Source organism: Ruditapes philippinarum, unplaced genomic scaffold (genome assembly GCF_026571515.1).
Source record: "Ruditapes philippinarum isolate M1 unplaced genomic scaffold, ASM2657151v2 ctg805_1_1_1_1, whole genome shotgun sequence".
In the NCBI taxonomy this organism is placed as follows: Eukaryota; Metazoa; Mollusca; class Bivalvia; order Venerida; family Veneridae; genus Ruditapes; species Ruditapes philippinarum.
Genome location: NW_026858563.1, coordinates 713 through 144,891, shown reverse-complemented (window position 1 = coordinate 144,891; position 144,179 = coordinate 713). Strand labels below are relative to the sequence as shown.

Genomic DNA, 144,179 nt, shown 5'->3' with positions numbered 1-144,179 from the left:
ACGTGACGAAAGAACAGGTATTCATAAACTAAATAGGACGTGCGTGATTATGATGATTTCAGATTGGAAAAAATACGACAACACGTCTGTAAGAAAGCACTTGATGAATTAATTTTCTTATGATTCGATTTTTTTTAATTTAAGGTGGACAATTTTCCTTTAAATTGTTGCACATTTTCTGCTTATAATTATACTTTTCGCGTTTTTCTTTCGATTATTAACGTACATCCTATCTGACGACGTATGTACGCATGAACACACACACACACATCAACTCCGTTTTTCAAAATAGCCCTTTTTTATCGTGTAAACAAGCATATACTGTTCTTTATTCTCTTTACCCTAAAGGCAAACATGATTCATTTTAGACCATGTGTAAACCAAATGCCGAAGCTATTATCATAAAGTTAAGCGTCATCAGGAAACTGATATCTTGCAAATCAGAGTTAGATAGTTTCGTACGTCAGAGCAGCTTAAATTAAGAAATAGAAATGTTAGTGCTTTGATTTAATTTGGAAAAAGAATCTGCACATCTCGTTTTATTTAGTTCTTTGTTTAGATGCAATCCACATAAAATTCAAGTATGTAATAATGATAGATTTTACATCCATACACAAATCAACTTCGGGCCCTTGTAAGTGATTTTCTTGTTGCTCTGCCTTCCTTTTTGACATCGAGTACTTTTGTTATAGTCATTGGGTCATTGGGTTGTTTACATTATCATTTGTGTGTTTTATTTATTTCGTCTACAATTGTTATAATTTCACTTGGCGGGGATTCATTTCATTTACACTGGTTCTTCATATAGGAACATAATGGAGTAAGAGTGAGGCTTGACGCACCAAAAATCGGTTTAAACTTCACATACGAGTGTTATTACTACATATAGTTTCAAGGAGGTTCTGCTTTGTCACCTTTGACACACTGGATTTTATCAAAATATGACGGAATCACTATTATTTAGCCAGTAAAAGAACAGTTTGGATACATCCTTCATCTTAAAGCATCCTTTTAAATTAATTTAATGAAATATAAGGAATCGAAAACAAATTAAAATCAAAGCAAAACCTCAACGAGCGAAATGTGTCCAACTCTAGTTTATTCAGCTGTTGTATACACATTTACTATTCTAAATCTAAGAAATCGAAAACAATAAATACTTTAAAACATAGGCAAAAACGCAGCAAGGGAGATATGTCCAACACCAGATTTTTCAGCTGTTGTATACACATTTATAATGGGGAAATAACTAAATACATAACTCGTATTATGCAAACCAACAACCTTGCCTCCCCCTCTCAAAAACAGAAAGAAAGAAAAACAATCTAACACTCGACACCCCTCTCTCACACCCAAACCTCCCAAAGCATTACAATGTTAAAGAAACATTTACCAATAAAAAGATGTTTCGGCCAAAGTTTAAGTGGAGCAAACAAAAAAGATGTGAAGGCCAACGAAAACGATTAAACACGTACAGAAAATTTCACTGCCAATATTAAAATGGTGCACGCATAAAAAAGCGTATAGACAAATATTTAAGTGGTACAAACATGGCACGGTCATTTATAAAAGCAGTACACATAGAGACTGATAAACAAATAAAGAACCCAGCATGTCAAAAAGTGAACTTTCACTCTCCATTCATCTTCTTGGGCTAAATATGTTTATAAAATTATAATTATTTCTCAAATGACATAACTAGCCATCCTTATATGTAAACAAAACTGATGGTTTCTAAGCCGCCTGGAATGCTTGTGATGGTGATAGTCTGTCCCTTAATGAGTTCCGATATGTTAGAAATATGTGAGAAATGGTCTGTTTCCATGTATCCAAAAGGAGAATTACCTACAGGTTCTTCGCTGAAATGAAATTCAACATTGGTATTGCCAGACATATTGATGGGATTCAAGAAGATAATTTCATCTCCATTGGTTTTATAATCAGTTTTTTTGACTCCATTAACAGCGATTCCTTTTACCCAGCCAACAAACGTTCCAGTGACATACTTTAATCTTAGAGACTTACTTCTTGTTTCAACTTGACGTCCATCAAAATAATATGAATGTTGTCCAATACTGTTATCATTCTGTTGTACATTTAATACACAACCAAGCATTACGGTCGTATGTTGCTGATTATACTTAAACTTATTAATGTCTACAGTAATTTGTGCTCCCAATCTTTCCCCTTGTCTGAAATTTCCCAAAGGTGTTGACCCATTTGTTGCGTTATATTGATGCAGCGCCACTATCTCGTCGCTGGTTAGTATTTCAGATGGAGTAACAACGCGCGCAAACTCATCTGTTGGTATATTCGGAAACCGTATTTGAAACAAAGCTTTCCCAAGTTGATCGCGCATGTTTTGTCCAGATTTAGATTCACAATTGTGTTCCGCCCATTTCAATGCTGCTTTAAAAAATTCTGGAGACAAAGTGATCCCTCGGAAGCATTAATCACAACAAAATAACATAAGAATTGCAGACTCGGTTTGATTGAGTCTGTACATGAGGGATAATTAATAAGTGCAACATCCCTCACGCCCCCTAAATACATCAATTTCGTCGCTTGCTAATTCGTCTCGTTTGAGAATATTCAACAATGTTGCGTGCGATAATTCTATAAAACCTGGAGCATAATTATATTATATTAGCATTATTTATAATTATAAAAAAGGACCATGGATGCATTATCCATGATGAATGAAAGACATCTCTCTTGTAGAGGGTTCATCTGATAAAAGATGGCATGCTCGATTATCTGACAAACATTGTTCTCATCAATGTTGTTTTGAAGAAAGTCGGAACATTGTCTGACAAGACCAGACAAGTTGTACTTTTTTGCTGCATACAAACAAGGTAAGACATTATTTCCGTCAATCTCTGGCTTGTCGGTGTAGACAAATCTAAAATACAGAAAACGAAAATTATTCAATCAAAAAAAAAAATAAATAAATAAAAAAAATAAATGAATCATATATAAATAAAAAGTAAAAATGAATGATATAGATTTTCTATCTCATCGATATTCAATAAAAGGGTATGTTAATCTAAGAAGAGAGAATTGAAAAAAAACAACAAAAAAACATTTTGGACAAACGAACATGTCCTCAATTTTTATCCTTTTAAGGTCGTCACCATAAATTATTGCAGATTTAACATCTGTGCGTTCAAAACTATTGTGATATATAAACCTTAAAATCGTCTTCATTACGTCAGGTTTCACATCTTTTATTAGCACCGTTTCATCTCCCTCTGCAAGAGAACCATAAAACATAGCTTCAAAAACATCACTGCGCATGCTCAGTACAAATTTATGTGCTGGAAGTTTCACACTTTTATCTTCGCTGAAGGTAAAGCTGATGTCAGAAAGATGTTCTGAGAAGCAAAGATATGACACACATTGCGCAACCGTTCTAGATTCCCTCCAGTCATTATCAACTGAACTGAAAGAAAAGAAAAATATATATCACTTTACTAGACATAAATGGTAGGAAAAGTAGTACTTTTAGCGGAATGCATGTACAAGATAATAGAAATTGTCTTAAGCCAAAAGTATAACTTTATTTTTTTGAAAAATATATGTATGTATATATTAATCTATATCAATTCCTTTTGAATGTTTCGTTTAACATCTCGAAGTGAATACACTAAGCAGTCACAGGGACACAAAACTTATTTTTATAAAGAACAAATACTAGTCCATTTATTCAAAGATGAAATTCTCTCAAATGTCCTTCCTCCCACCCCTTCCCCAAAAAGGAATAAAATATACATTTGTTTGTTTACTAAATATAGATATAAATGCGATGTTACAGAATTAAACGCAATAGAAACCAAAATAAAGTAAGGAAGATCTATAAGACACCTTGTATAATATAAACATTTCAATATAAAATCCCCTATAAAATTGTTTCAAGAAAGAAATCTCCGTTCCTCTGATAAGATGATCGAAAATATTTATGATAAGCAAGCTGCCGTTATGGGAAATAAATCGGAAACAAAATCAGATCATTAAGCGGAGGAACGGAGCGTGCTTTAGCTACTTCAGCTCCCTGCTTTTAGTTGTTGAATATATTTGTTTTTGTAGAACATCGTTTAAATCAACGTACCTCTCCATTTCTGAATTTGAAGACATTGCAGATGATTCCTTTCCAGAGCCAGTAGCCATTCTTGACATTTTTCCCGACCTGTAACAAGAGCAAAATTTGAATCAGGAAGAAATGTAGGTTCTAAAAATACATTAACGTTCTATTATGAAAAAAGGAATTTCTCTACTTTAAAAAGCGAAAATTGACGGGGAAAAGAAAAACAAACAAAAAACTTCGAGTCCATATTTACTTTCCTAGGAGAGAGCCTCATATAACAAGACATATAACAAGACATTATAATAGTATTAAAGTATAATTCATGGATATTCAATTCATTGAGGAAACAGGTTTATATTACTTGATGACTTTAATCAAATGACATTCTTACACATTATAAATGTGTGTTGTATATTTAGTTCTACACATTCGTATCTAAAGGTCAAACAAACTTGCCTTACTTTGTTACTTTTTAAATTTTAAAGCTACAATACAATACACTTAATTAAAGTGCCCGTGGTGAAAATTTATCTTTTCACGACATTTTATTTGTTAAACAACATATTTCCCGCCCAAACAGAAAATGATCAAGAAATCAATGAAAAACTTATTGAAAATATTTCTTTTACAAGTTAGAAACTGTCCTTCGTGAATACTTGTTGTTTGTTAGCAGTTTATATTCATATGGAAATGTGTTTTTCATGATTTGAATTGACACGAAAAAGAATAAGACTGTGGCGACAGCCGAGGTTAAGGTGACAACGGAGTTAATTATCACTAAAAATACCTAGAATGAGATTTTGGCTAAGTATATCTGAACACATTTGTAATTTAATTTTGGAAGCAGTTAGTCCAGAAAATATGTTTTTAAACGTTTTAAAACGGCACCTTAACCGTTTTCATCTACTTTGCGTATTAGCTGCCCGCCCCCCCCCCCCCTCGTGAGGCATCAATGAGGGAAATCGGTAGTTCCATTTATACGGGAATAACCTGTTTATTTTTAATAAGTAGATACTGCCCGTAATAAGTTAATCATTAAATCACTGTATATCTTTCATGAATATCTCAACATTATATCTTCTACCTTTTATTTAGCCTATTTTTTTATAAATTAAGAAATTGTCGGCTAGGTTGTAGCATAAATAATTCAGCAAAGCGGCAAATCGCTGCTAAAATATCCAAAATGTGTAAATTAATAATGTATTTGTCCCGTAATCTGATAGACATTACATTGCGTTCATAGACTTTTGTACGAATTCAGGAGCTTGCTGTATCGTAGACCTCATTTTCTAGCAATATCAAAAGGAACAGACAACATTTTTTATGAGAACGCCTATATGACTCGTGGTCAGGTGTCCCTGAAAAATTTCTAAAATATTTTTTCGATAGTCTGCGGATGTATCAATAAAAAGATATGAAAATGTATGTTTAGTGAATGCTTTGAATATATTATTCACCCATGAATTGCGATCAAACAAAGTACTAATAAGCCTAGGACAAAGTATGAAATTTATATTATTTCCCACATTATAATATCCCGTTCTAATTTGAACATCGTACCACGGACTTTAAGTCTGTCTGGAGCTCAGTTTTTCGTTCTTTTAAATATATATTAACGGAATTCCGTACACGAATACACAGGCCGAGTGACACTGGTATAATATAATACCAATGATGATAATAATAAACTTTAAAAGTGAAACAATTAAATGTGTTCCATTTTCCCCCACCGAGTGCCTCAAATTTTACCGATAGTCACGTGACATGTGCGACAGATACCAGACGGACGGTAACGTTCAATGACGTTAGGATTTGAAGAAATTTCTGCCATGAAATGATATTATTTAGCAGCTTTTTAATTGGTCAGATGTCACTTGGTCATAAAATCTTTTTAGAGTATGTTACCGCAATTTGAGACCCCCTTTGGTGCGATATTTGTGTGTTATGTAAAAATTTAGCGTGAAGCGTAGGGGTCTGAGCGATAACAGCCGATTTATGACACTCCGTTTGCTGCTGAGTCGGACTAACTTTGAATCTGCATATCTTTTTTAATAATCAAGCAATTTACATGCTGTTTCAAGCACATGAAAGAAAATTAATTTACGGAGGGAAATGTGTCAGTTAGTTTTTGTGTCGCCTTGAAAAGGTGACATATAGGGGTTACTTTTGTCGGCGGTGTCGGCGGCGGCGTCTGTGTCGGCGTCCCCTAAAGCTTGTCCGGAGCATAACTCAGTCACTATAAGTCTGATTGACTTCAAACTTGGTATGCATGCTTCTTTCAATAACCCAAAGTGCAGTGTACAAGGACCGGTACTCTGCAATTCTTATTTTTGGAGTTATTGCCCTTTGTTAATTTTTATACTTTAATTTTGTCCGGGCCATTTCTCTTCAACTAAAAAAGCTATGGACTTGAAACTTCATAGGATGATAGATCTCATTAAGAAGAAATGCAGTGCACAAGAACCAGTACTCTGCACTTCCTAATTTTTGAGTTATTGCCCTTTGTTAATTTTCATACTTTATTTTTGTCCGGGCCATTTCTCCTAAGGTATAAAAGCCATGGACTTGAAACTTCATAGGATGATAGGTCTCATTAGGAAGAAGTGCAGTGCACAAGAACTGGTACTCTGCATTTCTTATTTTTTGAGTTATTGCCCTTTGTTTATTTTCATACTTTAAATTTGTCCGGGCCATTTCTCCTTAAGTATAAAAGCTATGGACTTGAAACCTCATAGGATGATAGATCTCACTATTAAGAAGTGCAGTGCACAAGAATCTGTACTCTGCATTTCTTAATTTTTGAGTTATGGCCCTTTGTTAATTTTCATACTTAATTTTTGTCCAGGCCAATTCTCCGAAAGTATAAAAGTTATGGACTTGAAACTTCATAGGATGATAGATCTCATTAAAAAGAAGTGCAGTGCATAAGAACTGATACTCTGCATTTCTTATTTTTGAGTTATTGCCCTTTGTTGATTTTCTTACTTTATTTTTGTCCTGGTCATTTCTCCTCAAGTATGAAAGCTATGGACTTGAAACATCATAGAATTTGATAAGAAGTGCAGTGTACAGAAACTGCTGCTCTGCACGTATTATTTTTTTAGTTATTGCCCTTTGTTATTTTTCATATTTCATTTTTGTCCTGACCATTTCCCCTAAACTACATTGTTCACAAGGCGACACATCCGACTCGCGGAGTTCTAGTGTTTGCTCAATCAGCGACATAATTATCTTCAATTACGTAAAATAGATGGTAAAAAAGTCGCATACAATGTTTGACGTTACGTAATATTTTTTTGAGAAAGACAGAAAAAATCTCAGACACTTCTCCCCAGATATATTATGTTTATATTCCTAAAGTTTGATGACAAAAAAATAAAGAAAATGACTTTGATATGACGATTTAAAATTATAGTTTTTGTTCAAAATAACATTTTTTTCAAATATGTTATTTCTTATGAAGATTAGAGACATTAAATGCATAATAGATTATAGATATATAAATAACAATCATTACTAAAATAAGAAGGTTAAAATGACATTTATGAGAGTACCACGAAAATTGTCTGTTGTCGCCTTAATATATATTTTTTTTCACAACATATCACATCAGTTTTGTTTTATAATTTATATAACAAGCTTTTATATGGCTACATTATTTTATGTTTCACTAAAGTTTGTTTCAGAACAACAGCATTTGAACAATGACCTACAAATGATAGAGTGACAACCAGTTTATAAATAGTAGAAACGGTTTTCCGTCAAAGCTAAAAATATCGTCTGCCTAAAATGCAAGTAACGTTAAGAATTTGTTTAAATGAAATGATGCAAAAATGCATGGAAAGTGTGATTAGTTCTCGTTAAATGTATAGAGATATTTTGTGTTTCTAACACTTAATTATCTAATAATAGTTAGAGCTATTAATAGAGTTCGGTTTTTGGAAAACCGATGTGGAAGCTCATATAAGTTACTTTCATAATAATCAAAGTTACAATAAATGTATAAATTGATTTTTGCGTAACTTTATGGTTCAAATCAACTGAATGATTTATAATTGCCTTTGACGAAAATTATGTTTCATTTATTTATTAATCGTACATTATTTCTAAACCTGTAACTTTAAATAAATTCAAATATGGGTTTTAAAACCATATAACTTTATAGACTATATCATTCGGCCTTTTTAAAGAAAAAAATCAGATTTGGTATGAAATGGCTTTGATCTTCAAATTCCTCCGTTTATTTGTTATTTTAACATGACTTGTGACATTTTCAATATACACAAAGAAGAAAATAATTAATACGACAAACGAACGAAACAGAAAGTAGATGAGGTATTGATAAAATAAATTGTAAATATTAATTTAATATCACTGACATAAGTACATATAGGTATTTTATATTCTAGTATTTCAACTTTTACGTTTATTATCTGAATCAAAAACATATGGAAACAAGGGTGCCATAGTCACAAAATACGCCCGTTTACGAAAGCTTTAGATGGAGATGGGGGCATTATGGATAAGTGTTATCTAGCAAGCAAGTTTTTATTCTTGGCACTGTGTTGTTAAATGAACCTTAAAACAAATCAGTAGGGAAGATATGCACAGGATGTGTGACCTTGACCTTGGTCGCAGGGACCTGAATTTTATGCACGGCACTCAGCCTCACAATGATGAACATTTGTTCCAAATTATATTGAAATCCCTCTATGCATGTAGAAGTTTTGCTCCAGACAAGCGTTTTTCTATGAGCTCTAACTGTGACCTTCACCTTTGACCTAGAGACTTAGTTCATGTGCAGGGCACTAGTACTACGTCTCATGGTGGTGAACAATTCTATAAAGTAACATTAAAATTCCTCCATGCATGTAGAAAATATACTCCGGACAACATCTGGATATTTAATCATCTCCAGTGACCTTGACCTTGCAAATATTAACCTAAATTAAATGTGTCACACCTGTAGTCATGATAGTTACCATTTGTGCTACAATCCATCAATAAATGATGACTAAATGGTCCCTATACACATCTTAAATTTTTTATCTGAACTTTGACCTCTATGTGTAACATTGACTTTGGTCGCAGGGATCTGAATTTTGCATGCGACACTCAGCCTCACAATGGTGAACATTTGTGCCAAGTTATATTGAAATCCCCCTATGAATGTAGAAGTTTTGCTCCGGACAAGCGTTTTTCAATGAGCTCTAAGTGTGACCTTGACCTTTGACCTAGATCATGCATGGAGCAATACATATCATGGTGGTGAACATTTCCATAAAGTATTATAAAAATTCTTCCATACATGTAGGAGATATGCTCCAGACAAAATCTGGATATTTCACCATCTTTAGTGACCTTGACCTTGCATATATTGACCTAAAGTACATGTGTCACAGCCGTAGTCATGATAATGACCATTTGTGTTACAATCCCTCAATAAATGATGATTAAATCGTCCCTATACACATCTTCATATTTTTATCTAAACTTTGACCTCTATGTGTGACCTTGACCTTGGCCGCAAGGACCTGAATCTTGCGCGCGACACTCCGCCTCACAATGGTGAACATTTGTGCCAAGTAATATTGAAATCCCTCTATACATGTGGAAGTTTTGCTCCGGACAAGCATTTTTCAATGAGCTCCAAGTGTGACCTTGACCTTTGACCTAGAGACCTGGTTCATGTGCGCGACACTGCTCCTCATAGTGGTGAACATTTCTATGAAGTTTCATGAAAATCCCTCCATACATGTAGGAGAGCTGAACTGAAATTTACTTGAAAATTAAAATATAATTAAATTTCTATGAGAAAGTATTTACATTTGATAAGGTAATTACTGTATGATCTTTATGAACAAATACCAAGTCTACAGAACACCATAGTTATCACAGTTAAGAATCTTGACCAATGAATGAAACATGTGTAAATAAATGTTACATTCTTTAGAACATACTCAAGTCCAACAAAGAGGATTATTTTACGCCCTTTGATTAAATTCTATTTTTAGAATTGAAAGTGAAAGTAGATCAAGGGGAGTAATTGTGTAAGTCATTTATGAACAAAGTAATAACTTTGTTGTCGCCCTTTGATTAAATTCTATTTACAAAATCTGGAATATTTCATCATCTTTAGTGACCTTGACCTTGTATATATTGACCTAAATTATATGTATCACAGCCATAGTCTTGATAATGACCATTTGTGTTACAATCCCTCAATAAATGATGACTAAATGGTCCATATACACATCTTCATATTTTTATCTGAACTTTGACCTCTATGTGTGACCTTGACCTTGGCCGCGAGGACCTGAATCTTGCACGCGACACCCCGCCTCACAATGGTGAACATTTGTGCCAAGTAATATTGAAATCCCTCTATACATGTGGAAGTTTTGCTCCGGACAAGCATTTTTCAATGAGCTCTAAGTGTGACCTTGACCTTTAACCTAGAGACCTGGTTCATGTGCGCGACACTGCTCCTCATAGTGGTGAACATTTCTATGAAGTTTCATTAAAATCCCTCCATACATGTAGGAGATATGCTCCGGACAAAATTGGACGCCGCCCGTCCGCCAGGGGCGTTCCCATAATACGTCCCGTCTTTCAAACGGGCGTATAAAAACACAAACAACCACGAAACAGAAAGTAGCTACATTAAAATAACAAGAAAAGTAAATGAAAGTTTTCCTACACCAAACAAGTACCTTGAATATTGTACTTGTTATGAAATTAATAACATATCTCTGCGTAATGTATATTATTTAGCATACATTAACAAGAAAGATAAAGTAAAATTAATTACCTTCTTGAGTCAGACATATCATCTATCGTTTACGAATTTCCGGTTAACAATATCTAAATTTAGATTGTAAAGTCATATCTATGTATAGATATAAATAGAAATAATCTTAGACGAATTTTGATATACTGCTTCAAACGTTCATTTGTTTAACTATTTTGTTGACAAAATTAAAAAATATTTATTAGTAAAGTAAGAGTTATAGAAGCAGATTGTTACTTATTCATAAAGTGTAACAACTTTGGACTTGTATTTTCTTGTTTGTTTTTTAAATCTAAATCATAACGAGTACACTGTAACTCTTAAACCGATTTTGCTTGGTACTCGTAACTTCTTTATACCGAAAATAACCTTTGTCATAATGGAGAAAGCATTGTTTAGTTGCCCGATACAAAATATAATTATAGAAATTTTCTGTAAGTATGGACCGGGTCAAACCTAGCATGAAATAGAGCAAATTAAAGCGTTTAAAGCAAATCACGAGAAGTTTTGTGATCTAGAAGTTAACTGATACTATCATTTAATAATCGATAAAGCTTTTAGTGGTGTTTAACAAACTGCCTGACTGTAATAAGATATCCTTATCTTATCTGGCTAAAGGAAGATGAAAAAGTGATACAGGCACAGATCCGCTAAAGGTTGAGACACTACCTCGCAGACACCTTGGCCCTGGTCTGTTGAATTTATCCGGCATTAAATATTTTAAGCCTTTTTAATTAGAGCTTCCTCAAGTACTGAATTCAATACAACATGTATTTCACATTGTAACAAAAGGGAACGGAGAATGAGAAGTATTAATTATCTAAATTTTAACTGTTAACATAATGTTTTTACAAAATGAAGATAATTTTAGTAGAATCTTTTTGTCACATCTATTCATTAACCTGTCAAATTTAAAAATATTGGGATGAATATAAAAAACTGGGAACTTCAAGTCTTATGTCATTAAAGTACGCACATTCAAATAAGTAGTGAAATTCATCACCGAAAGCTTGATACGGACATAAGGATCAGAGTCTATTGTTATGATCAATTGCCAAATTGTCTGCCATAGGTCATTGTTCTAAATTTACATTAATATTTTCCTATGCCAAATGGAAGTACATCTAGATGTTTTGATATTATGTTCGATACACTAAGCACTTAGAAGATTTATCAATAGTACTATGCATACATCATGTAGTCTAAGCTTCACAATATTTTTAAAGTGATTAATATTATCTACCTTCTGTTTATGAAAATATTCTGACATGCCAAGGTTACAAAGTGTTTCTTTCACAAAATTTATCCATTTAAAATTAACAATATTCCTAGAGGACAAAGACAACAGTATTTTATAAAGAAGTTTATATATCTTATTTTCCATAGCATAAATAATTTTAATCAGAAACACACAGCTCTTGCTTTTACTTGTAAGACTAATGAAAATATGCCTAACTCAACATAAACCATAAAATTAGGTGTAGAAGTTTTAAAATTCAAAATAAATTTTAAAAAATACAACTGAAATTTCTCCAGAATTTGAACTTGTTCGAATCCCCAAACTGCACTTTAAAAAGAAGGATAGGTACAACCCTAGAGTTAAAAAAATGTAGTTGCAAAGAAATTGGAAGACATAATTTACGGAACTTTTGGATCACAAAAACATTGCTCTTCTAGCATTATCAACAAGATTTTTTTTTATTTCAAAAATTTGCCGTTATAATTAGAAAACTACTCCAAGGTTAACCAAAATCATCCTTAGGTTTTGACTTAATAAAAACCACTATTTTAGCTTCATTTACAACAAGATTCCATAGCTTATAGTAATCAATCATAGCATTTAAGATATTTTGCAAATCAGTTTTGCTTTCTGCTAAAAGTACAGTACCATCAGCATATAACGAAAACTAGAAAACATTTTGAAGAACTCCATTAGAGATAGATATTTTTGGTCGAAAGCCGTCTAGAATAAGTTTGACTTCCAGTAAAATTTACAGTGAAGAAGGTGATTCTAAATTAAAATGATAATGATTGATCTTGCCATTCTAAAATAACATTTTAAGATAATTCTAAAATAAAATCAAAAGGAAAGTTCTTGTCAATATAAAACAAGAACCGGTTGAACCGGGTGATGCTCCCCGAGAAGGTTCTGGACACAGGAAAGTATAAAAAAAATGAACAAAGGGCAAAAACTCCAAAATAAGGCAAAGCAGAGTTATGTTTTTTTGCACTGCACTTCTATTCAATGAGATCTATCTATCTATAAAGTTTCCTGATGATATCAGAGTTATGTCCCGGGTAAAAGTCAAAGTGTAAAAATGAACAAAGGGCAATAACTCCAAAATTAGACCAGGCTTTGTTTAGGTTCTTTAAGCATTGCAATTATATCCAATTATATCTAGCTACCTACAAAGTTTCATGTTGATATCTCTAATAGTTTTAAAGTATTGTCCAGGACAAAAGTCAAAAAGTAAAAATAAACAAAGGGCAATTACTTCAAAATAAGGCAAGGCAGAGTAATGATTCTTAAGCACTGCACTTCCACCCAATGAGACCAATCTATCTACAAAGTTTCATGTTGATATCTCTTATACTTTTAGAGTTATGTCCCGGACAAATTTCAAAGTGTAAAATAAACAAAGGGGGATAATTCAAAAATTAGGCAAGGCAGAGTTACGGTTCTTTTGCACTGCACACCTACTCAATGAGATCTATCTACCTACAAAGTTTCATGTTGATACCTCTTATACTTTTAGAGTTATGTCCCTGACAAAGTTCAAAGTGTAAAATAAACAAAGGGGGATAATTCAAAAATAAGACAAGGGCAGAGTTACGGTTCTTGTGCACTGCACACCTACTCAATGAGATCTATCTACCTACAAAGTTTCATGTTGATACCTCTTATACTTTTAGAGTTATGTCCCGGACAAATTTCAAAAGTGTAAAATAAACAAAGGGGGGCGGGAATTCAAAAATTTGGCAAGGGCAGAGTTACGGTTCTTGTGCACTGCACACCTACTCAATGAGATCTATCTACCTACAAAGTTTCATGTTGATACCTCTTATACTTTTAGAGTTATGTCCCGGACAAAGTTCTAAGTGTAAAAATAAACAAAGGGGAATAATTCAAAAATTAGGCAAGGCAGAGTTACGGTTCTTGTGCACTGCACATCTACTTAATGAGATCTATCTACCTACAAAGTTTCATGTTGATACCTCTAGTTGTTTCAAAGTTATGTCCCGGACAAGAAAAGGGGACGGACGGACGGACGGACAAGGCGGCGACTATATGCTCCCCCGAAATTTTTTCGGGGAGCATAATAAATTGTAAAGGATAGTGATAAAATGAAAGGTACAGGATAGTTTTTTTCAACTAATTCTTATTAAATTCCTGAGATATAGGAGTTCTGTTTAAAAACACACCCTCCAACAAATCATTTTACACTGCGTTTAAATCTCATTACATCTTCCAGTGAACAGTTTATTTTACATAAGGACTTACTCAGTTTATTTTACACAAAACCTTACTTACTTATAACTTTTGTCCAAAATAACGAGCCACCAATAACGTTTACGAACCCTGTAAGTGTACTCATGCAAGATTAGCATTGTGTGAGTGAGGAATGCATCGTTTATCACAAATTAAAAACACTAACCAATGAAAGATAAAGATGTGTATAATCGAGCAAATAATAAAATAAAAATAAAAACAAAATACATATAAAAAAATTAAAATAAAGAAATAAATTTGAGCATTTAAAAATTCAATCCATTCATACAATAATTTAGATAAAAAAGGAATGAAAACAATTTGATTTTTTTGTATATTAAATCAAATGTAAATCAACCTGAAAATACGAAAAAGTAGACATTGAGATGAGTCTTATGAATATTTAATCCTACTCTATGAGTTATTTTCTTAACCAAAAACTAAGTACAGTAATATTAGAAATACCTCGATTAATAAAGTTTATTTGAATTAAAACCAGAATGTACGAAATCTGAAAACAAATTAGTGTGAATTTAATTAAGGTAAAGTGAGGTAACGGTGACCTTACACTTACGTAAGGACTAAGTATACATTACTATTTGAGTATACATTACACTTACACAACATTTCTAAAATTCCGGGTATCTATAGTGACCACAGTAGAAAAAGACACGATTGTCTGATCACAAACAAAAGAAACTAAACTTTGATCTAGTGCTACAATTATTGAAGTAAAGTAGTGCAACGAAATATAGTCTCTGAAATAAGAAGCGATATAGCCTATATTTCTGTAAAATCAGAAGCAATATTTGTTTTATTGATAATTACAATCTGTACTTTTATAAAAATGTGATCCTTATAGATTTAAATAATGTTTTAAAGTTGAGATGCAGAATTGAACCAGAAAGTCGGAGCAAAATAAAAAGACATTAAATTAAAGACACGACTAGTCAATATAGAAACACAGGTTGAATCTTTTTCTATAAAGTCTGGAATTAGCCTTTTGTACAAGTAATAGCTGATCCAAATGCATGCTGTATCTATATTTTGACCATGCATATGACTGAGAAAACAAAATTAGCAATAAGATTTAACTCGTTGCTCAGGTCAGATGCAAAAAATTGGTTCAATGTCAGTTCAAACTAAATGTGATAGTTTCTAAGCCTACTGGATGTCTTTTTACCGTGTCCTCTAACGTGTTCCTGTATGTTTGAACTATATGTGAAAGGGTTCGATTTTGCAGAATCCGATCCAAATTTATTATCATTTTTCCGAAAATGAAATTGTATACTTAAAGTTTCAGATATATCGATTGGATTTTTGAAAGAAATTTCATTATCTTGCTTTTTATAATCAGAAATGACTGTTCCATTTAAAGTTACTTTTTTGACATCTCCCACAAATGTTCCAGAGACGGATTTTATTTTAACAGATTTACTGCTTATGTGACATTGTGCGAAATTACTTGAAGTTGGACGAACAGAATCAGTACCCCCTTCTATTTCCAAAAAGCAACCGAATATTCCACCACCTTTATCCTGTCGCTGTAGATATCGCTTTAGGTTTACCGTAACTTATATCCCTGATCTTTTGTCTTTTATGAAATTTTCCACATGAGACGATGGGAACGAGCCTTCTGTTGCTATATACGGATACAAATTCAATAACTCATCCTTGGTTAGTATGAACAATTTTGGCATAATAGGAAATCTTATATGAAACAATGCTTCTCATACATTTATATTCATACACGTGACATATTTCAATGATTCAGGAAAAAGGAAAACATAACAAGGTCGACTTGATGTATAAAAGTGTAACATAATATTCAAATTTCAAATTTAACGAAAAGCAAGTGGATATAATGTATAAAAGATAAAACCCATGTGTTCTGTACACTATCAATATCATAGCTTAATGTTTTCTATTTAACTATTTCATATTTTATATCTGAATCAAAACACGCCAATTACACAAACAAATATAACACAGAAAATAGATATGGCGAAAAGCAAGGCAAATGAAAGCTGATTTTAACTTTCAAATGGACCTGAACCATTTTAGTTTTTATCAAATACCAAAATATCTCATATTTACGTACATTAAAAAGCATAACTACATAAAAACAAAAAAGAAATTACCTTTTTATATTACCAATCGCGCAGATTGTTCCGCTACTTCCTTTTAAATTTGTTTTTAATCGTATTTTGTTACAGATATTTATCCCTGTTTGTTTTAATGAATAAACTTCGACAATATTTTGTAAAATTTAGTCGATCATAAATGTCCTTGGTATATTCTTATTTTGAAACTATTCAAGATTCAATTAATGACGGTTGAGAATGTTATTCATAAAAGGAGGTTTATTTGCGTGTATATACTTTTTTGTATTAAAACCAATATGAACTTGAATGAATTATTTTCTTTTTTTTTCATTTCAATGCAATTATTTATATAGCTGTATAAAAAATAAATTTTATAAAGAACGTTTTTTTTTTTAGAATTGAAAAATAAATGACATAAGTCATTGTTAAGTTGAGTATGGGACTATACAAAGACGTATGTCATTGATCATTGAGTCCAGCACATTTAAGTGTTGAGAATTGAGTAACGCTCAAGCCGGTGCTAGGGGCGTTTTATTTAATTTTACCCATAAAAAATGGTGCTATTATCAGTCAAATATAAGTTATTTTTTATGTATGAATATGAAATATAAATATGAAAGTGGGCGAAGTCAAAACTCGTTATTACTTTAAGAGACTTTTTTCTCCTTTTTGTTTGTAAAAATTGATATTAAAATTAAAAAAAAACAATTTTTGTTGAATTTTTTTTGAAAACTATCTAGAATGATAGGAAATGGTCTAACTAAGTAAACTAATATAAACACCAATATTTAATTCAGCCATAACCGCTGTACAGACGTTTTTTTTATTTGCGTGACGTCACAATGTATAACAGTCAAAACAACATGATCAAACCGATTGAATTTCACTTTTATTTCACCATAAATACTCTGTATTTCGTTGAAAAATATAAAATGTAAAAGAATAAACACACAAACATTGTATGTGTATTGAACCGCGTCACGCATCTATAAATAATCAATATACTATTGTGCGCTGTAAAATTGCAGTGGCGTAGCAAGCAAGGGGATTCGTAACCATTTTTCTTTTATAATGAAATTTAAAAAAAAGGTTATTTTTTCGCGTTTATAAAATGAAAATATAATCCATATTTCACGAAAAACGAAAGAATATCCAGTTAATAGTTTAACGGTTAAATCAAAGGAGCTCATTATTCGCCACTTTCAAAAACATAACATAGTTAACCTTTAGAAATCGCTGAACTCGTGATTGTATTAATGATTGATTGTTCTCTTTTTATATTAAGAGAACATACTTCTTTATCAAAGTTCATGAAAAATGATGATAACCGATAGTACGCAAGTCGTTTAAAAAAATAATGAAAAAAAAAGTCGTGGAATATTAAAAAGAATGTTAATTCGTATTAATTAGCTGTTGTTGTACATAACAGGGTTTGACTGTGTAACGTAACATTTTCATTGTTATGAAATGCATCTCAATATAAGGATACAATCTTAATTAAAGAAATACATGAACTAGTGTGTTCAGTTACTTTACGATTGAACTAAGATATGCTGGCATTTGTATAAGTAATGTTTTATATTAAAGCTATTATCAAGAGATAAAAAACTAATATGAAAAATTTATTTAATGAAAATCTTGAAACATCTATAAACCCTTTTGTGATACAAAAAATATAACTCACATCAATAAAACTCCCCACTAAATATTCTAAATTTCGATAACAAAACTTATTTAAAAAACAATTAGAACATCTTTTTTTCCGAAAACCACGCTGTATTGCATGTCATATATAGATATTTGCAATGACATGAAGTAGTGCATGTCATAGAAGAGCTATTGTAACGACCTTCCCCATTTTCAGAAAACAAATGTCACTTGGCTTCTTTCCAATACAAATTGTTTAAGATTTATAAGATGAGAACAAATATGAAATCTAAACCCTGTAGTGACGTCACACAAGCATTTGATGCATGCGAAAACATTTGATGTATACATAGAAATTAATAGAGGATATTAAATTTTTTCTATCATTTCATGATTTCTTTTCATCGAGTAGCATGAAAATAAATAGTTCATGAGTAGCGGTAGCCACGAGTGAAATATGATAATTTTCTGGCCACAAGATGAAAATAAAAAATGTATTTTTAGAAAAAAATCTTGAATTTTCCGTTTATTATATTCTCTTTTTTTATTACAATTTGAAAGAATTCTCTTAAATTTTGTTTACTTGCAGATTTAAAAGAAAATAGTCCGGCGAGACACTAGAGAAATTACGGAAAATATGTTTCACTGCAGTGACAAATAAATTTTAACATTGAAGATACGGAAAATGAAAATACAAATTTTATTTCATCAATATTTGATTTATAAGTAAATACAAAAATTTAAATATAATTTATAGTACAGTTTAACTTCGTATAATATTGAAGAAAGAAACAACAATGCCAATCGCAACTTTTCGCCCCTTTTCGTAAGTCTTCGGATAAGGACCTCGAACACAAAAGTATGAATGCACAGAACGGATATGGTATTTCAGTGTAACTTACGCTAAGAAACTTAACATGTAAACAAATGGGTATTTAATGCCGGAAGTTACTGACAAATTTCTTTCAATACATTAAGTTAAAAAAAACTAAAATGAAAAATGAAAATAAAGTGAATTTATAGATATAAGAGTAAACAATACATTATATATATATTTATTTTTGTTCGTTAATATTCGTAGGTTTTACGATTTTTACCTTATATGGTTATGGTCAGTGAGCCATGCACTGACTGTATACGTAAACCAGTGTTATAGGTGTATTGGTCATTCGACGCAATACTGGGCAATAGTTAACATCAAGTTTACACGACACAGTATACATGTCAGACAGCGAGATAGAAAATGCTGGTTGTTCACGTGGTGGTGCTTCATTACCAGGAGAAGGCGGTAAGTCCCCGGGGGATTCAGCTATAGAAGCGTTTTCGCTGTTTAAAACTTATCTTGACTCTCAGTTAAAAGATGTCAAGAACGATTTAATTGATATTAATCAATCTCCTCAGAACAAGAAAACTGTGAATTTGAAAAAGGAATCGAAAAAATACAGCATGCATTTAATATTTTAGAAGGTTCCGCTCAAGCCGGTGCTAGGGGGCGTGAGGGATGTTGCACTTATTCATTATCCCTCATGTACAGACTCAATTTAACCGAGTCTGCAATTCTTATGTTATTTTGTTGTGGTTAATGCTTCCGAGGGATCACTTTGTTTCCAGAATTTTGTAATTAACAACAGCAGGTGTCAAGTGCCGTGTGACAGCCGTAAAAAGATGCCCCGTACTTCACTTCAGTGTTGTTATATTTTCTGGTCCTTATAGATCATTGATGCAAGGGAGATTCTATACGACGGTTTAATATATTTAAATGGAGGGGTTGGTAATAAGACAAGCTGCCATGTGTTGAACAGTCCGGAGTTTGTTGATGATAATTTAAGACAAACCGACCGTATAACAAAGCATTAGAAGGTCTGACCTGTAGGTCACAAAAGAATGTATTAAGCATTTTGAGGCATCTGTGGAAAAGAACCTTCTTGTGTGGCCTATTTGTTGTGCCTAGCAAGACCTATTTACAGCATTTATAATTTAAGTTGCTCCATATTTTTATAGGATAGTGGAATGTGTAAAAATTCTAACACAAAATGGTGATTTTATCCCTGTTTCTCAAACTGTTAAAATATTTATCAGCTAGGCTTGTATTGTATTGAGATAAGAATGAAATCATTTAGGTTTTTCCAGATAATAAATGCATCCATGACACATATTGTCTAAGACGCCAGATAATCTTAGTCGTCAGCATGAAATTTGTGGAGACGCCATATTTTCTACCAAATTAATGTTCGTTTAAATTTTATTTTGTAAATATATTTGTATATTTTTTTGCTTTACTTGTTTCAGAATTTCTCAAAATTCCCTAACGCTGTTTTCCTAGAAAAGTTGTTATTGTGCAAAATGACCAATAATTGAAGAATGTTGTAAAGTTTTTTACTCAAATCTGGCCAAACATCAAGCATAAATTTAATTTTCAACATAAGTCATTTCATTATTATCTTTTGCCTCTAAAAACTTTAAGCGTTTTTATGTTTTGAGTATGTTGCAACAGTAGCGATTCAGCGAAATGTTACTGATGTTATGATTCAAAATTGTATTTTTCCACAGAAAGTAAATGGTACAGAAGTGAAATTTGAGATGTTTTTCTAAATTTCAATTACAACAGTGTAAATGTATCAAACTTTGCATTTTGTAATGCATAATCATGACATTTAATCCCACAACATGCTTGAAATGATAAAACTGAAAGTCTCATACTTCCTGGGTGTCTTTTATTTTACGTGTCTTTATTTTACCACTTAGTTGCTACGACAACAGAACCAATGAATGTTTTGGTAGAATGCAAATCTACATTTAAAAATAATTAGACTTGAGAACATTTCAAAATGTAGAACATGTTGGTTATTCTTAGTCTGAATAATCGTTATATATCAATTTGCTAGAAATTGGGACACAATTTTCGTGTACCAAACTCGCTTTAAGAATATCAGAATTCACATTCTTTCAAAATAAAGATAAAAATAAGGGTACAATTAATAAAATGTTGTTCAGGTCTATGTAATAAATGGTAACAATATTCATTTTCACCGCTATGCCTTTGCTGGTAATAAAAAATGTCAGCCCAAAACCGATAATTTATACTTTTTCATGCATTTTTTCGCAAAATTTATCTATGAAATCCAGAGAAAATGGATTAAATAATAGAAATGCGTCCATTTTCATATTGTTCCAATAGGATGTGAAGTTCTTGCATCATCTATACTAAAATAAATACAAAACTAACTATTTTTAGCAAATAAAATTTGTATGCGCCATTTTTCAATACATTGGCGGCCATCTTTGGGGCCATCTTGGCGGCCATCTTGGATTTTTTGAAACGTACCATGATTTGATATGTCTACCCAAAATGTGTGTAAACTTCAAATATATAGCTTTACATAGATATAGCATTTATCAATGGACATTTTTTGCACACAAAAGGTCCCCAGGGACTGTACTTTAGTGACAGTGTCGAAAACACCACTTGGTAGACAAAACAGAAAAGAAGTTTTATATTATGTGCAATTTTTTGTAATACTTAAAGGTATCCCTCGTGAACAGACTTAATCAAACCAGGTCTGCAGTTCTCTTGAAATTTTGTTGTGATTAAATGCTTGCGAGTGATCCCTTAAAAATCACTTATTAGACTTGTGATTTTTTGGACGGACGGTTGATGGTGCTACTCAGGTGCTTGCTCATGCCTGAAATTATCCGCAAATGGGCAATTGAAAGAATAATTTTACATTAAACAGGTGGAACGTTCTGTTTACTTTAATACATAACTGGTATACATAAAGAACATTAAAACAATGGACCAATATCGATCCGTACATACGAAACATTTTTAAATCTCAATACCTATTTTTGCCTTAGAATAGTATAAATCTTATATTGAAAGCGTTTAAGGATGTCTGACATAACGTTTTGTTGTAATTATATTTTATGACATTTTATTTTCAGATGTGAAAAAGTCTAAGGGCTATATTCCTTAAATGGTGTAACACACAAAAACGAAGTTCATTTTTATGAGTCACACAAAGTGAGATTTACTACAGGACAATATCAATTCTACGACATTAAATTAATTCGCCTTTAATTAAGATATATCATTTAGGAAATGATGCTTTTATAGAACTCTGAATACGGATAGATTTTAACACCACATTTTCATGTATTCATTATTCTAAAAGCCATAGAAAAAATTTTATGTACAAATTGTATCAAGGATTAAGATATGAGTGGCTTTAAAACTTGAAAAAAAATATATACAGTCGTTGTAAAGAAACATCCTTGGAATCTAATTGAAATAACAGTTCTCCGTTGTAGGCCTCTCATTATACATTATGAAACGTTACCTTTTAGTCATATCTTGAGGGTGATATCACAAAAAAGAGATTTTCCTTCCGACATGTTGTACAAAATGACACTTTCTGCCTCTAAACCTCTAACAATCTCGCCATAAAAAGTAATTTACTATATTGTTTTGTTCATCTGGTCATTTAAATATTTTCACATATATACCCTACAAGTATGATGATCTAAATGTGAAATGAGTTAAGATACCATGTTATGAGCAATATACTCGACTCTACATTTCAACACAAAACAAAATTTCTTCAAAACGTCAATGAATTTCCTTGACGGCTTTATAGTAACTTAACGTATTTATACACGTGACTAATTTGAATGATCCAGGAAAAAGAACTAAAGAAGGCAGATTTGATGTATTAAAGTGGTACATAATATTCATATTTACGCTAACGCAAAAGCTTATGACGTTATTGTTTTGTAAACAAACCAAATCTGAATGTTAACATTGACAAAAGTTGAAGACGAAAAGAAGAAGAAGAAGAAAAAAAAAGAAAAACACACGCATACAAACAACACAAAACAAACAACAACAACAACAAAAACACACACAAAAAACCCACAAAAACACAGTGCTATTTAATTATTTTATTATCAAAGGCGAACTCGACGATTCTAGCAGGAGTGCACGTATTTTTATCGAATGTGGTTACTACTATGACAAAAAATATTGAAATGTCATACGATCATGACGTAGATAGTTTGTAAGGAAAGATTAAACATGGAAATAGAAATATAAATCTTTGATTCAGATAAGGGAATCTGCACAGTCTTTAAAATATGCCTCACATGTATCTTTGTTCTGAATCATCCTGATTAAAATAAACCGGTTAAACCACTTTAGTAGTGTTATTACTACAATGAGCTTTAAGGAAGGTCTGCTTTGTCACCTTTGATCCATTTGATGTAATTCAAACATGGCGGAATCACTTAGCTAATAAAAGGAAAATGTCAATTCTTTTTCTTCTAAAGTCATGCTTAAATATTGTAAAATTTATAACAAAGAAAGAATCCAAAATAATAAATACCTTGAAATCAAGAAATTTATGACCGAGTCAAATATGTCAAATATTTTCTAAATATAGATCTTTCAACGTATATAGATTGTTAAAGCGTGCAATACAAAATTAGCATATTTGTTAAACGGGTAACGTAACAAAACATAATACGTTGTGATTTAGAATTATTTCATTTGTAAAATTGAATTTCAGGTTAATATATTAATTTAGAGGAAGTGTGTTTAACCTTTTCATGAATAAGATCATTGTATTCTATTATTATATTGTTATATTAATATATTTAAAAAATAATACCGGTCTAAGCGGTATTTATCTTTTTTTTACAATGGTTTGGAGTTTTGGTGTGTAGGAATTGTTTTTTTTGCACTTAACTATTAACTCGTCCTATGCGACCCAACAACCCTACCCCCGTCCTTTCAAACATATAGAAAATTCACGACCTCAATTAAAGTGATATACGCATAAAAAGATGTCACGGCCGTTATATATAAAGAAAACAAATTTATAGAACGATTATATTAAAAGTAAATAGACAATATTGTCAAAAAGTTAGTTTCCATGCACAATTCATCGTCTCGGACAAAGTTTATGTTGTGTATGGAAACTATATTTCTTCAACAAATAATGTAATTAAGCATCCTTATATGAAAACAGAACTGATGATTTCATGCTGGTGATGGTAATATTCTCCCGATATGTTAAAAGCATATGTGACATAATTCATTCCAACGTATTCATAATGATAATTACCTTCCGTCTCTTTATAACATGTATAATGAAACTGTACAACACATATTTCTTACAAATCATCTAAGCGAGCATTTTCGAGATAAATGCTATAGAACAACGGGAAGATCTAAAGTTGTAAACAATCAAAGGAGAATGGAAAATACCTTTAACCCGAGCTTTGAACTTGCATTTGCATTGCTTTAATCATGTTTCAACATGATAATGCTACTGCATATGGTCATTACTAAGATAGTTTTGCACACTTTTCCTATTATTTTCGGTTTCCATTTGATATATCTACATATTTAAATGTACTCATTTATTACAGTTCATTTATAATAAAATGACGATAATCAGACGTAACCAAGTCGTGGAATATTACAAAGAACGTTAATAAGTATTAGCTATTGATATAGATAAAACATTTTGATTGTGTAACGTAACAGTTTCATTGTCATGACAGGAATCTCTATGGCATTAGTAAAAAGTAGGAAAAAAATCGCAATAAATGCTTACACATTTCAGGAATGCATTGATTGTTTTTCAATTACATGAAGATTGTGCTCAGATTTTCAGACATCTGTACAAATTTTATATTTATATTATGTTTCTTATTAAACCTAATATCAAAAGGTAAATTCTAATATAAATTTTAAACATGTATGAAAAGAAAATCTTGAAATAAATGTTCATCTACTCTTTTGTTATACACAAACTTACCTCTATATAAGCAAAATTTAGATAACAAATCTTGTTTTTTTTTGAAAATCAAAACACCTTTTTCCGAAAACATATTTGATCTTTTGCCATAATTATAAAGATTATTTAATGACATAATCTAGTGATGTGCATGGCATAGGGGATATACAAAAAATGGCTTTCCCGATTTTTGGAAAAGAAAAAAACCGTCTCCAAGACTGACACAGTAACGCAAAACTTATGTATTTGTCTGGGATATCATAAAGGGCATTATTTAGAAGTAACAAATAAATATCTAAAATTGTAGAACCCCCCTCCCCCAAAAAAAAACACAAAACAACAACAACAAAACAGTATGTCTGCTTAATACAGAACTCTCCCATGGTTAGATGTAGAAAATGTTTGTCAAGAGAAAAAAAACAATTGTGCCTACTTTCCTTTTTTGAAATAAACTCATCCATAGAAAATGGGTAATACATGTATTGTATAATAAGATTTATTGAATGATAATATGTTATACAAACCCTGTAATGACAACACATGCATATATTCATGAATACATTAATAATAAACATTAAGTATATAATGGACAATACAAGCATTTGATACAAGAGAAAATATGAAAGAAATAAAATAAAATTTAGAATAATTTATTAGACAGTTAAACTATGTGTAATACTAAAGAAAGAAAGAAACATACCTATATTAATCAATCCAAATAACTGAATAGGTTAATTTGACTTTATCTAAACTGACTGCGAGCATAGATATCAAGGCATTGATTTAACGGATATCTTGCTAATCCATTCAAGTTTAAATAAAGTATTTATAATTACACCGATCATTTGTAGTAGGTATGACTAGTTGTTGATTTCATAACCCTTGTAAAGTATCAAACGTTTCTTTAAGATATATAATTTGCAAGGTTTAAAACGTCAGCTAAAAGCTTTCTTATTATCATGATATATATAAACATATATAGATACACTATTGCACTATAGAGTAAAATATATTTGATGAATCATACGCTTGAAAAAACTCTTGTATTCTTCAATCAATACCGGCTTTTGTTGAAACAGACTTTATCAAACGTTAAGAATCTATTGAACTTAATGTAACCATTCCTGTATATTGTTTATTTTTATATGAGACATTTGAATATTTGGTTCCCTTTCTCGACAATAGTTTGTGTCCGAAGTAAAACTTATTTCAATAATCTAAGTTAGGACATTTTTATAAACATGACGTACACAAAAGTGAAAATGATTGTCGTTTCAATATAAAAGAAAGTGAACATTACAATATAACGTCCTAGGTTTAAAGCTAGCTTAAGCCATTCAATCATATTAGGCAACTTGACCAATATAGTTATGATATACATATATAGATCAAACGACTGTCTCGGAGTGAATGTTGAATAATAATGACGATGAACAATACATTGTTTCATATATGCTTATGGTTGCTTAGAAAACCTTAGAAATAAAGAACGACTTAGTAAGAAAGGTTTCACGACAAAAAATCTTCAACAAAGGTGAAGGGTAAAAGGCCAAAAAATGTGTTACAATCGATCAAAAAAAGGGACACAAAGAAGAATTTTTGTAAGTGTCAAGTCGTAGATGGTGTTCCAAACAATATGTGGCTCCTGATAAATATACATGCAATGGAATTATTTCAGTTGCTTACCTTGCCCATAAAGCATCCTTATCACATTAGGCTAATTACCAGAAAATTGGTGGAAACATTTCAGTAAGTGTATGCAAGAAATGAGCCACCTACAACAAGTTGTTTTTTGGAAACTTTATTTCGGATGTGCGATTCTCACAATGGTGTACTCTCAATTCAGTTGATTTCTTTAATCCTGAATATTTGCTGAAATAATTATAATTACTTCAATATCGCTACCTTTAATGTATGTAACTTTTTGACACTCTGTCGTCCGTGACGTCGCTAAAAACGACGGCGACGTTTACATGATGTGAGCGCTTTTAGCGCCAAAAGTTGAACATTTGAACTACTTGAATTTTAAGAATGTTATTAATTCTTACACACATTTTTCAGCAGTATAGAGCCAGGCCAGCTTGAACTTCCATTCAGTCTAACCAGACCTTATATACTGTTGGTAGCTAAATTTGTGTATGTCAATATTGAAATCCATAATGAAAATTTGAATGAACTGTTTCAATTCAAAGCGACTTCTCATTTGGGTTCAAAATGAATGGACTCTATGTATTTCTTAGCTCCAGCAGGTGAGTTAGTTTTGGACCTTGGTGTTGCTTTAAATTTGTAACACCCGGGATTAGCCAAACTCAGCTTACCTGTTTCGGAGCCAAAGGACCTTAACTGTTTTGGTGCGCCGTAAAACGAAACAATCAGAATTCAAAGCTGGGTAAATCTACTACCTACATGAAGCAGGTTAAGGGGTTAATTTCATAATAACTTGTTGTTTATTAAAAAACTTTTAATGAATTGATATGTTCTTTTGTTATTATTTATCATGTATCTTTCATTTGTGTTTTGTGAACTGTTATTCTCCTGTGCTGCAATTATTTCACGTGCGTTCATACAGTGCCTTGAGTGCACAAGAATGCTATTATATTTTGACGCAATAAGCGGTTGCTCATGGTTCTAAGGGTTACATTAATTTTTGCGTTTTTACTTTCTTTGTTTCTGGCAACTGGATTACTAGGGTTACTCACGTTTAGATTAAAGTGTTCATCAAGATTAAACATCACCTGACTGTATATCAATAGAATATGTTTTTATCCTACCTGAACCCAAATTGGTAAGCTTTTGCAAATTGTATGGGGCCAGAACAGCCTGTACATCCATTTTCAAGATGTATATTGTTGACTGACTGGAATTATATTTTCATCTTGATACGCTCAACGTTGATAATGGACAGCTTAAAAAATGGAAGCTGGAAAAAGTTGATTCAGCAGATATACGCTAGGAAAGTCTTAAGTAGAATATACAGGATATTATATAGGAACGTTTTGTGTCCCTTAAAAACTGACATTTTAAACAAAAAAGATGACACAATTCATTGTATATCTCAAGCTGGTATGTTTAGACTAACACGCATATTGAACTTGCATACAAATGGCTACACATATTTGGACTTTTCAAACACTTTCATAAGACTGCCCATGAATGTACAAAGGAATTGTTCGCCTTCATAACAGAGTTACAGTTTAAGTGTAGTCGTCCGTTAAATATCGATCGTTTTAGTACTGTACTATTTATTTTTTTTACTCTACAATTACAATTGCCTCTGTAGTGCAAAGGAGAGATAGTGTGTCAATGACTGACATTGAATTGTCGCGTTATTCTTAAAACCACACAATATAACGGCACGCAAGTGAGACAATTAAATGAATTCCGCTTATATATGGATATAGACCATGAGCTGATGTCTGAATAGAGGGGAACAAAAAAGTGCAAGATTTGGAAAGTTTGCTGCCATTTATAATGGCTTAATGCTGCTTTGAAATGCCCTTGCATTTCCCATAAGAACGTCATATATACTTGAAATCAAGTGATGAAATTGAGTACCACAAAAGTCGCTGGCCGGGGGCGTGAGGGATGTTGCACTTCATTCATAGACTTAATAAAACCGAGTCTGCCGTTTTCATGTAATATTATTGTGATTTATGCTTCCGAGGTATCGCAGTTTATCACAATTTTCCCCTGAAACTTATACTCCTTTGTTTGAAAGTGGAAATTCTTTAGACACGCTTCTGTTCTTGGAAACGAAACTTCCACGAAGCTTGCTGATTTGCTTGAAAAAATTGTCCAATATTTTATGTAAGTGTTGTTATATTTTTTGGTCTTAAGGTATAGTTTATTTTTAATACTTTTGGTATACAGGATTGAATACGGCGTAAGAAGGTACTAGTGGGCGTGAGAGATAACATTGTCTCTCATGAACATAAATAAATCGATTCTACAATCCTCAACAATTCGCTGTGTTTTATTGCTCCTTTGCGGATTTTCAAACAATTTATTCTTCTTGTGGAAGCAAACCTCTATGATTTAATTTGCTTCTATCTTAAAGCAGACATTCAGGTCTCTTCCTTTCTTTAACATTTATACAAAATATTGACTAGCAATTTATACAGCAAGAAAAAATATATTTATACGAAACTACGTAAAAAAATTTCAGATATGTGGAACTAACAATCATTTACATTCAAACAAAGGTGATTGTTTCTAAGCCGTCTGGAATTCTGGTGATCATAATATTCTGTCCTTTCACGTTTTCCTGTATATTTGATGTATATGTAAAATGGTTTGGTTGCTGAAATCCAAAACCGAAATTATTCTGATTTTCGTTGCTAAAATGAAACTTGATACTGATATTGCCAGATATGTCGATCGGATTCATGAAGATAAGTTTATCTCCATTAGTTTTATAATCATGAATGTGAACCCCATTGGTGTCAATCCCTGTAACAGTTCCAACAAACGTACCAGTGACAAATTTTAATTTTACGGATATTGTGTTTGGTTTAATTATAACTTGACGTGGAGATAAACAAATTGGAGCTTGTCCCGGACGATTTTTATAACCTTGTATAATTAAGTAACAACCAGGGCTCATACCCATATGTTGCAGACTATGCTTATACTGTCCGATGTTGACAGTAATTGATGCTCCCGGTCTTTTCTCTTGTCTGAATTTCCCTAAAGGTGTCGACCCTTTTGTTGCGTTAAATTGATACAGCGTCAGTAGCTCTTCCTTGGTTAGTATTCCAGATGGAGTAACAACTCGCGCAAAATCTTCTATTGGTATATTCGGAAACCTTATCTGAAACAAAGCTTCCCCAAGTTGATCGCGCATATTTTGTCCAGATTTAGATTCACTATTGTGTTCCGCCCATTTCATTGCTGCTGTAAATACATCTATTTCTTCGCTTGCTAATTCGTCTCGTTTGAGAATATTCAACAATGTTGCGTGCGATAATTCTATAAAACCTGGAGCAGAAAGGACACTTGATGCGTTATCCATGATGAATGAAATACATTTCTCTTGTAGAGGAAACATCTGATAAATGATGGCATGCTCGATTATCTGACACACATTGTTCTCATCAATGTTGTTTTGAAGAAAGTCGGAGCATTGTTTGACAAGACCAGACAAGTTGTACTTTTGTGCTGCATACAAACAAGGTAAGACATTATTTCCGTCAATTTTTGGCTTGTCGGTGTAGACAAATCTAAAATACAGAAAATAAAAATGATTCAATCCAAAAATAAAATGAAACATAAATAAGATATGTTTGTAAGACATGTATGCACACTATCGGCAGCCAATTAGTAATGTGGTCAGGTTTTCATGACTGACTTTTGACCCAGTGAACAAAAAAATAAATAGGAGTTATTTACTGGTCATGAATAGTCACAAGGTATTTGTAACTGTAAAGGTTGTGTGCAGCAATTTTATGACAACATTTATAAAAAATATCAACCAAAGCAACTGCAATTGTTCAGTTATTGGTAAGAAACCATTTTTGCCTACAAGGCCAATGAGAACTTGATATTTGACCACTTGATCCCAAAATCAATAGGGATAATCTACTGGTCATGAACAATCATCATACCAAGTTTAATGTTCCTAGGCATAAGCGTTGTTAACTTATTGATTCGAAACCGTTTTTACCTAAAAGGTCAAAGTTACCTTGACCTTTGACTTAAAAATCAATAGGGATCATCTACTGATCATGTACAATCATCATACCAAGTTTGAAGTTCCATGGCCTAAGCGTTCTTTAGTTATTGATCGAAACCCGTTTTTATTTACAAAGGTCATTGTGACCTTTGACCCCTTGACCTTAAAATCAATAGGGGCCATCTACAAGCCATGTACAATCATCATATTAAGTCTGAACTTCCTTGGCTTACGCGTTCTGTAATTATTGGTTGGTTACCTATTTTTACCTCATGACCAATTTGACTTTTGACCCCTTGACCCCAAAATCAATAAGGGTCATCTACTGGTCATGTACAATTATCATACCAAGTTTGAAATTCCGAGGCCTAAGCGTTCTATAGTTATTGGTCGGAAACCGTTTTACCTACAAGGTCAATGTGACCTTGACCTTTGACCCCTTGACCTCAAAATCAATACGGTTCATCTACTGGTCATACACAATCATCATACCAAGTTTGAAGTTCCTAGGCGTAAGTTCAGTTATTCATTGAAAACCGTTTCTACATACAAAGTCAATGTGACCTTGACCTTTGACCCTTGATCTTCAAATCAATAGATGTCATCTACTGGTAATGTACAGTCATCATACCAAGTTTGAAATTCCTAGGCCTTAGCATTATTTAGTTATTGATTAGAAACCGTTTTTACATACAAGGTCAATGCGACCTTGACCTTTGACCCAAAAATCAATAAGGGTCATTTAATGGTCATGTGCTATAACCATACCAAGTTTGAAGTTCCTTGACTTACGCGTTCTTTAGTTATTGATTGAATACTGTTTTTACCTACAAGTTCAATATGACTTTGACCTTTATCCCCTTAACCCCAAAATCAAAAGGGTTCATCTACTGACCATGAACAATTATCATATTAAGTTTGAAGTTCTTCTTAGAGTTCTTTAGTAATTGATCGTAAACCGTTTTTACCTACAAAATCAATGTGACCTTGATCTTTGACGTCCTGACCCCAAAATCAATAGGGCTCATATGCTGGTCATGTGCAATAATCATACCAAGTTTGAAATTCCTTGGTTAACGCATTCTTTAGTTATAGATTGGAAACAGTTTTTACCAACAGGGTCACTTTGACCTTGACCTTTGACCCCTTAACCCCAAAATCAAAAAAGGTCATCTACTGGCCATGTTCCATCATCATATCAAGTTTGAAGTTTGCATTGACCTAAGCATTTTTTTGTTATTGATCATAAACAATTTTTACCTTCAATGTCAATATGACCTTGACCTTTGACCCCTTGACCCATAAACCAATAGAGATTATCTACTGATCATGTACAATGATGGTACCAAGTTTAAAGTTCCTAGGCATAAGCATTCTTTAGTTATTGATTGGAAACTATTTAGTCTACGGACCGACAGACAAACAAATGGAAAGCAATATACCCCTAAATCTAAGAAGGGGGTTTAGTCAATAAAAAGTAAATTAATGATATACATTGTCTATTTCATCAATATGCAATACAATGATATGTCTGCCTAAGAAAAGAAAACTGAAAAAAAAACAACAAAAACAAACAAGAGGACCATGATGGCCCTGAGTCGCTCACAAGGATCAACTGCTTTTCAGTGTTGGAACTAATCCATTGTCAATATTTTCTAATAGTAAATTTGAGCATAGAATATCGTAAAACAATAATTTGAAGCAATGTCATGACCTTGGGCATTTAAGCTTTAGCTTAAACAGGGCCAATCAAATTAATATGAGCAAACTTGATAACAGACTACCTAAGATTAGTAAGAATGCTACAGACAAAGTTTGATGGTCATCCATAAATTATTTCAGTAAAAGATGTTGGTCATAGGTTTTTCTTTTTTTTCGCTTAAGTGGCCCCTAAAGGGGCCAATCAAATTATGAGCAAACTTAATAAAAGACTACCTAAGAATGCTACAAACAAAATTTGGTTATTATCCATCCATTAGTTCTGTAGAAGGGGACGTTTAAAGGTATTTCTATGTTAAGCTTTAGCGGGACCTTAAAGTTGCGAGCAAACTTGATAAAAATCTACCTAAGAATGCTACAGACAAAGTTTGGTGATCATCCATCAATTAGTTCTGTAAAAGGAGATGTTTCAATGTATTTCAATTTTTACTTTAGCAGCTTTTAAAATGGTCCAATCACATTAATATGAGCACACTTGATAAAAGACTACCTAAGAATGCTACAGACAAAGTTTGGTGATCATCCATTAATAATTTCTTTAGAAGGAGACGTTTAAAGATATTTCTATTTTTAGCTTATTAATAATAAGCGGTCCCTTTAAGGGGCCAATCAAATTTATATGAACAAACATGATAAAAGACTAACCAAAAATGTTACAAACAAAATTTGGTTATCATCCATCCATTAATTCTGTAGAAGAAGTTGACTATAGGTTTTTTCTATTTTTAGCTCTAGACACCCCTGAAAGGGGCCAATCAAATTAATTGAGCAAAGTTGATAAAAGACTACATACGAATGCTACAGACAAAGTTTGCTGAGCATCCATCAAATAGTTTTGTAGAAATAGACGTTTAAAGGTATTTGTATTTTTAGTTTTAGCGGCCCCTAAAATGGGCCAATCAAATTAATATGAGCAAACTTGAAATAAGACCACCCAAGAATGCTACAGACACAATTTGGAGATCATCCATCCATTAGTTCTGTAGAAGAAGATGTCTAAAGGTTTTTCTATTTTTAGCCCTAAAGATCCCTAAAAGGGACCAATCAAATTAATATGAGTATACTTTATAACAGACTACGTAAGAATGCTACAGACAAAGTTTGGCGATTACCCATCTATTAGTTCTGCAGTAGAAGATGTTTAAAGGTTTTATATTTTTAGCTCTGTTGACCCCTAAAAGGGGCTTATTGAAATGACATGAGCAAATTCAAGTGTGACTGTCAAATTTGAAATAAATCTGCCCATCAGATTCAGTGATGAAGACGATTGTTGACGCATGACGACGGACTGACACGAATAGCTCACCCTGAACCTCAAAAAAACATTATGGATAATCACGCATGTTATCAACTTTTAACCTTTTAAGGTCGTCAAAGTTAATAATTGCAGATTCAACATCTGTGCATTCAATGGTATTGTTATATATTAACCTTAAAATCGTCTTCATTACGTCAGGTTTGACATCTTTGATTAACACAGTTTCATCTCCTTTAGCAAGAGAACCATAAAACATGGCTTCAAAAACATCACTGCGCAGGCTCAGTACAAATTTATGGGCCGGAAGTTTCACACTTTTATCATCGCTGAAGGTAAAGCTGATGTCAGAAAGATGTTCTGAGAAGTAAAGATGTGACACACATTGTGCAACCGTTCTTGATTCCCTCCAGTCACGATCAAATGAACTGAAAGAAAAGAAATATTAATTGAAATATCTAAACCTATTTCAAGTTGTCTAAGGAGTATTTCGGGTGTATACAAGATAGTAGAAATTGACTTGATACTTTGATGAGTTTAATTGTGACCAAAACCTTCCATATCTGGTAGGTAAATCCTTTAGATTGTCCTTTACTTTAGAGGGGAGACATGTGTCACTTGGGTCACGGACACCGGTTCGCCCAATGTGCGTCACTTTTTGCAATGCCTTTTATCAATCTTATAATTATTTCATTGAAAATAGGAAAACTGCCACAATTTTAGATTTGCTCCAAATAAGTGGTCATTGAATACGGTTTGTATAAAAAATACTTAAAAATAAAAGTCAGATATTCATGACAGGGTTAACGTGTCAGAATTTGGAAGTCAGATATTCATTAAAGGGATAAAGTTTCAGAATTTGGAATTTCATAAATTATTTACAAAGTCAGGAATTCAATGATATCCCTTATAATACACTTAATCTTTTCAGAATAAATACCGTTACAAGTTTTAAACATATTTGAGACCGGACAAAATGATTCATAAACTATGTTTTGTGGGGATGTAAATATGTTATTGACAAAATAATTTTAACTTGGAATTTTTATACTTTATATGCATTTCGTCCACACCTATTCAACACACAATTTTAGCACCTTTCGAGTTAAGCTTCGATTTACATCGCTTCTATTTTCCATAAACCTCAAAAAACGGCACAATCTCATCTCGCACAACTGCAAAATATCGCTAAATTGTGATTTATTCATAGGTCATGTTACAATTCTTCAATGAAGAAGTAGGTCTTTGAAGTATGTACTGGCAATGTCAAATATCTTCATATCTAAATCTGAACTATGTAGTTAAAGAAATGTAAATATTGTTGTAAGTCTTTGGTGAACATAGTGACCTCCAAGACAGGACCAAGTTTTTGTTCCTGGGATACTATTTCAAGGACATGCTTTCTTTCAAATGTTTATGCTTTAGAATAGATCTTTAGCATTTCCTTTGATACATATGATCTTGAATATCACACAAAAAATTGTAAATTGTGACTGTTGCAAATGATGACATATCCACTATAAATATCACTGAAAAAAAGTAATTTATTATGTTCCAATTAGGAGTTTTCGGTTTTTAGTAAGGACAGGAAGGTAAACCTGTGATTTAATTGATACAAATAGATAGCGTAACTAAAAAATGCTAATTTTAAGAAAATAAATTAAAAAAAGAATTTGTTATGGAAAGGAAAACATTTGTTTTTGTTTGTTTGTTCCATTTTACGCCTTTTCCCAACAGTATTTCAGTCATATAGGCGGGTAGATTCCTAACCATCGTTCCTGAAGAGTTACACCAGTACTAGACTACCTTTCTCCGCGCTAAACTACCGAAGCATCTCCCGGGGATCGAACCCTAGCCAGAGAGGTAACTGGATTAGAAGTAATCGACTCTAACCCCTCGACAAAAGAAAGACTATAAACATATCAAATTGATATAACTAAACACGTTTAATGCAAATTTCATAATATATATATCAAAATTTGCAATGTACTTTATGATTTTCATTAAGTTCAGGTACGCAACAGACATCACACTTGTACACGACCGGAAAATATTAAATTTTTCAAATTGAATTTACAAATGTACCCACTTTACTTGACACTTTGGGGCAAAAGTAAGATTCAAAACTATCAAAAGTCCCTCAAAAACTGAAATAGAATGAAATATACTTTGTTTCACAGCACATTGATATCGATATGAATGTGATATTATTTTAATGAACCAAAACAATGAAAAAAAAAAAGAATATAGCGACGCGGAGATATAATACATTTTGTATAAGACTAACATTTTAATGTAAAATTGTGGAAAAATAGCACAGTCATGTAATGTTCTAACAGGTTAGCATGATTAACATAACAAAAAGCACATTAATAATGAAAGATGCTTTTATTGGCAATAAATCGAAACTAATCAGAAAGATCGAGAAGTGGATAGGCATGCTCCAGCTAATTTATCTCATCTAGAGTGAATTTGCATCTTACTTGTAAAAAATATTTATTTTTGTAAAGATAGTTAGATAATTTTACCTTCTATTGTCTAGATTAGAAGAAACTGCAGATGACGCATTTCTAGAGGAAGCAGCCTTCTGTGACATTTCCTTCGATATGTAACAAGAGCAAGATTGAATCAGAGACATCTATATGTAGATCACAGAAATATATTAATATCAATTTCATCTTATAAATAACGTTTATAACGAGTTTATATTAATTAACATCCTTATTGTAAAAAACGAAAATTGAAGCAACCTAAATTTGAGTCAATTTTGCCTTTCCGTACAAGGAGCCTCATAGAATAAAATAACAACATATCATTCGTGCTATTTAAGTAAGTAGTGGTAGAAGTGGTGGAAATAGTGGTTGTATAAGTAGTAGTATTCGTAGATGTATTCGTTGTAGTATTCGTAGTAGTAGTACTAATAGTATTTGTAGTAGTTGTAGTGGTGGTTGAAGTAGTGGTAGTCGTTGTGGCGACGGTGGCGATGGCGGTATAATAAACTTTTTATTCAACGAAGGTACCTTATTAAGACAAAACATCAAAGTATCAGAAATAACACATATAATGCAAAATATGCAAAATCTTATTTTCAACAAGGCCTCAAAGAATCATAGAAATAGACATATTACAAGCAGTTATAACATTCATTACATCTTAACTAACAAAGAAGACAGACATAATATTATATATAGTGTAGTAATATTGTCAATAATTCATCTTTTGATTCTGATAGATGTTTGAAATGTGATTTAAACAATTAAAGACTCGTGAATGTTGTTATTTCTAAGGAATAGTGACCCATAACTACATACTTGAATAGTAAGAAGAAGGTTTCAAATAATTTCTTTTGGGCCGTTTATGCATGATGTCTTTTTTCAGTGTTGATCTAAGTAACTACGTTTTATTCTGAGATAACGGAATTAGATCAGAAATATATGCTGGTGTTAATTTATTCAATGCTTTATACACAATAATTACATCTAGATTGAAAAGATCACCATTTTAAAGTTGTTCACTGTGGAGTATGCTAACAGTCAGTTTTCCTATTATGGTTTTCGACATTCTTTGGAACCCTTTTCTTTTAACTTAAATTATCTTAGAGACAATGATTATTTGTAAAAAAAATTATTTATATAGGCATGTTATATCTTGGCATTGGTCATACAATAATAACCTGTAACATAATGCATTGTTATATATTTTATTTATCCTATAATAATTGCCATCCACACTCAGCGACATCAATCGAAATATGGTTTATCTTTTTAGAGTTATCTCTGGCCATTGTGATTGTAATGTTTGTTTCACTGGTTATATAGACATTTATGTATATTTTATCTGAGATAAATGTAATTTTATTCATCTTCTAAAATTATACAAGGATACAATACAATTCATTCAACAGTATAACAACAACAACAGCGGCAGCAGCAACAACAATAGCATTAACACCAACAACAACAACAACAACAAAAACCAATATTGAGAAATGCTTGTATCGTTTGTTCGATTAATTGGTAACTGAACATTCACTTTTCATATTCATGTATGCTCACAAATAAAACACATTTTACTAAACCTCATACTAAGAGTTGTCTGTCTTTCAATCCAAGGATGGTAGGTCTTAGCCATATTGTGGTCACGTCACGACCATATTTCTATAGTTAACATCAGTACTCTTGAGCTTCAGGAAGTGGACTCGGCGAAGGTCGCTCCAAGATATTTGTATATTTTTATTACAATCGAGGTAGGTTAAATGTGTAAGAAATGTGATAATCTAGACATTTAAGGTTATTCTTAAATCAATTAAAGCATTATCAAATACAACAAGCCCCGTCTGGTGAAGCCGATGAGAAACAGGAAACTTGACACTCATTGCTCGGGACTGGTTTGTTCCAGAAAAAAACGATAATGTGTCTAAAGTATATATTTTTCGCCATTTTATTGTCATATATTTGTTTGAGATAAATATGTATTTATTGCGGCGTGGTCAAGAGGATATTGTTATCTAGACTTGGTTTTTCTCTATTTTAGATATTAGGTGGCAGTTTTTAATTTTATATCATTTGTAATTTAAATTTTCATGTTAAAATGACATTATTCTCATCCAAGCGTTTGTGATTGTAGGTAATGGGAAGGAGAATAAAACACTCAAAATTGTGTCATATTTTTTAATTTCTTTTTTTTTCTTTTTTTGTTTGGTAACAAATACACAAACAATAATTCACGTGAACCACAAGGAATTTCTATAAATGACCATCGTTTGTTACGGTCATTTGATAAACGATTGGGTAGTCTTCTTTATATTTCAGTTTTGATGTTTTTTCACGATAATCATCTTTTATTATCAATAATTATTGATAAATCCAAATTCTAAGACTGTCTCATTTTAAGCAAAACATGTTTATTAACACTTGTTCAGCTCATATTGACAACAAATGAATGAGTATAAAATCACATTAAATCATGACTGTTCTTTTCAATACTTATGTTTGAAAAATATTAAAATATTTGATTCATAATTATTGACGATAAATTAATATTCGAAAAATAATATCTAATGTTTTTTTTCCTTCAAATTTACACTATATTTGTTGCATGCTTATCTACTATAACATTCAAACCTGAATTCTGTTCAGGACGAAAAATCAATTCCAAATAAGTGTGAAATTGAAAGTAAATGATGAAATATGAACACAAGTGTTGGCAAAAACAACAACAAAGATTATTCATCGGAAAATAAAAAAACAATACATATTTAAATAATCCAAAAACTGAAAAAGGAACTGTCCTCATACAAGTTTATCCTTTAACTGTCTGACCAAGGGGCGGAAAACTGACAAAAATGGATTCTTTCAAAGTAATTTCATCTTTAATTCATGCGCGTGTATCAGACGATAATCAGTTAACAAATCAAGTTTAGATTTAATGTTTTCGTTTGCTTTCTGATTTTTGATAACGTGTGACGTCATATATAACGTACAAATAAAAGACGTACAAAAGCATCTGGTTCCGCCATATTTATCAATTATTTCACTTGCGTATATATCGTTTTCACTTCCATTTTAACCTTCTTAGCTTTCGAACAAGTTGTGTCGTTGTATATGACACCAGGACCGGATAACAATTTGGCCATACAAATCAATGGGATACAGAAACTGTCGGACATCATTCTTGTGACAAAGATATCCAAACTCTACGTTACGAATTATACCCCAGGTACAATGAATGACCCGAGAATGACTTTCATGGGAGTTCCTATGACCGTTAAATTACATTCCTTTTGGTCTCATTTGTGAACTATAAAATTTGTTGGGTGTTACATCGATTGCTCTCACGCTTCGACACAATATATACAATTCAGGTTACAAAAATGTATACTATTTTTATACATACTATATAAATACTTGTTGTACATGTGTGGGTTCATGTGTATTTATTGATTATAAATCTGCTACTACCATGTGTCAGCAAATTTTACCAGACCTTATAGTTAAAACAATTCCACGAAACGATGCATGGGAATCTAGGAATACTGATATTTTGTATATTCATAAATATTTTAAAAAATCAAGTGAGAGATCATAGGTCTGTAAACTCGAAACATGTAATATTTACAAAATAAATATCAAAATTACTGTTCCCATGTGTTGTTTCTATCATTTTACATTGTTATACTGTCATAACATGATAATGATTGTCTGGCAGTTGATTTTGTATCAGTTCATATATTTCGGGTCTTTTACATGATGTAGTACGGCCCACCATGAAAAAGGAGCCGACCGCTAAGCAAGACGACCTGTAAACTACCACATGTATATTGAGGGACCAACAAACCATGAATAATAAGGAAGAAAGTTTCAAACCCGATGCAAGAGTAAGGAGAAGTTTCAAATCTCCCAATTTCGAATAGTTTATAGAAAGATAAAAAAGTTTTGTACTTTTCATGAAACATACCTTCTCAATTTTTGTTTGTTTTTTTTCTGCCTGCATGCACACTTTTACTTTTGAGAAAGTCCCCATCTTTACACAATGCACTGTCTACACCGTCATAATTCGTACACTTTTAACATGACGCTATCAGTGCCGTTATCTATATTTGTATAGGGCAGCTATTAACTGTTGATTTTACAAACCTTGTAAGATAATTTGCAATGATACGAAAGTCACATGAAATTATATATAACCAGTGTTTTATCAGGTTTATTATATACATAACTATTTTAGTACATCATTTTTGGATCTTCATATTACTATCAACAACAATTCTATTCACACGAAAATTTATGATAAAAGAGATGACTTTGACTTTTGTAAAGTTAATTATCCACATTTAGATGGAGACGTACCCCATGCAACATCTTACGGGGTTTATGTTTCTCAGTTAATTAGATTCGCTAGAGCTTGTAGCAACGTAAAGGATTTCAACGAGCGGACTTTTTTTATTACCAGCAAACTTCTAAAACAGGGCTACCGCTGAAATGTTTTACTAAATTTTACAATCGTAACTTTGATTTAATTTCTAAATTCAATTGTGATTTAAAAACTCTTCTGCGAAAAGGGATTAGCCAGCCTGGTTTTTATGGTGATGTGATTTACAAACTTCGTAAGATTTTGAGTCATGGTAATTTTTCTGCTGTTTTTACTAAAATCATTAAACGTTTTATTAAAAGAGGTTATGACCCTACTATTTTAAGACATACTGCATGTTTAGTGTTCAACCCTTATACAGTTGGACACTACGCTTTCCTCTTTTGATTAGATCTGACGGACCAAGTGGGAGACTCTATGATGGATAGTTCGTAAAGCCCTTTGGGACTGAATTGTCTTAATGTTCGTCTTCTGCCTTGCTTCGTCACACCCTTGTAGGTGATTTTCTTGTTGCTCTGTCTTCCTTTAGGTTATTGAGTACTTTTGTTATGGTCATTGGGTTTACTTGTATATGTTTCTGCATGATCATTTTAGTGTTTTACTTCTTTAACCTTTTGTAACCATGACAACTGTTAGAATTTCACTTGGCGGGGATTCATTTTATTTACACTGTCTCGTTTATAGGAACATGGTGGGGCTAAGAGCGAGGTTTGGTGCACCATTAACCGGTTTAAACTCCCCAGCAGTCATTATTATGCTGCTGACCGTTCCAAGGCGGCGCCCCTCTGTGTTCCTCAGATGTATGTCTATGTTGTTTCATACTGTTTTGGTGACACTTTTTGCTTGTGTCCCTTGTTGTTTTCTCGTCTACGGTAAGTATCTTCCCCATTACCTTTCTAGTTTTTATTTCTTTGATTACCCCCCACCCCACCTTCCCCCGGTCTCCTTCCCCTGTGTGGGCCTATTATTCTTTTCTTTGAATTCCTAATCTGTTACAAATTATTTATCATTTAATGATTAACCTGTCCGTGCTCTGTCTTTGCCCTGCCCTGTTTTTGTTTGGTGTCCGCCTGGGCTCCTTGCCACTGGTTCTGGTTGCTGGGTCATGTGGGGGTTGCGTTGATTGAACGCCGCCTTTCCTTGTTGATCTTGTTTATCATATTTTACATCAGTTGTTATCAAAATAAAAAACGGGTTGGCCAATGTTTGTCATTTGTCATTAAGGTGGTCAAGTATTTTCAGCTACAATTATCTATATACAATTTTGAGCATTGATGAAACAAATAGAAATGTGGCCTAATGCCACGAATGCCCTCTCATACAGGCAGAACTCTGATGTCATAATGACATTTATAAAAACATTTGTTTGAACAAAATATTATTTTTCTAAGTGGAATTATTTAATCTTAACCTTTTTATCGTGGCTTTATACATCGATGCTTAAAGTTTTTAAAACTGCGGCCACCAATTTAATTGTTTTGTGAAATTGTTTTGTAAAGATGTTTGGTCAACTATAACTTAAGCTAGGTGGTTTAAGTATTGGACTAGTCAGGGCAAAAGTTTGAATCCCTCTTGGGTTTTTGTTCATAATATCTGAAATAAAAAATTGTTATAAATATTCTTATTAATTATTCAAAAATAGCAAATTGATTGCTTATTTTTGAATTCATATTCATATTTTTCATAATCAAGTGCTTTTCTGCTGATTTGAGATAGTTTTTCAAGGAATATAGGGACACCTTAAAACTCGGCCTACCTCATTCAGCTTTTTGGGTTTACAATTTATTTTTATCCTTGGAACCGATTTTGATTTTGAATAATCCCTTTGATTGACAGGTTAAAATAAATTCGGAACCAAACATTTCTTCCTTCTGCGCAAGACTGGTTACATGAATCCAAAAGCTATATTTAGATGACCTTAAAATCTATTTAGGGAGTAGTTTTAGTCATTAGTTGTTGTTATTTGTAGAAAAACTTATTCAAGAGAAAAGAAAATGTACGTACTCTGATATTTGAGACCTGATAAGTGACACTAGGAGAACAATGTTGCCCTACTGTTATGTCACAATACAAGTCATGTTTATATTGGAATTCCTTCCTTGACCAGATAGGCATTAGTGAAAAGCATATTAATATTTTTAATATCTGCGGTCCCTCTCTCATAGACAGTGCATACGATAAGTATAATTATGCAAAATTTTAAATGACTAACAAAACATCCAGAATAATGTACACTAGTTATCTAAATAAAAAATGACCTGTGCGTAGGAATGGTTTTGCAAGTATATGTTTATTGAGCGCAATTTTTGGCGCGGAGCTTTGCAGCAACATTTGTACTTGCAAGTATCTGTATCTGCACTGTCAAAAAATAATCACACAGTGGTACAGTTCTGTAGATCTACTTCTACTGTCAGAACGATGGTAGGTAAATTTTAATTTTGATTTACTTCTTGCACTTTGGCAGACGATATGAAAAAGCTTAAGCTTTTAAGATAACTAGTCCGACGCATTAATCACTCGAGCATGCAGCAACATCTATGGATTATTTATAAAAACAGGTTTTTAAACTTAAGCACAAAATGAGTATCTACTAAACGTTCGTGGTCTGATGGAACTTACCATAAATGCGTTTGCGGCCAGGAAGATTTATGGTAGGAATCCTTGATGATAAGTCAATATGGCATAACGGGAGTGCTACAGAATTAAATTAAGCAGTTTAGTTAAGATATTTTTACCCAAATAAGATGTATGGGAAAAATTCAAGACAAAAAGTATCGGAATAATAAAAGGAAAATGTAATGCTGAAAGAAAAATGTCTAAGAACGTTTTGTTTTTCACCTTCGAGTGAGTAAGTACTTTTAACAAGTTTATTAGTCCCCTACCGGTTTACCGGAGGGGACTTTAGTTTTACCATCCGTCCGTCTGTCCGTCCGTCTGTCCGTCTGTCCGTCCGTCTGCCTGTCAGTCCGTCAGTCCGTCCGTCCACAAAACTGGATCCCGCGATAACTTGAAAAGTACTAAAACTATTTTTATGAAACTTGGTATATGGATAGATGGCAGTATGGAAATTATGCACGTCTTTTTCTTTTCTTCCTATGTTGAAAATTCTGGTTGCTATGGCAACAAATAGGTTGAAAATATGGCAAATTTTACACATATACTGGATTCAGTGATAAAGCAAAAATTACTGGAAATATTTTTATGAAACTTGACATATGGGTAGATGGCAGTCTTGAGATTATGCACGTCTTTTTCTTTTCTTCATATATTGAAAATGCTGGTTGCTATGGCAACACATAGACTGAAAATATGGCAAATTTTACACATAAACTGAATCCAGTGATAACTCAAAAGGTACTGGAAATATTTTTATGAAACTTGACATATGGGTAGATAGCAGTGTTGAGATTATGCATGTCTTTTCTGTTCTTCCTATTTTGAAAAAATATCAGTTGCCTTGGCAACAAATAGGCTCAAACATAGCAAATATAACAATATTTGTGATTAGTCAAAAAGAGCTGAACATTTTTATGAAATTGCATCTTTAATTCAAGAGTTATCTCCTCTTTAAAAATTTTGCTTTTAAAATGTTATATTTTGGTAACAGGGATGTTTCAAATATTAACTTTAGAGTGTCCTTCAGTCCGTCTGTCTGTCTGTTCATAAAAACTGTTTCCTGTGATCACTTTTAAAGAACTTTTCCAACAAGTTTACTTAAAAAAGAGAAAAATTGAAACATAAGTGAATGACCAATGGCCCTTCAGAATGTTGATGGGGTTCTAACCGGTAGGGGACTTATGGATTGCTTGCAATACTATGATAATTGCTTGTTCATTTTAATTTATACATTTTTTAAAAAAAATATATATCTTTAAACAATATAAACCTTGTAATACATAAGTCAGTAATTTTAAGCTTTTAGGATTGTTGGATGTCCGTCGTCTGTCGTCCGTCCACATTTGATTGTTAACGCACCAGTGGTCACATTTTTGCCTCGTTCAGTGTCAATCTTTTTTAGGATGTTTGTCAAAGGTAATTGCTTGGATGAGTTTGAACATGGGTCATCTAGGATGAAAAACTAGGTCACAGGAGCTTAAAATAAAAAATCTTGTTAACACTCAAGTGGCTACTGTTTTGATCCAAATATCCTTGAAATTAGTCTGCAAGTTTGTTTTGATGATTTCTAGGTCAAGTTTTAATATTGGTCACCTGGGATCAAAACTAGGTCACAGCGCCCAAATATAGACAAAAAACCCTTGTTCAAACTCTAAAGGTTACATTTTTTTTGACTCAATTGTCATCAAACTTGGTCAGGATGCTTGTCTAGGTAATTGTTCGAATAAGTTCCAACATGGGTCATCTCGCCGGATGAAAAACTAGGTCACAGAAACTTAAAATTGAAAAATATTGTGAAATCCCTAGTGGCTACTGTTGTTATCCAAATGTCATTGAAATTGGTCTGCTAGTTTGTTTTGAGGATTTCAAGGTTAAAGTTGAATATCTGTCACCTGGGGTCCAAAACTAGGTCACACTGCCCAAATACGGAAAAACCTCACTAATCACTGTAGTGGTCACATTTGTTGACCCAATTGTCATCAAACTTGGTCAGGATGCTTGTTTAATTAAATGCTGGAATGACCTCAAACATGTGTCATTTCTGATGAAAAACTAGGTAACAGGAGCTAAAAATAAAAAAAAATCTTGTAAACTCACCAGTGGCTACTGTTGTTATTCAAATATCCTGATAATTGATCTGTAACTTTGTTTTGATGATTTCTAGGCCAATGTTGAATATGGGTTACCTAGGCTCAAAAACTAGTTACACTGTCCATATATAGAAACAACCTTGACTCAATTTCAATCTTTGTCACGATGCTTGCCTAAGTAATTGCTCTGATGATTCAAATGGAAAGGTCAGCCATTTAGGCCATCTTGGCTCTCTTGTTTAAATGGATAATTTTGTAAAATAAAATGATATATGTCATTGTTGACACATACTTTATTTCATTGTAAAATTGAGTTTCGGATGTTCGTTTGTTAACAGAGAGGACTTGTATAGTGTGAATGCTTTTTATATCTAACTCTCACCCTTTATCCCTCAAAAAATTGTTGAGGAATAAAATAATGAGAATAGGAGGTAACATTTATCAACTTGTATCATATCCAACCCATTTCCGGTCCGTGAATGTTTATTTTTACTTTCCTTACATAACATCCATGTCAGGTGTGCGCGTTTGTAAAGAATAACACGGAAATGTCACAAAAACATATCTGACGCAAAATGGAGATCAGAACAGTAAGTATATGTATGTGATATTTCGTATATTTTCATATGTACACATGTGATATTTCGTATATTTTCACTATCCCTAAACGTGCCTTTTTTATGGATATGGAATATAATTGAAATTGAATAAATGCTAATACAATGTGTATAATTTTATCATCATCATGTGGCAGAAAGGCGATCTTATAGATCCTATGATCCTGATAACTTGACTAAGGTTTATTTTGTTGTCAAACAATAAAAAATCAACAAATTAAGCATCCAATGTATCTAAAACAATACAATATACAGGACAGACTTTATGGCAAAGTTGATATAGATACACTTAAATCCCCAGTTGAACCAGGAGCAAGCAGCACTTTAAATTAAAGACAAAAGATGATGTGGGTTATGGTAGCAGCCGTCAAGAGAATTTAGTTTCTGACTATGCTGATCATTTATCTCTGAGAGATCAAGATTATCATATTATCACACTGATAGATGGCTATATGGTCTTTTAAGCAGATTTTGAGGAACTTACACTCTTACAAATTTCACCCTACTCAAAAAACCTCAAATGATTTATAATATTGACAAAATGATCTAAGCACCGCACATAGACAACCTAAAGAGATAGGGGTATATTCTTTAAATGTCAAGCTGCTTCATCTGGCAGAGGCAAATCGGTTATTTTGGCTAAATGCGCCAATTGTGTTAGCCAAATTATACCACATAATGTTGATTCCTTGTTGGAAGGAGCAACTGCTGGAACAGATGGTGATGTGCCTGAGTCTGGGTGGTCAGATGTTTCGTATTTACATTAAGGAGCTTCTCATCAAGTTTTATCTTACTAGGGATGGTGTTGAAATACTTCTACATTTTGATGGACACAAGAAACACATTACCATACATTACATTTAGTGGGTCACACCTCAGCACTTTCATTTCAACCACTTGCAGATATCTGCCCTGGCCCATTTGAGGTTCCATGGAACTCAGCGTGTCACTGTTTCATTCGTGAATTTGTTTAAAGTGTGAAAACACGATACGATGTCTGTAAAGTGTATGCCAGTACCTAAATTCTGTAAATATATAGTCTGCATTTAGGAAAAATGGAATATATCCATTTGACAAATCTGTAATTTAAGATGCAAAAGTTGCTCCGGCCATATCTTTTGATAGGGATCGGATAAATGCTACTGATGCTCCAGATCCTACATCACACGTACCAGTTCATGAAAAATCATCTAAATCTGCAGACTCATTCTTATTGAAAAGAAATGGGAAACTACTTCAAAATGTCAAGTATACCTTGAATAAAATACGCCATAGAATTCGTTGAACATTTTTTTTTATCTGATACAGTAATAAACAGCGACATAATAACTTGAGCTCTGGTAATATGATGAAATAATTTATTTCTGTTAAGTGAAGAATCGAAATTATTTATTACTTGAATGATTTCTCTTTCGAAAGTGGACATTATTTTGGAAATAAACGGTGCTATATTAAAAATTATTTTCATGATATTTAGGTTACCGAAATTATGATTTCTTTTAGTTCATCTCCAATACCTTACGGTCTTGAAACATCAGCAAAACTGTGTTTAATTTTTCAAATTAATATCAAAATAAAAAAAACTCATATCGTAAAAATTTTGACGAAAATTGTGTGATTGAAGTGATCAAATCCTGTGAGGGAGATTGGCAAACTGTATAATAACGTTTTATATAAAATGTTGATATCCTTTATCATATATTGATTTCATATCTTATTCATCTTTCGTCCCAAATAATGTATAATTCGCCCTATTTCATGTTCATAGAGTTTTGTAATATTGATTTTATAACAGGAATATCTATTTAATGTATCAATTTATAACATAACTTTTATCTGGGATAAATACATGTGAAATAATACAGGAAATGTACATAAATTTCTATCAACATACCAAAAAAAAAAAGGAAAAAATTGTTACAAGAACGTATAAAACGTTTAAACACAAGAAAAAAAAAACATATGTTAGTGATATATGAATCATGGCGACTCTTTCCGTTAACATGTGATAAAATAATATGTTTCCACATTGAAAGATTATGACATTTCTAGTATTCGATCTAAGGTAAGCAAGCTACGGCCATATTGTCCCCATTGTAGTTGGAAAACTCGGAGTTAAATGTTGAGACTTATATGATACTTGTCCATCCATAAGTATCATTATGAAAAAAAGTTACACGCATTAAATACTTCATGGCAAATGTTAAAGGTATATACACGTATAGAAGATATATGACCTATTTTATTGTAATACACGTACAAAATATTCCGGCAAAATAGTATAAAGTAAGACGCATCAAAAATGTCACGACCAACAGTTAAGATGAATTCGAAGGGCTAAGGCCGGGCGGGGCAAAGCTCGACGTTTTTTACTTGTTCTTAAAGAAAATAAATGAAGGCTAAAAGAATAGAATAGAAATAAAATTTAAGTTTTTCCTCATTTTAATTTTAGTAGGTCTAACTAGTCACATTTTGTTTGTTTTGTCCAATATGAATCCTTTCCATAAATAAATGACAAATCTAAGAAAATATAATCAAAATTTAATCAAAATGACGTCAAGGTCATTTTAAGGTCAATATCATATCTGAATTATTCTACATGTCTGTTTGGTCAAGGGTGTTTGTTTGTCCACATATGCATCAGATCCGTACATAAATAGCATAATTATATCAATTTAACCAAAATTCAATACTTTGATCTTAACGGCGTGAACGACATTTCAGTTGAACCTTTTAGAATGTATTGTCCACAAGGTTGGTTTGTCAAAGTATGAAAATAATCTACTGACTTATTACCAAGTAAAAGGGGGGCGTCCGTGGCCGAGTGGTTTAGGTCGTTGACTTTAAACCACTTGCCCATCATCGCTGTGGGTTCGAATCCCGACATTGACTTTGGATTCTTTCATGTTAGGAAGCTATCCTGCTCGCTTAAGGAATGTCAGTGGTTCCACTCAGATGCCCGTTTATGCCTGACACATTGCACGGAAGAGCACTTAAAGTCTTCCTTCATCAGTAAAGCTGGAACGTCGCTATATGACATATACTATGTCGATGTTACTTAAAGCCCAATCAAACAAACAAACAAACAAACAAACCAAGTAAAAGCCAATTATAGCGATAATCAGTGAAATAAAAATAAAATTGACCTTCAAGGTCAAGGTCATACATGAGTCAAAGTCAGTTTGAGTTTAATATACATGAAGGTCCTGGTCTAAAAGATGTAGTGTCTTAATATGAAGTTAATCAATTAATATAAAAAAAACAATAAAAGTTATAGCCAGTTACAGAAAAAACAAGGTCACGTCTATATTATTCAATATACCTGTTTGATTGCAAGTCTTGTTTTGTCCAAGTTTAAATCAAATCCGTACATAAAATAACAAAATTAAATAAAATAACAATTTAACCAAAAGTCAAGACTTCGACCTTGACGGTCAAGGTCATTAAAAGCTCAATATATCTGTTGTAGACCGATTAACAAACAAACATTTCAACAAGGCACAAAGTAAATTTCCAATTACAATCAACCATAGCAAAACTTATATTGTTCATAAAAAGTTATGTTTTTCCTCAAGTTTCAATAAACTTGTTCATGAACAAAAATCTATTACTTCCATTTCTACAATGATTTTTCACCTTCAAATATGTTTTTCTATACTTTGCTCGAAAACATCCTAAAGATACGTGGAACTGCCTGTCTTTACATTCAAACGAAGGATATGGTTTCTAAGCCGTCAGGAATACTGGTTATTATAATATCCTGTCCTTTCACTTTTTCCGATATGTTACAACGATATGTGGTATTGTTTCCTTCTAGGCATCCACTGTAATAATAACCATTTTGTTCTTTCCGGGAATGAAACTGTACATTGATATTGTCAGACATATCGATCGGATTCATGAAGATAATTTTATCCCCATTAGTTTCGTAATCACGTCTTTTCACTCCGCTAATGGTGATTCCTTTTACATTTCGAACAAACGTTCCAGTGACAGACTTCAATCTTACAGATTTACTACACAGATCAATTTTGCGCTCAAGATATTGAAGCTGTCTTGAAGAATTGTTATATTGAATATTTAAGGAAAAGCAATCGCTTGTACTCATATGTTGCTGACTATACTTTAACGTCCTGAGGTTTAAAGTAATTTGTGCTCCATTCCGTTCTTCTTGTCTGAATTTTCCCAAAGGTGTCGAACCTTTTGTTGCGGTAAATTGATACAGCATCACTATCTCTTCATTGGTTAGTATTCCAGATGGGGTAACAACTCGCGCAAATTTTTCCATCGGTATGATCGGAAACCTTATCTGATACAAAACTTCTCCAAGCTGATCCCGAATATTTTGTCCAGATTTAGACTCACATTTGTGTTCCGCCCATTTCATTGTTGCTTTAAATATATAAATTTCATCGCACTCTAATTCATCACTTTTAAGAATATTCAACAATGTTGCGTGTGACAAATTAATAAAGCCTGGAGAAGAAAGAACTTTTGTGGCGTTTTTCGTGATGAATGAAAGGCATCTCTCTTTTAGAGGTTCCATTTCATAAAATATTGCCTGCTCTATGATCTGACAAACATTTTTCACGTCGATGTTCTTTTCAAGAAAATCGGAGCATAGTTCAACAAGACCTAAGAATTGGTACTTTTTCGCTGTATACAAACAAGGTAAGACATTTTTACCGTCTAAGTCAGGATTGTCGGAGTAAACATATCTGAAATACATAATTGCAGAAATTAAAATGTGAGAAAATTCATAAGATATAACCTTTTTTCCTGATGATAAAACATTGTACTATGAGTATTTGATCTTAAGTTTCATGTTATGCTGTATCCCAACCAAAATGTGAAGTCTAAAGCATTTGAATCGTAATTTTTCATAAGTACAGAGTCAAAACTCTAGACATCATATTTCTATTCATCCATGAAGATGTGTAAAATAGTAAGTGTAATATATACCTTAAAACTGTTCTCATCACTTCTGGGTTTACATCTTTGAGTGCAACGTATTCTCCTTCCTCTGAAAGTGATCCATAAAACATGGTTTCAAACACTGCGCTTCGCATGCTCAATACAAATTTATGAGCTGGTAGTTTCACACTTTCATCGTCGCTGAAGGTAAAGTAAATGTCAGAAAGATGTTCTGAGAGGCAAAGGTGTGACAAGCATTGTGCAGCCGAGCTTGCTTCCCTCCTGTTACTCGGTGACCTGTGAACAAATAAAGGTGAACAATATGTTTATTAATATTTGAGGAAAAATGACATAAGTCATGGCTTATACTAAAGGGATTTTGGAAGTATTACCTTATTCATCACTTTCAAAATCGAAACAACAATATATGTGTAAATAGTTCTTAAACAGTTTACTGAAGAATTTTATACGCGTATCATAATTTGCGATCATAATATTAATAATATTTTTCATTGTATAGAGATTGTGTTATTGTATGTCGTTACTCGATTTCATGATTAATCACTACTTTACTCATTTTATACGATTTCGAAGCCCTGTTTTAAAGCACTCGTGAAATACATTTTTTAAACATTACATACAGATCATTTGTCTGTAAATGAAGTCATACTTAAATTTCGCTTTATAAACATAAATATATGGGTATCAATTGATCAATGCCATCTCAAATTAAATAGCAACCGGTTAGAAGGAGAATAGATCTTTCAGCATTTGATTACGAAAAATACTCATAGAAACCGAATTTGCAACATCTTATCTCATTTATTACAAATTGTACAGATGAGTACAAAGTTGTTATGTACCGTTTTATTCCATAGCTTTCGGATGATGCTGATAAAGCGTTTCTCATCTTAGCCTGATGTATTAACGCTACATGTGCCATTTTCTTGACCTGCAATCATATTAAATCATATCATAGTTAGCATCTTGTAGTCATAACGTTTGTTTTATTATACGGAAACATCATACACTCCAAACAAATCATCTTAACGAGAATTATCATATATTAATAGTATAGAGCAACGAGAAGATCTAAGCGTGTAAATAAAAGAATAATGACAAATATCTTTAACCCGAGTAAGCTTGGCGTTTGTATTTGCATAGCTTCAATCTTAAATAGTGCAATAATTTTATCTGACATTTACATTACTTTAAGAGGTTTGACCATAGTCCCTATTATTTTCGGCCTCCCTTTAATATTTACATATTTGAAAATGCTTTTAAAAGGATGTTTTTCGTTTGTCGCTGTTCATTCAAAATGATGATGGAAACCGGAGGGAAGTATGTTCTGGAATATCTTAAAAGACAATAATTTGTTTAATATATTGTTGTTAGAAAATATAACTGTCTGATGTAACATTTTTCTTTGCTGGGCATTGTATCTTAGTGACATACACAAAGCGTATTAAATACCTACACATTTGGGGAATGTATTGTTTTTTCAATAATTTGAGGATAAAGTTTGCAAGCATTTTATTTTAAACCTTATATCAAGATGAAACAAGGGTGTGCGTTCTAAACACATTAATTTGTCGTGGTGATATACTGAACATGTTTTTAAGGTCACTAGAACTCTGGGCCACATTCCAGTTTTGCAGCAAAAACATACACACTTAAATAGGAAAATTGAGCAATATTAAAATCTAGAAGATGAAAACACAATTATATGAAATCTAAACCGTATAATCACTTCATAGATACCATCATGTACAATTAAAGTTACATTATGCTAATTATTTCCATGTCAAGTTGAGTTATATTAGAAATAATAATTTAAAACATTGACGATTATAATGGTCATTGACCAATAGCTAATTATAAAAAAAAACGTTTATGAAACATTAAAAAAAAGCCCATATTATTAAAAGACTGTGCCAGTAAAATATTTTAAAATATAAAGTTTCTGATCGATATTTTTAGTTATGTGGATTATTGATCAACTTGACATAGTTAAATATGACATTGACAAAATATTGCCGATTTAAAAAAATCGAGTTATTTGGAATTTTACCTGTCCACTGACTTTTTACACTTGGATAAGCATAATGGTACTTTAATATAAGGTATATGATGCGAGAATGTTTTATGTATTAACAAAAAAGTAATATTAAGTATAATCAACAACACAGGTTAACTTGATATGATATTAAAGACCTATTAATTGACATATTGAATTTTTAGTGAAGTATTCTATAGCTCTTGAAATAAATAGAAAACGTTTTGAAATTTTCTTATTGTTAACTATTAATATTTCTAAAATATTATCTGTTGTATATTATTATCTTTATCTTTCATGGGTAACTAACTTTTTTATTTATAACGTCAATGACAACGTTAACAACATTTAAGGGTCGTTTTCTCATGCCGGAGTTCATATGATTCATTTACGTTTTAAGTTATACATCAAAAACAACAACAATAACAAAGACAATAACAACAGTGCTTACAACAAAGCAATAACCTCAGCAGCAAAATTTCTTACCGTACTAAAGTAACTTGAGTAATTCAGTAGGGGATCTTAAACCATTGACTCTAAATAACAATAAAGTTAATTTAGGATTAATCGCTATAAGGTTGAAGTTTTTGTTATTTTGTAAAATAAATCGGTGATTTATAAACCGTGTCCACCATGTGCAGCTTGAATCATAGGTTTTAAAGTTTAAAAATGATGTACTTTGGTTTTGTAAAATCCATACCTTCCTATTTGAAAAGAAGAAAAGGTTTAAGTAGGGTTTTCTGTCGAATTGAAATAATTTTTTTTCAATTTCTTTTCTTTGCAAGCAAAACAATGAATATCTAATGATAAGCAGTTATAAATACAAATTTTATCTAAATATTAAGTATGGAAATTTGTAAAAACTCCTTTAGACAAGAATGAAATGGAAAAAAGATGATAAAAATATATAAAGATAAAATAATATGATGTTTAAAAAGTAGAATGAAGTAAAACATGTAAGTACACAAGGTGACATTGTAGACGGTTTTAAAGTAAATGGAAAACAATACCTTTTTAAATCATCCAAAAACTAAATAGAAATTGTCCTTCAAGAACTCTAAACTAAATGCATACGTGATATGAACATTGAATACTTGATAAAACAGATTGTGCTAACAGATCGTTAACCTTGCCGTTATCTATATTTACATAAACAATGTTTTAGGGCAGGCATAAAAAGTTAATTACAAATCTTTTGAGAGTTAGAAGGTATAAGATATAAAATTGGCAATGTTTCAAATACAATCTATAAACTTTAATACTTCAATTGTGATACAATTAGAATATTTGGCTAAGAATGACCTTCTGATTTGTAATCTATCACTGAGGTGGTCTAATTTATTTACTAACAGGATACAACATTTGTACAACATTAAAGTTTACATAACGTATTTTGAAATAGAAAACATGTACTGGTCCTATTTTGCCTCATTTACACTCAAAATTATACATAAATTGCGAAAACCTTACATATAGTGTTTCAACAAAGTCCGTGGATAAATATCAATGGATCAGACAAAAGGATGACAAACTCTAGCATCGCCGTTCTATATCGTCTTTTAAATAACATACTACATTCTATTTAAAGCGCGATGTCTCTGTATATCAAAATAAACTTATACAGGAAAATACATACAGATATACAGTTTGATTAAGATTGCAAAGATCAGACAATACCACAAAGCTTGCAGCCCTTTGATTTATATACAACATGATATATCATCATTTTATTACATTTACTTTCCTTGTATTATGTCACGACACACAATTTAAAATCCAGATCATCGAGTTTAATCAAATCCCTTCGTGTCCGTCAACACTTCTTTTCTCATTCTCCTTTGCCGAGACAGTTATTCATCGCTGGAGTGCTGATCTCAAATATTTCAACATTTAAATTTTCGCATTTACAGCAATGTACGGCACTCAGTATAGTTTTTCATCTTTTCGGACGTACAAAATAAGTTTTTGCAGGAGTCAACCGAGATTGTTTACATACTTCTTCTCTGTTAGTTTAAATTGATTGGCTCATATACCAGTGCATGGTACTAATATTATTACTTCGTATGAACTATACGAATGAAAAACAACTATAATCGGCATAATGTAATCGACAATGCATCGTTGTATGAAGTAAAATTCTAAAGAAACAGCAGAAAGCGATTTACGCTGATCATACATTAGATTTTTTTAAATGTCATAAACAACTATTCAATCAACACATTTACTATGTATTCTTAACTTGTTTCTCAAAAACAAATTTTCCTTTTCACACAGTGGTTGATTATTTTTATACATATAGAACAAAGTAATCTATACGTACCTATACAGTTTTTGAAAAAAAATGTTACAAGCTTTATTATTCAAAAATATAATAAACAAAATTTTCTTATTCTGATGACGAATGTGTTTAAATCATTTTATTAACACTAGAAATGTGTCATCATGCCACGGATGCCCCCGCATGCAGCCAAAATTTCAGATGTTATAATATTTAGTTCCAAATTTGTTTGCACAAATTATTGTTTTCATTTTAAGTTCAAAGCCCTTAAAACTTTTCAATGTTAACACAAACCATTTTCATACAATGTTCAAGGCACTGAAATTATTCAGTCTTAACCTTTTGAAAATAGCATATTTCATATTTGTAGCCAAAATAATGGCTACATACATTTCCACAAAAGTATGAGTGCTGAAACTGAAAGTTCAAAATTTTTCCAATATTCAAGAAAGATAAGTTTGTCCAAAATCATTGAACCACGACCAAATTCAAACTTTAACTGCTTATTCCTAAGATGTATCTAAATTATTTTCAAAGTGAAAGGGACATAACTCTGCCAAAAAATCATCGAACCATGACCAAATTCCAACTTGACCTGCCCATTCCTTTGACATATCCATATGTCAAATTTGAGTTGAATATGTAACACTGTTGGGTAGATAATGAACAGAAACTGTAAATTTCATATTATTTTCAAAGTGAAAGGGGCATTACTCTGCCAAAAATCATTGAACCATGACCAAATTCGAACTTGGCCTGGGCATTCCAAAAACATATCCATATGTCAAATTTGAGTTGAATGTGTTGTACTGTTGGGGAGATAATAAACAGAAACTGAAAATTCATATTATTTTCAAAAGTAAAAGGAGCATAACTCTGCCAAAAAATCATCGAACCATGACCAAATTCAAACTTGACCTGTATTTTCTCATGACATATCCATATGTCAAATTTGAGTTGAATGTGTTGTACCGTTGGGGAGATAATGAACGGAAACTGAAAATTTAATATTATTTTCAAAGTAAAAGGGGCATAACTCTGCCAAAAATCATTGAACCATGACCAAATTCGAACTTGACCTGTATTTTCTCATGACATATCCATATGTCAAATTTGAGTTGAATATGTGCAACCGTTACTAAGATAATGAACGGAAACTGATGATGACGGAATGACAGAATGACGGAATGACGGAACAGGGTAACACTATATGCCCGGCCATTACATGGCGGGGGCATAACAATAGTGTAGTTATTTTGGTGAATGTGCTGCATCATCATTTTTGTAACTTACTGTCCAAAACCAAACACACTAGCTTGGAATTTAGGCTTAAAAAATCTTTCCAGTCCCGCATGGTCATTGTTCTGGCTATATTGAAATATAATATATATTTAGTCATGATTTGTACTCAACTTTTAATCATAGACAACATTTCAAAACAGACAATATTTAAAATATGGATCCGGACATAGGGAAGGTCTTTCAGATATCATATGTCCCGCTCAAGGTTTTTGCTTTAGGATGATATAATTCATACATTGAGAACGTTCAAGGATGTCGATAGGCTTCGTTTGAGGCATATTATGAATTTATTAACTGAATATAATTTAATATGTTTGAAACCTTATACTAAAGACAGACACTATAGCAGTGCATTTTATAATTCTCATTAAATACTAAAATCAAATTAAAATATGACATAACGTTAAATTGTAGTGTTGTCATCTTAGTCCTAAAAATGTTGCTTTACAGTGCATAGTTTTGAGTGTTTTTGTGTCATAACCGGTATACACGATGAATCAAATTTCACTTATATTCAGAGACGGATCATAAGAGCTTATCAAATCTACCAATGTGCACGTTTTGCGTTTAATAAGTTAAACGATATTTATAAAGCATTTAAGTACACTGAATAATGATAGCTTTTTTCATCAATTTTCACGGATCTATTATTCAAGAAGCTATACATTATTTTTTTGTACATTTTATATTAAGAGTAAAGTAATGAGTTGATTTTAAAGCGTGGACATATTATATGCAGTTTTTTTAAACACTATCATATCGGAATCTTAATTGCAATGAATGTTCCCCGTTAGAGTTGACTCATTTTACTGTAATAGCCGTTTTTATTTAATGATTTATTAAAGTTGATAACACAATAGTGTTATACCTTTACACAATCCGCACAAAATGATTATATTTGTCTCATTGTCTCTTACAATGTTTACGGTAAAAAAGTCAACAGTACAAAATTGTTTAGTTCGTCTAAATTTAATAGCACATATAAGTCTAATTTTCTAGATGTTAAATGAGTTAGGATACCATGTAATCTTATGAATGAGTAGCATACTGGCCCCTACAGTCCAACTCAAAACAACAGTTCTTCCAGACGACGTCAATGAATTTACTATTATATTATTAAATGTATTCATACACGCGACATTGTTCAATGATTCAGGAAAAAGGAAAAAATAACAAGGTCGACTTAATGTATAAAAGTGTAACATAATATTCAAATTTGCGATAACGAAAAGCAGGTGGATATAAGGTATTAAAGATAAACCCACGTGTTCTTTACACCATCAATATTATTACTTAATTTTTTCTATTTAACTATTTCATATTTTATATCTGAAACAAAACATGCCAATTACACAAACAAACATTACACAGAAAATAGATCTGGCGAAAAGCAAGGCAAATGAAAGCTGTTTCTAACTTTCAAAATGGACCTGAACCATTTTAATTTTTACCAAATACCAGTATATCTCATATTTACGTATATTAAAAAGCATAACTACATAAAAACAAAAAGAAGTTACCTTTTTTATATTGTATCATAGTTTGGAGACCTTTCTGTTGAAAATGTGTCAGGGTTAAATCGTATACATATACATGCACAGTGCGTTAACTGGAGTGCGGGTATTAGTTACCCGCACTCCAGAGCATGCCCATTGATTGGCTCAATTTTGCTGGGGTTTACATATTGTGACGGCAGAGAAAGGGAAAGCGACAGAAATGTCATATTCAGATGTTCGTTCATTGGTTCATTTTTGCCGGGGTTTCATATTGTGGAACAGGGAACGTGCTTTTGTGTTTGACTATGATACAAAAGAGAAAGAACACCAAAACACTCGGCAATCTGATTAATACTCGGGGGCTACGCCCCCTCGTACAAATCAGATAGCCTCGTGTTTCGGTGCTCTTTCTATTACTTACCAATCGCGCAGATTGCTCCACTACTTCCTTTTAAATTTGTTTTTTATCGTATTTTTTACAGATATTTATCCCTGTTTGTTTTAATGAATAAACTTCGACAATATTTGGTAAACTTTAGTCGGATCATAAATGTCCTTGATATTTGATTATTTTGACACTATTCAAGATTCAATATTTCACAGTTGAGAATGTTGTTCAAATTTCATAAAAAAGGTTTATTTGCGTTTATATATATTTTTTTATATTAAAACCAATATGAACTTGAATGAATTATTTTCTTCTTTTTTTCATTTCAAAGCAATTATTCATATAGCTGTATAAAATAATAAATTTTATAAAGAACGTTTTGTTTTTCAGAATTGAGGAATAAATCACATAAGTCATTGTAAAGTTGAGTATGGGATTCTACAAAGACGTATGTCATTGATCCAGCACATTTAAGTGTTGAGAATTGAGTAACGCTCAAGCCGGTGCTTGGGGCGTTTAATTTAATTTTACCCATGACAAATGGTGCTATATCAATTAATATATGCCATTTTTAAGTATGAAAATGAAATATAAATATGAAAGTGGGCGGAGTCAAACTAGTATTTAATTTAAGAGATTTCTTTCTCCATTTTGTTTGTAAAAATTGATAAATAAAAAAAACAACTTTTGTGTTTTGAGTTTTGAAAACTATCTAGAATGATAGACAATGGTCTTAGTAAATGAATCTTAACACCAATATCTTTAATTCAGCAATAACCGCTGTACAGACGTTTTTTTATTTGCGTGACGTCACAATGTATCGCCAAACAGTCAAAACAAGACTGCTATTTCAATGACCAAACCGATTAAAGTTCACTTTTATTTCACCATTTCTGCTTTTCGTTTGAAAAATATAAATTGTAATAGAATAAACACACAAACATTGTATGTGTATTGAACCGCGTCATGCATCTATTAATAATCAATATATTATTGTGCGCTGTAAAATTGCAGTGGCGTAGCAAGCAAGTGGATTCGTTACCATTTTTCTTTGAAAATGAAATTAAATAAACGGTTATCACTTTTTTGTCTTTTTTTGTGAAATATGGTATATATTTACACTCACTATGATGAAATGCTACATATTTTCATTCGCAGTCCCGGCTCTTGAAAAAATGTGACATTTTTTTAGTTTTCGTGAAAATATAATCCATATTTCACGAAAAACGAAAAATATCTACTTAATAGTTTAACGGTTTTATCAAAGGAGCTCATTATTCGCAACTTTCAAAATCAAAACAAAACATAGTTACATTGAAAACTCCCTGAAATCGTGATTGTAGTAATATTTGACTGTTCTCTTTTTATAATAACAGAACATACTTCTTTATCACAGTTCATGAAAAATGATGACAACCGGAAGTAAGCAGGTCGTCGATGAATATCAAAAAGAACGTTTATTCGTATTAGCTGTTGTTGTACATAACAGGGTTTGACTGTATGACGTAACAGTGTCATTGCTATGAAATGCAACTCCATAAAAGGATACAATCTTAATTAATGCTTTTACATTTGAGAAACACTGAATTAGTTTTTCCAGTTACTTTTCGATTGAACTAAGATATGCTGGTATTTGTTTTCATATTAAAGATATTATCAAGAGATAAAACAATAAATATAGATATAAAAAAAATTGTTAAATGAAAATTTTGAAACATCTATAAACTCTTTTGTGATACAAAAAATAAAACTCACCTAAATAAAACTCTCCTCTAAATATTCTAAATTTTGATATTTCAAAAGTCAGATCTTTTTTTCCGAAAATTACACTTTATCTCTTAAATAGATAGTTTCAATGACATGAAGTAGTGCATGTCATAAATGACCTTCCCCATTTTCGGAAAACTATTGTTTGTCACTGTATGTGTGCTAAATATAGCTATTGACTATATTGACATGCAGTACTTCATGTCATAAATGACCTTCCCCATTTTCGGAAAACTAATGTTTGTCACTGTTTGTGTGCTAAATATAGCTATTGACTAGGTTAGATAATATAGAAAATGTTTTTGTGTTCACATAAAACCTAGAAAAAATCTTGGCTGCTTTCCAACAGAAATTGTGAAATAAGATTTATAAGATGAGAACAAATATGAAATCTTAACCCTGTAATGACGTTACATGCATAGATTAGATACTAATAAACGTTTATAATGGAAAATACAGGCATTTGATATGAGAGAATATTTTATGTATACACAAAAATACATTTGAATATAATTCATGGTATATTTTTACTTTGTATTATATTGAAGAAAGAAAGATCAATACTGTTCGCATCTTTTCGCAAGTCTTTGGACACAATAGTATGAATGCACTGAACTTGTTTCTTTTGATTTACTGGAGTGTGCCAGCAGATGACATACTGCTTTTAAGCCTGGTGTTGCTTTAAGTTTTAAACATCCGATGTAAGCCAAACTCATTTTTATTTCAATATGTTCTGTTTTACACGGTTGACATATACAACAATATATTGCATCTGCATATTTTACTACAGTATGTACTTTGATGCATTCTTCATAATTATGTATTGTATCTGTAAAATTTAAAATATTTTATTATACGTTATTCAAAACCATATCTATAAATGTTTGAAAGTCTCTCTCAATCTTAACTTTAGTCGATGAAGTCGTTTTTTAACAATAATATGCTATTATATATTTTTTTCATAACATAATATCACACTAAGTAGCGTTTCGCTCCATAACACTTAAGATAAAAATTGTATTAAAAGAGAAATATTTGTTCTTCTTAAAAATATTTGTTTTTCTTAAAATATAAATCATATTAACGAGACAAATTCATTATACTTGATTTAAGGTGTAGGTTGAAGTCTGCTTTAGCTCGTGATCATCAATTAAGAAGGAATGTTGACGATAATGTTGATTTAAAAGCGAGTTTAAGGTACTAAATGTTTCCTTTATCTTACGCGGCCCAAACTTAAATGGTCTCGTATAGCAGTTTATGTCTACACTGAAAGGATTATTGTACAAATATTGTTTAACATATTCTTTTTAAAGTGTGTATGTTTACTTAAGCATGCATTTACTACTGCAGTCGATAAATACTTCCTTGTTCGCCAAGCTAAAGATCACGTGCTATACCTTTGCACTTTAACGGGCCGCACAGATTTATATCTAATACGAGTTTCGAAAAGATAGCTAGTGTGATAAATAAATAAATAAATAAAACAAAATATAAATATATACATAAATAAATAAAAAACATTGGCAAAAAACAAAGATTATGGTAGACAAAGGTAAAATGAAAATGGTAGGAAACATATACGGTCATGGTTTCGGCAACACTTAATTTTCATTCATTCAGTTCTGAGATTTATCATTGTAAAAATATATTTTAATTAAAGCTAGACGAACTTCTAGAAAAAAAGGATCGACTTCCGAGAAGAGATCAAACAGGTGTAAAGTCGGCGTTAAATGCACAAAAAGGAAACAAACAAGATGCCTAACAAATTTAAAGTATGAAGTTGTTGAAAGAAACATGTTCATGAATGATATTCTTAGACTTAAAGCATTCTATAAACATTATTACTGATTTGCCATTGTCAATAGCTTCAAATGTATTAGTGCTTGAAATCTTCTTATCAGATATGTATTCTTATCATAATTTTTGAGTTATGCCTTTCGTACAATGAACAATTCTAGTTTCCAATTCAGAAACACTAACACACTTTATTTGCAAACAAATGTGATATTTTCTAAGCCATCTGGAATGTTGTTGATTGTGATCAATTGTCCTTTAATATTTTCCTGTTTGTATAAATAATTTGAAACATAATTTGATTGCCTGTAAGCGTTTTCGTTCTCAAGAAGAAACTGTATGTTAATTGAACCGGTTATGTTGATAGGAGTTTTGAAAGTAATTTTTTCTCCCACAATTTCGTAATCAGTGCTTTTTGTCCCCCCAATATAGATTCCCTTTACATATCCGACAAAAGTTCCAGTGACAGACTTTATTCTTGCAGACTTTTTCTTTGGACTATATTGTGCAGAGCCTGCCTGGTTCGCTGATACAGACTTGTTACATTCTTGTATATTCATATAACAACCACTCATCTTACCCCTTTTCTGACTATACTGTCCAAGGGCAATTGTGATCGGCGCTCCTGAACGTTCGCGTGCACAGAATTTTCCCAAAGATGTTGAAACTTTTGTTGCATTGTACTGATAAATCATGAGTAACTCTTCCTTTGATAGGATTCCAGACGAAGTTACAATTTGTGCAAATTCCTCTATTGGTATTATCGGAAACCTTATCTGAAACAATGCTTCTCCAAGTTGATTGCGCAGAGTTTGTCCATCTTTCGACTTGTTTTTATGTTTACTTTTGTCCTTCGCCCATCTCATTGCTGCTTGAAATATCTCAATTTCATCACCAGCTAATGCATCATCCTTGAGAATGTTTTGTAATATTGCGTTCGATAGGTCTGAAAACCCCGGCGAAGAAAACACACTTGGCGCATTATCCGAGATGTATGTATGTATGCATAAAACATTTCTTTTGTAGCGGTTTCAGTTCATAAATAACGGCCTGCTCATGAACAAAACAAACGTTATCAATGTCAATATATTTTTTTTCAAGGTAGTTCGAACATTGGTTTATGAGGCCAGGCAAGTTGTATTTTTTCGCTGCATACAAGCAGGGCAAAGCATTTTCTTCATTGATCTCTGGATTGTCTGTATAAACAAACCTGGAATTTATAAAATGATAAAAGCTTCCATGTCATAAGTGTGTCCTTTCAGTTTTTAGGTAGAACATACTAGATACTCAGCTTAACCTGATAAACAAGATTTGTATGTTGCAGCAGTTTAAAATTACATCAGACTAAAAGTGCAAATTCTTTACTTAGATGGGGTTTCGTCGAGCAAGCAAGGACATAATAATACGGCCTATAATTTATGACCTTGTGGTGAAATTAAATCTTTTGGTGACTTTTAATTTCCAAAATACATAAATAACCATTTGTGGAATCATAGCTTTATTTAAGACTTTTTTGAACCTTATTCAAACTCCTGTACAATACGCGTGATTCACATCTTAATCTTGTCTAGTAAAATCAGTCAAGAAAACAACTGATAAAAACGTGTTGAGTTACACTGAATGTAGAATTTACTTACACTTTGATGTTTTTTTTATGTCTGTATAACTAGTAGATATCAATATCTTAAATATCTCTCTAAATTTTAAAGTAATTACTTATATGTTCAACAATTTGAGCTATAGTTACCTTAACATAGTTTTCATCACTTCAGGTTTTATGTCTTCAATTAACACCGTTTCTCCTTTTTCTGCAAGTGAACCATAAAACATGGCTTCAAACACTTCACTTCGCATGCTCAGTAGAAATTTATGAGCCGGAAGCTTTATTTTGTGATTGTCCTTGAAAGTAAAGCTGGTGTCAGAAAGGTATTCTGAGAGGCAGAGGTGTGACAAACATTGAGAAGCCGTTCTTGTTTCCCTCCAGTTTTCTTTAGGCAACCTGAGAAATGGATATATTGATACAATCAATTCCTAACATTAATTATGTTTATACATGCCTAGATATACTTAAGTTAAAATCCTCGTACATACTCTCTAAATAAATATGTATATAATAATAATAATAATAATAATAATAATAATAATAATAATAATAATAATAATAATGATTATAATAATAATTATAAAAATATAATGATAATAATGATAATATAATAATTAATAATAATAATAATTTTTTTTTTTAGAGAAGGTAACACATTACGAATATACTACAGCAACCTATATATCTTATTTCCGATGCGGCCTTCTAAAATAGACAGAAACAACAGCAACAGAACATGCATATAAGTACAAAATGACATAAAATGTGTACATTCTAGGTAAGATTATTCAAATTCTTCCGGTAGACACTCAAAAATTTGTTTAAACATATACGTACATTTTATCAATCATTCGTTCGTTCGTAATTTATGCAAGTATTTGCAATGGATGCAACGAAAAATATATTTATGAAGCCAACGATCTAAGCAAACGCATGACATTTCATAGACAACAAATCAGTAAGAATCATAAGGATAGGTGACCACATGAACAACTGCGGAAGAGAAGAGACACGATTCGTAGTTATTCTGTCCTATTGAAATTAATATAAACTGACAGTTTGTATCAAGAAAGAAAAAAGAACATACTTTTATACAAATGTTGCAATCAAAACTTAATTGACAGTTTTGACAACACATAGATATATAAATATATTGCCTAACTGCAAGAACGGATCTTAAACATTATTAATTTTGTTGCTAAAGATGATCTTGAAAACCAAAAAAAAAGTAAAAATGAAACTTTGATTAAGAAAGTTTTATAAACCAGGTGTGAAAGAATGATATAAATTTGAATAAAAACAAAATTAAAGTAACGGCATTTGGCATAATTAAATTTTCAAAACAACAAGTCTTCACGGGAGAATTAAAACGTAACGTTTAAAATTGACGGTTGGTCAACGATCCTATGATGATTAAGCTAACCGAACACATTCAATCTCGATGTATAGATGTGAAATAAACGCAAAACGTTTTGGAGGGATGGTCCTTCAACCCTTTACTCTTGAGTCCCAACCTAATGAATCCGTTAATTTTTTTGTACCTGCCAACTCCAGATGAAACCGATTTTCCCTCACATGACGACTTACCGGAGCGAGCTGTCCTCTTTGACATTTTGTCTGACCTATAAAAAGAAAAAAAAACAATAAAAACAAGAAGAAAAAAAAAAACGAAAAAAAAACAAAAAAACAACAACATGTACCTGATAGATAAGCAGGTGACTAAACATGTACTTTCTCTGTTTATCCCTTTTCAAAATTCAAAACTAAATATATTCAACTCTTGAACTTCCTTTTACTTTTTTTTTCAAATTGAATAACTCATACAGCTTAAAGAGTATAAAGCTATGTTTGATTAAAACTATTTTTATGAACAATAAAAAAAGTAAAAATAATGTTATTTCAATAACCTAATGGTTAATTCTTGAATGAGCTGTAACGTAAAAGATTTCTTTATTTAACACATTCATATGAATAATGTTAATAAAGTTTTATAGAATAAAACGTTTTAGAACAAAATGAAACCTGCAGTTTAAATTTAGGACTTAAATAGTTAAGCAATGCCTTTGAGCATGCACCATGCGCCCATAAAATTACAATACAATTATAATTAATTTCATATAGATATTCTATTCTTTGGATTTATTCTATTTGAAAACTAAAAAATTTGTTTTGGAAAACTCTTTCTTGCAGAAATATAGCTTTATATACATGTCCTTTATAGTTTAATAGTGATAAATGTGTCCATTGTATTTCAATCCAGACATTTCATGGCATTAAAATAATGTAACGCATAGCTTACCTCGATTATAAATTATCTGCCCATAAAATATTCAAAATATCAAATGTCAGCACAACATAATTTATGACAGTGCTATATGATATTATATAAATAACGCATGGGTTTGTGGGTAACAGTAAAAGTATCATATTTCCATTGGAATATACTGTAAAAATAAAGTTTTTTTACGAAGGATGATAATATTACTGTTACTTACATAACAATGTGTTATACACTTTATTACCCTGATCAATAACAATGATGATTCTTTCATTATAATTTTATTTTATTTTCTTTAGAAAATAGACCATGTGACCAGATTTTATACTTACTCACATGGCATACTTGGATTAACAGTATAAATAACTTCCAGTGGCCTAAGGAAAATTAAAATTACACAAAAATGAGGGGTAATAATTATATTAGTTTTGCTAAAATCAAAAAATAAAATCATTCAGGCATAAAAAATAATGTTCCGTAAATAACATTTTTTTGTTATTGCGTTGAATTTTCATTTAAAAATAAAATGATTTAAAGTGCACACATTTTATATTATGTCTTAATTTGAACCATGAAATTTTTTAAAATGAAGTTTTTAAAGTAGTCCAGGAATACCGAAATTAAAACAAATGAAAATTACAAAACACACGATGAGTATCGAAAATTATGTTTTAAGATAAGCAACAATTAGTTTCAGATAAATATGCAATTCATACACATCTACTATTACAGAAATAGAAAAATGTAAGACAAGAATTTACCTTTTCGAATCAGTCATACAACAGTTTACTGTTGAACTGTGTCCTAATGTAGATGAACATGTCTGTTTATTCTAATTTCGATCAATATTCTTGTTCAAATATTAAATATTGAAACTAAAGGCTTGATTATTATATAAATTCAAAAGCAGGTAGTTTTAACTTGAAAAGGATTTTTCCTGCACGTACCGGTATCAGTGTCTACTTTAATAGCAACTAATGATTATCGATATCTTAATCTATCCTTTTTGAAACGGTTCGTGTATACGTTATTTCCCAAAAATGTAAATATAATATATTTGTTACTTTAGTTTTCAGAAAAATAAAGGCTTGTTTTAATTTAATAAAACAACTTCTTCTAAAAATTCTTCCTACTGGCAAAATAAATTTTTTAATAACTACTGGTTGAGGCCTTATTTCATTCAACGTAAAATTTTGCCCGGCCTCCATGTTATATTTATAATATAGGAGTTCTTAAGAGTCCTAAAAATACATATACTTTACAGTATAAATAAGTTCACACCTTTTAATATATATATAGATGCCATCCTCATACATACTCTATAAATTATTATAAATTTTATCATTTAATATAGAAGACTGTCGATTCAAAACAAAATTGTTTCTTTTATTTATTACAGAATTAGAGATTTTCCTGTAATTATCATCGTATACAGTAACAGACGGTGAAACCTAAGGATACGCTAATCAGGTTTATTCGGACCGCTGACAGAAAAGGTGGCAAAACCATATTGAAAACGTTACGGGAGATAGTCCGAAATATCTTGTTGATGTAATTGTGTCTCCAAGTGTATTTTATATATGATACATCAAAAACTATATGTATTATATATTTATTAGGTCTGGATGCAAGTAAGGGGTCATAAAACAGTGTAAAGTTTGATGTAAAACTACAATAAAATCAGGCAAATGCTTAGAAACAATAAAGCTTGTTTAAAGCGACACGCATCCAGTTGGTAAAATAAAAAAAAGAAATACAATTTCAAGTAAACGTTTAATTAAAAATTCCATTATTACTGACATCTTAATTCAAGAATATTGACAAAAGCATCAATATATCGCGTTTCATCTTAGCATAATCTACCTCGTTACTAACGCAGTAGCCAGTGTAAATAGGAGAAGATAATTCATTCAACACGGTCACGTGTCACAACAGAGGTTCGGAAAAATCTCGGTATCCGTTACTGCCGGGGTCGTTCATCATATTTTGTCAATGAGTAGGCCCTAATTATGTTTCAAGCTAAAGTTTAAATCGATTTATTACCCCTCACTTTTTTCGTAATGCTAATTTCCCATAGGCCTCTGAGAGTTATTCTTACTGCTAATGCAAGTGTACCACGTTACCAAAAAAATTATACTGTTACATGGGAAACAGTACGTGTAAACAGTATAAAATCTGGTCACGTGGTCTATTCTTTAAATAAAAATAAAATAAAAAGGCCGCCATTTTTTATCGATTCATTGTTATTTTCGAAGTTTACTACTACAGGGCATCACTAGATTTACTATGACCACCCATATAATTTAGTTGCTTGCACCATGGAGTGCTTTTCGCGTATAAAATATATTTTGTTGAATAGTCCAAAAGTAAACATCCGTTTTCACCGGAAGTTATTGCAATGTGAATAATTATGTATCAAACTTGAATATTCAGACGAGTTTAGGATTATTTAACAATTTTAATCAGTGAAACATTACAGACATACTGGAATGACATATGTAGGATATCATCGTTATTCTGAAAACAATTAGGTTAACCATGCGAAGAATATTCTGGATACAGAAGGATCAGATTTCACTCATCATAACCGTATATATGGGTTTGTGTTTTGTTTTCTAAATAAAACACAGCTTATTGTATGTTAATGACTGGTAGATATCATCATTTGCTTAAAAAATAAATGAAAACAAGAACCGGTTGAACCGGGTGATGCTCCCCGAGAAGGTTCTGGACACAGGAAAGTAAAAAAAAAATGAACAAAGGGCAAAAACTCCAAAATCAGGCAAAGCGGAGTTATGTTTTTTTTGCACTGCACTTCTATTCAATGAGATCTATCTATCTATAAAGTTTCCTAATGATATCAGAGTTATGTTCCGGGTTAAAGTCAAAGTGTAAAAATGAACAAAGGGCAATAACTCCAAAATTAGACCAGGCTTTGTCTAGGTTCTTTAATCATTGCAGTTCTATCCAATTATATCTAGCTACCTACAAAGTTTCATGTTGATATCTTTAATAGTTTTAAAGTAATGTCCAGGACAAAAGTCAAAAAGTAAAAATAAACAAAGGGCAATTTCTTCAAAATAAGGCAAAGCAGAGTAATGATTCTTAAGCACTGCACTTCCACCCAATGAGACCTATCTATCTACAAAGTTTCATGTTGATATCTCTTATAATTTTAGAGTAATGTCCCGGACAAAGTTCAAAGTGTCAAAATGAAAACAAAGGGCAATAACTCCAAAAGTAGGCAAGACAGTGTTACAGTTCTTGTGCACTGCAAACTTACTCAATGAGATCTATCTACCTACAAAGTTTCATGTTGATATCTCTTATACATTAAGAGTTATGTCCCGGACAAAGTTCAAAGTGTAAAAATAAACAAAGGGAGATAATTCAAAAATTAGGCAAGGCAGAGTTAAGTTTCTTGTTCACTGCACACCTACTCAATGAGATCTATCTACCTACAAAGTTTCATGTTGATATCTCTTATACTTTGAGAGTTATGTCCCGGACAAAGTTCAAAGTGTAAAATAAACAAAGGGGGATAATTCAAAAATTAGACAAGGCAGAGTTACGGTTCTTGTGCACTGCACACCTACTCAATGAGATCTATCTACCTACAAAGTTTCATGTTGATACCTCTTATACTTTTAGAGTTATGTCCCGGACAAAGTTCAAAGTGTAAAATAAACAAAGGGGGATAATTCAAAAATTAGGCAAGGCAGAGTTACGGTTCTTGTGTACTGCACACCTACTCAATGAGATTTATCTACCTACAAAGTTTCATGTTGATACCTCTTATACTTTTAGAGTTATGTCCCGGACAAAGTTCAAAGTGTAAAATAAACAAAGGGGGAAAATTCAAAAATTAGACAAGGCAGAGTTACGGTTCTTGTGCACTGCACACCTACTCAATGAGATCTATCTACCTACAAAGTTTCATGCTGATACCTCTTGTTGTTTCAAAGTTATGTCCCGGACAAGAAAAGGGGACAGACGGACGGACGGACGGACGGACCGAAAGACGAACGGACGGACGGACGGACAAGGCGGCGAGTATATGCTCCCCCGAAATGTTTTCGGGGAGCATAATAACCCCCAAGTTTGCCTACTGTACAGTACACTTAAAACTTAAAATGTAAGGACAGTTTAGTTATATTTGATGCTTGCTTACGAATTGCAGCCTTAGTAAAGTGAATATCATTGGTCTTGTTTAAGAATTTAAGCCTAAGTAACATTGTTATCAATGGATATTTTATTTGACAGTCACATAATTGGCATTTTGTGTTTTCAAAATCGGTTGTAAAAGACTTAAATTCTACATGCATTCCATTCGTTACTATGGTACTACTTTAAAAGTGTTTGCAATTAAGTTGGATTTCCAGGGATATCATCAACCTCGTTTTTTGAGTGATCTTGCTTTTAACAATTATGTCTGCTATAATTAAATGGTCGATTCTCGAAAGAGCTGTTACATAAAAAGAGTTGCTTTTTAACACATATGAATATTGTTAATAAAGTTTAACATTTTAAAACGTTCCAGAACAAAAGGGAAACTGCAGTTTTAATTTAGGACTTTAAATAGTAAAGCAATTCCTTTGAGCATGCGCCATGCGCCCATAAGGAAATAACGATACAATAATAAGTTCTTTTATATAGATATTCTATTTTATTGACTTATTTTCTTTGACAATTAAAACATTTTTGTTTTTAAAAACTGTATGTTGCAGAGATATAGCTTTATATACATGTACGTTAATACTTTAAAAACATAATTTTACTAATGAAAGATACTTTCTATTGTATTTCATTCCGGGCTTCCGGGCATTTTATGGCATTAAATTGAACCTAAGTTTTCCCATCATTCATTCAATTTAATTTGGAGGACTAAAATGTCTTTAAAAGTATGTCTTTTCCTTTTTTAATTGACATACCTTTTAAGAAGTTAAAACATACATACTAATGATACCAATTCTTGAAAGTTAAACGTTTCACAATCACTCGATAGGAAGTCAGCTACATGTAAAGAGGAAATGTAACGCATAATTAACCTCGAATGTAATTTACCTGCCCTTGGAATAGGCTAAATATCAAATTTCAGCACGACCCAATTATGACAGTGGTTTAGGTTATTAATAGACAACAAATGGGTTTGTGATTAACAGTAAAAATATCATCCATTTTGTAAAAATACAGTATTTTTACAAGGTATGATATTTTTACTGTTACTTACAAACCAATGAATTATTTATTCTATTACTCTGAACAATTACTGTGATGAAATGTTTTATGATGATTTTATTCTATTTTCTTTAGAAATAGATCATGCGATCAAAATTTAAACTCAGCCACATGGTACATTAACACTATAAATAACTCCCAGTGGTCTATGGAAAATTAACATTACACAAAAAGTGAGGGGTAATAATTATATAAGTTTTGCACAAACCGAAAAATAAAATAATTCAGGCATAAAGATAGTCCTCTGTAAATAACAAAAGCTAAATAATAATAAATTTCAAAAACAAAATTGTGCGAAACAGAAAGTAACTCAGGAATACCGAAATTAAAACAAATGCAAATTACCAAAAAGCACAAATTTTCATCGAAAAGTATGTTTCAAGATAAGCAACAATTACAATTGCATTTTTATACACATCTACTATTACTGGAAGAGAAAAAAGAAAGAAAAGAAATTACCTTTGTGAATCAGTCATACAACTGTTTACTGTTAAACTATGTCCTAATATATGTAATCATGTCTGTGTACACGTAGGAGTATTTCGATCAATATTCTTTGTTCAAATATTAACAACTAAAGGCTCGATTTTTACGCCGATTTTAAAGAAGATAGTTTCAAATTAAAAACAATATTTTTTTGCGACGGTATCATTGTTAACTCGAAAAGCAAACAATGATTATCGGTTTTACTCTATCTTTTTTCAAACTATTTTGTGTATAAGTTATCGCACATTATGTATATTTGTTTGTTACTTTAGGTTTAAATTTACAATTCTTCTGTTTTATATACTGGCTTGTTTAAATGACAAAAAAGCTTCGCCATACTGGAAAATTTAAATCATGAAGGAACGAACTACAGGTCGATATATTATTCACTACAAAGTAAAAACATTCCCAGTAACCATGTTAATAAGTTTAATAAGTACCATATATACATATATACTTCTAAACATTTAGATATTTCTTTATATATTTCTTTAACAAGTACCGCTTAATCAAAGTTTGGAGACCTTACTATTGAAAAGTGTCTGAGTTGAATTGTATACCCCTACATGTACAATGCGTTAACTTGACAGCAATTATTATGTACCCGAACCCCAGTTACCGCGTTGTATATCGGCAACAAAAAATATATATAAAGCATGTGTCGTTGATTCTGGGATTTACTTATTGTGACGACCGAGAAAGGGATAGCGATAGTCGTAATCAGGAAACGAATCAATACTTCATCTTATCTTTTGTGAAAACTTTAATAGAATATATATAACTCATCTATTATTGCCTATTTATTCAGCTGGTAAACACTGAGAACACAGACAACACAGACAAACACATCTGAGGCTTTAGGGTATGCAATTTATTGCTAATCGAACACATCTGTTAAAGCTTCCAATCACCATGTATAAATGTTGTTTTAGGTTAAGCCGGTGGAACGGGCGTGAACGATAATTAGCACCACTACTGATTTCCATGATTAGGGCAGTGCAACGTTTCTAATCTTGCTGTTTTGTGTTTTTTTTTTGGGAATATGTATTTTTATCTATCTCATAGGAACAATTTGATCGAAGCATATTTCAGGGACAAATAATCAGAGATTCCAGGCAACCAAGACCGTAATGCTATCTCTTCATCATGTGGATAATCAACTATAGCACAAAGACCTTAACTATACAGATATTAAAATGTATTTCATTATTTCAATTTACAGATCCCTACTTTCTGTTACTGTAACAATAACGTAATTGTGAAATTCTTATCGAAATTCTTATCGAAAAGGACTTATCAAGTAATTTGAATTAGACAAGTTATGATCAATTACGAATCTTTCAATTAGATTTGATGTCAAAGATAGTATCCTATTGTTTATGAAAGCCATATGAGACTCAGTAAGTGATGTGCTTCAGACCTAACAACACTTTGTTAGCAAGAACTTTCAAAAGTAATTAAACAAAGATGTCATCGCTTAACTTCTGCTACGTATATAATAGTATATTAATTTATAGCATATATAAACGGGACCGCCGATCGACTTTAAATATTGCCGGGTAGTCGAATAAAGGACTGTCGAATACGGGGTCGGACGGCATTATAATTTCTGCATTACTATGTAACTGTTAATAGTACTACAGCAACCTGTAAAACTTGAACTATCTTGCTCTCTCGACATCAAAACAAGTTCGGTATGAGTGTTAGGAATACATACTCATGAAATTATTGAGATCAAATCATGATTACTTATACACTCTTTTGATTATTATTGTTCTATTAATAGTAAATTAATGCAATATTTTAATTAGACCTTTTTCCTACTTGTTGAAAGTTTTGTTATTTTGAAAAACAAAATGAAATTAAGGAAATGTTGAGTTTTTAAAAAAGCCAAAACGACGTTTATTATCTTTAATGTTTTTATCTTTAATTTTCATGTAATCCGAGTTATGTATTATACATTCATGTTGATAACTCAAGATGTGTCAAAGTGCAAAGAGTTAAAACCATGTGTACATTATAGAATGTGCAAAGACCATTATATTAAGATAGCTAAAGGGGGTGGATTGCAGTTAAAAGTCGAGGTTGGCAGAAATATTACATCTTTATTGAAGTCATTATTTTTCTCTGACGCTAGAGTGAAGGGGCGGATTTTTTACTTTTAGGTTAAACATCTAGAATGTAAGTTTGTAAGTTTCCTTTTTCTTTATATTTTACCAAATTTGTAAACTCTTAATCTGCATTTCTATATTAGTAATACAACGCTAATATTTGAAACAAATTAAGTCTTTAATAAGTATGGTCCTGAACGTCATCGAATAAATACTTTTCCCTTATACAGAACTTGTTTCATAATAATAATTTCGAAGCAATGTGTTTGGTCTATATGTCAGATGAAGAAAGTGACACTATTTCTATTTCCGATTTAAACCTGCCGATGTGCTACTGCACGGCAGCAAGTTTGAAGATCCGTGTTGCAGCTGTTAGTAGTAGCCATGTACGTCATTTCAATGTCGTGATATATTCTTTGTTCCTACGGTATAATTGATTTCAGTACTTTATGTTGAAGATTGAATTTCTCTTAGACGGGTGCTATAGACGGGTGCTAAGGAGCGAGAGAGATGTTGCACTTTTACACATTCTCTCATGAACAGACTTAATCATACCGAGTATACTATTTACATATCCTTTTGTTGTTATCAGTGTTTCTTCGGTATCTTCCATGCTCCGGATTTTTACAAGTAATATAATAACTAGGTTAAAATATTTTCTTTTACAGTGTGACCTACAGGCATGATGTTTTTTCAACGATTTCTGCTGATCACAACAGTCGCTGTTACTACTTCATCTCTTGAACCCACAAGGTAACTATCATACTTTTTAATGTCGCGACTCATTTTGTCTTGAATCTTAGGTGAACAATAGAAAGAAATATTGAAAACTTTGTCCTTAATTTGTTTTCTCTTTTCTCTTTTTTTTCCTCACAAACATTGAAACGTCGAATAAGTACATATTAGTGATCAGTCTTACTAGAAACATTGACGGGGATGAATATTGGTAAATTTAGTTAGCCAGTTTTTTAACAGATAGAATATGAATTGCTAAGAATATTATTAAATTCATATTTAAGTCATGTAAATGCATATTTTCTTTCCGATATAAATATGTATTTGATATATTTAACATCTCTTCATAAAGTTTTCTTGTGGAAAATGATATAGTAATGAGGCAAGCAGTTGAAACAATTTGATTACCTTTACCAAATTTTGGCTCATATATTTTTTTCATTTTTTTACTAAAATACTGTCCCGTGTAAGACAACTCGTCAAGTATGTCTTTAAAACAAATACATTGTTGTAATGTAAATTCGTAACCATGAAGATTAAAACAAATATATGTAAACTGCTACAACTTCTTCGACATATTGAATACATGTTTCTATATAGACATACTGTACTTTTTTGATAGACTTGTTTTGATTTTGTGTGTTATTTGTTTTTTTTCTTTGTTTTGTCAAGTTTTGATCGCTTTATTATTTTTTTTTAAAAGATGAATGTTTAAATTAGAAAAGGAAATATTGTGTATACGAATAAAGCATCCATGAATAAATTTATTAATACATTTTACCGCTGAAGCTAAATATTCAACTTAAGGAAAATCGTACTTATTAACTTTTTGCCATTCATGTAAAAGAACAAACGGTATTTCAATATAATCTCTTTACTTATGTATTTCTATCTGCTGTTTATACATCTAAGCATGATATATAAAATGTTGATGATAAAATCATTAAAAAATGAACATTATAGACTCCAGTCGGTAAACACAAACTTACAAATGAATCTTTAGTCAATATAATATGTCTTCAACTGAAATATGTACTTTTAATGTAAAAGGTTTAGCATCGACAAACAAACGTGACCGTGTTCTGTGTTGGCTTAACCAACAAAAAATTTCAATAGCGTTATTGCAAGAAATTCATTATAACTCAAACACTGATGATACAGAAAATTGGTCGGCAAAGTGGAACGGAAAATCTTCCTTAAGCAGACATAGTACAAACAGCTTAGGCGTCGGTATCTTTATTAATACGTCTTGTAATTGTAAAATTTTAGAATATCAAGAAATTATTGTGGGCAGAATGCAACGAATTAAACTAGAAATTTAGGAAAAGGTGATAAATATATTCAACGTTTATGCTCCAAATAACGACGATATCAATTTTTTCAATATATTAGAAACCAATCTTGATAAATTTAGTGACGAAATACTACTAGTTGGCGGAGATTTTAATACTGTTATTAATCATTCTTTAGACAAACTAAACGGTAAAAGTGATACAAATAAACGAACTTCTAAAATGGTTAATGAACTAATTGATACATTTGATCTTTGTGATGTTTTTAGACTACTTAATCCAGAACGAAAACTTTTTACTTGGCACTCTCATAATAACCCACCAATTTTCTGCAGACTCGACTATTTTCTTTTTTCCACTTGTGCTCTTAATTCAGTAACAGACTTTCAAATAAAAACTGGTTATAAATCAGATCATTCTATTGTGATTATGCATCTAAAGTTTATTCAATGTAAAAAGGGCCCAGGATACTTTAAACTTAACAATTCGTTACTTTTAGACACTGATTATCAAAATAAAATAAAATCATCAATACAAGAAATAGTGTCATTTAATGACCAAGCAAATCCAAACGTATTATGGGAAATAATTAAGGGCAGAATAAGAGATGAAACTATCAAATACGCTAGCATTAAAAAGAAAAATGATCTTAGAAATGAGCATGAAATTAATTCTAAAATTAGGGATCTGGAAAAAGAAATTGAGTTAAATACAAGTAATAATATTTTAATAGAAAATCTTAAATCTGAAAAAGCAAAACTTAATGATCTTATTGACAAAAGAATTAAAGGTATCCTGCTAAGAAGCAAAGCTGAATGGGTGGAAGGGTCAGAGAAAAACACAAAATATTTTGCTAACCTTGAAAAGAAAAATGCTGAACAAAAAATAATTAGCCAACTAAAAGATAATAGAAATAACATTGAAACGAATCAAAACAAAATTTTGACTAAGATTAAAGATTTTTATGAACGTTTATATAAAAAAGACTTACAAATAGAAGATTGCGAAGATTCTATCTTTTTCGCAAATGAAATAAATACTTTAGAACAAAATAATGAATATGTAGAAAATGGTCATCTTACAGATTACGAATGCGGAATTGCTCTTAAAGACATGAAAAACAACAAAAGTCCTGGAAGTGACGGTATAACTGCTGATTTTTACAAAATATTTTGGAATGATCTAAAACAATATCTTATTAGTTCTCTAAACTACTCTTATGATAACGGAAATCTTACGGAACTTCAAAAACAAAGTATTATTACTCTTCTTCCAAAGAAAGACAAAGACACGTTATCAATAAATAATTGGCGTCCGATCTCTTTACTAAATGTAGATTACAAAATTGCGACAAAAGCAATTGCAAATAAAATAAAAACCAAACTTCCAAATATAATCAGTTCAGAGCAAACAGGCTTTATCAAAGGTAGATATATTGGGGAAAATGTTAGAATTTTACAAGAGACAATCGAATATATTAATAATTTAAATGAAAAAGGGTTAATATTTTTTTCTGATTTTAATAAAGCTTTTGATAGTCTTGACCATAACTTTATGAAAAAATGCTTATTGAAATTTAAATTTCCTCAACATATTATAAATTGGGTTGGCCTTTTTTATAAAGATGCTAAATCGTGTATACATAATAATGGTCATCTATCCAGTTTCTTTACAATAGAAAAAGGCGTGCGACAAGGGTGCCATTTATCCCCTTACCTATTTATTATTTGTATAGAATTACTCTCAAATGAAGTTACCAAAAATAAAGATATTAAAGGCATTAAGATAGGAAACATTGAACTAAAAGAAACACTTTTTTGCCGATGATGCATGTTTTATAACTGATGGAGAAAAAAGATCGTTTCTAACACTTATTTCAACACTAAAAAAATTTTCAAATATATCAGGCCTTAAATTGAATAAAGATAAATGTACTGTTTTAAAACTTGGAAGTTTAAGAAATACTCATATCAATTTCTGCAATGACAATAATTTTAAATGGACATCTGAAAAAGCTAGCACGCTCGGTATAACTTTCACTAATAACATAGACGAAATGCTTAATACTAATTTAACACCTAAACTGAAAGAGTTCGATCAATGTTTGCATAAATGGAAACGATGGAAACTAAGTCTTTTTGGAAAAATAACCGTTCTTAAAACTTTTGCAATGCCCAAACTTATTTATCCTCTCACAGTTTTACATAACCCAGACCAAGAAATCATAAATAAAATAAAAAAGCTCATGTTTAACTTTCTATGGGACAACAAACCAAAATATCAAGAGATAAAATTATTCAAGATTACCAACATGGGGGGCTTAAAATGTTAGACGTTGAAAGTTTTATATATTCCTTAAAATACTCCTGGGTTAAACGCATTAAATTGCAGCAACATTCAAAATGGGTTAAAGTATATGAAAATATGTTAAATAGATATGGAAAACAATTCATATTTAAATGTAATCTAAACATAAAAGATATTGAAAATTTAGATATTAGATCTACATTTTTAAAAGACGTACTCAGTGCTTGGTCGTATGCAAACTTTAATAAAGAAATAACTGATGTTGGTAAAGAAATTATATGGAACAACACGAATATAAAACTATGTAACAAACCATTTGTTTTCTGTGAATGGATGGAAAAAGGCGTAATCTTCATCGAACATATATACGATTATAGGAAAAAACAATTTTATAGCTTTAACGAAATCCAAAACCTTTATGGCATAGCCCAATCAAACTTTTTAAACTATCATCAACTCATAAAATGCATACCAAAAGAATGGAAAAAAAAACTAAAATCTGAAGGGATACAATACAAAGCTAATAACTACTTAATTGATAAATTAAAACCTCAAATTAAAACCTGCCGATTTATTTATACTATGCTTATTCAAAAGAAAACAACAACAAACAATCATCAAGAAAACAAATGGGAAGCTGAACTCTCAGGCAACTTTGAATGGAAAAATATATTCCATCAAATCATAAACATAACGATTGATACCAAACTTCGAAGTTTTCAGTATAAATATCTTATGCGTATTTTGCCAAACAATGAAAAACTCCAGAATCTAATGTACATCTATATTGGGAATGCTCAAAAATTCAACCATTTTGGTGTCAAATCAGGATTGTTTTACAATCAAAATATTCTACAGACACAACTTTGGTATCATACGAAACTGTCAGTTTGTGTAACGTGAATATTCAAAATAATATGAAATCAAACTGCATTAACTATATTTTACTCTTAGGTAAATATTTTATATTTAAAAATAAATACCAGAAAACCATACCAAACTTCAGTGAATTTTTAAATTATTTTAGATATAAACTTAGTTTAGAAAGACTCATTGCTGAAATGAAAAATAAGGTCGATGTCCATAACAACAAATGGAGCATATTCACATCATAAACATATGCGACTGGCTGGAGTCTATAAGATATTATTTACACGCTTACTATGAAACGCTTCTTTTTTTATTAATGAAAACATAACTATAAATAATTAAAATTACATATATCATGCTCTAGATTACTTTTCCATTTTTACAACCATGTTAAATCAGTTTAAATCTACTTAATCTTTTATTAAAGTTTTTTTTCTGATGTAACCACTGTTTATTCTTGCAATTAAACAATTTGTAATATGTTTGTATATTTGTATAATGTATGAAATGTATTGTTTTTACGAACTGGACAATAAAGAAAATTTAATAAATAAAAAAAAAAAAGAATATTATTAAATTAGCGCCCTAAAACAGCCTAATTGGTTCTCACACCGTATAAGCGACAGCGATGAATAATTGCTGCAGTGAAGACACATATCTAAAATTTATAGATTACTACTGATAGGTTATAAATATGGTATATTGATATAATGCAAACCACGATAATTTAATTATCATACCTACTGCTCATTGATTGGAGATAACATCAAATAATCTTTGACTCGATTAGCCTGTCACTATAAAATTTCAAGTTTCAATGTTTTTACCATTTAATGCTTAATATTGAATACTTCTTTAGCCGGTACTAGGAGGATGGACAGTAATATGCACTTTCTATTACCGTCCTTGAACAGGATCAAGCAAAACTAGACTGCAGCATGCTTAATGTTGTCGTCTTGCGCCTTCATTAGGGATATTTTATTTTTCTCTATTTTACGGTACATTAGCCGTGTGGAGGTCGTAAAATGTCGCCCGTACATTTAATTACATTATTGTTATGCTTGTGGTATTTTTATTTTTTTCTATTCGGCTATTATTTCTATTTGGATGGGTCCAGAAATCCGCAATTGAATACTTCTTAATTAATATTGGGATATGTGGCATCCTTTATAAAATTTGTCTTTTGACAGCATATCTGTGATAACCTCTGATCCCCTTTCAAAGTTCAATTTCATTCAATTCCGCCCATTGTTTTTAATGGCACACAGTCTATTAATTTGGGACCACACGGCTCCTTTCAAAGAATGGCAATAACGTGTCACATTGAAGGTTAAAAAAGCGCCTTATGCACACACCTGCAGATGTTAAAATTTCCAAATTTAAATTTTTCATCTTAAATGTTGAATACGGCTTAAACTGGTCCTATGGGACGTTGGCGATAACATGCACTTTTCATTACCGTCCATGAACTGGCGCAATAATATCGAAACTGCAAAGTTTCCAATTTTTCTCGTTTTGAGTGTTCTTTAGACATTTTTTATTTCTCTCTATTTTGAAAATGGTTGCTCTCGAAAAATCCATAAAAAGGTTTGTTTTTTGTTCAAAATATCTTAAATTTGAAATAGGAAATGTTTCATGAAAAGAGTCACGCAAGCCAAATATCTACTCCCAGTTGGTTTCTCCTTGAAAATGAACTAGCCCTGTCTCAAAGGAAACGCCATTATCTAAAGTACAAATGTATTTTGAAGAGTGCCATTAATGGCAAATACGCTCTGAAAATGACTAACATTCCGATAGAAATTAAGATAATTCAATTAAAAAATTTCTTTATTCCCACACTTTTTTTCTTCCAAATTTAGACGGGAAACTATAGTAGATAAAATATATAACTCTGTCAGTAATGTAAGATCACTTGCATCCGAAATTTTTAAAATTTGCACTTGTATCACTTTTTTGTATATAAAGATGACTTATTTGTTAAATGAAATGTTAAATTTTCTTAAATAAAATACATGTATTTAAATGGCTGACAAATAAAGCTGACTCCTATGGCTTCCTGTCTTTCCTATGGCGTTAACACTGATTAAAAAAAACAAAACTCTATTTCCGGTTGTGAATGATAGATATGTAATGTAATGATTATTACATTACAAGATATCACTGTATGCAAAAATATTATAGTTTATACACATAAGTCAGGTTATTGTATATGTGTTGTCTAAAAGGATAAGAAGCTCAACATTTGTAATTATGATCTCAAACATTCATATCGATATTGTGCGGCACTTGTACTGTCTCCGGTTGTTAAATAAATGAAATCTCGGGTATCTGACAATATCTATGTTTATTCATTTATATAAAGTATCCATTATTTCTCATGTGTTTCTGGGTAGTCACATTTTGGGCAAATCTTTACTGATTGATAATACATTTAAATTGATTATCAATGGATAACATTTAGACATTACCTGCAAAGACACCAATTTTACAGTTAGTCTGGCATGTCTATAATACTGTAAAAGAAATTACTGAAAAATGGAATTGAGACACTTGTTAGTATTTAGGCGCTTTTGTGTTCCGAGCAAGATATTTAACGAAAAGTACCACCAATGTAATACACATGTTGTATTGTTATAATATGTTAAGATAATAGATCCCAGTTCGTAAACCTCGTTTATTTGGATAAATAGATAACAGGCGATAAAATACACCAGGTATATAACTTTTATTATTGATAATTAAACGTCTTAAAGGGACTCCACTGAGGTTTTGTTGGCATGATGGGACTGAAAATATTTTTCCAGATAAATGTATCATTTGATGTAGGTTTATTCCACTAATCTTTGTGCAAAATTTCAGATCATTCGCACACTCCGTTTTTCCAGAATAATTATTCAAATTGTACTGAAAAACAAAAAATGAAAATCGTTTAAACACTTTTCACTCAAATCTGGCTAAGAAAAGCATAAATTTCCAATTCATTTCGAAGCATATTTCTTAACTATCTTTGCATATATTTCTGTTTAAAGTGCCCCATCTTATTTATTTAAGAAATTCAAATGTATTTTTTATGGCTTTTAAACCTCAGTGGAATGCCTTTAAATTGTGTTGACATGTAAAGTGTCTAAATGTTATAGTGGCAAGTGGATAATAACACTTGACAAAACTAATGGCTTTATTCTGCAAAAATAACTCCGCCTGACATTGCCGAATATTCAGTTCAAATCTTGCATGTGTGGTTGCTGATCATGTTGATAAATCTACCTATGTTTTAAATGTGACACAGAACAAAGGTTTTGCGTTGATCATTATAACCACTCTAGTCCCTTCATCACCAAGCCGACAAGATACCAAACCAAAATAGCATAATACTTTGAATATTTGTTCAAGACCACTATGTTCGTGGCCGAGTGGTTTAGGTCGTTGACTTCAAACCACTTGCCCAATACCGATGTGGGCTCGAATCCCGACAGATCCTGTGTCGATGTGACGTAAACCCCAAACAAACAAACAAACAAAAACCACTATGTCCAATATTTAAGAAAAAATATATTTGCGGAAAATCGGCTAGATGTTGCCATGGACACAATTTTCTAATGTAAAAAAAACAAACTTTTACCATTTTCAAGATTTTGCGCTTTAAGTTACACATACAAAATAATTAGTAAACATTAGTATATGTATAGGAATTAACAAAATAGATCTGATCAAGTTGTTTTCTTTTTTATACGCTCGACAGAAATTCGGCGTATATTGTTATGCACCTGATTGTCTATCTATCTGTTATCAATGTCGGTTATGCTCTGGCTCTGATTATTTTATATTGAACCAATGGAAAGAAATAGAAACTAATTAGTAGAAATGTAGCAACACGATATACAGACAGCAGGTTTGACCTTCCTCGGGCAAGGGCAAGTCACACTTTGTCATTCTTTATATTGTATGAACCTGTGAAATGGCCACCTCTCCTTTGGGCGGCCTTTTTCACAGGGTTGACTCTACTTATATTACGAGATTGAGAGTTAAAAAAAAAACAAAAAAACGATGTTCTTAAATCCAAATTGTGCAGTTCAGGGAGAAAATGATTTTTCCAGTAATATGATAACATTTTCACAGACCCTTATCAAGCAATATACAAACCCTTATGTTCAAAATTATAATAATTTACAAATAATTGTTAAGCAGATGTTGACCTTGCCAAATATGTATATTTATTTCAGGTATGACTTAGCGCATTACCTTTTACGGGAATCAAATTATGACCATAGCTTTCCACCAGACACAAGTATTTATATTAACATATCAATATTTTATCTTATTTAAACTAAAATGTTTAAGGTTACTTGATCGTATGGTTGTTAAATATCTGCAGTGTTCGACTTGATTCCTTATTAGATTTCCCATATTATCTTTGTAGAGAAAATCTTTTTTTCTATTCATACTTGTCTTTAATATAACACCTCCAGCATACACATTTGACGTCAACAATATACATTATACTAAATTATATTTTTGTTTGATACTTACAGACAATATTACAAACGTTTCTGTACAACTTGACATCACAGATTTAAACTCTGAAAGTGACAAGGACAGGGTGAGTTTTTTTTTAATTTTTAATAAGAATACATTTGAAAGAGCAGTTTAATATATTGATTGATTTACAAACTATTTGTAAATTAAAAAAAATATGAAAAGGACTGTTTTTAAATACAACTGCATTTCAATATATCCGAAATCATCGATTGAATTTATTTTTTAACAGGTTAAGCTGTAAATGGGTGGGGGCTTGAGAGAAGCTGTAATGTTCACCATCTATCATGTGTTTCATGAATGGACTCAATTATTCATGTAATGACGCTGCATCTATCAGAAAAAAACGTAATAAGGAGCTAATGCATGCTTTTATCTTTTTAAGGAAATTGAGTTTTCACTTTATCTCCGGATGAATTGGACTGACAGACGGTTAGATTTTACTGAAAACAAAACCACATATGATATTATTCCATTGGGAGATGATATAGTTAATAGCCTTTGGATACCAGACCTATACTTTATAGAAGAACGAAATTCACTTTTACACGGGCTATTAACAAGCAATCAGTTGGCATTTATCCATAAAAATGGAGACGTATTCTACAGTGGCAGGTAAATAATCTAACAAAGTGTTTTTTTTTTAGTTTCCATTTTTTTTTAATTAAAGATTATTATGTAAATTATATACACATGTGAGTGCTAGCTGTAGGCAGAATTCATTTTATTTCAAATATTTATTGCCAAAGTGACACATGGTAATTGGTACTTCCTTTACGTCAACTTATTTTACATGGATTATATAGTGCCATTTAACTAAATATCCTGAGTAATGTTTTACACATTGTTCTACGCTTTTTTAGAAAAATAATATGTTTCCAGTAAATTACTAGATTTAGACATGAGAAAAAAACTTTTATGAGACAAATAAATACAAAGTTTCAGTCGAGATCTTGATGGCAATCGGTATTCTGGATCCTATGGTAAAGGTTACTGATCTAAGAATAGAGAAAAATGTTTCGGGTCGAAACAAAACCTTGTGTTAAGCAATTTCTCGTAATAACTTTTTGGTTCCTATCGTCATGGTCAAGGACACTACCAACACATGTTTCCGGACAAAATTAGAGTTAGGAAGGGGTATTAAAATTGATCTAAGTGTCTTGCAAGCTTATGTGTAGATCTCGCTTTTGATTGTTTTGGCACCCTAGTGTCAAGGTCACTGTTACTATTAAGATCATCATACATTATAAGGAGGTTATGTCTTTGAATTAATAACCTGGGCTATCAGTATCATATATTTTAATTTATTAAATGAATTAACTTTGCTATTAATTGATTGTTCTGGTTTGTAGGGCTTGACTTAAAGAAATGTGTCAACCCAATAACTTAAGAATCCTGTGACCCACAACCTTCATATTTGCCGTGGAACTTGATCATGACCATGAGGTGACCCCTATTGATTATGAGGTAGAAGGTCAAGGTCACAGACTACTTTATTTCAAAAAGCTTGTCAGCTCAATTGCTAAAGAATGCTTTGGTTAACAGTCTCCATATTTGGTATTGAGGTTGGCTATGAATGTTACATGACTCCTGTTGATTTTGTGGTCACTGGGTCTAAGGTTAAGGTTGAAGTGTTTTTAGCTCAAAAAGCGTGTCCGCTCACTTGATTTAGAATGTTTCGGTCAACAGTCTTCGTATTGAGGTTGTCTTTGACTAGTAGATGACCCCTATTGATTTGATGGCGACAGTGTCAAAGTTCAATGTCACAGGGGCTTTAACTACAATAAGCTTGTCTGCACAAATGCTTAAGAAAGCCGGTCCAAAATGTATATATTTTGACATTTCATATTCTAAGCATATAATTATGTTCTCATAATATATTCATCATAAAACACTCCACAAAAAGCTGCCTGAATTTGGGCTTAGGTATTCAGGTTTCAGTTTTTTGCCAGTAGGCCAGAGGTAAAGGTCACTTTGATACTTTGATATTTGCCACTAAAACATGTAACATACAAAACTTGGCAATGCACTGGCCTAATATCCGCAGGGAGGTTGTCCTTGAGCTCTAAATGACAATTGTAGATTCTGATAAAGTGGTATGCGTGGGTAGTCACGACATGACAGTGGCAGATAGTTTTTTAAAAATGTTTTCAGGTTTGACATTAAAGCACACTGTGTAATGAGTTTCAAAAAATACCCATTTGACGAGCAATCCTGCGAAATTTCCATTCAAAGTTGTAAGTATTACTTGAATATCAGGATGAAAATACATCATAAAAATATTTTATTGCTTTAAACGAGGTGAATGAAACCAATTATGTCATATTTAAAAACTATTAGGGTTTAAAATACTTTATTTATGCACAGTCTGAATTCAAAAATGTGTTTTTGTGCATTACAAACTTCATAAAACAACAACAATGTAAAATTAAATATCTTAACATATATATTTTTCTATTTACCGATTACTTCATGAAATACTTTTTTATCAAACAGAAATTAAAATTTTCTTGATTGATCAATATAGATGCCCTATCGACAGACTATCTTCTTTTACATTGGGTTGGAAAGAACGCAGTTGACATTGCTTGTAATGAGGACACTTTTATTTTTGAAGACACACCACAGAGCAAAGCCACTGAGTATCGAAATAACTACCCATACGGTAATTATCATTGAAACTATACTTTATATGGCCGTTTACGTGACGTTCTGCCCAAAAGTATTTTCAACTCATGACAAGATTGATGAAAAATATCACTGTCAACGAAAAAATATAAAGTTTACAACATGACAATCCTACCATTTATGTTGATATATAATGATGAATATCAATATTGAAATTCAATATTGTATTAAAATATCTGCCAAAAATTGCATAAGTATATTTAACATTTGAAACTAACATGTTGTTTCGAGTTTTTCAAGACAAATAACATAAAGGCAGATAGTTATTCTTTCAATGACGACTGATAAACTCGTTGATCAAAATACTGACACGAAGAAAGAATCACTTTTTAAAACATGTTATATATCTTTAATTGATGTTGAACAAAACAATAAATATAGAAAATGCAATTTGACCAAACAAAAAATAATTGTATTTAAAAATATAGACTTTCATATATTTGAAGAAAAAAAAACTCGATTTTACAGGTAACATTGACTACAATATTTTAAATGACTAATATTGGATATTATTTCTAAGGATAGCACTGTTCTACTAATAAATGTTTGCGCATTGATATATTTCTTTCAATTACAAGTTATCCTGATTATATGTAGAAAAACATTATTGCTTTTGCAAATTGTCATACCTCATAACATGACTAATATTTTTGAAAAGAGGCATTTAGAATAACATAGACTCTAACGAATAAGTGTGATTAGTTATTTGAGGCAAATGAAAAACGAGTGTCACTTTTTCTTCACATGTTCGCATGTAACTGACACTTGGAACAATATCTTTGACTCTATTATTTGACATGGCCTACATTGCAGGAATATAGACATTTATTCGTGTTTGAGTTAGAGTCTGTTTCTAAAGTTATAGAAGAAATAGTTGGTAAACGATATTGTTATTTTGAACTAAGTAGCAAAAATCAAATTGTATTTGTGTACTTTGAATGTGTTGTATATGTTTGATGCTTTAAATGTTTACCTAATGTTATCAATTGAAATTATTTAAGTTTGCGTCAGTAGATTGAGGATTTTATTTATATCGAATAAGATGAGCTATATTTTTAATGGTTTTGTCATTACTTTTTATTTCAGTTGGATCATTTTCAACACTGACTACATCTATACGTTTTAAACGTCCGCGAGGATCTTATTTTACAATGGTTGTTGTCCCTCCAGTTTTTGTGGTTATCATTGCACTCACGTCATTCCTCCTCGGTGAAAATGTATCTCCACGCATTACAATTCCTACAGGTGCCTTAACACAACTATTCGTAAACTGGGCAGGAGTTCACAATAGACTATCATTTGATTCCACAATGGATTTGTTTGATGCCTGGATGATAGGAAACATCTCATTTGTGGGGTTTATTCTATTTGTAAATGCAATGATTTGCCATTGCAAATACAAAAAGGTAGTATTTATAGAAATATTTCAAATTATTTTTTTTACGTGAATAATTATAATTTTTAAGATAATATTATTAGACTTAGCTGAGAAATAAAGCATATATCATTTGAAAAGATTTGTTTATACAAGAAATCTTGACAGGAAACGTTTAACAAGGTAATCAACATTAGAGCAAAGTATTATTGCAAACTCCTGGAAAGAAGGTAGATTGTTGAACAAATGATGAACATAAAATCTGTTATAATTTCGAAAAAACATAGATAATTCATTGTTTGAACAGAGATAAAGAGTGAAAAAAAGTATTTTTTCAGCTAATTTGGTAAGCCTGTTTGATACTAAAATAGGAATTCCATCCTAAGGTTAACGACTACGGACAATCGAACAAAATTAATTTTAGAAAGTGATTCAGAGTTATACGTGCAAAATTACAAAACTGTGAGAGGATAAAATGTCCAGATATTTTCCGGATATTGCCCAGAGCATATCTGCTATATGCATATCTATAATGCCCACATCTCAAAAGATTTTGTGACGGGCGTATTTTGCGACAATGCTGCCTTTGTTCAATTTGTTAAATAAACATTGGTTATTTCCATTTTTTGTCCATTCGACGAATAATATTTTCTTATCTCCGTAAACAAATAATGGACTGCTCATCTGGCTGATTTCCTATTGTAAGGTAGCTATTTTTAGGCTGCATAATATGGGAACAGACTTAAAAAGCACAGAAAAAGATGACATATCGAATTCAGCTTATAACACGCTGTCCATCTATTGAATTTAAAGGGGTAATGTTTTGTATTGGACAAAGCTGCATTAGCGTAGGGACCGTATATAGTTTTTTTTCAGATCCAGTAATTTCAATTGCCATACTTATTTGTCCCTTGCTATTATCCGTGCAGACGTATTTTCGAATTTACACTCGTTTTAAAAATAGAAACACTGCGAATAAGAAATAGAACTACGAAACTACTGCGCGGAATACTGCTTCGACGTTACTAAATTTAGCATGTGCCAGAACGCTTCAACTTTAACGCTATTCTAGAAATAAATTTTACTCAACCATCACTGTGTTACGTGTGCCGACTTTAGACAAGCGATTATATGCACATGTTTACATGTTTTTTAAAGAAATTTTATTATGTAAAATAAAAAGACGAAAACAAGATGAAAATCAAATTTCCCAAGGAAAGGGACAACTAAACATTGTGATTATGGTACACGGAGGAGTAAATCAATGTACCCTGATTAGCCAAAAATGGGACTTTTTACAAACAATTTCGACAAAATAAAATGACCCCGGAGAAATGCACTTGCTTGGCCAAAAAAAATCAAACTTTAAAAGTTATTAGAGGAATAGCTAAATAACTTCACCATAATTTGTCGATGAATTAATGGGCCTAGTATGTTTATCTATGGTAATTTAGTATTTGAACGGAAGTCAAAATACTATTGCTATGACAAATTATTTCACATTCATAACAACTTATTTCAGGTAACATATGACTTATTTTTTTTCCATGAAACCTATCCTTTCCTTTGCATCCATTTTACACTTGTGTTAAACCTCACATGTTTTTATTTGTATACGCCTCTTCTAGGCTGTACAATTTAATATATACAATTTATCATTCATGTAAATGTGAACTAGTTATTTATTTATTTAGTTGTAGATATTAAGGTCTGGAATATGGCATATTTTATGAATATTATTCTCGGACTCACGAATAAAATCACTATTTTTATCAGCCATTTTTCAGATTGACAACATTTTAATAAATAAAGTACATTACATAAAGCAAGATTGAATAGTGCCTTTCTGCGTCCAAATAAATATCTAAATATTTTTCTCTGTAAATGTTTATGATGTTTTAATCCATATAGACATCATACTCTTATATTGTGCCATGTCCGACCGAATGTTCTTTACATAAAAACCATAACGCATTTTTCTATGATCAATTTAATTTGATATTGCCATGACGTGTTATAAAAATTAACTCATTATACTGACAATGAATTCTTAACGTTTTAAATCCGTATACGAAAAATTAAAAAATGTAAATTTTTTTATTATTTTTTTTTTTATTTTTAAATTAAAAAAATCAAAAATTTTTTGTGCTGTTTTTTTTAAAAAAAACCCGAAAAACCAAGGCAGGAACTTTGTAAAATGTGCCAGTGGAAAAGTGAAAAAAATAAAAAAGGATTTGGAACCCAAGAATGGTATTTCAGCTTAAAAAGTACTTTTTAGTTAATATTAACTTTAGTTTGCCATCATCAAAATTTTCTGAAATTAAATATTAACCGATATTAAACAATTATTTTAGCTTTTATTAACGTTTCCCCGAATTAGTTCTTTGGGCAATGATTAAAAATCAAAAAATTAAAAAATAGCTGATGCCTTTTAGTACATTATATCAATTATGTGCGTTGTGTTTCCTGGGTCCTCGTATGACTATGATTGGGGTAATGATTCAAGAGACCAGGTAAAAGTATCGTACGTATATGCGTAAGTATTTACGTAATTTTGGCTGTTTGTATATATTTTTCTTGCTTTTAATGGGATTATACGTGCTATTCATAAACTTCAACTGGTTGATAAAAAAGAGCAAAAGCTTATGAAACAAGAAATATAATTAAAATGTCATTTATTATAAAGCTTCAATATTTTTCAATATTTAAAAAAAAAACATCTTATCAAATATACCCGAAAACAATTGTATGAAACATGAATTTACTTTTGAAAATAATTGTCATTTGACATATGGAAATACTAAATAATGAACAGATCATACATTTCCCCTTAATGAGCAACACCTTTGTTAGAAAGAGATAATTTAGTTGTTGCTTAAAGGTGTCGCTCTGCAGAGACAATATAAATTGGAACTAATTACTCTTGGAATGGTTTATGGTGGTTGTTGTAAAGTGCTAAACTCTCTAAGGAGGGCTTATGTTCCCTTTTTTTTCTTAAATATCTATACATAAATGAATAGAAAAATCATGATAGTGATAAAAACAAAACAACAACAAAAACAACAACAACAAAACAACAACAACAAAAAATAACAACATACTAAATTTAAAGTTAAGTGTAAGTTCTATGTGTGCCCGTCATTGCGTACTTTTTATTACTCTCCGTCTATTTTAACTCTTCTCTTCCTTAACCTTCCTTTTGTCACGAATTTAATCTAAAGATTCAAAGGAATAAGATTAAGATATCAACATTCTTTTTTTGTTATAAAGATATTTCATTCTCTAAAAATTTACATGATTCATATTATATTATAAGTTACTAATTATTGAAGAATAAGTAGTCAGGAAAATCAAACAAAGTTATCTATTGATAAATGTATACATATTCAAATTCAAATTCATTGTTAATATTATTATTATTGTTGTATTATGTATCCCTTCTATTAGTTCCCTTTGTTATAATCTTTTTAAAAGTTTATAATGGACATTAAATAAAAGAGGTGCAAACATTTTAAAGGTTATTATGTAAAACACATTTGTATGACTATCAAAAACTTAATGTAGCAAACTTATAAAATGACAAATTTACGCTGAATTCTTAACAGTTATTGAATACATTATAGACCTATTAATAAGCATAGGTTTTCATATTAGCTTTAGTTTGTTTCATTGAAGTATTAATAATGTGTGTGCTGTTTTCAAAGGAACTGCAAGAAAACAAAGTAGAGAATGAAACTAATTCAGCTAATGTCAACCATGATAGTGAAAAAGAAGAAAGAAAATGTGGAGACTTAGTCAAGGTATAAGATTTTGCTCAGATAAATTATATTTAGTTGTAATACATATGTATGTTAAAAATATTCAAACAATAATTACTTTAAGCTATATTTAAACACGTTTTTAAAATTAGCTATTTTATTACCAGATCCGAAATGCAGATCATGACTTAGCATTTTAAAATTAACTATCGAAGCAAACAGTCAATTCCTTCCTACACGTTTATGTTTTTTTCAGTCTGACTAAGAAATTTGGCTAGGGTATGCCTAAAATTGCGGATGTATCTTATGAAACTACATCAAGAAATTTTATGTTTAATGATAAGTCATGATAAAGGGTATCATAAGCTGAATTTACGTATATGCACATGGAGATTATATATAATTAGGTATATGAAGCTGAGAATCGGATAATATTTAACATTTGACCTTGAAACACAAAATCATTTTAGGTAAGTATGATATTGTACATAACAGAGGTCAACATTTTGAGGTTATCATTACTAATATCACGGATTTATAATAAAAAGGAAACTACCGTTAGCTTTAAATCTCGTCAAGTTCATATGCGGTATCGTGCATCGTTTTTAAATGCAGTTATTGTTTAGTGCATTATAAAAAAAGAGATTTACAAAAAAAAATTATTTTCAAATTAATTGATTGGTACAAAAACAATTTGACAACAACCTATTTTGTCGTGAACTTCCTTTTAATTTTGATTAATTATCCAAGAGATTGGAAGAAAGAACACATTTCCTTTCTGAATATTATTTAATTTTAATTAATTTATATCAACACAACAAGTTTTAATACATTTAAACCATTTTATTTAATCATCACAAATGAAATCCAAAAATTTTAACTCAAGAACCTTTATCTAACAAAACAGCAATGTTCCATGCAAAATATCTAACCTCTAGCCTCTGTCAATTTAGAGGAGATGGTATTTTATGATTTTACTATATACAAGGGGTGTCCCAGAATTACCTTGACTTTTGCTATAACTTTTTTATTTTTTAATGCATTTTTTAGCATATTTGTACACAATACCTTTAACATATCCTTAATGAATATGCCCATTATTATTAAATTTCTAAACATTGCTTCTCTATATTTTACGTCGCTATATTAACGCAGTATGCGCAGGGCGGGGCAGTCCAATATTTTGTATTAATAAGTTGTCTTTTCTTTCGTATATCTTGCGTATTTATAAGTAAAAAATGGCGCGACGTTGTAAGCATTTGCAGTGACGTCATATGAACGTTCGTTTGAAATTTTGACGTCATAGCTGTTTTCGCTATTGTTTACCAGCGGACAACTGACAACCGTTGCTCTTGGATATTTAACAAAAAATGACGTTCACGGATTACGCGGAACATCGGACTATCATCAAGTTTTGTGTTAATCTTATCTTGGGAAAATCTGCCAAATCATTAGTAAGATAGAAACAGCCGAAGCAGAGTGTGTCATTTCGATAGATATGCATGGAAATGTGCATACCATGTACAAGAAAAAAAAATGAATCAGTAAGGTTTAAATATCTATAGCATGATTGTCATATTTACAAGTTTGCATTTATTTTGATCACTCAAACAAAGTGGTAAACAGTTCATGTCCTGCCACTTCAAAATAGATGTATAAGAGTGATGTAACTAGCTACATGGCTTTATCATATTCATTATTGTATGCGGCTATTAAAGTAACTTTGATTTTTACAAGCTCTTCTCGAACAAAAAACAAAACAAAACCAAAAAAAAAAAAAAAAAAAAAAATGAAAAATTGAAAAGATAATAATACAAATTTTTTGCATAATCGTTTTGGTCAACTGCTAAATACACTTCTTCTGAAAATTCAAATGAATATTTTAACAAAATTTCTTTGTTGAAATATGCATCTTGGTCATGTAATTTCAATGTGAAAATATTGATAATGACCCTTAAATTCTATTGAGAATTTATTATTTTGAACCGGACCATTGGAACACAGTATCACGATCAAATGAGAAACACCACTTAGTTAACAGAAATATAATAAATCAGTGTACAGCATAGTGCAAGAATTTTGTAGCAAAAAAAATCTTTACAAACGGCAAAGAAAAACTTACGATAAAATGAATGTTTATATGCGATGGATTAACACTTTAATGCTTAAATATCGTCCTGTCTTATATATACACTTAAATAAAATTTTCATCAATTTTCTTCATACGAGGGCTGTTCAAAAAGTTCGTAGACTGCCGCTCTATTGTTCACATCTTTTAATTTGCGTATATGATTTTACAAAAGAAATATATGAAAAAATGTCCGCAATAAACAGTGAAAAAATCAATACAATATGTTTACAAATAAAAATTATGTGACAGTTACAAATCACAAGGGGTGCACAATCCGGCGCAAGCTGATAATGAAACAAAATGACGTTCGTGACGTCACAATATAAATGAAACATTTTAACAGCGTCATTGTTTCTGAAAGTACTCTTTGTAGTGCTCAATATCTGCGGATCATATATCAAAACAATTTTTCTGTTTGCGATGATGACCCGAGATATAAAGTGGTCATCTATTCGCTCCATTCTCCGTATAAAGGTCCGAGTGCCGCATACTTTCCGCTCTTTATCGGGATTTTCGAGTAATTTAGACACTAAACGGACAGTGTTATTAAGTTAATTCAAATGTTGATTGATAGTATCAATTTGAAACCGCACTCGTCCGATCTTTAAACAATATGATTATCGATGATAAAGAAAATATTTTATCAACTGACAATTATTCTATGCGGTTAATCTACTGAACACCGGCTAGCATTAATTATGAAACGGACCAGGGAAAATACAGGAAATACAAATAATATCTACAAGTATTTATTGTAAATACGCATATATCCTGATGAATGAAATAAGATATTATTTTAATTAAATTAAATTGTTTTGTCAGAATTGAATGCATAAACCCGATGCAGAAATTAAACAAATCTCGCAAAACTGCCATAAGGCCTGAACTTCTGTAGATCTTTTTCAATTGATGTTACAAACGTCCCAACAATTTGCCGCTTAAATAATTCGTCGCCCTTTCTGTCTGTGAGCATGTATTTGCCGTATTTGAATCGCTTGCGCGACCTGAAACCAAGAGACTTGCTCGACAACTCATTTTTTTTCGTTAATTTAATCACCTTATACAAATATAAAGGAGTAAACCACATTTATTGGTAAAATTTCCGAAAGAGCGAATTTCTAGTTTTTAAACGGGGTTTATACTTCACAACTTACCCGTCTGTCTACTGCTGCTCAAAACTTGTTTGTTCAGCTATTCAACGTCCAAACGACGCCAAAAGTCAGATTTATGTCATTTAAATATTAATAGATGATAACTTGTATTTAACTTCATAAAACAATCATTTAATTTGTTTTAACATTTGTTTATATTTAAACATTATATGAAAATTTAAGCGTGCACCGATGTTGCGTTGCCATGGTTATTAAAGTGCACATAACTTGTAAAGGAAATAAAAGTTAACAATACAAGTAAATCTTACTTTTGAAAATAAAGACACTCTTTTGATTCATATCCACTAAGGGTGTTTTTATGAACCAAGTAAAAAATGACAGCAAAAATCCACGAACTTTTTGAACATTCCTCGTATATGATAAGGTGAGTATGATAAATGGTTTGAAAAACGATACATCTTAGAACAAACAAAAACAAAACAACAAAATTTCCAAAAGTAGTCAGGAGGGATGCTCATCAAGGAAAAAAGCGCTCGATGACCCGTCTATATAAATCCGCCATCTCGGATGCAGGAGAAAATGAGTCGCTTTTTGAGCCGACTAGGTCGTAATGACAGGGCGCCGCCATATTGTCTTGCAGACGAAATTTTAAAGGGGTCACCGAGTTCATTTTTCCTGGATGACCCCCCACCTAACTTCTTCCAAATAAATAAATACCGTATCATTTAGATGCCCATTTTTTAAAAAACATCTTCGTTAAACGCCAATAATATTGAATAGATACGAGATTTCAACACATATTGTCTGAACACATATATTTACTTTGTCTTCCAATACCTATAAACAAATACAAAATAAAATTATGATGTATGCAGTAAGAAACACAGAGAACAGAACTTCATCGTTATGTCTTCTAAGTGCTTCGCATATCTGAAAAAAAAAAAAAAAAAAAAAATGTTTGAAAGGAAAAGATGAAATATATCTTAGTAGGAATTTTGATGTTTTGAATAAATGCGAATCTACTTTTAATTTCGATACACATACGTAATTAAGCACATGATTGACAATTTCACTTTGTTATAATGTCATGCTTAAATAACATTCCATAGTTACTTATTCGGCATGTGTTTCAATGAGTAATATATATTGATGTGGACTTATTCCGTTCAAAACCAACGAATTTACATTAACCGTAGCAAGCAGTACTTGCCTATTAGCTTACACTGCTGTATATGTTTCCGTTTTAGTGATAGTGAACGTTTTCTTAAAGATGGAGCATCTATTAAAACTTGTCCAATTACTAATATTATGAATTTGTCGTTGACACAGTGGGTAGTGCAAGATGTTATCAAAGCTGTACACGAAAAGTGATATTCAAAAGAAGGATATTAAAGACCAGTTCCAATTGTATGTAATATTAAAAAATATCTGAAAACATTGAATATGATCAACTAGAAATTTATGTAAACAAAACAAACTAATAATATGAATTTCGATCTGGTTTCAGAAGTATTTTTCTGATTATGTGAGGTCGATAGAGACAATTACGTTGACATGGTTCTAAAAGCAGAAAGTTTTTGATAAGCTAAGATAACTGCACTATACTTTAAAGCAATTTGAAAATGTTGGGTTTGCGTTAAATGTTGTCACATGGTCCCATATTTGTACTTATTCGTTTTTTTGCAGATAAGAAGTTCGGTGTACTCCAATGCTCCATTTTTGTCCACTGCTTTTTTTATTAAACGTATATAATTCTATTTTGGACTAAAATCAAACCTTTATACAGCACATCTTAAGCACACAGGGTCAAACAATAAGGAGGAACCTTAGACAAAAGTTTCAGTTTGTAACTATGGTGACACCTGTCATTAAAAAGCAAGTACAATATTTAAGTCTCGTTTAAGACAACTAATTTAAAAAGTTTTTTTTATATCTATGCCTGCTCTTATTGGTACAATTGTATTTTTCAGACATCTGAAAATGGCTCCAAGCTAATCACAATTAGATAATGAAGTTTGTTTTTAATCTTGATCAAGACAGCACTTTACTTTCAGCTGATAAACAAGTTTCCTGATTGAAGCAGAGTGAAGCAAATTAATCTTACTCATGTATTAAAATACAAATAATTATGTATTTACATACATTTAACATGCTGTCATTTTATTCCAGCAAATGACCGATGTTTAAACGCCTTATGACCATTAAATAAATCAACTTGATTTTAACGTATGAAAATCTTATACCACTGTTTGTTACCTGGTATCATCCTATCAGAGAGGTAGCATTTCCTTATTTTACTTCATAATGAAATTCAATAAAATACTAAATAAATTTATTTAAGTGAATTTTCAAGACAATTTGTTACATTTAACCCAGATTGTACAAGTTTATACTGTTTAACAATATTCTTACCTTAGCTTGGCATGTTGATTTTGCTTCAGATGAAGTTGAGTTCTGCAAAAAAAGTTCAAAAGGTTATATATTTTAGACACAATATCTTTAATGTGAATTACTTTTTACAATTAACTCTGTGCATGTATGTACCATTGTGATATTATGTTTTAAAACATATTATTTGAAAACTGAATTATAAAAGTCGCTACGTGCAATAATTTACATAGATATTAAAAAAAAACAAACAACAAAAACACTTACTGAAAGTAAACGAGTCCTTGCTGGATCTGGTTCCATCAAGATCTGGAAGTAACGGTTTATATGACATAATGATTGATAATTAGATAAGAACTAAGATTATCTTAAATTTACTAAGATACATTTAAAGAAAATACCGAATAATATTATCCCCCCCCCCCAAAAAAAAAGAAACAACAAAAAAAACCCATCGGGCACGTATAATAAGATTTCATTAGAACAAAACGGATTATACAAATAAAAATGAAATTTTGAAGCAATATTTGTGAGTTAGCAACAGCTTCGGTAATAGATTGTGAAAAATGAATTTCACATTTGAGGTCAAAAGACAAAAAAGAGGTCGTTTTCGAAAATCACAATGTTTTGGAAAATCACAATTATATGAAGAAACGTTTCAGTGATTTTTTAAATATTAATCTGATTGCAAATAACTATGTATGGAGTTAATAATGTTTGTGACCAACAAAAACAGGTTGCTATTCTCCTCCTCAAGGAAATTGTGAGACGGCGAATGACGCTATTGGTTATGTTCTGCATCAATAAGGAGGGCATGTCTTAAGTTATTGACTTGTATGTTTTATGATAATTGCGTACAAATGCCCATGCTGGTCCTTCGCGTGTACCTAGTCAGACATAAACGCCGGCAACCGCAAGACTTTGACTCCGTTCTCATCCCAAAACACGGAATATGTAGGGCTCCGCTTTGGCCAGCTGTAGAAAAACTCTCCTACCCAGATTTTGTATTTTTTTAGGATTTTCATGTAAGCAAATATGTCTATTATGCGGCCTGAACCAAGCCCTTGCCACCGCCTTAACTGGCTCGTTCCTGCTTGCAACATAAAACAATTATATCGTCCCGCGCCTTTAAACTCTGACCGTAAAGAGTGATTTTTCGGTAAAAAGCACTTTTGCAAAATGGCTTGGGTCAAGTGCCTGTGACTTCAGGCCCGAGCTAAGCGAGTAGCTCTGTGACGAGCAGTTAGAATTCTTCCCGTTGGTTATCGCGCACGAACTGGTTGTCTGTTTTGCCTAAGACGATTAAGAATCTTCTGAGCCAAGATCCACTATCGTCGTGCAGTTGCCTTTGCTGAGGTAAGATAGGTATAACTTTAAAACATTGTCAACATTCCGGCGTAATATGCCAAAACAACACATCATTTTAACTTTTTGTTGTCTGCAATAGGGTAATGGAATAATGTTTCACATGATACCTGCATATGCAACCTTCCAACTGTAAAATCTTTCAAACTTATTTTAAGAAAACAAAAAGACACACGCCTAGCAATTACTTTCTGGTAAAAAAAACTTCAAAATATTCATACAATACTTTAAACAAAGTATATTTCTGTAAACAACCATTTGTTTTTGCAAAACGTAACCTCATCACCTTTTGCCTTGTGGCCAAATAAAATAAAAACTTTCATTTTTTATCTTCAAGTGTACGCAATTTGACACAGCTCGACGAAAGCTACTTCGCAATTTGAATAGTGTTGACATCGATTTAAATTAACTTCTTTTAGCCAACCAAGACTTTTTTGACAAAAACTAATAGCGTAACTATTTCACACGTATAGACGATTTTCATCAAAATATGTAATGATAATCTGACACGAATAACAAAAAAACAATTTAGTTTATTTTAGACAAAAAAAGAACAGAGATAAAGATGATATTTGTGTGTGTGTTGTTTTTTTTTTGCATATCAAATTGAAATATATTTCTCTGAGTGAACACCAGATGCAATATTCTCTCGTGTGACATAGCCACAGGTGAAAATAGAATAGCTGATGTTCACGAATGAAATATATTTCAATCCTATACGCAAAACAAATAAATTTTCTTTTGATTTCATACTTTTAAGTGATTTAAAGTATTTGTTATTGATTTTACCGCTTTACGTTGCGCATTCTCATTTATTAAATGAGTTAATGTCTAGCTGAATCTTTTGAGATTGACCATAAAAATATACGTTTATGTTAAGCAGGTACGAAATTTCAAAAATTTACAATAAAGCTTAATATGAACGATTTATCTCTTATATTGTGAAATGCAAACAACTATTATTCATTTGAACATTAAGAGATGACGTATTGTCACAGATATTGTTATGCATTTTTCAAAATAGAAATCATAACGACATTGAACAAGTTCTGTACGTTCGTGGTTAAGCAAAAATCTGGAAATTATGTTAATTTACTTTGGTTGTACGAATTGAAAATGACCTAAAAATAGATAAGAACTTTACGTTTAAGCATAAAAAGCTGGAAACAAAGTAATCTCTGGCTCAAGCCGAATGATATCAAAATGCCTGTAAGTTAAAGAAATATCTCTCATGGAATATAATCTTGGAAACAATATCTGATGATCAACTGAAAAAGAGACTTGAGTTGTAATGTTTTGTACTAATTACTAGTATTTGAATGCATTTTCAATTTGTTATATTTTTGATCCCTTTGATCATTCGTTCTAAGAAATGAGGTTTTGAAAATTGAGACCCGCTCATGTAAGTGATAGGAGGCATGAGGGATATTGCACTTATTTATTTATCTTATGTACAGACTCAATCAAACCGTGTCTCTAATTCTGTTGTTTATGGTGCTTCCGAGCCAACACCTGATGAAGACCCCATACCGAAGCGGAGTAAGAAGTGTCGGCTTTTGTTTCAACGAAACCCTTGAATGTTTTTGAAATGACCATTGAATATAATAATAAAAAGATTGAAATTAACCACGAAACATTTCCAAAACATAATTATCTGTAGATATTATTTTTCATTGGATATATTATATGAAAGTGTGTTTTTTTCTTCAAATTATGAAATGGATTATTAGAACTGAAGGCTTGTTGTTCAGGTAAAGTCTGGAAGAAATGTTTGATATTGAGCAATATATGATTGTATGATATTATAATTATTACTATTATACGATACGATTTTTACATTTAAGTAACTCAGCTCGAATCATATCAAAGATACCAAAATAGCCGTCATATAATCTTTGTTTCGAGCACATTAAGTTTTGAAAATTGAATACTGCTCAAGCCGGTGCAAGAAGGAATGGTGGATATTGCACATTTTCATTTTCTTAATGGCCTGACTCAATCAAACCAAGTCTGTTATTTTCATGTAATTTTGTTGTTTTTGGTGCTTACAAAGAAATTTGTTTTCAGAATTGTATAAAACAAAGTCTTTACCAAAGTATTGTCGGGTTTTCTTTCCATGCACATCTGGAAGAAAAAATATTTTTGTAATATAGAGTCATATATGAATGGGTGTTTGAAAATGATCATTGAATAAGAATAAGAAATTTTCTACCAGACATTTCCAGAATTTTATTCGTTGTAAAAAATATTTTTAATAGTAAAGATATTTTGAGAAATAAATATGCACTAATTTCCTAGAGTCATGCGTTAATGCATATTCATGTCATATAATAGAATTACCAATAAGCATTAGAAAAGAAAATGACATTCAACATATTGGAAAAAATTGAAAGTCTTGCATTTTAATTTTCATCAATTCTGATATATTTTTTATATTTATTGTTAAAATGATGTCTATTATTCGATCACTATGTTTGTATTAAATGTTTCATACAATATTCAATAAATAAGAACGATAAATTCCTAAGATTTTATATAAATTATTCAATTAGGCATTTACAAGAGCAAATTTTCTCAGGTATTGAAATGCATTTTTCAACATAGATCTTACCGGAATTGAACAAGATCCTTTCTTTTGTGGTTCAGCTAAAGTCTGGCAGAAATGTTTAATCAATAAGGAATAATAATTTTATATGTTTGTGTGATTTGCTAATGGCTACAAGATAAAAGCTTAACTCTTTGTAAAAATTAACTCAAGTCAAATGATATCAAAACCTCTATAAGATAAAGAGATATCTGTACTAAAAAAGTATTTTGGAAATAGAAAGTGAGATCAATAAAAAGAATAAAATTATAAAATTATTCAATTGAATATTTCTCAATAAGTGAAAGGATTTTTTTTTCAAAATGGAAATCCTACCGGCTTTGAACAAGTTACGTCTGTTTCAGCTAAAGTCTGGAAGAAAGGTTTATTTAATATTCGGATATGTTTAATTTGCATGAAAAGATATTCTCCATAATTTACAATTTGATAAAAAAATAATGTTGATATATGAAAAGAATGGTCAATATAAAAAGGATAATACACAGTCATGTTGATAATGTTTCACAATATACTTAAAACATTCATTCATATAAATGAAAAAACACATCCTCAATGAAGTCTAAGAACCAACGCTCGACTTTTTATCCACAGTCTACTTTGTAAACCCTACTACAGCGTGGATCTTTTTTGTTAATGCTCATTGGTGTTGTTGAAATGACCATTGAATATATAAGAACAAAAGATAAAAATTAACCACGAAACATGTTCAAAACATTATCAGTTGTAGAGAATATGTTACACTGGATATAAATAAAAGTGTTGTTTTTTTTCTAATGCACTTTAAAAAATTGAAAGCTTACCAAATGTGAACAATTTCCGTCTGTGTTTTGTTCAGCTAAAGTCTGGAAGAAATGTTCACCTGATATTGGGTTATATATGTTTTATAATATTATATTTACTAATAGATATGTTTTTTTTTAGTTTAAGTAAGAAAGTCGAATCAAATCAAAACTTCTTTAAGTTAACGAAATAACCGTCATAGAATAATACTATATAATCATTGTTTCCAGCATATACATGTATATTCTGAAAATTGAATACCACCCAAGTCAGTGCTAGAAAGAATTAGGGATATTGTACTTTTTCATTTTCTCATGTACAGACTCAATCAATCCGAGCCTGTTAGTTTCTTGTAATTTTGTTGCTTTTGGTGCAACGGAGGGATCACCTTTTTCAGTATTATATAAAACAAAGTCCTTACTGAAGATGTGGGTTTTGTTTCCATGATTATCTGGAAGCAAATGTTTTTAATATAGAGTCATATATAAATGGGTGCTTGAAAATGATCATTGAATAAGAATAAGAAGATTTAATTATACACCAGACATTTCTAGAACTTTATTCGTTGTAAAACTACTTTTAATGGTATAAGTATTTGATAAGTTAATATGTATAAATTTCCTAGCGTCATATGTTTAAACATATTCGTAGCATTTGATAGAAACATCCATAAGAAATCGAAAAGAAAATGTCATTCAACATATTGGAATGCACAGCCTGTGACATTTTCATTTTTGTCATGGTTGGCTTTCTTTAGGTATTCTGTATTTCTCAAATTATTTTTCGGTTTGATTGAGCCTGTTCATAGACGGTACTGTGACGTGCAAACAACCATTCACGCCCCTAGCACCGGCTAAAGCAGAATTCAACATTAAATCATGGTTATGGTGAAATTTTGAATTTGGAAACATTTAGCAGATGTGTTCATTCGGCGGTTATCATGGTTCAGGGTGACACGTTAATGACATTCCCTGAAAAGCGGCGTATAATCCCTAAGTAAAAGAATGAGTGTGACCTAAACGAGAAAACAATTTTAGTAACTATGTTATAGTTTATGATACAAATGTTAATGTCTAAAATAAATGAAAGTTTTTTTATTCATCTTAAGTTCTTGATGGCAGGAAAGTCTCTTACTGTAAAATTAACTACAGACATATTTCAAATGTTCTAGAAAATTACATTTTACATTTAATGTATATATTATATCCGTCATCAATAATGACTAAACTCAATATATGATTAAATTGTAAATTATCATACGTTATTGAAATGACCTAAAAGAAGAGCTGCATGTCAGACAGCACGCTCGAATATTCAAAGTCAACAACCTGCATAATAAAGGAATTCTCTTATTCATAAAGTAGTATAATTCTATGGAAAGAAACAAATACCAAATTGCAGGTCAGTAAATGAGTTCCTTTTTCTGTGCATGAAAAAATTAACAGAGATGTTTCAACATTTTGACACACGCGCAGGGCATTATCTATGAAACTATAGGCAAGATGTCAGATTTTAACCATTTTACAATATTGATAATCTTTTCAATATCACCTTTCATTAAAGTATAAAACAAAGAAGTATTTAAGTTACTGTTGACCTCTGTTCGTAATACCCTACCCACTTTTGGATTGGTTAAGATCAATAAAATACATTTCTGGCATACTTCACTTATTATAAAGACTTGTAAATACATTATTTCTAAAGCTTTATAAAATGAAATCATGAATGTTATTCAGTTTAAACAAAAACAAAAGATAAGTTACACACATTAAGAAAAGGTTACCCAGTTTGCAACATTTTTTTTCTTGTGTCGTAAATTTAGGCGATGAAAACTAGAAAAAATGCAATCAAGTCAGAATTTACAGCATGAGTTAGTTAAAAAATGAGTAATTTTGTGTTTAATTCAAATTGATTTACAAAACTTAGAAAAGAAATAAGCAAACGTAATTATACTGGAATATTTAAGGATTTGGCGGCCATCTTTGACGCCACCTAGGATATCTTAGCTTTGCATCGGGGAATGGGTCAAATGAGTATCCTTTTCAGAAACTACAGATCCAGACTAGTAAAATAGGTTGATTTGTAGCACGATTAAGAAATAGCTTTCAAAGAATATTATCTTGAAAAACAAAATTGTGATCAATTGCAAAAGACTTTTAACTTGTTATCAAATCTGACATATTATCATATGCATTACGAAACTGTTGTTTAACATTTTTGGGTTTCATGCTAAAAAGTGTACAAAATATTATTGAATAATCATAGTTACACGCACTGGCAGTTCTTAAAAAAGCAATGTAGCTCTTCAAGTTAATTAGTAACTGAATGCTGGGTTTTCGGTATATTTCGCAGACACGTGCTATAATATTTGAGTGAGTAGACTTATTGACTATTAATGGCTATTTTAAGAACAAAATGTGTTGTGTTATGAAGGCCATGTCTAAGATATTATTTTATGATGTTATGTACATTGTGATCATGTGGATTGAATGCAACATTAATTTTCATGAGTATAACTATTACATATTTTGTCTTGTTACCTATGTTTAGTTTTAATATTTCAACAGAAAGTTGTCTTTGAAACTTTGTAAGCAATACGAAATGTTTTTGTCATTGAAATAGTAATTAAATTTAACTAATTAAAATTTAATTAATATATGCTATAAGATAAGAATTATTAGTCTCAACAGTTATTTCAAATACCTATACTAGGCTTTATATTTATCATGCGATACATTTTTCATTGAAATGTGTATTATATTTAAATTTAAGAAAGTCATGTCATAAACGAAAATATTTAAGCTGGATCACAAAAATAATAGAAATAGATAAAGCAGTACCTCAAGCTTGCTTATCCCGTTGTACCACTCGGTGAACCAGCCCTCTCTTTTAGTTGGATCATTAATATCCTGGTAACGTGGGTCGTGGTCTATCATCATGGATGCTCTTTTCCAATTTTTTGCTCCTTTTGCCTTTTCGTTTAACAAATTAAGGAACAGTTTCTTTTTTGACTGCAAACGATAAATGTTTAAAGTACTTTACGTGTTTAATCTTGTATGAAAAATTTACATTTAGCGTGATATTGACATTGGTGTATCAAAGTGACTACTGGTAAATTTAAAAACCGCGGTAACCTTTTTACAAATTGATAAAAATTAATGTTGATATATGCAAATGAATGGTCAATATAAAAAAGGATAATACACACGTTGACAATGTTACACAATATACTTAAAACATTCATTCAAATAGATGATAAAATACCTCTTCAATGAAGTCTAAGAACCAATGCTCAACTTTTGCTCCACAGTCTACTTGGTATGCCCTACTACAGCGTGGATCTTTTTTTGAAATTTTCATTGCTTTTTTGAATTTTGTTGATAATGTAATCTGCGGATTTTCTCTCAACATCTGAGAAAAGTCCTCTTTTATATCTTCTGTGTCAATATATTCTTCATCCTCCAAATTAATGAACAAAGACACGAAACGAAATTAAAAAGTATTTTTGACATTCGCAATGAAATCATCTCAAATTATTATTGTTTCTTATGGTAGTATAATACGAAAAAGCATTTCTTATGAAACGTAAAAAAGAACCAATAGTTATTTAATTTGAATTCTGTTTAAATTGTGTTATAGCCGGAAGAAAAGGAAAATGATAATGTATAAAACAAATGGTCTGTTCATACTAATTCGTTAAAATTAAGTATAAAACACATATGTCATTAAACCAATGCCTAGCGAACCGAACAGGGAAGCTATTGAATTTAAAATGTTAAAGGAATGGAAGCGTATATGGTTCACCTAGATGATGTGGTCATGAGTATTTTGTATGACAGCAAGACGTTTTTTGCTCAAATAGGAACTCAAATTGAGAAAATATAAATATGACACTTTAAATGACACTTTTTACTGAAACGTTAATATATGACCTCCATTTTGCGCCATAATGAGGTTTTAGATGACTGATTTTTGTTCGGTTTAATCAGATGTTTTAACAATTCATTTTTTTCACAAAGACTAGACTTTTTATTGACCTTCAAATTCACTTGTTAGACTAAGGGCGTTATTCTCAAGGAAATAATTTTGGAGTTATTTCCTTTTTTACTTATAATTTGTTGCAAGATGTCTATCTATACTAGATTGTACTACTTTAATCTGCATATTCAGGGGGAGTTTGGTTATTCAAAACCTAAGCCCTAGGTGAAAATTTCTGGATCCGGCCCTGTCGTATTATGTAGACTAATATCAAAGCTATAAGGCAAGGCGCAAAATACAAAAGACATTATCCTGAAAGCAATATACATTACAGTTATGCCCTTTTTAACATAATATCGGTTGTTGATGGGAATCAGACGTACCGGTATGGGACTCTTGCCTTGTCTGAGATATTGATATCTCTCATTTGGTTATATGCTATTTCTTTCTTTAATTGTTTGTTTCTATCAAAGTGCGACATAGGCAAACACTAAGATGTTTTACTAAAAATAAAGAGCACGTGGTTTCTATTCATTCAATTTTGATACGTGAGAAGCATAAATTCAAGGCAAAGAATAGAAAATATACGCTAATGCATTTTCCTTTTTTCTACTTTAAAACTCTATTCCACAATAAAACAAAAAAAATCAAAATTTGTAAGCTTACTAGATTATTGTAACCATTTACTGTTTTAAAGAAGATAACATCAACTGTTCGGACGTACACATCTGCTTCAATAATTGGCATAAATCTGAGCAGGCCGTATATTTATCAAAGCTTGATGATATTCTGTCTTTGATGGTAAAAGCTGTGGTTGAATGTTTACTTTAGGTCATGTTTTCATACTCTTACGCAAATCACTTCCCTGTGATCAGAACAAGTCTCAGCTACGACGCTATTTACTTTAGTCGTTACGCTCTGCCAATTAGTGATGATAAGACTCTGAACTAAGTGGAGAGTATAAATGGGAGATATACAGTTAATAGTGATTTACTAGCTGGAAAGCCCTTACTGAGATTCAGCAGGCTGGAGGGGTTAATGCGTAGAACTGATTTATTCATACATAGGTTTCACCAATTATTTTCTTACATCAAGTCATTTAGTTTATACGTTTTTATCGATGTTAAATTGAACATTAACAAAACAGATTTTTTGGTTATATACCAAAAGCAAGAAAATGATAAAACCTTGATAATTTATTGGCATACATTAATACAGGCTGTATATTTACCAAAGCTTGCTCATTTTCTCTATGTGATGTTAACAGCTGTTTTTGTTTGTATTCTTTGGGGCTCTTTTTGACGCTAATTAGTTCATTGTTACCGGAACAAGTCTGAGCTACGTCTTTATTTACTTCACTCGTTACGCTCTGCTGCAGAAATAAGTAGTTTTAAGCATATGGTTTAGTAAGCAATTATAGAATAAACATATACATGCATATGTAAATCATTTATTTCAATTATTATATTTTACAATTATAAATAACGAATATTAAAAAAAACGGTTTTCAATAATTTTTATATCACGCTTACTGATTTAGAATTGTTAGAATGATCGTGAAATTCAAAAGAACCTTCGTTTTCATAAATCATATCACAATCGCTTTGTCATGAGTTGTTGATAACCAATTATCTTTCCATATTTATGTTAATAATATAAGTGTTCAGCTTTGTGATAGTGAATCATAACCAAATATTCTTCCATGAGATAAACATAGCTTTTAAGATTAATTTTGCATGATAAATTAGGTAAAAAAGTCATCAAGATATGATGTAAAATGTCATCTTGTAACAGATTTTTAAATGAACTTAGAAATTATCTTTAACAATGTGGTCATACCACGTGACTTTTCGGGTACGGAACACGCCGATTTTTCACCCGATTCAAGTATGTTTTTTATTCATAACTTATTTATTACACAACCGATTTTGATCAGATAAGGCGCAGAGTACCCGTAATTATATCAGCTATCCACGGTATATCAAAATTCTGAAAATCCCTGAATGGTTTTTGAGAACATTCGAGTACAGTTTTCTTTTAATAGCCTGGGCTAAGGGGAACGATACACACTCATTTGGCAAAACAGGCGATTTCTAGCAAGTCATATGTTTTTGACACTATTTCATACAAAAATACATGTTAAATCTGATATATTTACTATGTCCAATGTATCGAGTGAATGCAGTGTTGTTTAAGCATATTTTCATAAAGTTATGTTGAAATGGTACGGAACACACTGTTATTTCAAAAGATACGGAACACACATAATTTCTGTCTTTGAAACAATTCTAAAATAAAATATATAAAAAAAAATAATTTAAATTATAATGATAGTGATTTTTTTCATAGTTATACATTTTATTAATTTAAACGAGAACCCAGGGACCTGTTTTGCAAAGTATCAATATGCCTACAGTTTAATGTAAACAGAATTATTCAAAAAATAAAAGAACATTCTGAGAGTATGTTGCGCAAAATTCGATTTTATATGTTTAGCAATTAATATTGGCTATAAAATGTTAAAATTTTAGGGAGAGATACGGAAGACATTCAAAATTTTGTTTTGATTTTCATTTGAAACAATTAGGTATATTCTTTTGGATTATAAAACGAATTGTGAAATTCACGGACATCTGTTATGTGCAATGATCATTTCATTTAATTTGTTTGTTGGAATATATAAATGACTGTCTAAACGTAGTATGAATATATAAAGAAACAAGAAGTTAGGAGTAATATATGCTCCTTGCAAAATGTTGTTTAAATAATCGAATTTGGAGAAAAAACGCTGGTTTTGATGTAAGTGGATTTTTTTAAATCACGGAAAGTTTAAAGTTTTTTTTCGGCCTCATGATATTTGGTATGAATCATCTGCCAGGGTCCCAAACTAACTATCAAATTATCTACATATGGAAAAATATACTCCGCAGTTTTACGTGCAATCAAAATTAATAATTTTTATAATTTGAAGAACCCATATGGGAACAAGGCCTGTTATATATCGTAACGTAGTTTATACAAGGTAACCTTGTTACATGTACATGTAAGGATATACATGTTAGGAAATTTGGTAAAAATATGCCTATCTTGGACTTTCATTTCAAGATGCATTTAACACTTGAGTTCATGAATATGCGTGCTTGCGTGTTTGTTTTAAAAATAGAATGATATTTTAATAATACCCATTTTGTCAATCAAATGCTATGGATTTTGGAGGCTGAGTTATGTTTTATATACTACATGAAGTAGGTACGAGACCACAAGTGACTTCGATGTTTCGATTTTTATGTGCGAAAATTTTCTTACTACCGTACAGAATGTCGGTCGTTTTACTCAGGTGCCCGTTCGTTCCTTTATTTATACCCAAAGGGGCACTTGTAAAACTCGAAAGTCTCCACATGATAATGTCAGTTTTATGAGCCGTGAAACCAAACTAAAATTGACCTAATTACATGAATTAAAAGTTATTTTTAAAGCTTCATGCCTTAAAACATTAAAAATTTAAGCAATGGCGACTACATTTTTATTTGTTTGGGTCGTCAGACCAAACAAATAATGGTAGCGAAATTTCAGGCTTTGATATGCTTATTTGCAAAATAAGAAAGTACTCCGAATCCCTGGAAGCGGTTACTTACTTTTATATGTACTCTAACGCTGAAAAAATAAGGGGGGATCACTGTGTTAAGTCAAATCACCAGCGCATTAATTTTCAAGCCTTCTCGGGAGAAGAAAAAGTAGTTCCCGATTGGTCAAAGATTTCAAATATTGTGTAATTCTTTACTGATATACATGTAATATTAAGCTCCATGATTATTTACATCAGTGTCAAACGAAATTAATAAGGGTTACAGACCCTAATTTAGAATGATATGGTTTTCTTCAGGCTGTTATCTTATATAACTTCCCCGTGGTCGAGGGGTTACACGCTCGTTTAGGAAGAGAGATGTCCTGAGTTCAAATCCAAGTTAAGGCAACTCATGTTTTTTGTTTTGTCTTTGTTTTTAATTGTTTAAGCCAAATTAATAATGAATTACATATCAGTGTTGCAATAAGCCTTATAGCCAATCTACTACAGTTATGACACTAGAAACAACATTGGTGGCACTATACAAAAACAAATTAGTTTACAATCTCACAGCCTTCACCTTTCTGACATTCTGATACCCAAACAAATTCAGCGCCTTCTGTGATTTGATTTAATTAAACATGACCATGATATTGCATAATTGTACCTAATGACTTGCTTATTATTAACAACATATAAATATATATAAATTGTTATCAAGTAATGATACTTTTCAGCGATTTAGGTCATGACCTTGTATGTTAAGCGCGATCTTTTGAAATATAGTGCACAAATACATATAAATGTTAAAAGTAAGCATAATGATACATTGCAAAACAGGCCCCTGGGTTCTCGTTTAAATTAATAAAATGTATTACTATGAAAAAATCACAAACATTATAATTGAAATTAAATTTTAATATATTTTATTTTAGAATTATTAAAAAGACAGAAATTGTGTGTGTACCGTATCTTTTGAAATAACAGTGTGTTCCGTACCATTTCAACATAACATTATGAAAATATGCTTAAACATCACTGCATTCACTCAATACATTGGGCAAAGTAAATATATCAGATTTAACATGTATTTTTCTATGAAACAGTGTCAAAAAACGTTTGACTTGCTAGTAATTGCTTGTTAAGACAAATGAGTGTGTACCGTTCCCCTCGGCCCAGGCTATGAAAAGAAAACTGTACTCGAATGTTCTCAAAAACCATTCAGGGGTCTTCAGAATTTTGATATACCGTGGATAGCTGATATATATACGGGTACTCTGCGCCTTATCTGATAAAAATCGGTTGAGTAAGAAATAAGTTGTGAATAAAAAGCAGACCTGAATCGGGTGAAAAATCGGCTTGTTCCGTACCCGAAAAGTCACGTGGTATGGCCACATTGTTTAATACGATTAACGACATACCATTTCATAGTCTTCATTGAAACCTTTATTCTACAATTGAGATAACATAAAACAAATTACAGTGCTAATTATATGACTATTAATATAAACTTATATACAAATGTTGACTTAAGGCATGTCTACAGTTAAAGTGTTATCTTCTTGCATAATTATTTCTTAACATTTATTAATTCAATCTCAATATCTTATATAAATGAGGCAGTATTCTGTCCAAAAAGGTTTTTAATCATTAACAACTTAAAATGAGAATATTTGCGTAAATCATTTTTATATCAAAGGCATAAATTACATTCTTTGCAGTAGAAAGTGAAATCATATTTGATAATTTTCACAGTGAAATGCATGTATATTTAATTTCTTTCATTCTAGCCGGTGTCGCGTAATAATCACACGGGCGTAATTTTACCACGGTTTACTCATGTTTTTTAAAACTTGCCTGTTACTTTATTTACAAACAAAGCGATGTGAAAATTGGTATAAATCTTCAACATAGAACAATTATTTCGGTGCATGTATTTGAATATTCTGACAGTATTTATTTTTTCCAGAATATATGTGTGAAATTGAGCTAAATCGCCAAATTTTGCATCTTTCGTAGGGCATTTTGAAAAAACCTGCAAGGCTCTAAAAGTATTTAATTCATGAAAATAAATGCTTTTAAAACTTGTCAGGGGTGTTAAACTTTGTTTCTTATCCAATGTTTTAATTCTAAATTGGCTAGAACTAATCTTAAGCTGTAGTTGAAAATGGCCAATTGCGCCGAAAACTAGGTCAAATTACCCGAAAATTTTGCCCGAAAGGGTACTTTAAATTTAAAACTTGTCATTCATTACCATACACTTTTATTCTTAAGAATAAAGGTCTAATAAGTTGTCATATATATTAATATTCACAATTCAATGATTGTTTTTAATCAACAAACGCCATAAATATAAATAACACGATTTAAAGCGACTTGTATCCTTCGGCCGTTTTAACAAATGGCGGACAAATTCTGTTAAAATGTGATCTATATACTTTCTTTTAACTGATTAAGTACGTATGCGTCATTATATTGAATTAACTTTGATATCAAAATATTACAAAACGTTTTCCCAACTCAACAAATCATTTAGACAAAAATGACAATTCAAATTAACAATGGAACTTCACAGCGTTACTGCATTAAAGTCAGCTGCCATTTTGCCAATTGAGGATACCTTAACTATGGTGTCTGATTTGTGCCATGTTGTTATTTTGTTTGGTTGTGGTTGTGAAAAGTAGCAAAACCTTGAAGAGAGACAGAATAAGAAACATATAAAACAATTTATTTTGTCACACACCTTTTAACCCTTTTCAGTATTTTGTGAATAGAGGCTCTTCAACCGAAACAACATAAAAAAGATAAAATGATGAGAGGGGACACATTTTTTTCCATGTGTCTTAGGGTGAGAGAAATGTGCAGCCTGACTGGAACTCGAACCCGGGACCCTAAATAGTGAACACTTCAGAACTGTGAAATACTCCCCTGCTTTATTGAAATTCTTCCTTGAATTTCACAGAGTTAGAGAGAAATGTAAATTAAATTCAGAGCTAATTTATAATTATTCAGTCACGGTCCCCCATTGGGCACAAAGTGTCAATGAGTGAGAAAAATGTGCAGCCCGAGCAGAAATCGAACAAGCGACCCTCGGAATACATACTGCTGCTCTACCAACTTAACTATCTGGCCGCTTACACATCATCTTCCAAAAATAGTGAACTATTCTGACCCCTGCTATATTTAAATTCATCCTTGAATTTCACAGATATACAGAGAAATAAATATAAACTCTGAGCTACATTAAGTCACGGTCCTCCGGTTAGCACCAAGTGTCACAGAGTGAGAAAAATCTGCAGCCTGAATGCAACTCGAACCAGGGACCCTCAGAATACTGAACTATGCCTCTATCGACTTAGCTATCCGGCTGCTTACACATCATCTCCGTTAAATAGTGAACAGTTCTGAACCATGACATACTCCCCTGCTATATTGAAATTCATCCTCCAATTTCACAGAGTTACTGAGAAATGTAAATTAAACTCTGAGCAATATTCAGTCATGGTCCCCTGTTGGGTGCTAGTCATATTAGCTAGCATAATCCGGCCGCTAACAAATCATCTCTCCTAAACAGTGAACAGTTCTGAACCGTGACATACTCCCCTGCTATATCAATTATTAAATTCTGGAAACAAAGTGATCCCTCGGAAGCATTAATCACAACAAAATTACATAAGAATTGCTGAGTCTGTACATGAGGGATCATGAATAAGTGCAACATCCCTCACGCCCCCTAGCAATTCTGACCCCTGTTATATTTAAATTCATCCTCGAATTTACTGAGTTACAGAGAAATGTTAATTTAACTCTGAGCTATATTCAGTCACGGTCCCCCGTTGGGCGCCAAGTTTCACAGGGTGAGAAAAATGTGCAGCCTTACCGGAACTCAAACCCAGGACCCCCGGACTACTGTACAGCATCTCAACCACCTGAGTTATCAAGCCGCTAACACATTATCTCCCCTTAATAGTGAACAGTTCTGAACCGTGACAATGAAAAATCATTTTGTTGCCCCATATTTAAAGTACAATCGCCTTAAATTTGGCGTTTAATCATACTGTCACCCATCGATGACTCTCTATTTTTTTCATTATTTTGTTCTGTTGCAGTCAAGGGGGTGAAGAAAATGAAGTGAAGAAAGCAACAAAACAAAACAAATATTGTGCAGTCTGATTGGGACTCGAACCTAGGACCCTCGAATACCATACCACGGCTTTACCGAATGAGCTATCTGGCCTCTTATACATTTTCTCCCCTAAAAGCTATTGAGATACTTTCCTGCTATATTGAAAATCATCCTCAAATTTCTCAGGTTACAAAACAATGTGAATTTAACTCTGGGCTATATTCAGTCACAGCTTCAAATTCAGGGTACCAAATGTCACAGGGTGAGAAAAAGGTGCAGCCCGACCGGGACACTTGGAGGTCAAAGATTTACATAGTCTGTTAGAGGGTACATTTTGTGTCCCATCTAAAACTTCTTCATAGTTCAAGGGATTTTGAAAAAAAATGGTACAAATGGTTACAATAATAAAATATGTCATGCGCAACACCTGTACCCCTATCTCCAAGGTCAAGGTCACACTTAGAGGTCAAAGCTTAACATTCATTTTATTTCTTTAATAAATTTATTGTTGCATTTGCAGATCTAGCATTGATCATAATTTTGAAAGTCCTAAGATCCATACCTCAATCTTTTGAAACAGCAAAATTTTATGCTTCATATAAAACTTCTCATTGGGGGCGTTTGTACTTCTGTTGCAAATTCTTGTCATTTAATAAAATATATATATTGTTCCTGAACAGTTATTTATGTTGATTTTCTGAAAAGCCATATGCAAGACTGGGTGTCGTAATATCAATCAAATGTATACCTCAGTGCTTGCAGTGCTTTGATTTAGAATATAATCTTTATCACTTTATCAAACTGCACTAAAATCAAATATCTTTAAACGTCTGGTGGCTTTTTTTATTTATAAACTATATACCAGAAAAAATAAAACACAATTATATGTATTCATATGAAAATGACGACTCATATGAAAATTTCTGTAAAATGAGCTTTTTTAATACATTCCCGCGTTTTGGACAAACATAGCATTCGCACAAAAGTTATACCATTAGATGCGGAATTTATTTTGGAATAAAATGGTATATATTTCGATAATTTCGTGTTATTTGGAGTGTATGTAAGACCGTACGTGTGATAATAACGGCACTTCTCCCAACAGTGTGATTATAACGAAGCGTGGTAATACAAATAGTAGAATTCTTAAAAAAAATTACCATTAAACGCAGAACTAGTTTTAGAAGAAAATAATCATCATTTATCATTCGGATAAAACTGATTAATTATAAAGTCGTGTGTGTGATTATCACGGCACTACCCATAACCGTGCCCTTATTACACCACCGCACAATAATCACACGCTGGTCACAGAACCGAACCACTTTATAAATTGTAAAAACTATTGAACACAGTTGAAAATTCAAATTGTAAAATTTGTGTCAACGTTGCTTGAATAGTCAGTAGAACCCAGTGACCCTAAATATCTATTAAAAACCTTCTCATTGAACTCCCTTCCATTTTAAGAATGTATTAATATGTTCCAAGCACTAAATATATAAATACAACTTTATATATATGTATACAGTCTAAATAAAAATACACTTGTGAACAGTTATTTAATGAGGTATTTTTACAAAGGGGACGTAACTTTGTCAATAATCAATAATATTCAGTTTGAACCTCTGAAATTAAACAATTATGGCTCATTTGTACATGTATTGTTACCGGTGCCCATTAGTAGTTTAGGGGTCTATTTACCTCCAAGACTGCGCATGCGCGGCGGCCATTTATTATCTATTAATATTTACTCATTTGCATAGAAGAAATGACCTAACTACACATACGCGGCGGCCGTGTTGAATAACAGACGCGCGGCGGCCATTTTTGATTCTTTTTAAGAATGACATCATCACGTTATAAATAGAAATAAAAAATATCTCCCGGAAGTATACTGAGCTGACTTGTATACCCGATCTTAGGGTTGAATCGCGGACATTAAAGGTCAGGTCCTCGGCCCTAGACGGAGAGATAAATATCATCATTAATAAAAGAAATGTCTGTAAATTAATACCTGCTTAACATTTTAATAAATAAAGGCAAATAAACTAGAATTAAAAAATACAAATAACATATTTTTTATATGGTCAAAATAAATAATGTACATTGAATAAAAATAGTACTTGTTTACCCATCGGCGGTCCGAAACCAAGTGACACAAATCATCAGTGTATTATTTCTAAATGCTCTGATCACGAGTGTAAAGTCGCCACTATGTATGGTGTGTGTTTGTTTAGGTACGGAAACACTAACAATGGCCTATTGAAATGTTAAAGTTAATCCCTTTAAAGTGGCCCTTCGGTCTGGCGTATGTTTATTTAGGGACGGATATGCGGACAATGCTCCATTCAACTGTCAAAGTTTATCCGTCTAAAGTAAAAGCGGGTAAGCAATAAGCTATTGAAGTGTCAGTACCAGTGGGACATAATTTTAAACATATTTTGGAAAAGAAATGCCAACATGTTTTGAAAACTGATCATCACGAATGTGCAAAATTATAAAAAAAAATATCATTAATGGTAACTAAAACCGAACAAAATACAACAAAAAAGCGTTTTTCGTCTTTTGTGCAACATTTTACGATATACATTTTGATTTTTTCACATCAAATGATAGACCTGACAGAATGCTTCAAAATAAACCCCAGGTTGTCGATTCGATTTTTAGCCGTTTTCGAGTTATGGCCCTTTATCGGGTTTTAAACAATTTTTTTAAAAGTTCATAAACCCTTAGATTTGTAGGCTGTTTGAAAGATCTCTGCCAGTAGATACAGAAAATGTATTATTATATGGATCTATCTTTTACTGTTTCTGAGATAGGAGAGTTTCAATATGGCAGACAAAATCACTCATGCGGAAAAACGCGCATAACTTTTTCGTTTATGAACGAAACATAGTCATGTTTGATATCAAATTAAAGGTCTTGACGAGTACATTCAGACGCTGTCGAAAGTAAAGTTCATACTGGAAGTCAAAATCGCTCATGCGTAAACAATATATATTTTGGTTGCTAGAGCAACCAAATACGATATGATTTTTAATTGTTGACTACCAATTGAAAGAACAGTTCAATACCTTTAATTTACACCCCCATTGTCGACTCGATTTTCAACTGTTACAGAGTTATTACGTAACAGAGATTTTTAAACCCAAATTTTCAAAGTTTACAAAACCCTTCAATTTATATACCGTTAAAAAGATCTCGATGAGTAGATTCAGAAACAAAATAGAACGCTGCATATCATTACTGACCACAGGTAATCTCTGGAGGCAGAAAGCTGTCTGCTAATAGCCTAAGTTCATGTAAAAGAGTGTACTGACTTTGTCTTTGGTTTTTTCTTTATACTTTTTTGTCTGTATAGCAATCTAATTATTTTTTACTTTAATAAACTATCCATTTCTGCAGACAAAAAACACTTCTGATCCATAATTATTTGGAAATAAAAATCTTGGATAAGCTACAGATACCAACATTCAATGCCCCAATTAATTATACTGCATTTATAAAATTATCTGAGAGTAAATTATAAAAAACGCCATATAATTTTATTATATAAGTCCCTAAACACTCTCCTCCCTGAATATATGCAAAATCATTTTAATACTGGATAAACAATATGTATCTTTATATAAATCATTTGTTGGAACTGTATACTATATGTACATTTTGATAGAGACTCAAAACGAAGCTTGAAATTGCCAAACTATTGCCTTTAAATAAAGTTTTCATCATCATCATCATCATCATCATCATCATCATCATCATATTATTATTATTAAATTATTTACCAGTGTTTCGACATGTACAGCCTGTTCTATTATGAGAAACTTACAAGTGTTGGCAATGACGACTCAGTGTACAAATAACATACGTTACAAGGCTTACCTGATAAAGAAAAAAATATGATCAAATCCATGCAACCTAAATTGTCATTGATTTATTTTGAATTATCTTTAATCTATTTTTAACCTCAGGCATAAACTCAGTTTCAAAACTACAATTCAAAACTACCAATATTATAAGAAATATCAGAATACAAAAATATGAAAACAACAGACTGGCTTATATACAAATATTTGTGTAACATCTATCCAAATTATACAGATATTCTTTGACTTCTGAAATGCATAACCCAGTCATTTAAAATATTTCCACTTCCGCAGAAAAGCCTGTTAATAAAATTAAGGCTACACTTTAAGTTTTTGCTAACAATTAATTTACTATGTGGAATGGAGAAATTATTAGACTTGCCAGTTACTTAAAAATGATTTATGTTATGAAACATAGTAAAAATCACAAAGCAAACTAATTTGTCACATTATAAAGCGTAAAATGCATGCAAAGAATTATTTGTTGGTTGCCAGGGCTTTAATTGTCTTGGTCAAATCTTTTTTATAGCGTTTGTCTATGCATCCTTTCTCCACAATACGTATTTAAAAATATATAAATATATATATAAGTACATAGAATGACATGGTGTTTTCTGTGTTTTGCCTATTTGAGCATCCATAAATTTGAATAAGAATGCCTGTGTATGAAATAAATATGTTTTGTTTTGTGAAAAAAACCTATTTAAAGTAGTAGTATAATATCTTCTTCCGGAACATTTTATTCTGTAAATGCACGGTTTTCATGTGTTTTAAATAAAAGAATTATTATATGTTGAGAGTCGGCCGTGAGATGTTAATATTATAATGTTACCATTTTTGAATTTTATGAAAAATATTTCATTAGAATATTTCTTTTTTGATATTTCATTAGTTTTATTAAACTATTTTATTCACCATTAAGTAATATCCTTAATATTTACATAAAACAAACCCAAAATAAACCAACAGACAAAGCATCAAATAATTCACAAATTTCTGAAACATTTAAGATATATTTCGCTAATAACAACTGCTTATTTTAACCATTAAAGTATGATTATTGTGATATAACTTCTCTTTAAACTTGTTCTGGAGGCTTATCAGTAAACAGCATTCTGCCTCCACTATATAAAACATGAGTGACCTGAAATTGACCTTAAATTCTGCAACGCGTCTATTGGTCTATCAATATGAGTTACTGAGATATTACAGATAAAGACCTATTGTAGATAAATCGTTATTGCACTAAATTGTTTGAAACTATTCAAACGAGTGTGGCGTCCTTATTTATGGGTCAATTTTATCCATCTTGGTATCAAGTTAAAGGTATTCAAGAGTACTTTCAGACGTTGTTATAGTAAAGTTCATACTGGAAGTCAAAATCACTCATGCGTAAAATGACGATTCTCAGCTTATTTCTGGACATAACATTGGCATGTTGCATATCAAACGAAAGGTCATGACGAATGCTACAAGGTGGAACTAACAAACCGCAAGTGAAGTCACTCATGCGTAAAAATCATTAAAATAACTAAAATAAGCTTACCCCCAGTCTTTACTCCTCGCTATCTAAATCGACAATGAATGAATCGCTACGGTTAATCGTAATAACTGGAGTAAAAGAAGCGTTATGTTTGGTCACTGATTAGACATTACTTGCAAATTTTCATTGGTCTAACTGCAACGTGATTTGACTAAACAGAGAGAGGCGGGGATTGTATTGTCTTGTATTCCGGAGCAATAGCAGTAGCATAACGTTATTCTTCTGGGAATAAATAAAAACAAAACATATGGTAATTTATATTTTTATTTCATACAGAGCAATGTTTTAAAACTAGTGATAAACTTGTTTTGTCAACAACTTTTTTTCTAATCAGTTTCTTCATTTTAGACACTACTGGACGATCATTGTGCTTTTTTGATACGGATCAAATTCTTTGACGATGTCTTTCAAAGTCTTTCCCTGATATCGTTTAATGACATAGTATGCACAGTAGAGGCCGCACTCATTAGACGAAAATTGTTGTAGTTGGCCGTAATTTCTGAGATATTTCTTGTAAAGTATCTTCTCAAATCCCACGCCATAGCTTTCTGGACTATTTCAAACGGAATCGAAATATTTGTAAGGTCCATGTCGAGGAAAATAGAATGCTACCCAATGTTTTCCCGGTCCGTTACTCGTATCTGTGTTTGAAATCACAAATCTTCCGTTTTGTTTACGAATTTCATCAGCCGCACACACTGTCACTGGGTATCTTTTTAATATATTTTGTAGCTGGTAATTATCCATTTTAGAAAGTGAACTGAGTCCAGTCAATATCCGTTTTACGCTTCTTAGGCGCCGACGTTTCTATATTGGAATCATGTAATCGTTTTACTTCCGACTTTGCCATTTCAACCGCTTGTGCCACGGGACTAACCATATTGACCACAGGGCGTTGTGCATTTTGAAGCTTCTCTTCCGTTTCTTTAAGCCTTTTCTCCGTTTCTTTGAGCTTTGTTTCTAGTATCACGAGCCTTCTAAGCGAATTACCGCTACCGATAATGTAATGGCCTCTACGATCGAGTGTCACGTAACCGTCCCTCAAATCTTTAAAATGCTGATACCATTTCCCTGGGTCATCTTAATACGGCACCCATTTTTGTTGTTTATGATCGTACACCTCTATGGAACCCATGTTGTGTTTTGAAAGTAAAGGAGCAAATATCATTCTTACGGTATTTTTATTCTTCATCTGATATGTGACCTTCATCGTCATCATCTTTATTATTCTCAACATTACAATCCTTGATGTCGTGATTAGGCCATTACGTCTCAAACAGGTCTTTTCTTAGTTTAACGGCTTGTCGCATAGATTCTTCAATGGTCATGTCATGCTGCTGTCTAAGTTTCTTCGCTGACTGGAGAATTTGTTGCTGAGCGGGGTCCTCTTGTAATACGTAAAAGTCAATCAGAAACTGGGCATAATTTTGTCTCATCGTCTTTCTCAAATGTGGCAACGCATCATTAGCAGTGCGAGCATAAGCCTCATCAAAAAGAGTACTCTTGGTCTATGTAACTGTTTAGCCCGTCTTTAAATTGTTCTTTACAAGACTGTCGTAAAGGCTTCTGAAATCTTCTATACCATATGTCATGACGTTTGCGTTCTTCTTTGAGCTCTTCTTTTATACGCTTACCAGGAGATCCCATAAAGAAAGCTGGTCTCTTTACACCTCTATAACCACCCTCTATATGATCTTTATCAGTATCATAATTTGCATCTTCATCATCATCATCGTCATCATCATCATCATCGTCATTTATCGTCGTGTCAGACGAATAACATTCACCGTGTAACTGGTTCTCCGGAGGTGTATCCATCCGTTTTCTAAGTTCTGGCTTGTTGGCCTCAAAAACGTCATTACGTAAACGATTATGTTCAAGTGTACTGGATTTTAGATCTATTACCAAATAACTGTAAGGTTTCGACGTAGTTTGCTGGAACCGTTTCATAAAAATGGCACTGGATGTGGGATATATTCTTTTGGCCAATGTCGCCACTTGCTGTCTGTCGATAGGATTATTGAACAATACCAGGTACTGGGTATTCAAAGCGATATATCTGCAGGCTTTTCCTTGAGGAAACACATCCTGAGTGAGATAAATGATGGATACGTTTCTGTGGTGGCTGCCCTTTGTAAAAAGATCGGCAATTCTCTGGTTGCATTTGACTTCTGTCATCAAATCGTCAAAAACAATCAGGTTCTTTTTGCTGGAGTTAATGTACTCAGGATTAGTCAAGTAATCTGGGATACCGTGTACAAATTCTATCCAAGGTATTCTACGCTGGAGTTCGTCATACAGAGGTTGCTATTGTCCGAATCACCATATGATGCGTTTAGACTGCTGACGAACTAGGTTAGATAACAGCAGTGTTCTGGTCCATTCCGTTTTTCCACTACCACTTGGTCCGGAAAAAACCATGGAAAAAGAGTGCTGAAATGTCATCTTTTCTGAAGTTTTCCCTCGAGTTACTTCTTGTAATAGAGAATTACTTTTTACTGTGTCGTAACTGCTATGCTTATAACGTTCATGTCTTCGCATGTTGTCAAGCCTAGAGAACACCTGATTACATACAGAACACTTATTCATTTTAGTAGCAAGATTTATGAAAGCTGAACAAATCTGCCTTCTTACAAATTTATTTAACGATTCTTACGTTTGCAGATACAGGTAAAAAATTTCCTCTCCTCCTCCGACACCTCCTCCCTTTTCTTTCTCCCCTCCTCCTCCTCCTCCTTCTCCACCTCCTCCTCCTCCTCCTCCCCTCCTCGTTCACCTCCTCCTACACCTCCCACATCTTCACCTTCTTCTTTTACTCCTCCACCTTGTTAATCTCCTCCTGCTCCCCTCCTCCTCCTCCACCTCCTCCTCCTCCTCCTCCTTCTCCTCCTCCTCCACCCCCTCCTCCTCCACCTCCTCCTCCACCTCCTCCTCCTCCACTTCCTCCTCCACCTCCTGCTCCTCCTTCACCTCCTCCACCTCCTCCTCACTTGTTTTATCTTTTTTTACTCATTGCAAGAGAACGGTTGTCCAGCCTGCTTTCGAGTCAATCAGAATAATGTTTCATAAGTGACCAATCAGAACGCTTCATTTACTCCATTTATTACGATTAGCCGTAGCGATTCATTCATTGACGATTTAGATAGCGAGGAGTAAAGACTGGGGGTAAGATTATTTTAGTTATTTTAATGATTTTTTTACGCATGAGTGATTTCACTTGCGGTTTGTTAGTTCCAGCTTGTAACATTCGTCAAGACCTTTCGTTTGATATGCAACATGCCAATGATATGTCCAGAAATAAGCGGAGAATCGTCATTTTACGTATGCGTGATTTTGACTTCCAGTATTAACTTTACTATCAACAGCGTCTGTAAGTACTCTTGAATACCTTTAATTTGGTACCAAGATGGGTAAAATCGACCCATAAATAAGGACGCCACACTCGTTTGAATATTTTCAAACAATTTAGTGCAATAACGCTTTATCTAACATCGGTGGTTAAAATGCACTATATCTGTAATATCTCAGTAACTCATAATGATAGACCCATAAACCTATAAATTTTCTGAATCTACTCATCGAGATCTTTTTAACGGTATATAAATTGAAGGGTTTTGTAAACTTTGAAAATTTGGGTTTAAAAATCGCTGTTACGTAATAACTCTGTAACAGTTGACTATCGAATCGACTATGGGGGTGTAAATTAAAGGTATTGAACTGTTCTTTCAATTGGTAGTCAACAATTAAAAATCATATCGTATTCGGTTGCTCTAGCAACCAATATACATATATATATTTTACGCATGAGTGATTTTGACTTCCAGTATGAACTTTACTATCGACAGCGTCTGAATGTACTCGTCAAGACCTTCAATTTGATATCAAACATGACTATGTTTCGTTCATAAACGAAAAAGTTATGCGCGTTTTTCCGCATGAGTGATTATGTCTGCCATATTGAAACTCTACTATCTCAGAAACAGTAAAAGTTAGATCCATATAATAATACATTTTCTGTATCTACTGGCAGAGATCTTACAAACGGCATATAAATCTAAGGGTTTTATGAACTTTAAAAAAAAAATGGTTTAAAACCCGATAATGGACCATAACTCGAAAACCGCTTAAAATCGAATCGACAACCTGGGGTTTATTTTGAAGCATTCTGTCAGGTCTATCATTTGCTGCGAAAAAATCAAAATGTATATCGTAAAATGTTGCACAAAAGACGTAAAACGCTTTTCCTGTTGTATTTTTGTTCGGTTTTAGTTACCATTAATGATAGTTGTTTTTTTATAATTTTGCACATTCGTGATGATCAGTTTTCAAAACATGTTGGCATTTCTTTTCCAAAATATGTTTAAAATTATGTCCCACTGGTACTGACACTTCAGTAGCTTATTGCTTATCCGCTTTTACTTTAGACGGATAAATTTTGACAGTTGAATGGAGCATTGTCCGCATATCCCTAAATAAACATACGCCAGACCGAAGGGCTACTTTAAAGGGATTAACTTCAACATTTCAATAGGCAATGTTATGGTTTCCGTTCCTAAATAAACACACGCCATACATTGTGGCGACTTTACACTCGTGATCAGAGCATTTAGAAATAATACACTGATGATTTGTGTCATTTGGTTTCGGAGCGCCGAGGAGTAAACAAGTTCTATTTTTATTCAATGCACATTATTTATTTTGACCATATTAAAAAACATAAGCTATTTGTATTTTTTAATTCTAGTTTATTTGCTTTTATTAATTAAAATGTTAAGCAGGTATTTATTTACAAACATTTCTTTTATAAATTATGATATTTATCCTTCCGTCTAGAGCCGAGGACCTGACCTTCAATGTCCTAGATTCAAGCCCTAGATCGGGTATACGAATCAGCTCCGTATACTGCCGGGAGATATTTTTTATTTCTATTTATAACGTGGTGATGTCATTCTTAAAAAAAAATCAAAAATGGCCGACGCGCGTCTGTTATTCAACATGGCCGCTGCGCATGTGTAGTGAGGTCATTTCTTCTAAGCAAATGAGTATTGATTAATAGAAAACAAAATGGCCGCCGCGCATGCGCAGTCCTGTGGGTAAAGAGACCCCTATACTACTCCCATTTATCATCCTTATCACAACTGTGTTTTGTCTTATACTTAACCTGTTGGATGCGAATATGTGTATACAATGTTCTCAAATGGAATTCACGGATTGTTAAAAAAAAAACTAAAAACAAAAAGTTTGCCAGTATCTATACACCCACAGAGCGCGACGCTATTATGCTAATTAGAGATTTATCAGGTGGTAAAAGATTAAGTCGATAAATAATGTGCGTGTTGACAAGAATTGTCAATACCCATATTTGTCAAAAACCTGATATAAGGAATGGCGAACACTTCAAACAGTATGTTTCGTGTCTTAATGCATAATGTTAACTTCCACGCCTAGCGATTTAAGAGAATTGACACTTCCATGCATCAATACGTATTATGCATATAAAACCGACTGGATATGACACTAATAATTTCAATCTAGGTAAAAACTATTTATTTTATCATAATATTTTTCGACATGAACAAGTATAATTTATGTAAGAAAAAATAAAACAAAAATTATGAATAGACGCTTTTTAATTACTTTTTTCAAGATGATCCTGTGTGTTGGATAACAAACATATATGTAAAAAAGAAGGACAATTATTTGACACAATTCATTTTAGTAAACAATATTATTAATTCTAGTATGTTTGGTTAAATATAAAACCATGCTGCGATTATCACGGCTTATCACGGCTTTACTCTCGCAGGCGGTTTATACATTTTTTCAGAGATCAAGTTTGTTTAACATCAAAACATTATAGGGCTTTGCATAATTCAGCTTAAGACACATGTAGACACAAAATTGATTTCGGTGAAAATAGTATTATATTTTACATAATTCAAAAATATTTGATTAAATTAAATAAATTTTGTACGCATGACCGTTGTTACTTCTTACTTAATTATGTTGTGCGATATAATCGAACACGTGCACTATTCTAATTTCTAATACAAATTATACATTTCGGCAATATAAGTATCTCTATCTGATGGCCATTTTATTGATAACCATTATTAAATGTAATAACTTACGATTTGTTAAGATAATGTTATTCTAATTAAGAAAATGACATATCAATGATTGTCTATTTACATCCCTGGCAAAAATATAACAAACACACATATCTATTATCAATATTTAAAATCACAACTGTCTAGAACACTTAGTGAAAACACCATAAATAAAACACATTCTAAAAGTAGAACTTAAACTTTTTAAAAAATATTTATCAGAACATAATTATATAATTATTCATAACAAAGTTTGTCATAATTATTTAAAAATTGCTGCAATACATGCTTTTTGAAACACTCCCGTGTGTTAGAAAATTAATTAATCCCCACAAAAATTATACTATTAGATGCGGAATTCATTTTCAAATAAAATGGTGTATTTAACTATTTTGGAGTAAATCTAAGACCGTACATGTGATTCTAACGGCACTACCCCTAACCGTGTGATTATTACGCCGCCGCGTAATAATCAAACGCGTGGTAATATTAAAGCTGTAGCGTAATAATCACACTGGTGGAAATATTTCACATAATCACTAACACAATGATTATTATAATTACTAAGAGGATCATCATAACTATGTGGAGCTGCATGACAACAACCTATATCATCATTGCCATTCAATGTGGTCAGTACCAGTACTATCGTCATTGAAAGATATTTTCTTTGTAATTAAAAAAAAACTTTAAATTATTCATTACGGTTGGACGTCTTGTTGTCATAAGAAAGAAATCCTTAAAATGTCGTATTAATGAAAAAGAAATTATATTGCGGAAAACCTTTTGGAAAAAAGTGTATTACCAGTATGTCTGATTAAGTATAAGACCGTACGTGTGATCATCACGGTATTACCAAACACCACTAGACAAACGCAATTGAATAGCTTTTGTTACTATAAGAGGGATATCGTTATTTAGCAGCATTTTGGCATCTTTACCTTAAGATTAGAAGATGTGTTATCAAATTCTTAAGGTACACTGATGAATAATAAGAGCAAGTTTACATCTTTTACTTTAACATATACTGAATTTAACTTACTTTTATATCATATTATATTATGTTATTAGCGCGAATCCTTAATTGTGCCTTTTTTACATTTCACGTGAAAACTGTTGTAATTGAGAAAATTTCATATTCATTATATGAAATACGAACGCACTCTTTTTTATTTTTCATAAACTACTGAAAAAGTGTTGATGTCTTATTTGTTGAAAACTTCTATAATGATATATATGTAATGCGTATTTCTGAAATAATTGACAATTTTTTCGCAAACATATCCTTGACATATTTCTGAGTTACATTGCTATTCTATTCTTTATTCCACCAGAGACATGGATAACAGAGATAGGCAACTTCCTAGCTAGTTAAAATATCACGCGTGCTTGCTAAACTTAAAACTTGTAGCAAGTAAAACGTTTTGACCAGATATCAAAATAAATAAAATAATACATTTTTCTGAACGCTTATCCATTTGTCGTTGGCTGCAGGTAAAAACATTTACAGTTCCCGTTTAAATAAATGATACATCAATTTTTAAAGAGAACTACTTATTAATTTTTATTATCTAAATTTCTGATTCCACTCAGATCATGCAAACATGACAACATGAGGTAATAATACATATGCAATGAACATTAAACCAGGCTAAGAACCATAATTATATAAATATCACACAATATATAAACTATAGCGAAAAAGTTCATAATCAACAAATATACAGATCAACACTTTTTCCAGGTTCATGAGTCAATTGACAGCATATACTTTCTTTGGTGTATCAAAACGGAACGAGATGTTTATATAAGTTTAATAATATGGAAATGTCATGCCAATTAAAAAAGAATTCATGGACCTTTCCGTATACTTAACCCTTTTTCACACCATATAGATCTTTGCCATCTCGAGTCTTCCTTTTTTTTAAATTTATTTTTTTATTTATTTATTCTTTTCATTTAATTTTGGATTTTACTATTATCTTGAATTGCATGCAAACACACAAAGCGCAACAAATAAGACTAAACATATTTCAGCTAAAAAGGGGACTAACATAAATTTAAAAAAAAAAAACGGAGGGAAATCCATGAAACAGACTTTTTTTAACTATTTTAAAACAGAGAAACATAAACTGAAAAATATTTTTCAATTATATCAGCCATTATTTATATTAATGTCTGTATCGAAAGATTGCACGCTGATATTTAGGAAAAATGTTTTCTGTCTTAAGTCTACACTTTAATATTCCCCTATGCGGTGGAAAATCATAGCTTTTTAATAAAATTTACACCATTAGACGCGGAAATCATTTAGGAAAAAAATGATATATAATTCAAGAATATTAAGTGTAAATATAATACCGTCCTTGTGATTATCACGGCACTACCCAAAACCGTGTGATAATTACGACCCTGCATAATAATCGCACGCGTGGTAACGCGTGTGATCATTACGCGACACCGGTCTATAGTTCAATGCGGATGAAAATATTGTATTTCTTAGTTAAATGAAATTATCAACACGAATTAATTCTGTCGTATGTAATTTTGCTGCTTAAAGAGAAGTAAGTTAATGACTGAATAACTTTTATGACAAATTTTAAAAAAAATAAAATCGATATATTTTACAGAATTTAATTGGAACTGTTACGTCGTGATGTGATGACGTTATGGAGAAGAACATATGACATTACGCGGCAAATCAGTAAAGATTACTTAAAATCCTTAAATAAAAAATTTGTTTGGTTTGCATATAAGTTTGAAATATATTTTACTTGATATTTAGATTATTTACTGAATCATAATCCCTAATACTCAGAATTTTCTATTATATTTAATTCAGACTTCAAAAATATTTTTCAAAAAACACCTAACAATTCATTATTGTAGCTCCTGTATTTCGAAAATTATCTCATCTTTAAAATTAGAATTTAGTGAAAATTAATTTATTTCTAAGCATTATCTTTGTAATTGTAAATGACATGTACTTAAGATGATTGTTCTTTGTAATTACTTACATCATGCATGACAAGGTTCATAACATTTTTATTTCAAGAGATATTTGCTCTCTGAAATGATAACATAGTATACGTTTTGCTCGTATCATTTTTTTACTCAAGGCATTGTCTTCAGATCACAAAGTATTGTCTTTCCATTAGAGCATGAAAATGTCTGTAACTTTTAATGACATTGTCATATTTCAACTGTGAGGTACAAAAATACTCACAATCTGAAATATATCTATATCATATCATAATTTATTATTCGTTCAAGTTTTGTCTTCCTTTACTGTGTCAAGTATTTAGCGTCCTGTCTCCTTTTGCAGCTCTTCTTACTTTTAATGTCCCAGTTATGGTTTCCTAGAATAACTTAAAGGTTATCAATTTTAATTTTTTTCTAATTTTTGGGAATTGGTATAGTTAAAGTGATTTGGTGTTTTGTATGGAAGTCAAAATACTTCTTTGTTTACGCTTTGCTACTTTTTTTCCATTTTTTTGCACACTCAGCCCTTTTTGTCTACTTATTCATAATTGCATGATTAGCACCAATAATGCTTTGAATCCATCATTATTATTATCATTTCTCAACATTACTTCTCTAAAGAAAAATAATATATATGAGAGAGGCATGATATATAAATAATTTTTGTTAGTTTTGCATATAACATTGAAATATATTTCAATGAATGGACATCAGATGCAATATTTTCGTTTATACGATTGCAATCAATGTTGTATTGAACATAAAAAATAACAGACTTCTTTGTTATATACCGAAAGCAAGTTTATCTTCTACAATTAAAAAACATTGATAATTTATTGGCAAACATTAATACAGGTCGTATATTTACCGAAGCTTGCTGAAATTCTATATGTGATGATAACAGTTGTTGTTGTTTGTTTTCTTTGCGGCTCTTTCTGACGCAAATTTGTTCATTTCGATCGGAACAAATCTCAGCTACGTCGTTATTTACTTCAGTCGTTACCCTCTGCTGCAAAAAGAAGTAGATTTACTATTAAAGTAATACAATATTTTTGATAGCCGAATTAAAAGGCAGAAACACATTAAACGGACATTTGTAATAAAAGTTTATAATTATTAATTACCAAACATATAACAGGTAAATACAACAGTGTAAATCTACTTTTGTTTTCTAAATTGTAAATTAATACTTTTAAGAAAATTTAGACACACTTTGAAAGCACCATTTCTATGTGGTAAATTCTAGATACTTTGAATAAGACTCTCCAAATATCACAATGGTTAAACATTTTTTATGCTCCCCGAAAAAATTCGGGGGAGCATAAAGTCGTCGGGTTGTCCGTCCGTCCGTCCTTCCGTACGAATTCCTGTCCGGCCCATGTTATTTGCAGCAAAATCGTGTCCGGTCCATAACTTCATTATTTGAAGTCGGATTTTAAAAATATTTCACAGTAATGATCACCATATTGAGACAACGTGTCGCGCGCAACATTTGGGTCGCTACCTTGAAGGTCAAGGTCACAGCATGACCTTGCAGCAAAATCGTGTCCAGTCCATAACTTTGTTATTTGAAGTCAGATTTAAAAAATATTCCACAGAAATGATCATCATATTGAGACAATGTGTCGCACGCAACATGTGGGTCGCTTCCTTGAAGGTCAAGGTCACAGCATGACCTTGCAGCAAAATTGTGTCCGGCCCATAACTTCATTATTTAAAGTTGGTTTTAAAAAGTATTTCACATAAATGATCATCATATTAAGATGACGTGTCATGCACAACATTTAAGTCGCTACCTTGAAGGTCAAGGTCACAGCATGACCTTGCAGCAAAATCGTGTCCGGCCCATAACTTCCTTATTTGAAGTCAGATTTTTGAACTATTTCACAGAAGTGATCACCATATTAAAATGGCGTGTCGTGCGCAACATTTGGCTCGCTACCTTGAAGGTCAAGGTCACAGCATGACCTTGCAGCAAAATTGTGTCCGGCACATAACTTCATTATTTGAAGTTAGATTTTACAACTATTTCACAGAAATGATCACCACAATGAGACATTGTGTCGCGCGCAACATTTGGGTCGCTACCTTAAAGGTCAAGGTCACGGTATGACCTTGCAGCAAAATCGTGTTCGGCCAATAACTTTGTTACTGGAAGTCGGATTTAACAACTATTTCACAGAGATGATCACCATATTGAATCGCATGTGGCATGCAACATTAGGGTCACTACCTTGAAGGTCAAGGTCACAGCATGACCTTGCGGCAAAATAATGTCAGGTGCATAACTTCGTTATTTGAAGTCGGATTTTACAACTATTTCACAAAAATGATCACCATATTGAGACAACGTGTCGTACACAATATTTGGGTTGTTTTTACACTTTGAACTTTGTCTGTGACATAATTCTGACACAACAAGAGGTATACCTTCCTGTGTCCAAAACCTATTCGGGGAGCATCACCCGGTTCAACCGGCTCTTGTTTTAAATGAGTGGAATAGTGTAACATCTGTATGGAAATTTCAAACATTTTGAGAGGAAACAATAAATGTGCTTGTAACATTTAAAAGTTGAATGCTTTTATTTGTTTATTAACAATGTTCAATAGGAAAACGTGTTTTTTCATATTGATTATATAATATTTTACTTAGACTTTCTTATTTCTGAAAAAGAACCCTTTTAATAGTCATGATTTAGATAAGAAAAAACGCCCCATAACTCGTAAACAATACGGTAATTTTTGTTTAAATTTTGCATACAGGTGTTCTGACATAAGAGGTCAAGATCAATTATAGGTAAAATTACATTGTTATCAATCATCATGTCGGTGTTGTTCCATGTGTGTTCTTTTGTCCAAGTTACACATAAATATGCAAAAAAACACCAAAGTGTGATTATGTAAGCTGTTTCAATTTTTTGAGCTTGAGGTCAAATGATGATCGTATCGAAATACTTCAGCTCACCGGTTTTGTAATGGGTGGTCTTTTGTAAAAATATTAATCAAACTTTTAAAATTAGTAAATAACAATGTGATGATAATTTAATCACATCTTTCATTTTTTCTTAACGGTCTTATCAAATAAATGTCATATCAGAATTATTCAACAGTTCCGATTTGACCTATGTGTTCATTTGTCCAAGTATGTATCAAATATGTAAATAAATGACAATGCTCTTCAAATGGTATCATACTTTAACACTTCTATAACATAATGTCCAAGTCATATGTATGGTATCGTTAAAAAGTTTTGACAGAATGTATTGTAACAACAGTTTACCGCTCTTATATTATTTACCGCACCTTGTCTTTTCAAAACTGAGGAGAAATCATTGCTTGATGTAAGTATCATTCAAAACAAAGACTTTGATCTGCCTTCTTTGTTTTTTGTACACACCAGTATACCAAAGTGCACGTACCACAACGAATAATCGTAGACTAAAAATATGCATCTCAAGAAAACGCGTCTCAGAGTACTTCGAGGCAAATGACGAGATGTATAAGTAATCGCTTGAATTTTAAATGTTCAATTCCACAATTAACAACTCTTTCCTTGCATTCTCGCATTTAAAGTATTAAGGCATGGGTTAAGTGTAACTCATTACAATTCTTATGTTAATATAGAGAAATATAGCATGAGGATAAAACGCCACAATTGTTTTTAAAGTAATGCATGAAATTTTGTAACATTAAAACGCACATCTAAAAGATCGGCAAGACAATATCACTCGCACTACTAGTACCATCCTGTTATTGACACGGGCTTCATTAGACAAGTTGTCATATATTAACATATTAAATGAAGTCAATTAACTGCAAAGTATTATTTTTTAAATCATAAAATTATGCAATTTATTTGAAAAATAATATTTAAGGACACCTGAAACTGTAAATCTGAAATTTATATTTTTTGGTTCGATTCATTTTTCTAAATTTAAAACTCTGAGAGCGCATTGTCATAAAAATGAAGTGATTTCTAGTGAGTATCGTTCATATTAACTAATGGCAACACGAAAAGCGATTTACCTTGTATTGTTTCCAATATCGTTTACCAATGTGAATTGTTAAGATCACTCCAAAATATATAAAGTTAACTATCATCAAAATATCAAAATAATTAAAAGATGAATCGGATGGAAGAGTGCTTCGTATCCCTGTCCAGTGTACAAAGTTACTGACTGAAGTTCCTGTAATGAGCGTGATTCTCGTCGAAAAGTCATCACGTATGAGAAATGACAATAGGGCAATTACAAAAAAAAAAAATGGAGGTCCCATAATTATGAACGATGCCGTTTGTCGTTCGTAAACTAAATTGGCAGTTAGTGTTGAAAATACTGCAACTGAAAATATGAGAAAGATAATTACAAGCACAAAAAAAATAAAATATGTATTAAAATCAAACTAATCATCATACATATGAATGAATGTAAGTTATACACGCTGCTTTCTGTTATTTGTAAGTTGCCATCTAATCCGTGTTTTATTATTTTTCTTTGATCTTTAAACATGGCCACATATAATATATACCGATCTAAGGCTATATTTTGTGACTGCTCAAAATATGTTCATAACCTTTAGGTTGGGTCTTTAAAAGAACACAAAACGGCATAGTCTATAGAGCAACCTTTTAAAATCTTAAATTTCCGAATATAGATTTTTTTCTTTTTATCTTTTATTTATTATAGCTTTTTTATATTTTTTAAGTTGAGGCATTTTTACTGTTTCAGGCAGCAAAATAAAAAAAATATTTCAAGAATTTTTATAGATGGTTGAATTTTTACCTGCATCTGGATAAGGTGGATCAAATGTATGCTTTACAGAATCTTGATCTACTTTCAGGTTATTTTTAGATTCATTGTCAATTTTAATCGCGTTTTTACCACCATTCCAATTTAACCGAAGGATGTCACTCGGAAAGGCATCTAAAAGCAAAATTGCATAAATATCTTAATGAAAAAAGTTACGTTTTATTAGTATTTTCTTACAATAATATAACTAAGAAATACTAAATAGATATAACATAAGTGTAGACAACAATAGCTTAAATTATCTGTTCTATGAAATATTGATTGGTAAGGAAAGAAAATAAGGGAAATGTACATATACCGACAGACAGGTATATACACTGCTGGTCAGTTACTTGTTTTGAATGTTTACATGTTTTGTGATGTCTCTCATGTTGGATTGTCGTTTCTCACCCAACCTCTTCTTTACCCCCTACTTTTAACCTTACATCCCTTTAATTTTCATATGTGTCCGTTTTAGTTCTTTATTATTTACACATAACGTCTCTTTCTACTTTCGCCGCTTTAATGTCCACTCCCAGTTTTGGTTTGTTGCCTTCTAGGTGCCCTGCATGAGTGTGCCGGTGATCGTTGCATTTGCCTTGTTGATCTTAATTCTCGTTTGTTACCATAGATATAGACGTATTCAAACAATTTAATTGAAAAATGAAACCGATTAGGACGATATCATATATCACTACGTTAAAAATAATGCGTTTCAATTGCTGGAATATAAAGAAAAATGGAACTAAACCATGACCATAGAGAACCTTATTAGCTAGACTTCTATGCATTTTTTATATTTTTAATGTACAGGGGATAGTCAGAGATACTTACAGCTTTGAATGATTATAGGACACGTTTGTTTGTCAAATGGGTACTTTCTAAACTCCATAGGACAGTGAGACTCTATGCTGAACCTAAATAGACGACGTAATAAGTTTACATATGATAGTTTACAAGTATCTGTTATAAACATAACATCCAACATTCGAAATGTACGTAAACAATTAAGATAAAAGTCTTCACGCATTTTTTGTAATATTCACTAAAAGAAAAGAAATCGATAAATAAAAGGAATGCAGAAAATAAATCTACGTGATAAAACTAGTGCGTGAATAAACAGTTATCAATGTTTGTCTGCAATATGCCAAAAAAATATAAGCTCAATTAAGCAAAATTATTGCCTATAAACTGTTAATATTTAAAATAGAATATCATTATAAAATGATTGAAATAATTTAATATTTTGGCCTTAATTTTATGAAGGAATAAACGGTTATTCTTCAATAGCATACGCACCTGCCACTGTATAGAATATTCCCGTTCTTATGTAAATAAACCAATTGATTGTTCGCAAAGAAACCATGAAGGTCCGATTTCCGTTCGTGGTGAAAGTATAAGTCTGGTAGCCAAATGTCATCAACAATATCATCCCCAAGAGAAATTACATCATATGAAGTGTTACTCCCTTCGAAGTTTAGTCTTCGATCAGTCCAGTTCATCCGAAGGTATATCGTGAATTCAATATCCTTTTATCATGTTAATGAATGTAAGTATAACATTTTCTTTTTCAAAAAATAAGTTGTAAGGTGTATGGTAGTCAATAGTAATTCTAAAGCATTTTTAACTGTCTACTTATCACAAATATTACAATATATTACACCAAAGGATTAATGTATCAATGTAAATCAGAGTTCAAAATGCATTGCATTTTACCTTCTATTTTTGCATTCATAATAAAAGTAAGTTTATGTTAAATAAAGATATTTATCTAGAAAGATTTTAATGTACACATAATAAATCTAAATAACTGCAAAATAAAGTCTCTGTTATATAATACTTACCTTTTTAATATCATTCTCTGAGCTAAGATCGGTGACAGAAAGTTGGACGGAAACATGTGTGACACTCTCTATAAACAAATATGGTTGTAATACATGTGAATGATTCTGTATTCAACCGTTGCAAATATTATGAGGTTGTGGTGATTGTTATAAGTATTTGTTGGTAATGTATGCAATGATTATGTGTTTGAAATGTACTGGAGTGATTATGTATTTGAAGTGCTTGCAATATGACTGGCTTCTTATTCAAACTACTGTTTTGTGTTTAAAATGATTATGCGTGTACAACAGGTGAGAATTTCATAACATCTTTATGATAGCGGTGCAGTATAGCACATTATAATTTTCAAAGAAAAATCATGCCAAATAACGACCGAAAATTACTTAGTGGGCTCATCATTTTCTGATTATTAAACACTTTGATCTAGAACTAGTATTTTCAGATACAGACAGGTCAAATGTATTTTTTCAATTGTCGCATATAACGACTATTTATTAAAGTGTAAAAGGTAAAAAATGTCACGAATATTCCATTCTTCTCTTACAGCATAAAAGACAAGGGTACTTAATTCACATGTTGGCCTCAAGGACCGTAGATGATCCAGTGATGTAGGGCATCCACGGATAGTTTCATGAACAAGCTTTGTTAAACTTAGAGACCAATTAAGGAGGTTTGGCTGGCTATGCCCCTTTACACCGAAAGCAAACGAAGATTAAATTTTGCAAAACCGTTTTAATGTGTGGAAACCTGTGTCGGTATGTAAAATATCTCTTAAAAAGTTGAGGTAAATGTGATTTTAAAGATAGTGATATTGGTTATACCTTTGACGTATGTCCCGGGCATAACTTTTCTAGGCGTGTCCAACAAAGTTTGTCTAATACAATTTTAAGGTATTTAAGGTCAGCAAGAGCTATTCTTATCAGTTAATTGTCCGTATAACAAAAAAACATTCTTATAGAGTGACTCGGCCATAAAAATGGATAAAGCTCGTATTTAAAGCATTTTGTTAAATAATGTTAAAATATTTTTACTCTTTCTTTAATAATTGAACGAGAAAGTAGCATTTCACACTATATTGTTTACCTCTACGGCTGTGTGGTAAATTGACCAAACACTGTCATTTTCTACATTTATACTGTATAACATATAAAGCACTTCAACACGGAAATTTGTTACATCGGCTTACGCACAAAGAAAATAATTATGCCCACGTTGGAAAACGAACGCTTAAACAAATTTGATTCGACCAAACAAATTAAACCCGTTTCAGTTAAAGTGGCGGCATGGCCGAGTGGTTAACGCTTCGGACTAGTAATCTAATGATCGCTAGCCTCATAGGTTCAAACCCTGACAGGGGCAAGTCGTTGTTTCCTTGAGCAAGAAACTTTACACTCATTGCTCAGTACTGGTTGGTTCCAGGAACGGATTCGAAAGTGTGTTTATAAGCTTATAGCTTCCTGCACAATCGAACTAAAATAAATTCTGTATAAACCAAACCCGTTTCAAACCTGTTTTGATTAAATTTTTGGAATTTTATAAATGTCTTTACCAATTTATAGACCCGGGTTTAACAAAAGCTACATCACTTATCATAATGATCTTCTCATAATGGAGTATAGTCTGATTTTATTGACCTGTCAATTGAGCATACATTATAGAACTCATTTAAATATTCGATCCCACTTCGGTTTGGTCCGTGTAGTTTACGAGAATTAATGTGGAGTATATTAGTCATTAATGTGAAGGTTTTCGTTAATTCACAATAATACAGTCGGTTAAGAGAATGCCTGATAATTTAGAGGTCTGTGGTTCGATCCTTGCTGTTGCCATTGTTTTAGTACTCTTTCTTTATTTTTGCCGTATATTTTAATGGAACAGTTTGTAGTGTGTTTTACAGCATTGAAAAGACATTTATTGATTTAAATCCGTTTTAATTTTAAACATGAATTCTTAAAACATGTTATTTAAAAAGAATATAGATATAACAAAATTAAGTAAAACATAATAAAACAAAACGAACAACAAAAAATAATCATATATAGCTCCAATATTGTTGAAAGTATTAATAAGAAAATAAAAACATAGACCTACGCGGTCTCGAACTTAAAACACGTGTGGCACTTAAAGTATAAACTCGTGCTTTACCCTATTGCGCTATAACGCTGAGTACACTTTGTTGAGAGATACAAATTAAATTAAATTCCATCGTACAGCGTACATCTCACGGAACTTACCGAAAATCTACCGAAGATTAATATACTGTGTGCATCGACCGTGTAATCAGTATGTAATTGACAGGTTAATAAAACCAAACAATATAACTTTCGGAATGTAATATTTATTGTCTCAGTCAATTGTTTAATCCATTGACGAATAGATAAGTAACGGTATGAACAACATTTCTTGTTTGTATGTTCGAAATCTCGTAGCCATTGTATTGAAAGAATTAACACGTCATTTTAGCACTCATCATCATCTAATGAATTGATAGGGGTCGCACACCAAAAACGGCACATTGAATCATGTCAAAGTAAATTATTGCCCCACACTGTTTTCGTAATGCTTATTTCCCATAGGCCTCTGGAAGTTATTCTTACTGATAACGCAAGTGTACTACGTGACTGTTTTTCTGTTACATAGGTAACAGTATTTTTAACAGTATAAAATCTGGTCACGTGGTCTATCTTCTAAATAAAATGAATTAAAATGGCCGCCATTTCCTCTCGATTCATTCTTATTTTCGAAGTTAACCACGATAGGGCTCCACCAGAGTAACTATGACGAATAAAATTTAGATCTTTGCACCTTATAGGTCTTTCTGCGTAAAAAAATATCTTTGTGTTGAATAGTCAAATCGTAAATATCTGTTTTCAACGGAAGTAATTGTAATGTGAATAATTTCGTGTCAATTGGAACATGCAGAGGATAAAAGCATGCAACAAAGGATTATTTAACAATTTTAACCGGTGAAACGTTACAGACAAACATCGGATATCATCGTTATTTTATATTAGTGGACGAAATAGTTTCTATTTGATGACTACCCATTATCAAGAATGTACAAGATATGTAAGAAAAATAAAACGTTCAATTTCTTTAAAGGTTTTGATACTAATTGATTGACAAGCTCTCATATAAAAATAAAAGAGTACCTGAATTCGGTGGAAAACTATGATCATAATTTGTTTCTCTCAGAATGTTCTGTATTAGTTCATACCTGAACAAAAAAAAATATTTTTAAACAAATGAGCCGCGTCATGACAAAACCAACATAGTCGGTTTGGGACCAGCATGGATCCAGACCAGCCTGCGCATCGCTATCAATTTCTCTTCTTGTTATAGGGTTTGTAAGCGGACAGCATGGATCGTGATCAGACTGCGCGGATGTGCAGGCTGGTCTGGATCCATGCTGATATGAACCCACTATGTTGGTTTTGTCGTGACGCGGCTCAAATCATTTATCAAATCAAGTCACATTTATAAGCATTTGAGACATTGTTTATATTTTATCAAACTTTAACAGTGAATATAAATGTGGGGTTAAAACATATTTAGATTATTTTCTGATATAACATTGTTTGAATTTTGAAATTACTAAAACACATATATCATTAAAAATTCTATAACACTTTCGTATCATCAATGCATAAATATAATGTATTTACTTTACAAACTTGCTTATGGATTTAAAAAGAAGTTATAGTTTTTATCTAAAACAAGATTATGTTTATCCCACATAATAACATTATTTATCGATGATGCCAAAATGGTTATAGAAAGATATTGTTGTTGTTTCAACAAATTCTCCAACGGGTGGGTGAAAATCACAAATTTCAAGGAGCGTATGGCCAAAATAATCTCGAGGGATGTCACATTAATAATAAAGGTAGTTTAAACAGTTCATCTAATACATCTTATAATATAACTTTTAAGACCATAATAAAATCTCCCTTGATTTTTGTTTGGATGGATTTTGTGTGTTTTGATTGGATCTTCATAAGGCCGTTAGAATGATCATATTAGTGGTCCTTCATATTAATAAAGAAATTGGCCATCCAGGGCCAAACGCCATGTCATTATATTAAATCAAAGAAAAGCCGTGTTTATATTCCTTATTTGATAATGTGAAAGATCAAGGGACTTTTCAAATTTTAAAATGCTTTTCATATCAAATTCGTGTGGTTTGTTATAAGACGTAATAAGAATGACTTCCTTCCTTTAAATTTATAGGAAAGAATATATATATTTAACATATAAATATGCTTAAATAAACTTGAACATTTAGACCCAGGTGTGTGTGTATAAAGGTGCTGTCAGGGCTCTCTTTAAATTTAATGTTGAACATATGTTTTGCTTTAACTCACGTTTTTTCAACTGCATTATTGCATTGGATGGTTGATGTCACTTCCTGTTATCATTTATTTACATTTATTTACATGATTATTTATTTCTCTTTCAATAACAGGAATCAAAGGATACGCAGAATGGTATTGCAAATGCAGATGAAATTACCCTGCCCGCACAATGAAATTTTAACAATTTTACACAGGAAATACCTCTTCGGTTATCTTTGTACACGTGATTTCAGAGATGCGATATCTTGAGTAAAGGTTATTGACTTTTAAAAGTTTTAAGTGTTTTTGAAGTATTTTAAAGCATGGTAGGCTTGAAAACATTGTAAGCTGTTCGTTGTTTGTTAAAGTTTATAACTCAAGATTATGGCGATATTATAGGGTAGCGTGTTTTTTGTTTCTTTTTTTCCACTAACATGTTTATGTTACTTACGTTTCCCTTATTGTAACAATGTTACAATTATCATAAAGCAGTTCATTGTATCATTATAACCATGTTAATAATGAGTTATTTTAATAATCATTTTTTTTACAATTTGTGCACTACAGGGAGACAACAAAAATATAACAAAAGAGCCCACGAAGAACCTTACTATTGTATGAATATATAAATTTAGCGCCGCACAATGTTATGTAAAGTATATGATAAATATTATTATGATTGTAACACAACATCATTAATTTATTACCCTAAAAAAGTCAACACTTTAAACAATTAAGTGCGGGGGGGGGGGGTAATTATTGATGGTTCCTTTACCATAATTAACCATAAAGAAAGCAGCTTTAATGTTTTGTCAATAAAGAAGAGACACTCAAACAAGGTTGTATTTGTCTTCCATTATGATAAAAGCCGTAATAATGACCTTCGGACAAACATTCAACTATCTGATTGGTTCTTCTATATATTTATCGAAAGAAAGAGATCGACAAAGTAGCGAAATTCAAGCAAGGTGGTAAATTTCTTCAATTCAAAAACTTAAACATAACTCTTTTAAAAGTGACCTAGAAACAACAACAATTCACCAAAAAAGAAAGAACATTTAAAAGAAGTATCAAAAGTCAAACAGTGGATTTTTTTTATAAAATATCCTTGATAAATCGATAGTTTAAATGACAAAAAAAAGAAGAAAAAAGATACCTGGATGGTTCCATGTATTCACCGAAGGAAAGAGCAACTATGACGATTAGCAGACTTTGTTGGAAAAGTTGTTTTTGTACGAACATTATTTAGTCTATTCCGCCTGTAACAGAAAATATAGTAAATGTTGTTAACAATTATTTAACAAAATTCTTCATGGTGCTATAACACAACTAATGCAATTCGTAATGAAACGTAAACAATTACTTACCTACTTGATATTAAAGAAAAGGATTTATTTTGCGTTTCACAAATTAGATATACAATGAAAAATGAGTGCTGCATGCATAATCCAGTGACAATTTTGGTGAGTTATAAGATGTGCTGGTATTAAACATTGTTAAAATATTATCTTACACTATTTTAAATAGTGACTAGACGTTCTTTTGTAGGTCAACCTTTTATCTTATCTTTAATATAATCAAAATAAATCTTCTACACAGCGCCAAAACATAAAACACAAAATATGAATATTTATAAAAAAGATGAAAATAAGTTTGCGAAAATGTATCACATAGACAATGCAAAATGATATTTTTATAACGTGTGTTTGTTTACTTGTCCCAACAGGAAAAACATTTAAAATGAAATGCAGTGGCCACTGGTTCTATCCTTTGGCATAAGACACTTTCTTCTTATTTTCTTGTAAAACTTAAAACCGAACACCAAAAAAAAAAAGTAAAAAAAAAAATAAATTAATTAATTAATAAATAGATAAATGAAATGCTTAAAAATCTTGATGTATAAAAGTTCTAAGATACAATTTGTCTTGTAAGCATTTCATGGATCAACAATAATGTAGCAACCTTATTTTTAACGGTGACCAATAGAAAAATGACTTCTTCAAAGAGTATGTTATATTTCTTGTGTCATTGAAACATGTACATTTTTTTCTATATGTATCGTAAAATTGTTACTTTCAATTATTAATTAATTAATTAATATTATTTATTTAAATCAATATATTTTTTATGTATATCAATTAGCATTTTCATACTATTATACAGTTATTGACTAGTGAGTCAATATGATGTGATATTCACCGGCAGATATCATATTGACAGAGGCGATAGCCTGGGTCAATATGACTTTCTGCCGGTGAATATCTCATTATATTCAATGACTCACTAGTCAATAATTGTTTTATTATATGAATAGACTAAGAATTACAACCTTATATACATGTACAACATTTGCCTCGTTGAAATGCGGGAAAAAAGACGCACGTGATAGGCGTGCAACAACTACTCGAACAATGCGCATACTAAAGTAAGTTAACTTTATACTCGTCATTGCCATGTAGTCTTTAAGTTTAATAGTGAGGTACAGCTATTTAATTGAGAAAAATGCCATAAAGAACAAAACGCAACAATTATTTTTTATTTAACACGCGTAATTAACAGTCTACATACACAGTATGGTCATTGAATACGAGTCACAATCTATTTTCAGATTGGAAAAATCCAATTCAGCCAGTGAATATGATTCTACTCCCAGCGAATATGATTTTATAAATCGTTCCGTTGCCTACTGTTTGGACCAATGAGATTGCAGCTATATTTAGATCATATAATAGAATACATTTAACTGTTCTTTTTTTCAGTCATACTGTGACGACGGATTTACTGTTTTTGTATCATTTTACATTTCATTAGTGATTACAGGACGCTACAAGAATAGGGCCAGACCAACCTGCAAATAAATGTAGACTGACAAGGTTCAACATGTTTACTGTTGACTGACTAGCATTATTTTTGTCATGATACATCAACATTGATAAAGGAAAAATTCAAAAAGGAAAATTCAGCAGATTCTTAAGGTCTTTAAAAGATCAAAGTTGTAATAAACTAAAACTATTAATATGCCTTTTGATTGAGTTCAAAAATTTGTCATTATTGTGCCACATCATCTTAAAACTAACGTTTGCTGTTTCTGGTCTTCACTCTTGTCTTATTTTTTCCAAAGATGATTAACCGTTTTTTTTTAAATTAAACTTTTACTTTCGTAAAATCGAAAAACTCACTTGGAACAGAGCTTGTTCCAAGCTGATCGCAAAATTTTATCAAGCTTTATTCTTCAGTTGGTTGACTCAATTTAAACAACAAACAACCAAAATGGCTATGATACTCTGTACTTATAAGATTTTATTTGAAAAACAAAGTGCTATCACTCACCTAGGCAATATCAAAAACCTGTGAACTTCATGCAATACAAACGAGTTAAATTTTCTAGTTAGCAAGATTATGACTAGTAACGGCATAATTTGCAGTCTTCAAATACGGCTTGCAGTTGATTCAAGACTTGTTGATTATCACTGTATGTTATAGGTCTAGATAACCATGCTTTTGACAAAAAATGTTTGTCCGATACTGAACCAATTGGCATACGGTCGAATTGAACAAATGTATAACCAGTAATAATTCTGTTATGTATTGCTTTAACTAAATATATGTTCATTTGCTTTAAATTGAATTGATATACAATACATGCACAATGTTAAGTAAGGGCGTATGACTTCAGAATAAGTGAATACGTGTCTATGATTTATAAAACATTCAGGAGTTGTAGGAATTGTAAACAAATAAATCATACATCATTCGGGATGCTACAGCGTGTATTTGTATTTCGTTTAAATGAAATAATTAGTTTTAGTTTAAACAGAATGTTTCTTTCCTTGAGAATATATAACAAAAATGTTATTTTAGGGGCCTCGGACAGGTATATACTATTTATATTTGTAAATTAATTATTCTATGTAATTTTATTTCAAAATCAGTTTAATGTTTTGATTTGTGCATAATGATGTGTTTACCTGCCTTCGTCAAACATAAATTACAGTGTAAGTGTATTTGTAATTTTATTGGTATGTACATATTTGTGTTTGCGAACCTTACCAGGTTCTTGTTATTACTGTAATATACATACATCTTTTATAAATCTTTTATAAATAATAGGCAAGATATAAAAGAAGGAAACAAATAAACATTAAATCATTTACTTTATATAACAATTTAAGATTTTTTTATGTTTTTATTTTAAGGTATTAGCACCCTTATGCATTACCATCGCTTTGAAGAGTATTCAAATAGGCTAGAACTACTGTTAACTACATTGAAAATGAGGACCATGGGTTCAATCCCCAGAAGCGTCAATTTTTTTTTCTTTCTTTTTTCTTTAAACATTATTTGTGTATCTCTCATGTCCCATTTGGAAAGAAAAAGGTGTTTAATTTTGATTTTTTAATTCATATTGGTATTTATTGGCTAAATTATGCTAAATCTAGTAATAAATATGGTACCTGATATTTTCAAAGTGTAATATAATCAAAACTAGACGGTAAAAGTATTTCATATTTTACAAGATCAACCAATATACTTTTTTAAAAATTTAGGGAAACTTTGAAAACAGGCACTCATTTGGGTAAATTTAAAGAATTTTTTAAATTAGGCTCCCTAAGTAGAACAATGGTCAGACACGTGATAAAAATGGGTGGGGTAGGGTAACATTTTTATACAGATTTCATAAATTTTAAGTAGAAACCATAATTTTGCTTATTTGGATTGTTAGCTGAATGGTACTATTTGTTTCTTACCAATAATTAATGGGGAAACATTTTTCATTAGAATGTTATTGCAGATTATTTAAAGGTTCCTACGTTCTGAAAAAGGGCCCTAATAACATCCTAGCTTGAGTTCAGAAAAGTGGCCATAACTTGATTTCCGTACGGTAAACTTTGTTTAAATTTTGCATACAGGTGTACTTTAAGGTATACATCTGACTTATGATGTCAATTTTTTAGTTCCTGATAGTGCCCATTAGGGTCCTAATACCTTAATTATAATGAAGGTAACAACATGGGTTGAATTCAGCAAAAACAAGCGTTGTCAAAAGAAATCCTTAGCTATTTAAACCTTCTTCTTCTTATATATTTGTCAAGCTGCATGCTTGTTTGTTATCACATCTTGATTACATAAAATAACAATGAACTTCAAATAAAAAATTACATAGATATGTAGGCGTTTTATTTCTTTCTTTTTTTGAACATTTTGTCTTTAATATTAACAGCGATTTATTTATTTTCTGTTTCCATCCATGTGAAAAGTACAATTTTAAAAATGCAGTATTTAAATTGAACTGTATATTGACCATTCAAAATACCACGTTGCTTTCCAACTTATCAATGCGTTCAAAAATAAATAAATAACAAGAAAAAAACAGGTAAACGAATAAATGTGAATATTTCCAATATTTCGAATGCAAAATGTCGTTTATGAAATCATTTCAATTATTCAGTTATTTATCATAAAATTAACAGAATAACCAAAATAATGTAAAATGTGTGCAATATATGCTTAAAGCGGACTAATCCGCCTGTTAAGACACAAAAGGTAGATTTCGTACCACCAAAGATTTGAAGCATATATTTGATAATTTACCTCCTTGTAAGTTCCACAGACATTGATCCTTAGCTGAAAGAAAGTCA

At 31.6% G+C, this 144,179-nt stretch overlaps 7 protein-coding genes across 9 annotated transcripts; 1 reads left to right on the top strand and 6 right to left on the bottom strand.

Annotated features, from left to right (window-relative positions):
- Positions 1-2,652: 2,652 nt before the first annotated feature.
- Positions 2,653-10,963, bottom strand: LOC132753598 (BTB/POZ domain-containing protein 6-A-like). Its single transcript, XM_060744082.1, has 4 exons — positions 10,896-10,963; positions 4,109-4,186; positions 3,191-3,442; positions 2,653-2,902 (listed from the first exon to the last, which is right to left on the bottom strand). Exons 1-4 carry the CDS (start codon positions 10,910-10,912, stop codon positions 2,653-2,655), a joined length of 597 nt encoding a protein of 198 aa, XP_060600065.1. The 5' UTR covers positions 10,913-10,963.
- Positions 10,964-28,903: 17,940 nt separating this feature from the next.
- LOC132753597 (BTB/POZ domain-containing protein 6-B-like) lies at positions 28,904-36,154 on the bottom strand. Its single transcript, XM_060744081.1, has 3 exons — positions 36,087-36,154; positions 33,735-33,986; positions 28,904-30,132 (listed from the first exon to the last, which is right to left on the bottom strand). The coding sequence occupies exons 1-3, from the start codon at positions 36,152-36,154 to the stop codon at positions 29,106-29,108; spliced, it is 1,347 nt and encodes a 448-aa protein (XP_060600064.1). The 3' UTR covers positions 28,904-29,105.
- Positions 36,155-48,175: 12,021 nt separating this feature from the next.
- On the bottom strand, positions 48,176-60,283 carry LOC132753599 (BTB/POZ domain-containing protein 3-like). Of its 2 annotated transcripts, none has more exons than XM_060744083.1 (4): positions 59,941-60,283; positions 51,529-51,617; positions 50,714-50,962; positions 48,176-50,469 (listed from the first exon to the last, which is right to left on the bottom strand). In XM_060744083.1, exons 2-4 carry the CDS (start codon positions 51,606-51,608, stop codon positions 49,458-49,460), a joined length of 1,341 nt encoding a protein of 446 aa, XP_060600066.1. In that variant the 5' UTR covers positions 51,609-51,617; positions 59,941-60,283; the 3' UTR covers positions 48,176-49,457. The 2 variants fall into 2 exon arrangements, with proteins under 2 accessions (XP_060600066.1, XP_060600067.1); XM_060744084.1 differs by lacking the exon at positions 59,941-60,283 and adding an exon at positions 53,732-54,939.
- A 2,444-nt stretch (positions 60,284-62,727) lies between these two features.
- On the bottom strand, positions 62,728-71,355 carry LOC132753596 (BTB/POZ domain-containing protein 3-like). Its single transcript, XM_060744080.1, has 4 exons — positions 71,325-71,355; positions 64,891-64,971; positions 63,494-63,745; positions 62,728-62,956 (listed from the first exon to the last, which is right to left on the bottom strand). The coding sequence occupies exons 1-4, from the start codon at positions 71,339-71,341 to the stop codon at positions 62,728-62,730; spliced, it is 579 nt and encodes a 192-aa protein (XP_060600063.1). The 5' UTR covers positions 71,342-71,355.
- A 2,030-nt stretch (positions 71,356-73,385) lies between these two features.
- On the top strand, positions 73,386-87,391 carry LOC132753602 (gamma-aminobutyric acid receptor subunit beta-1-like). 2 transcript variants are annotated; one of them, XM_060744087.1, is made up of 8 exons: positions 73,386-73,540; positions 74,131-74,215; positions 82,887-82,951; positions 83,196-83,263; positions 83,585-83,814; positions 85,354-85,436; positions 85,727-85,864; positions 86,974-87,391. In XM_060744087.1, exons 2-8 carry the CDS (start codon positions 74,145-74,147, stop codon positions 87,333-87,335), a joined length of 1,017 nt encoding a protein of 338 aa, XP_060600070.1. In that variant the 5' UTR covers positions 73,386-73,540; positions 74,131-74,144; the 3' UTR covers positions 87,336-87,391. The 2 variants fall into 2 exon arrangements, with proteins under 2 accessions (XP_060600070.1, XP_060600069.1); XM_060744086.1 differs by having other exon boundaries at positions 73,386-73,532; positions 86,974-87,389.
- Positions 87,392-94,385: 6,994 nt separating this feature from the next.
- On the bottom strand, positions 94,386-119,918 carry LOC132753595 (uncharacterized). The gene is made up of 11 exons (XM_060744079.1): positions 119,752-119,918; positions 119,095-119,194; positions 104,666-104,860; positions 104,242-104,412; positions 101,422-101,463; positions 100,937-100,972; positions 100,628-100,669; positions 100,108-100,140; positions 96,919-96,960; positions 96,676-96,717; positions 94,386-95,193 (listed from the first exon to the last, which is right to left on the bottom strand). The coding sequence occupies exons 1-11, from the start codon at positions 119,916-119,918 to the stop codon at positions 95,101-95,103; spliced, it is 963 nt and encodes a 320-aa protein (XP_060600062.1). The 3' UTR covers positions 94,386-95,100.
- Positions 119,919-131,451: 11,533 nt separating this feature from the next.
- Positions 131,452-139,800, bottom strand: LOC132753601 (gamma-aminobutyric acid receptor subunit rho-1-like). Its single transcript, XM_060744085.1, has 7 exons — positions 139,697-139,800; positions 137,359-137,423; positions 134,206-134,273; positions 133,661-133,890; positions 133,196-133,278; positions 132,356-132,496; positions 131,452-131,914 (listed from the first exon to the last, which is right to left on the bottom strand). The coding sequence occupies exons 1-7, from the start codon at positions 139,780-139,782 to the stop codon at positions 131,574-131,576; spliced, it is 1,014 nt and encodes a 337-aa protein (XP_060600068.1). The 5' UTR covers positions 139,783-139,800; the 3' UTR covers positions 131,452-131,573.
- Positions 139,801-144,179: the final 4,379 nt, after the last annotated feature.

Excerpts from the sequence above, each read along its gene's own strand:
- LOC132753598 (XM_060744082.1), bottom strand. Across the intron at positions 3,443-4,108 it reads TCAAATTCAGAAATGGAGAG|TTCAGTTGATAATGACTGGA; the intron begins GTACGTTGATTT and ends CTTTTCTTTCAG. Across the intron at positions 2,903-3,190 it reads GTAATGAAGACGATTTTAAG|ATTTGTCTACACCGACAAGC; the intron begins GTTTATATATCA and ends TCTGTATTTTAG.
- LOC132753596 (XM_060744080.1), bottom strand. Across the intron at positions 63,746-64,890 it reads GTTTCATCTGGAGTTGGCAG|GTTGCCTAAAGAAAACTGGA; the intron begins GTACAAAAAAAT and ends TCCATTTCTCAG. Across the intron at positions 62,957-63,493 it reads GTGATGAAAACTATGTTAAG|GTTTGTTTATACAGACAATC; the intron begins GTAACTATAGCT and ends TATAAATTCCAG.
- LOC132753599 (XM_060744083.1), bottom strand. The coding sequence starts at position 51,608 with ATGGCACATGTAGCGTTAATACATCAGGCTAAGATGAGAAACGCTTTA. Across the intron at positions 50,963-51,528 it reads GAAAGCTATGGAATAAAACG|GTCACCGAGTAACAGGAGGG; the intron begins GTACATAACAAC and ends ATTTGTTCACAG. Across the intron at positions 50,470-50,713 it reads GTGATGAGAACAGTTTTAAG|ATATGTTTACTCCGACAATC; the intron begins GTATATATTACA and ends TATGTATTTCAG.
- LOC132753602 (XM_060744087.1), top strand. The coding sequence starts at position 74,145 with ATGATGTTTTTTCAACGATTTCTGCTGATCACAACAGTCGCTGTTACT. Across the intron at positions 83,264-83,584 it reads CTGAAAGTGACAAGGACAGG|GAAATTGAGTTTTCACTTTA; the intron begins GTGAGTTTTTTT and ends TATCTTTTTAAG. Across the intron at positions 85,865-86,973 it reads TCGAAATAACTACCCATACG|TTGGATCATTTTCAACACTG; the intron begins GTAATTATCATT and ends TTTTTATTTCAG.
- LOC132753601 (XM_060744085.1), bottom strand. The coding sequence starts at position 139,782 with ATGTTCGTACAAAAACAACTTTTCCAACAAAGTCTGCTAATCGTCATA. Across the intron at positions 137,424-139,696 it reads GAATACATGGAACCATCCAG|GTATGAACTAATACAGAACA; the intron begins GTATCTTTTTTC and ends TTTTTTGTTCAG. Across the intron at positions 133,891-134,205 it reads CAGAGAATGATATTAAAAAG|GATATTGAATTCACGATATA; the intron begins GTAAGTATTATA and ends ACATGATAAAAG.
- LOC132753597 (XM_060744081.1), bottom strand. The coding sequence starts at position 36,154 with ATGTCACAGAAGGCTGCTTCCTCTAGAAATGCGTCATCTGCAGTTTCT. Across the intron at positions 33,987-36,086 it reads TCTAATCTAGACAATAGAAG|TTCATTTGATCGTGACTGGA; the intron begins GTAAAATTATCT and ends CTTTTCTTTCAG. Across the intron at positions 30,133-33,734 it reads GTAATGAAGACGATTTTAAG|ATTTGTCTACACCGACAAGC; the intron begins GTTAATATATAA and ends TCTGTATTTTAG.
- LOC132753595 (XM_060744079.1), bottom strand. The coding sequence starts at position 119,918 with ATGAGACAAAATTATGCCCAGTTTCTGATTGACTTTTACGTATTACAA. Across the intron at positions 119,195-119,751 it reads AGAAAAGACCTGTTTGAGAC|ATACCCAGTGACAGTGTGTG; the intron begins GTAATGGCCTAA and ends TATATTAAAAAG. Across the intron at positions 104,861-119,094 it reads ACGGACCGGGAAAACATTGG|GATGAAGAATATATTGACAC; the intron begins GTAGCATTCTAT and ends ATTAATTTGGAG.